Genomic DNA, 120,552 nt, shown 5'->3' on the forward strand with positions numbered 1-120,552 from the left:
AACAGGTTTAGGTCTTGCTCACATCAGCTAAGGATTGAGGGATCACAGTCGTCCGGAACAGCTGGCGCTCTCATGCATGCTTCAATGTTGATTGCCTCGAAGCAAGAATAAAAGGCATTTAGCCTGTCTGGTAGGCTCGCGTCATTGGGCAGCTCGCGGCTGAGTTTCCCTTTGTAGTCCGTAATGGTTTGCAAACCCTGCCACATCCAACGAGCATCAGAACCAGGGTGTAGTTGGATTCAATCTTAGTCCTGTACTGACGCTTTGCCTGTTTGATGCTTCGACATGGTGTGATACACCATCCAAAGTGTAATTTATAACTTCACCTTGCTCAAAGAGATATTCAATGTCTGTTTTGTTTTTTTGCCCATCTACCAATAGGTCCCCTTTTTGCGAGGCATTTGAAAACCTCCCTTGTCTCTGAGGTTGAATCTGTTTGAAATTCACAGCTCAACTGCAGGACCTGACAGTTGTATGTATCGGATACAGACATGAGGCAGTCATTCAAAAATCATGATAATTTAAACACTATTTCACAAAGTGAGTCTGTGTGACTTCGTAAGCACATTTTACTCCTGAACGTATTTAGGCTTGCCATAACAAATGGGTTGAATACTTATTAAGTTAGGACATTTCAGTTTTAAATATTTGGAAAAATGTCTACAAACATAATTTCACTAACATTATAGGGTATGTGTGTATGCTAGTGACACAATCTAATTTGAATCAAAAAAGTCAACTACTGTAATTTATTGGTTAGAGTTTGGACACACCTACTCATTCAAGGGTTTTTCTTTATTGTTTTTTACATTGTAGAATGATAGTGAAGACATCAAAACTATTAAATAACACACATGGAATCATGTAGTAACCAAAAGTGTTAAACAAATAGCTTTGCACACTCTTGCTATTCTCTGAACCAACTTCACCTGTAATGCTTTTCCAACAGTCTCAAAAGAGTTCCCACATTTCCTGAGCACTCGTTGGCTGCTTTTGCTTCACTCTGCAGTGCAACTCATCCCAAACCATCTCAAATAGATTGCGGTCGGGGGATTGTGGAGGCCAGGTCATCTGATGCAGCACTCATCACTCTCTTTCTTGGTCAGATATCCCTTACACAGCCTGGAAGTGTGTTGGGTCCTGTTGAAAAATGAATGATAGCCCCACTAAGCGCAAACCAGATGATGTGGCGTATTTCTGCAGAATGATGTGGTAGCCATGCTGGTGAAGTGTGCCTTGAATTCGAAATAAATCAGTGTCACCAGCAAAGCACCATCACACCTCCTCCTTCATGCTTCACGGTTGGAACCACACATGCGGAGATCATCCGTTCACCTACTCTGCATCTCACAAGGACATGGCGGTTGGAACCAATAATCTCCAATTTGGACTCATCAGACCAAAGGTCTAATGTCCATTGCATGTGTTTCTTGGCCCAAGCAAGTCTCTTCTTATTATTGGTGTCCTTCAGTAGTGGTTTCTTTGCAGCAATTCGACCATGAAGGCCTGATTCATGCAGTCTCCTCTGAACAGTTGATGTTTAGATGTGTTACTTGAACTCTGAAGCATTTATTTGGGCTGATATTCCTGAGTCTGTTAACTAACTTACCCTCTGCATTAGAGGTATATCTGGGTCTTCCTTTCCTGTGGAAAGGAAGGTCCTCATTCTGGTCCTCATGAGAGTCAGTTTCATCATAGCGCTTGATGGGTTTTGCGACTGCACTCAAAGAAACTTTCCAAGTTTTTGAAATGTTCCGCATTGACTGACCTTCATGTCTTAAAGTAATGGACTTTGGTTTCTCTTTGCTTATTTGAGATGTTCTTGCCATAATATGGACTTAGTCTTTTACCAAATAGGGCTATCTTCTGTATCCCTACCTTGTCACAACACAACTGATTGTCTCAAACACATTAAGGAAAGAAATTCCACAAATTAACAAGGCACACCTGTTAATTGATATGCATTCCAGGTGACTACCTCATGAAGTTGGTTGAGGGAACACCAAGTGTGTGCAAAGCTGTCAAGGCAAAGGGTGGCTACTTTCAAGAAACTCCCATTTAAGTTTAGTTCAACATTTTTTTGGTTACTACATGATTCGAAATGTGTTTTCATAATGAATTATTCAACAAATGTAGAAAATAGTACAAATAAAGTAATACCCTGGAATGAGTAGGTGTCCAAATTTTTGACTGGTACTGTATATAAAATACATTACTAATAATACAATGGGCTAATCTCAAATGAATACTCATTGCCACCTTTCAAAACCCATTGGTCTCACCCCTCTGACCTTCTCCTCCAATGGGGTTTGAGGAGGCGAGGACACAATGAGTTGCAAGTGAGTCTCCCAAAATTAGACATTGTCTATGCTATGGAGACAGTTTATTTTAAAATCAGAAGACTGTATGCTTGCAAGATGATGTACTAGTGACTAGCTGTTGAGACAAGGATGTGCACACACTTGAGTCACCTGTACTGTACCATTCATATTCAAAGAACTGCACCTGTGTGAAAGCAGAAGATTTTACTCAGCAAAAGAGTTGACATGCTCTTAACAAATACTAAATCAGTGACACAGCATCTCTTTGAAATTGGATGATAAACAAAGCCCATGTTTAATGTGATTCCCAAATCAGAAAATACATTACTCTCAAAAACCAATCATGTACGTGGTACAGTAGTCATTACAGACATCTTGCACAAACAATTAATTGAATGAACTATAAAATACTGAAATGTATGTTACATCAAACAAGATATAACAAAGGAGTACAAATAAATCAGTTTAATACAATGCAGATTGAGAAAAGGGAACATTTGACAGAATTTACAGATGTTTTAAATTAACAATCTCAGAACATTAGGTAAGACTATTTGATTTGGAAGCTATGTGTGAGGGAAAACAAACAAAATAAGTTGTAATTAAAACCAGTTCTGACTGCTAGATACAAATACTGCCATTACTAAGTGAAAAGAAAAACAATAACAAATTATGGCTGTAGAACAGTTTTAGCTTAAAAGTTGGACAGAGTTCCAACACTTCAGAGATTAAGGTTTCCTTCCATCTCTCCATGAAGATTACACTGATCTAGGCTGTGTGGGTCAAAGATATACAGAGGACTCATCTTTGTATCTGTGCAATTATAGCGTTTGTGACAGCATGGGCAGAACGATTGAGGCAATCTCCATTCTTAAGTAGTCAAATTTCTACTTTACAATTGGCTGATCCCTTCTGATGACCCAGTTGGACATTACTCCATCAGAGTCACCAGGAGGGATCAGACAATGAAGTTAAAAGTCCCACCCAGTTGATTACATTAAAATGGTGGAAGCCCTCAATGGTGCTGCCCATGCAAATACAGCCTTTTGGCCACTAGAGGCCTCTATCACTCTCTATGGGATGGGTAGGTGGAAACAATCTGGCTGAGCACTTGCTTTCATCAACCCATTTCTGTCAGATTAGTGATCAACTCTAGAACGTTAAGGAGAAATACAGATGGATGGAAAGGTTGCATCTCAATAGTCAAAAAATACCTATTTTCCTCATCTCCTTTATCTGCATTGATATGAAATAACTGGACAGGTAAGAGCATTTCTAAATGGCATCCTCCACATTCCCTCACCAGTGCTGTGTTTACATGTCAGTTCAGATAAAGGAAAGGAGATGAAGAGAAGAAGCAATGTTAAAGGATTGAGATGCACCAATAAAGTATTCAAACAGAGCCATAACTTAATGTTAACCTGATGGTCTTACAAGGCCATTCATGTCAAACTATGGCTCCCAAAATGCACTGCATACAGACGGGTCCTAGGTGTGGGTGGTGACACACCAGAAACGGTGGAGTTTTGCCGCTTTCAAAGCAACTCGGAAACTCTGACATTTACGACTTGGAAACTCATTGTAAAAAAAATGAGCTCAGCTTCCCCACTTGGAAAATATCAGAATCAACCAATAGGAAGCTCTACGCAAAAAAAAACGTATGTACATTTTAACTCAAGAGGTTCGGAGTTTCCGAGTTGTCTTAAAAACAATTTCTAAACACTTCATGTCTTGACATTTTAACCTCAACTGAAATGTTCATATTTTTCTCGAATGGATTGTATTCCCCTCAGGTCTTCAGTCATGATGAAGCGCTGTGTAAAATATTATCCACACCACCTGGAAAGAGAAGGGGTTAGCCAGGGATAAAGGACATTTTCACATACAGTATCAGAAACTGATACAGATTGAGAGACTTTTGGCTATTTTCAGTTCTTGTGAAAACAGTGTTTTTGTTCAATTCTCAGAACCATATCAGGGTACTGAATCCATGCTGTTGTGCAGGTTCTTTTTACATCACTGCAATATCCAATTGAACTCTTAATAGATCACGTATCAGGCTTTAACTTCAATGAGATGGGGGCGGAATGTAGCCTAGTGGTTAGAGCATTGGACAAGTAACCAAAAAGGTTGCAAGATCGAATCCCTGAGCTGACATGGTGAAAATATGTTGTTTTGCCCCTGAACAAGGCAGTTAACCCACTGTTCCTAGACCATCATTGAAAATAAGAATTTGTTCTTAACTGACTTGCCTAATTAAATAAAGGTTATTTAAAATAAAATAAAACATGTGTTAGTGCTACTGCTAACCAGGAACAAAATACAAAATCATAGGAGTCACAACTACCGTTAAATGCCGACAACCTAGCAAAGGTTTGATTCATCTTGAGGAAGAAGTCACTGAGGGGTGAAGCTAATGGCTACTCAAAGACCAGTGGGTTTGACAGATTAGTATTTGCATTAATCTTGACTGTAACAAAGGCCACAACAACTTCCGGGCTTTGTCTTCACAATGTCAATGTAGCTAGCTAAAATACAAAATCATAGGAGTCACAACTATCATTGGCACTTGAGACAGGGAAATCAGATCCCTCAGCCATGTCCCCAGACTAAACAATCTCTCTATGACCAGGGTTGGTGACCACTGACCACAAAATAAATACTACCTGGAACATTACTTCCACAGAGGTTAAACAAATGTGTGCGTACCAGGAATAATGCAAAGGATGTCATGAAGCCTTCTTTGGTGAGTTCCCACGTTCCTCCATATTCCTCCTCGTCCACCTGCTGAAAGCTGCTGAAGTACACATACAGGACCCCCGCGTTGATGACACAGAATCTGGAGGACGAGAGGGTAGTGTTAGACAGAGATGGAGCCGTCGTTGTTATTGAAGTTAAGGAACAGTTGTTATAGTTGTTTGGAAAAAAACAGGAAGGGAACAAGGGAGAGGGAATCTATACACAAAGATGTTACTGTTGAAAAATAAATGATTAACACTGCAAGAGGTAGTTGTTTTAAGGGGATGTATCGTAGAGAGATTCATCGAACCAGTGTACTCTCCTGGCCCTGCAGTCCACAATGAGTGCAAAAGGAGAGTAGGCGTTATGATACTTACATGGCTATTCCTAGGAAGCCTTTTAGTGGTGCAACACCCCATATCACGCCAAGGATGAGAGCGATAATCTGTCGAATCCAGTAGATCACATCTAAAAACTCATCCTAGAGAGTAGCAGAAGAAAAGGATAAAAGTAAGTGGGTTGTTTCAAAGAGGAGCAAGTAATGTCATAGTCACATTCATAAAGTATTCTATATTCATCCCTGCAAGTTTCCCCTGCAGACAGTATCCAGAAATGTCCACAAATTCATGTACGAGCGTAGTGTAAACAGTGGTACGTTTGAGAGCTGCTGTGCTAAATGCCGACAACCTAGCGAACGTTTGATTCATCTTGAAGAACTCACTGAGGGGTGAAGCTAATGGCTACTCAAAGACCAGTGGGTTTGACGGATTACTATTTGCATTAATCTTGACTGTAACAAAGGCCACGGCAACTCCCGGGCCCTATCTTCACAATGTCAATGTAGCTAGCTAAAATACAAAATCATAGGAGTCACAACTATCGTTGGCACTTGAGACAAGGGAAATCAGATCCCTCAACCATGTCCCCAACCTAAATAGCTAACGTTAGCCTACCCCGACGTTACCCGATCCTGATTCCTGGTGACAGCCAGCTAGCTCCGTTAGCATGCTGGTTAAAGTTAGCTGTCTGGCCAATCAAGTGAGGGCCCAATATGAAAACGCTAAATATCCAGCTTTGTTAAAAATATACATGAAAAACAACAATATCATTATAATCAGATGAGCTAAACCAACCTTCTCTTCCCATACAGCGGTACTATTTAAGACTTTGCTCCATGTGGACTGTTTTACACCCCCATTGGCGAGATGAACTTCTTCTTTTCTCTTTGAACCGTTCGTCATTCTCTGCTGTTACCCCCTTGCTCTGCAGACGTTAAATTAAGCTCCGCGTGCAACACACCTTACAATAATGTTATTATTATACGGTTTCCGTCGTCTATTTCAATCGATTATTATTGTCAAATGTTTACAAAGGGCTAAAGGAACCACCGCACTGCTGACCCAACAGACTTCATGCGCAGGAAGGACTTGACCCGAAATTAGCCTGTCGGTAAGAGCCAATAAGAAAATGCTACGTTCACCCAACGGACAAGTTTCACACAAAAATAAAAGACAGCGCCCTCTGGAGGTGGAGTCATGCTATTTGCCTCTTTCTTTTTGTCTTTCTGGTTTTGTTGTTCGGCTCCTCTAGCCTTTCAAATGATAGAGCTGTGTTCTAATCATAGATGCAGAGCAGTATTTTCAGTGTCTTTGAGTATGGCTGATGTAGATTATGGAATGGAGGGTGTCCTTTCTTCAATGTGGAAGTCTTTGGAATAGTCTTTGGAATAGATACTTAAATGCAACTCACAATGTATCACTATTGTAGCAATTGATGGGTAAAAATGCTTGAAGTAGTCTCTCTAGACATCCAGGTCCAGAACAATTTTCAAAAGTTCTGGCTTGCCTAGGGTCGGGTTTACAAGACTATGCCTGAAGTTAAGTTGACTCTGTGGCAGTGGTGTAAAGTACTGAAGAAAAAATACTTTAAAGTACTACTTAAGTAGTTTTTTGGAGTATATGTACTCTACTTTAGTATTTATATTTTTGACTACTTTTACTTTTACTTCACAACATTTCTTAAGAAAATATTGTACTTTTTACTCCATACATTTTCCTTGACACCCAAAAGTACTCGTTACATTTTGAATGCTTAGCAGGACATGAAAATGGTCAAATTCACACATTTATCAACCGAACATCCCTGGTCATCCCTACTGCCTCTGATCTGGCAGACTCACTAAACAGAGAACATCCCTGGTCATCCCTACTGCCTCTGATCTGGCAGACTCACTAAACAGAGAACATCCCTGGTCATCCCTACTGCCTCTGATCTGGCAGACTCACTAAACAGAGAACATCCCTGGTCATCCCTCAAATCAAATTTTATTTGTCAGACTCACATGGTAAGCAGATGAACATCCTTGTGCTTCTAGTTCCGACAATGCAGTAATCGGTAATCTAACAGACTCCAAAAAAAACTACTGTCAAACAGTGTAAGATAAAGAATATGTCCATGGTCATGAATGAGTGATGGTACAGAGCAGCATAGGCAAGATACAGTAGATGATATCGAGTACAGTATCACATAAGATAAGTATGTAAACCATCCATAGTTAAATGGCTAGTGATACATGTATTACATAAGGATGCAGACTGATATAGAGTACAGTATCAACGTATGCCCTGGATGAACATGTACTCATTATATAAGGTAGCATTGTTTAAAGTGGCTAGTGATATAGAACATCCCTGGTCATCCCATGATTAAAGTGGCTAGAGTCAGTGTCATTCTGGCAGTAGCCACTCAGTGGTGGCTGTTTAACAGTCTGATGGCCTTGAGATAGAACATCCCTGGTCATCCCTACTGCCTCTGGATCGGGGTGAACAGACTCGGGTGGTTGATGTCCTTGATGATCTTTATGGCCTTCCTGTAGCATCAGGTGTCCTGGAGGGCAGGTAGTTTGCCCCCGGTGATCTGGCAGACCTCACTAACCCTCTGGAGAACATCGGTTGAGGGCGGTCAGTTGCCATACCAGGCGGTGATCTGGCAGACTCACTAATCTGAGAACATCCCTGAGTCATCCCTACTTCAGCCTCCTGATCTGAAGCAGACTCACTAAACAGATGAACTGTCCTGAGTCATCCCTACTGCCTCTGATCTGGCAGACTCACTAAACAGAGAACATCCCTGGTCATCCCTACAGCCTCTGATCTAGTGGACTCACTAAACAGAGAACATCCCTGGTCATCCCTACAGCCTCTTATCTGGAGGACTCACTAAACAGAGAACATCCATGTCTGAATGTTGGAGTGTGCCCGTAGCTTTCCGGAAATAAAAAAATAAAAAAACAGAAAATGGTACCATCTGCTTTTAAATGATTTATAGTATTATTTTGATACTGAAGTATATTTTTAAACCAAATACTTTTATACATTTACTCAAGTAGAATTTTACTGGGTGACTTTTACTTTTATTTGAGTCAATTTTCCATTAAGGTATCTTTACTTTTACTCAAGTATGATAGTTGGGTACTTTTTCCACCACTGGTCTGTGGTTACAGGGCAAAGACATATTTGCCATAAAGGTCCAGACCTCACATACCTTAGACAGGTCTGCATCCAACCCCCAAAGAGAACTGCTACATAGACTGCAGATATCCCACTACAACCACCACTGATGTAGTGGGGCACAATACAACGTTAGAGGGAAACTAGTGTGACCAATTTGGTATCAAACTTGGGTTGTTTGAAGGACTTGAGCCTGTGTTAGCCCATTGAGATTAACCCTAGATATTAAGCTTGGTCAGAGGAGCTACCATTAGTAAACTCTTGTCCTCCATCTCTTTGCATGAACCCCAGCAGCCGATCTAGTATGTAACCTGTGCGGTATGTGTAAATACAGATTCAGACTGTGTTAGTCCACCATCAGGCTCTGGGAGCAGACTCAAGTCCTGCCGGTCTAAGGCAACGTGTTATTCCACTACACCACCTGCAGTACACTACACAGCACTGTACCACCCGTGAAACAGCTGCACAACACTACAGATGCACAACACTACACAGCACTGTACCACTTGTGAACCAACTGAACAAAACACTACACAGCACTGTACCACCTGTGCATAAAGGTCAAGACTAGGAAGGAGGCAGATTACAAATGTCATAGTCGCTAAGGTTGAGTGTAAGCCTTGAAGGCTTCGTTACAAGAACAACATGGATGAACGGTCTCAGTCAATTCACTAGGGAATCTGAGATTGTGTGCTTTTCCTTTGCAGAATCTTGATAAAGTAAAGTAGGGCTTAAATACATCCCTATAAAAATGATCAGCCATTTGATCACCTGGACCTTACTGTGCTACAGATTTTCTAGCCCATCCGCCACATTGAAAGTGATGTGTGCATGAGTTCACGTGCAACTGGAAATATTGTCTGATGTGTCCGATAACCGTGAGGCTGTGGTGGCATGATCAGAGCTGTTTCGCATTCACACCTCATGAGACATAATAACAGAAAAGTAACCTAGGCTAAAAACCTAGGGTATGAAAACACATTAGGCCTAACTCAGTACAGCAGTGGAGGCTGCTGAGGGGAGGACGGCTCATAATAATGGCTGGAACAGAGCAAATGGAATGGCATCAAACCACGTGTTTGATGTATTTGATACCATTCCACCATTACCATGAGCCAGTCCTCCCCATTTAAGGTGCCACCAACCTCCTGTGGCATAGAGGTATAGACTAGCCTATACCGACTGAAAGGAAAGCCTTTAACATGAGTCATTTAGACTACCATATTGAAGGGTGAAGTTCACTTTTCTTTATTATGAAACCTCCCTCTCTCTAAATTCAAGACGATCTGAGGTGTTAGAGGTCGGTAGTGACGTTTTGTACCACGTGCCTGTTTCTATGCTGACTACGTGCGTCGTATTTCCCTCTCCACACGCCTCCAGAAGCTGTGAGAGCCATTCGAAATAAACAAGAACGACGGGGGCCATTGTGTCACTAGCCCAAGTGGCCAGTATCACGTTTATCACCATTCGAGGAAGAGAGGGGTACCACCCTACCTAAGTTGGCATCAACAAAGCCCCAAATCTCACATTATTTATTTATTTTGTTACATATGCTTACGTTTATTTTTTTGACTTTTTCCACAATCTGAACTCCACCTCTACCAAATAAGGTAAGGTTTCTGTGAATTTACTCTTAAAAACGAGTTTTTACCTTTTCAAAGTTGTGCGAGCGTTACCTTTATGGTGCTAATGTTAGCCAGCTGCATGTCGCTCGCATAAAATGGCGACAGCAAGGGGCGAGTAGTTTTTGGAGGCTTGTCTCTTCCCCTGTTCTGAATTGGTTACAATATTACAAAGATGTATGTAGCCAGCCTATTAACTTATCGCTCACTCCGCAATTGAGCGGAAGAACAACACGCGCCAGTTTTGTTACAATGTATCAATTAATTTTCCTGACTGTCTCATTGACGAGATGTAATTTACAGGCTTTCCTCTTAAAATCACTCTCCCAATTTTAATTAATCACAGTTTTCTCAGTTCACTAATGTAGTTAGTTATCATAACAACTTGCTTTACGTTGACGCACTCTAGGCGTTATGGGTTATGTAGAATATGGTTTTATTGTAAACAGTCCATCATATTGCATCCTCGTGCACGATTTTGAGGAAGATGGGCTATGAAAGTTTAACTTCAAGATATCTAGATGTCATAAAATCGTTTGACCATCGCAGTTTAGTACGCTGTTATGCAAATTGTTATCTACAATTATTGGAGTAGAAGACTAAATATACTATATTTTTCCCATTCTAGATATTACAGAAATTGTCTGCATAGTTATCAAATATATTTGGATGATAAATGTTTTCAGAATATAATTTTCACGATTCTGTCTCTTCATATTTACATTCATATCTCGACTAATGTACTGTGTATGCCTGCTAGCCTAGGCTATATGAATGTATGCACGCAGCAGCAGTAGCTGTTTAGGTTACTCCCACCACATGTCAACATTGCCATGCTCTCTGTGCATGATACATATTAGTTCAAAGCGCTTCCCAAAAGGCTAATGTGTGTCTGATGTCCACATGATAAAACAGCCATAGAGCTCTAACTCTAATCCAGCTATCTATTCATCAGCCATGTCACAGTTTTCACCCCTGACATACCAATTGCCATACAATAGTTGGGGAGAAAAAGGTAGACTAGTCATTTATGATTTGAAGGGGTGGGTTCAGTGTTTCAGATGTGATTCATTCAATTATTTATTAATGGTTTGTTGGTGCATGTGCATTTAGTCAGCAACTGTGTTTTGTGTTGAATTGATTGCCTGAGGTCATGGTGGTGTGCCTATCTCCCTGATCACACACGCGCACGCACACACCCTCCCTTTCTCTCTTTGTGGCACAGTCTGCCAGGCCTGGTGTTGGCACAAAGGCTTGATTGTATATGGACAGTAATTCAATATAGCATAGGTTGCATTTTAATAACTGACTCTGTTACCATCAGATTTGAAAAGTGTCCCCAATTGCTCCATTGGCATTGTTATTGTGAGATGTAGGCCATACAGAATAATTTAGCTGATGCATGCACGTGGTAGTTTAAACAAACCCTTATTTGTTTATAAATAAAAACATAACTATTTGCCTGTATTTCATCAGCATGTCTGGCAAGGGTAGCAGTTAAACATTTTCTTGCCCATCCTCATTTTTTCAAATGAAACTTGGACTATTTTCTGTTTTGGCCTGTGTTCGTTTATCCACTGTTCAACTTTTATTCTCCACAAAACCCCACTAAGGCTGTCTGCTGTAAGACCCCTTTTTCTATAGGAGGAGAGGATTGGAAGTGAGAGGAGAAAGGAGAGGAAGAGAGCGTGTGTGCCTGTGTCCAGAGCCAGCAGGTTTAGGTCAACAGTAACCGGCAGAGCACTGCCTGGCTAACAGCCTGTGATGTCAGCCATTTTAGGTTGGCCAGCACAGAGCATGGTGGTGCTCCGCCATTTTTCTCTCCCTACCCTCTTAACAATCCAGCATTAAAGCCTGCACTGCCAGTGGCCACAGCAACGCAGGCTTTCGCAACCTTTTTGCAGCCTTTTGCGCTCCCTGACTTGAACACAGCCCAATTGGGATTCAGCAGCAGATGAACTGTGACAATGTGTAGAGACAGTGTCATTAGGGTTTTGTTTCTGTTGCCAAAAGTGAAGAACAAATGATACAGCCAGAATGAAGGGAAACCTCAGAGACAAACATACGCAAGCCTCTGCTGTGGTGCCAGAGGAGGAAAAGGAGGAGGAGGTGGTGATGGAAGGAGAGATTACTACCACATACTCCTGGTTTAGGGGTAGTATGGTGGGAGTATGGATATTTTAAAGAGGTAGAGGATCTCAGGGAAACAACAAAGAGAACTGGCTGCTGTGCTCCCAGCTTGTCTCTCAGTAACGGTGGGCAGTGACCCAGGCGTCTGTCTGTACAGAGTGTGAGCAGGAAAGGAAAGGACGCCATTCGCCCCAGCCAATAGCGTGCACTGGCGAGGGCGACCACACCTAGAAGACATGCACACCGCGTGAGTGAGGCACTGAAATAGGAGCAGGGCACGGACTCTCCAGTCACCACTCACAGGAGTGTGTGGAAAAAACAAGCCCACTAGAGCCAGGACCTGGAAGGCATTTGAGGTGTGTTTGTTTGTGTGTGAGCTTGTGGGTGGATGCACGAGTGAGTGAAATGAGGAGAGTGGGAGGGAACGGGGGGCAGTTGCCATGGGGACAGTAACATACCAGTGGCACTGCCGACCTGTCTCTTGGCCGAACTTATTCAGAAAGGGATTGGGTCAGAGAGGAAGGGGGAGGGGGTGAGGAGGCAAGCAAACATGGGACGGCTAGGGGATATGGGAGAGTCTCTCTGACACAGAGAGGACAGACAGATGGGTACTGTCACGTGGACAGACAGGCATACAGCAGGGATGAGGGACAGGAGCCATAGTCAGGGATGTCATGCTGGCTGGGATGGCGTACGCACCCGGCCTGCTACGCTCATAGAATATTTGGAGCGTTGGTCTCTAGTGTGTGGGGGCTAATATTGGCCTATACACTGAGAGTATAGAAGCAAGTCCAGGGTATGATCGAGCGGAAGGTGGGCATGTGAGTTTGAGCGCTCTACCTCTGATAGATTATTTGAGTGTCAGGACAATAACCACATTCTGTCTGTGGGTCACAGCGAGTAGTATCCACCTGTGTCGTGTGGGAAAATGGCTGCCCTACTGCCTCGGTAAACAAGCCTCACGCACAGGCATGCAGACAAGCACACTCCCCCGTGCTCACACATACCCCGCATGCTCACACATAGGCACACTGATGTGCGCACGCAAGCACCCACACTGACACACAATCAAGCTTCATGGTAAGTCTTGCTGTGCTCATGGAAAAACATTTCAGACCCATATTTTAGTTTTCAGCGGATCTCCCATATTAAGTCAACAGGGCTTGTCTGAGATCTGCTGAGATCGAGAGGAGAGGTTCACCAGTGTTGTATTGATACGTGTATCTATTCAATTCCTGTGAAGCAGGTTCTTTGTTCATGAAATCTCTGTGAAATGTTCCTCTCTGACATACTTGGTGTAAATACTGCTTAACAAAAGTCCACCTGGAGAATAAGCTCTCCTCCCAGGTGTGTGTGGTTGTGTGAGCCTACAGTAGTCAAGTTAACCTAACGGTGGTGCTCCAAGGTGTTAATGGGGGGTTCACACACAGTTTGTGATCTTGTGTCTTTTAACTGCTCGTTGTAGCCAGTCGGGGGCTGGTGTGTGGTACTCGGCACAAAGGCACACACACGCACATTTCATGCACATTCAGAAAAACACATGTGCAGACACACTGCAGCCCAACTCTCAGGTTGTGTCCACTGGCTGACGAGCTTGCAGCGGAACATTCCAGTCTTTGCAGCCGAGGAGGGGGAGGAGAAATGACTTGATGTGATTGTAGTGCGAAGAGGCAGAGGGAGCAAGAGAGCGGGGGTTGGGTGGATGGGGGGGTGGTATTGGGGCAGAAAATTCCTGGCTGAAACACCTAACTGCTTCCTCCGAGACCGTTAACACCCCCCCCTCGCTTCTCCACTCTCACCCAACCCTCCTGCCCATCCCCCACCAACCTCTTTCCCCCCCTCTCTCCCCATCAGGCCCACGTGATGGATGGCAGAGCCGGCCCACCCCCCCACAGGCCTTTGTGTTGGTCATGTGACTTGGCCGCCTTGGCAAAGCTGTGCCCCCTGATGCAGAACTGAATGGCAGGGGAGAGGGAGTGGCGGGTTGCAGAGAGAGAGAGAGGGAGGGGGGCAGAATAGCCAAAACGGAGGGCAGTTACTCCCTCTGGGGGGGATCGCGTTCCCCCCACAGTGGCAAAGGCCTGCTCTGCCTGTTAACCACTCGTACACCAGACACCAGTGTAGAGGAAAAGTACGATGCTTTGGAGAAGCCCGGAAAGTCTTTTCAATCAGGTTTACAGTGAACACAAAGTTTGAGGCATAACAGACATAAGATATTGCTGTTGGTGAATATGTTACGGAAGGGACTGGTCATTGGCTTGCTGCGTAATATAGAAGACTCACAGTAGCAACAAAAGATGAAACATTGTTTTCAGATTGGCATTTGCAATATCGTCTTCAGTGATTGTGTATTTTCAACACATGACCCACTCTCTTTATTGAACAAGACTCCCCCATTGATAGACTCGATACAGACGCGCTGATTAGTAAGTTACGCCAACCTTTTTCTCCATAACTCCATTTAAACACCATGTCCTATTCGCAAAACATCCGCCACCTCTGTCCTCTAAAAGCCACTGCACCTTTAAGAGATTTGAAACTCTACACCCCTACACCATTTAGTCCATAGCTCAGAGGCTCACTGGAACTTTGGTCGGCAGTTTGGGTCCAGTCAGTTGGGACTAGAAAATAACACGTTGCTCTTCGGCGCCATCAGGAGGGAAACACAACAGGTCTTAGACCAGTGTGTAGGGCCGACTTCATCTTACTATGGTTTCTGCTCCACCCTGTGTGTAGATGCAGGGAACTTGGATTAGGGGGTAAGATGACGCTGACCTAATTTGCACAGTGGACATGTCTGCCATGTGGCAGAGGTGAGAGACAGAGGTGTGTAAGCTCCTTATAAGGTAGGGGGATTCATTGTGTTCATGGAGGAGGCTTTGGGTTGAAGGACTGGTAGTATGTGTGTGTGGTGCCGTTGGGAGTAATTGCCCTAGAGCTGTCCTCCAGTATTTCACCAATGCATCTTGGGAGGGAGGAAGTGAGGGGAAGGAAGCGAGAAGTCGCACACCTAACAGGAAGCTACGCCATTTTGTTGTTGTTGGGGGGGGTAGTTATAACATAGGAAAAGTCTGGATAGTGTAGAGATTGAATCTGTGTGTGCCATTGGCCCGCATAATACGAATCCCACCTTTCCCCAAATGAAGGCTACCAAAATCCTGTGGAGTGAATGTCCCGCTACAGATTTGAAAATATTCACTAATGTTTTCTTTGGTGGTGTGAATTGTTTGGCCAGCCTATGAGTGTGGATCTGTCATGCGCTGTGCTGTGTCTGTCCAGAGTGGGTTGTGTATGAAGCTGGGGAAGTTAAAGGCGTGGAGGAGAGGGGGTGGCCTGGGATAGCTCTCTAAAAAAACTTTTTTTTACAGAAGAGTGAGACACTAGGAGGGGAGCCGAGAGAAACACCCAATATAGGCCAATAAAACACAGCCTTGAGTTACTTGGCTTGTGAGTTGAGTTTTTAAAGGAACAGACTGTATTTATTGACAAAGACACAACACTGAAAATGATAGAACATTGTACCTAAATTCAAGACGTCTTTAAACCACATATTTCATATCAGCATGTTGTCCTTTCCTTTGTATCAAATGCATTCCATTACGTAGTGTAATATGCTTCTGGGACTCAGTATAAAAATGCTTGACCTCTTACAGCATGTGTATAGTATACAGTATAGTTTCATAATGATGACTTGAAGCTTAATTATGTTTGTTTTTTCTCTCCATCTTGTTTTCAGCGCAAACACACTGAGACGTGAGCAAACCCAACTCATGGTCCTGTTTCCCCACACTCCCCTCCCAATGGCTGGTCCATAGTCAGGGCCCCAACTGAACTACAAACTGACTGCTGTACTCCTTGGCCGGCTACCACAACCCCCCTTACCCACACCATCCGCTTCAACCATGGCCAGCAAGAGGAAATCCACCATTCCCTGTATGATCCCCCATAAGACCATGCACCTCCGGGAGGAGCTGGAGCAGGACTCATGCCTGTCAGACCCTCTTTCCCTCCTCCGACAGGCCCGGGAACAGGGCTACCCCTCTATGGGTGCGAGCGGTAACGGGCAGAGCCCCCGGGAGAGATCCCCAGGCAAATCCTCCAGGCCTGAGGGGGGCAAAGATGGGTGTGGCACCTACACTTGCAGGCCGTGTAACTTTGAGACTCAGGACCTAAACCTGTTCCTGGACCACGTCTACAGTGGCCACCCGGACTTCAGGGCTGACCCCAGCTTCCAGTGCGTGGACTGTGGGGTGTCAGCGGCCAAGTTTGAGGGCTTGGCCCTGCACAATGCCCAGGTCCACCCCAGCACAGTGTGCACCACCCTGCAGCTGAGGAGGAGGGACAGGAGGGTGGTGGTGGAGCAGAGTCTGGTGACAGGGTCAGAGACCGGGAGGGACACAGAGATCACCATCACAAAGACCCCCATCATGAGGATGATGAAAGGGAAGTCAGAGTCCAAGAGGTTTGTGGTGTCCCATTCCTCTCCTGATGAACACTCCCCAGACCCCCCCCCCATCTCTAAGTCCAAGGAGATGGAGAGAAAAGAGACCCCCACAGTGACGGTTACCCACGTTCCAACCATAGTGCACAACGGGACAGCCACCAAGGTCACGCTCCCCTCTGCTATCCAGATAGTGAACGGCTCGGGGGCTCTGCCCATGCTCAAAACTGCCATCACACAGGTACTTTGTGCATTTAATCTTTTCTGTGTTTCAAGTCTTGGTCAGTCCATTACGGCAAATTACAATTGGTGCTCAATTAACTTCATTGAATTACATTGCCAGAATGTGTACAAGTTTCCTCGGGGAGTTGAATGCATTTAATATCAGTCTGTGGACAATAACATTTGTTTTTTTTCTATTCTCTGAACCAGGTGGTGTCAGTGGTCCAGAACAGGAACGTCTACCATCAGACAGCTCCCATTACAGTGTCCACTGCTCTCTCCTCCTCCACGTCCTCCTCATCCACCTCCAAGAACATGCCCAAGGTACAAACATTGATTAACTTCCTGTCATTTTACCAAGAGGCCAGCAGCTCTTAACATACCAATTTGTGTCTGGTGATTGACTAGTGTCAGTCCAGCTTTATGAAGATGTGCTAGGCAGTTCAAGTGTAATTAGTGTATGTACACATTATTACATGGTATTTACCATGGAAATACATGGGTTTCAGTGCCCTTTGAGCTGTCAGTGTAAATCTTCTCCTAGTTTATGTGAAGTAGTGTAAATCTTCTCCTAGTTTATGTAAAGTAGTGTAAATTCAATGTAATTCCGATGTTGGTACTACATGAAATATATATTCTACCTTCTGTGATGCAGGTGATGATCCCTCTGAGCAGCATCCCAACCTACAGCGCCTCTATGGACTCTTCCTCCTTCCTCAAGACGTCCTTCAGTAAGTTCCCCTATCCCACCAAGGCAGAGCTCTGCTACCTCACCGTGGTCACCAAGTTCCCAGAGGAGCAGATCAACATCTGGTTCACCGCCCAGAGACTCAAGCAGGGCATCAGCTGGTCTCCAGAGGAGATAGAGGAGGCCAGGAAGAAGATGTTCAACACCATCATACAGACAGCTCCCCCTAGCACCCAGTACCAGCCATTGAGCCAGACCCACCACAGTCCAGCCCAGCACACCATCAGGGTCCTGCCTGCCTCTCTGGGGCCTACAGGGATCCCTCACATCCTCCAGGGCTCTCTGGTGGGTCAGGGAGGGGTGATTGTCACCCAGCCCATGATGGCCAACAGCATCCAGGTCAACAGTGCCCCCATGGCCCTGGCGGTCACACCCAAGCACCAGGCTGCAGCCCGCCCTATGATGCAGGCCCGGCCTGCTGCCGCCCTAGTGGCCGATAAGGGGATCAGCATGGTGGTGGAGAGCAGTAGTATTGGAAACATCATCATCAGTAGCCGTAGTAGTAATAGTGGAGGGAGTACTAGTAGTATCAGTAGTACTAGTAATAGTAGAAATGGTGCAGGGAGTAGTATTAGTAGTACTAGTAATGGTGGAGGGAGTACTAGTAGTAGCCGTAGTAGTTACAATAGCAGTAGTTTCAGCAGCCATGCTAGTGTTATTAACCTTAGCTTTGGCAACAACAGGGGGAACAGCATTTATAGCAATGGAAAAGTCATCAACGCCAATGGTAAAATCAACCATGCTATTGCTAATCTCAGTGGGAAAAGCAACAGTAATGTTATCAGCATGGTTAAAAGCAGCAGCACTGACAGTAGATGCAACAGCAGCAGTACTATTGCTAATCTCAGTGGGAAAAGCAACAGTAATGTTATCAGCATGGTTAAAAGCAGCAGCACTGACAGTAGATGCAACAGCAGCAGCACTATTGCTAAAATGATAAGTGAAAGTCAAGTAACCGCTGATATTAAAAGCACCATGGACAACAAACCCAACAGCAGCAAAGATACTAACAGCAGCAGCTTGAGCAACAAGAAAACAATCACCACAACCAGTGGCCCCACAGCCACAACTACCCCTACTGCCACCACCACCAGTAACCCCACCAGTAACCCCACCACCACCAAAACAGAGGCGGCATCTTCCCCCTCCACCAAACCTTCCTCCTCATCTTCTCCGGCGCAGAGCGGGAGCACAGACGCCAGTGGAACCCCCAGCTCCAGAACGCTCCCCAACACCTTCCTGGACCCCGGCTTCTACAAGAGCAAGAAGACCGTGGAGCAACTGAGCGCGCTCAAAGAGAGCTTCACCAACAACCAGTTCCCCAACCAGGAAGAGGTGGACCGTCTCATCTCCTTCACCAGCCTGACCGTGCGCGAGGTCCGTAAGTGGTTCAGTGACCGCCGCTACCACTTCCGCAACCTCAAGGGGGGGCGTTCGAGCACGGGCGGTCAGGGGGGTGCTAGCGCAACGACCACACCCGGGTCAGCTAGCGCAACGACCACACCCGGGACGCCCCGTGGTAACAGTGCTACCCCCATGGACCTCTCGGACACTGCCACTCCCAGTGAGAATACTAAAACCTCCCAGCAGGGGTTGGCAGCCCTCAGCCCCCCTCCCTCACAGACACCCACCTCCCCCACCACCCCGTCCAGACGGCCACCCAGACCCCCCTCCCCAGACTTCACAGCCATCCGCTACAAAGAGAGGGACCCTCAGCAGGTGAGTGGTGGTGTGACTGTGATGATTGACTTTGCACACAGCCTCATTTTTTCCCCATTAAGATGATAAAAACATTATTTATTATAGGTGAAGTATCCCTTTAGTGTCTATTTACTGCCAATCAAATTGCTCACTGGGACATGAGAAACCTATGCTCGTCTACCCTACACTAATCTCTTCTCTACCCCACTAGGTGAGGGCGCTAGAGGCCAGCTTCAGCCAGGACCCTGACCCACCTGGAGAGGAGGTGGACCGCCTCCGGGCAGAGACCAAAATGACCCGTAGAGAGATCCACGGCTGGTTCGCTGAACGCAGGAAGAGAGTCGCTGCTGAGAAGAAGAAAGAGGAGTTGGAGAGGGCGGAGCAAGCGGATGAGATGGAAGCAGGGGGAGGGGAGGAGGGAGTTAAGAGTAAGGATGATGTCGGGGTGAAGAAAGAGGAGGATGGTTCAGGCTCCGAGCTGAAGGTGAACCCCATTAAGATCAACCTGAAGATGCTCAAAGTGACTGAGTCAGATGGCAAACTGGAGTCTGAGGGAGGGCAGGCAGATAGCCCCACCATGCCTAACCTGTCTCCCTCCACAGACCCAACATCAACCCCCACCCTTACCCCTGCTCCATCCACAATTCCAAGTCTAACCCCAAAGCCATCTCCATCGCCTAAACCCTCCCCCTCTACAGCACCATCTTCCACCCCTGCCCTCAAGCCCTCTGCGTCCCCCAAACCCTCCCCTATCCGGGGTAAGAAGACGTTAGAGCAGCTCCACCTCCTGAAGCAGGTGTTTGTCCGGACCCAGTGGCCCAGCGCAGCCCAGTATGACGAGCTGATATCTTCCACAGGGCTGCCCAGGCCTGAGGTAGTGCGTTGGTTCGGGGACTGTCGCTACGTGCAGAAGAACGGCCAGCTTAAGTGGCTGGAGGCCTACCAGACCATGGTCCTGAAGGAGGACTTCCAGAGGGGAGACACTCAGATGCTCAAGGCCCATCTGGAGGCCCACGGGAGTCTGGAGGAAGAACAGGTAGGATTTATCCCATAAATTATCTGGGATAAATAGTTTATTTTAATCTTCATATTCTGAAGTACCCTTGCACGAGCTGCTCATAGGAGTAGGATCCTCTTTCTGTAGCTTGAGGCAGCTTGATGTACAAGTACACCCCATGGACAGGACGCTAGTCTATCGCAGGGCCTTGCCCCCAATTTATCTTCTTAATGCTGCGTGCCAAGCAGACTGACTCCTCAGGTCCCATTTTTAGTCTTTGGGATGACTCCGCCGAGGATCGAACTTACAAACTCAGGGCGGATACTATAACCACAAGGCCACTGAGTTGGTTCAAGTTGCATGTAATAACACCAAGAAATGATCATGATTAAATGACATAGCATTTGTGCACCTGGATGTAGTGTGTCTATACTATCATGTTGCCTGTCAGTAGTGATTAGTAAGACTCTGTCCTCTCCAGGTGTTGGAGCTGGCCCAGGCTAGTGGGCTGACCGAAGAGCTGGTACGACGCTGGTTCTCTACCCAGGCTCCTATACTGCTGCAGGGGAAGGACAGTGCTGTTGCAGCCACAGAGGAGACACCCGTGGCAGGGGGAATAACACACAACCCAGCACCCATGGTGGAAGGATCGTCAGAGCCGGTTCAAGGTGAGGAGAAGATGGAACAGTCGGTGTGTGGAGGAGCGAAAGATGAGAGGAGCGTGGACCCCAAGGCTGTGAATCCTGAGAAAGGTAGTGTTGTTTTTCTTGAGAATGTTGGCACGTAACATTTTCATAAAGTAGCACTACAAACAAGGTTCATTTATTGTATTTCTTTTTTCCTTTCTGTCACAGGAACAGACTGAGGGGCCTTTGTCTAGATGGGGGTCTCCCAAACCCCTCCCCCGGTGCACGTTTTGGTTTTTGCCCTAGCACTACACAGCCGATTCAAATCATCAAAGCTTGACGAGTTGGTTGTTTCCATCAGCTATGTAGCGCTAGGGCAAAAACCAAAACGTGTGCTCCTCCGAGGACCGAGTTTGGGAGACCCTGGTCTCGGGGTAACCCAGAGAGACAATGCAGGTGGTCTTGTGAGTGCATGACAGCAGATGTGATTGTAACTGGATCACTAGAAATGGACCCTGAACTCCTCCCCCCCCCACCACACACACACACACAACCACCCCTTTTACTGGGGATGGACATTGAACCCCCAACCCTCCGCTATACTGAAGATGGCCTCCTGCCTGCTTTCCATTTTTCCTACACCCTCACATCCTCTAATCTGCCATTTTCTTCAAAACTAGTTCCAGTTGAGACTCAAGTGCAGAATTTGCTGAGGAAGGGGGGTGTTTCTCTCTCCCCATCCTCTCCTGCAAATGGAGGGAGAGGAGAAAAGGGGAGAGGTGTGGTTGGGATTTTGACTCCAGCAGATGTGGGGTGTTTAAAAATCAAAATCTGACTGGACAGATGTCGACCAATCCAATCCTCCAGTGGGAGGATCACTGGTTTGAGGGAGGGGAAGAGACTGACTGTATACAATAGGTTTTTGGTACTGGGGTAGGAGAAATTGCACAGGTTTTTTTTTTTTTTTTAAAGGAGACTTGAGGTGAATATTAGATGTGTCTTTGTTTTAACATCAAGTGCTTCTGTTCTGTATGTCATGGATCTTTCTTAAACTGTAACATCTTGACTGACTGTAAAAGTTCCAACATACTTAGGCCTGTTGTATACTTTTTACAGATATTTGCAGAATAAACAATGTAACAAATTGGTTTCCTGTCGCTTATTTTCAAAGTCAATGATCGAGGTTGACGTTTCAGTGTGGATCAGAAAAGTTAATAATTGAGCCATTACTTCAAACCTAAGTAAACTGTAGGCCTACAGTTACCTGATGTGAATGTGCACTACACGGAGTTCCTTTTATTCATAGGTCTGTTGATGCATTATAATCAAACAAGCACAAGATCAGGCCAATCATAGTTGATTAAGTACTTTAATTCTCAGGCTTGAATATGTTGCATATGAAAGGCAAAATGAAAAGGAATACTTTTTCTCCATAGCTTAGGCACAATACAGAAAGGCTTGGTTTGTAAATGAGACCTGTCACAATTGTGATGTGTCTAGATCAAAAGAAACATGACAACAGGATTTCTGAAAGAACAATGTAGATATAGTTGTGTACATCGAGGCCCATGGAAGAAAGCACACTGGTCAGCATTAGGAGCAACACAAAGTGTGTGCGCGCACACGTTCCCCCAACCTTACCGTGAAAGTTTGACACTGGCTGCAAAACAAAAGGTGGCAAGATTCAGACCTTAGATATTCAGTTCCAACCCCCATATGGCTTCAAAAGGAGTTTCCCTCCATGGCATAACATTCTAAATATTGGTTTTAGAGTGTATGGTCTGCTCAAGAGGGGCATTGCATATCAAGTGAAATCACTCCGGCGTCCCCTACTCCCAGCCTAAACTATTGTGGGGGTAAGCACAAAAGTGCATGACCTTAGATTGGTTGCTGAGAGCAACTTCCATTAAACCACCGACTGGGGGCGTTTGTCAGTCGGGAATGATCAATTGAGCTTTCAGGAACAACACCGATATACATAAATGTGCTGTTATGACCCCTGCAGGCTGAGTCATGTCACTATAGACCAGTGATTTAACCCCTGCACGTCTATCAATCAGCAGTACTGAAAGAATCTTCAGAAAATCTTTGGGGGCATCTGGAATCTCCGGAATGCCGCAATGGAAAAGACAAACATCCCCTCAGCTGAATAATATGCATACAAGAACCACCGACCTACACAAACATTTAATAGCCTTTCAATCGACACTGTCTATGGGATTTCAGTGAGGTCCTTCTCGGCCAGCAATACTGCACTTAATTAGGTTAGTCGACTTCCTAGCGCGCTCTACTCTAAGATTATCTACATGCAAGCCCCTCAAAACCAGTTAAGACAGTACATTTAAGAGGAATGACGGACTACAATTTAGACAACTTTAACACATAGGTAAACAAAGATAACTAATGCCTTTCATTTCAAGTGGAAATGTAATGAAGTACAGAGCAGAAACCGTAGACACTTGCTACAGTAAAACATGATTTAAAAACAAAAACATCGCTCTGCGCTGGCACCGGAATGTCTGCTAATACCAAGCCCGTCTTGTAAACGTGTGGGCAGAACTGAATACAACACACTGCCTCCAGTGGCACCCTGTCTCTCCTCCCTCCACCATATATCCACATTGAAACAGAGATAAAACATTAAGGATGTGACTTCATCACTAGCATTTGAACTCACAGCATTGCTTTCAGGGACAGACAGGCTAGCCCAGTTCCAGCACTCTACAATGCAGTATGGCATCCTAAAAAAGGAAAATAATGCCATGCTAATCTCCAAATAGGGTAGCACTTTTGATAAAGTTCTATATTGGGGGGGGGTAATTTTGGCTCTATTCAAGACACACCGCCGAAGTTGAGTTTTACAGCGTGATTGGGATTTAAAGGCTATGTTCTCGCGTTAGCAGAGGCTTTCACTGTAAATGCTGCATTTGTCGGCTCAATTACCTTTACATTTCTATCACGGAATCTGTTACACTTCAGCTTTCCAGATTGTATAGGGGGTAAGAGTGTGACTGTTTTTACATCACAAGGCAGGCAACGGAATGATCCGTAGTTTTCAGAATGCAAGTTTGGCAAAATAAGAAAAGCCTGTGTGTATATAAAGGCTTGAGTTACTCTACAGAGAGCCCTCATGTTTTACACATTAAAAAAAGAAATCACATGAATGTTTAAAAGTTTAAATAAAAATAATTAAAAAAACATGGAGACAGAAGCTCTTTAAGAGCAGGTCGGCTGCTGCCGTCGTCTGGCCAACAGCACAGCAGGAATAAATATATATACTCATATACGCCAGAGAGAAGAGAAAAATAATAACCTAATGTGGAAAACAGTTTCAAACTGACACCTTCACAGCTCCCTCCCTCATCTCATCCATCCCTCTTCCATTCTTCTTTCCCTCGCAAACCTTTGCGCTCGAGTCGAGCACGCCAAAATTCCCCATCTCCCGACATCTTAGCCGAGGGCTGAAACTTCACGTATAATTTTTTTTCTTGTCATCCTTGTCTTCTCTCTCCCTTCCCGCCCCCTCCACCTCACACTCACTCCAGGAGGGGGACACAGAGGAGAGAAAGAGAACAGAGCAAGGGAGAGCTGCCTGAAATGTAGGCCAAAGCGGTGGTGGGCGTTTCCATAGAAACAGTGTTCACAGCAGTCAGTGACATCATCAGTACGGGGAGGAGCTGAGGTGGTTGGAATGCGCCCTGATTGGTCCGGCCTAAACGCGGTTCTCTCCGCCCACTCTGGTCCTGCGCATCATCCTGAGGGGGGGAGGAAAAGAGAAAGAGAGAGAGAGAGAGAGAGCAAGCAAGGACACGCTAAAACCTCAAAACTGAAATGCACCAACACAGACAGATAGAAGTTACACATACCTCCTTACACATACCTCCTGTTCTGAGGGTCCAGGTCCAGCAGAGCCTCCTGTGATACTCGGAAGTCATCCAGAGGTGTCTGGTAGCGGGCCTCGAAGGAGCCCTCCCTGCCTCTGTAGGCCTGTGTCTGGGTCTGGGCTGCTGGGGACTGGGGCAGAGGGGACATGGAAGAGGCTGAGGACGTGGAGCCTGTCTCCCCCAGACGCTCACGCCCTGTCTGGGTAACCACCGCTGCAGAGACACCTCCTACCGGCAGGAACGGGCTCAGCACCTCCCCATTTTCAGCCTAGTAGAGGGAGAGAAAATAAGTTGGAGGAGTGAATATTAGGGATGATACCAGTAACGTAATGTGTTTTCCATGGCAAAAACGAAAACAAAGATAACGCTATGGTCCTTTAAAAACCTGCAGTATGTAAAATACTGTGCACTATAGCTTGGAAAATAAATGTGATTCTGGATGACAACATAATGAGATTTCTTTCCAACATTAGGGATGTTTTCCTCTAAAGAAGTTAAATCCTCTGTATTTTGTTTCCTTGCCAGGATACTAAGGAGTAATGTGATACTGGTACCATCCCGGCCCTAGTGAATAACTGTCAATGTGTGATGGGAACTGACAGTGGTGGTGGAGTCAGTCCAGTGAGTGTACCAGTACCCACCCTGCTCCGGGTGATGTCCATGTGCACCAGCAGAGAGGCCAGCTCCAGATCCTCATTACAGCTGTTCTTCAGAGGGACTGACCGGTAACCTGACACCACACAGAGACACACAGACATGAGTCTAGTAATGCCAAAAGAATGATAATCTGAAATGCCAAACTATCCTGCTAGTCAGAGAGCCAGCTCATCATACTTGTCTCAGCCAATCCGAGTGGATGTTGGTGCGATATGACACCTACCTGTCTTGAGGCTGTTGATGGGGAAGCTGGCCTGAGCCAGGAAGTTCTGGTCGCTGAACATGTCAATCTCATATACCACAAAGCGCAGGAAGGCAAAGGCAGAGTTACACACGGTGAACTGGAAAGGCTTCCGAGGCCACGTGGGGTTCAGACCATTATCCGCTGAGGAGAACATGGAGAGAGAGAGAGAGAGAAGACTAGATCAGCCAAGTCCCCATTGTCATATATTGTGTGTACACACTCAGGGATGTTTTGTCCATCAGGTTGCCACACAATCCTTAGTTATTTGTACAACTTTGTTTTCCCATAACTGGACAGGAAATGACAAGCTTAATTCCAAACCCATCACTACATCCTTGTCCTGGCCCTAAAACCTAGGACCCTTCTCTTCGAAATAACACTTGGTTCAACTAACCAACTAGATGTAAAGAACCTGATTGGTTGAATTAAGTATTAGTGTAAGATGTGTTACTCACCCTCTGAGTCAGTCTTCTGCTTGGCACTGTCATATTCTGCACCACACACCTCGATCTCGATCAGGGGGCACACGATGCCACGACCGTGTTTAGGCAGGTGACGAGCACCCAACACCTGGAGAGGACAGACCGTTTAAACACCTTCACACATTTTTAGATTCTCGTGGGGACCTAACATTTTCCCTAACCCCAACCCCTAAGCTCAAGATAGCCGATGTCCTCCTGGGGACCTAACATTTTCCCTAACCCCAACCCCTAAACTCAAGATAGCCAATGTCCTCGTGGGGACATGGGAAATGTCCCATTGAGGGAGATTTTTCCTTGTTTTACAATCGTTGTGGGGACCTCTGAGGATTTCCACGAGGATAGAAGACCACACACCTCTATCTGCAGGGTGACTGACTCAAGGCCCCTCAGTGTGTGTCGGTCAAAGGGGTCAAAGTTGTCGTCTCTCATGATTGGTGGCTGGAGGACGTAGCCACTCCTCCCGTTCAACATGAACAGAGCCTGGTTCATCTGCATGGGCTTGTCTGGAGAGGAGAGAAGTTCAGTCAGTCATCTTCAAAAAGTTAATGCAAGGAAAACCAGTCACCGTTAAAAAAATAAAATAAAAATAGTTTAGAAAAAGGAAAAATCCCCTCTCCTACCCCTTCTCACTCAGTAACAACTCATCCTTCCCTCTGTACCTGCAGTCTGGAAGTTCAGCGCAACCAGCTGGGATCCACAGAGCCACATGGGCAGAGGGTCGTAGTTGGAGGAGTCCAGCCTCTGTCCACGGGGGTAGATACGGGACAACTGCAGCCGGTTGTACTGCAGGAACCTCTTCCCCTTGATCCGGTTCACATATTTCTCTGCCTTGGTCTCCGGGAACGAAGACATGTCCCGGAAACACGCCCGCTCTGTCCCAATCTCTACAGGAGCAAGGGGAGATGGGGGGTGAGATATCCTTATGTGTGTGTGACAGTGTGTTTAACTGTATAGACGTGTCCTTACTGTCCTCGTCGAAGGGTACAGGTCTACAGTAGATGACCAGGTCAGACAGCTCCAGAGCGATCTTCTTCCTTCTCTCCATCATCTTCCCCTCCTCCAGCTGACACACACACACGACTCAGTTTGACACTACTCACACAGTCATTACTTCACAGATAACCACAAGACTCAGATTCTGAGGAAGTATTCCTGCACATGGTATACGCACATTTACTACAAATGACTCTTTCCATACCTTGGCCTCTGATGTCATGGTGACCTCTCTGATCTTGATGACCCACTCCTTGAGCTCCTCCTGGGTATTGGCAGCGATGTCCAAGACCTGCCCTGCCCTCGGAGAAGCAGCTGGGAGGAGGGAGAACACATGCAGCCTGCTTCCCTTACCATCAGGCCGCACCACTAGGGGGAGAGAGAGAGAGCGAGATGAGAAGGAGGGGGCGAGAGGGAGAGCGCAAGAGAGATGGAACAGTGATAACCCCACAGAGAGAGAGAGATGGAACAGTGATAACCCCACAGAGAGAGAGCGGGTGGTGAGAGACAAAGAAAAGGGAAATACAAGTATCTAGAGGTCTTCCCGAGGCAAGGTGACCGTGCCATCTGCAGGAGGATAGAAACAGGAAGAGGAGGAGTCACTCACCAATCTGACAGGAAGACACATCTACACTTCCTCTCAGCAGGTCTCCCAGAGGACTGTTCTCTGTCAGCTGCTGTAGGGGAGGAGGGGGGAGAGGGGAGGGGGGGGAGGGAGGGGGGGGGAGAGGGAGGGAGGGAGGGAGGGGAGAGAGAGAGGGGAGACGTGAATGCTAATCGAAAAACCCAACAGCAGCATTTTACATGTTGTTGTTATAAACGATGCTAGAAAATGACAGTCCCTCTCATAGCATAGACTAGTGGCTGTAAAATGTGGATTATTAGCAGGTGGGATTATCTAATGCGTATCCCAGTATGTGTCTACAGGGTAGAGGGCCTTACTGATCTGTCTGGCTCCACAGCTGAAGGACTGATCTCCTCTACATAGTTAGCAGGAAACCACAGCTGCTTCTTCCCACCACAGTCCCCCTTCCACCTGAGTGAGAGTTAAAACACACACACGGAATGGGGTTTACTCTAGAAGGATGTCCTATAACCAACCCCAGATAACTCATGTAGCTCTGTGATGATTTGGATGGTGAACTTGACTTCCTGTGAGTGATGTCACTCACCATCCTCCTTCCTGTTTGTCCACGTTTTGGATGATGGCGTTCTTACTGAAGGACAATTCATCATCCCTCTGGGCCTTGTACTCATACATGGCCTTCACTGTGCACTGCAGGCCAATGTGAAGGGGTTAGGACACACACACACACAATCCTTGCATTGTTACATTTGCAAAGAGAGGGAAGGAGACAGGATGTAAACACACAGGAGATCAGAGAAACGGTGCAGTCTTACCTTGAAGGTGGGCATCTGATTGGCTTCTACGTAGAACCCAGGGTTCCGCCCCTCATACAGAGACCCGTAATCTGGCTCCTGACAAATACATGACAGTTCAGAGGATATCCAACTCACTTACATTGACTACAGCAACAATCATGAGCACAAGTGTGTGTGTGGTCCACTCACAGCGGTGCCTATCTTCTCCAGCGTCTCCTCATTGATAGGGTAGCGGAGCTTCATTTTACGGTACAACGGGTGTTTCTCGTAGTAACTGATGAGATCCACCAGGCTGTCGAACTCCGACGTCCCCAACACCACTGTCTGGCCCTCCTGTTGCACCCTGCAGTGCTTGATCTTCCCCTCTGCCCTGAGGGGACGACAACACAGGGTTAAACACACGTACGTGTCCTGCTGCATGCATTAATCATCAGGTGCTTCACAGCAATCTGAACCCAAACCCCCGTAAAGAAAGAGGATGCCAAGACGAGTGGCAAGAACCCATTGTCATGGAAGATGCTTTTCATTGTAATTAGACCAATAACTGACCTGTACATTTTCAAAACAACCCAGTCAGTAATGCCAGAGCAGATGCTGTAACGCATGTCTCGAGAGGCCAGGTGGATGGCTGTGTGAGCTATACTAGTGATCTAATAGAGAACACGTGTCTCGAGAGGCCAGGTGGATGGCTGTGTGAGCTATACTAGTGATCTAATAGAGAACACGTGTCTCGAGAGGCCAGGTGGATGGCTGTGTGAGCTATACTAGTGATCTAGTGATCTAGAGAACACGTGTCTCGAGAGGCCAGGTGGATGGCTGTGTGAGCTATACTAGTGATCTAATAGAGAACACGTGTCTCGAGAGGCCAGGTGGATGGCTGTGTGAGCTATACTAGTGATCTAATAGAGAACACGTGTCTCGAGAGGCCAGGTGGATGGCTGTGTGAGCTATACTAGTGATCTAATAGAGAACACGTGTCTCGAGAGGCCAGGTGGATGGCTGTGTGAGCTATACTAGTGATCTAATAGAGAACACGTGTCTCGAGAGGCCAGGTGGATGGCTGTGTGAGCTATACTAGTGATCTAATAGAGAACACGTGTCTCGAGAGGCCAGGTGGATGGCTGTGTGAGCTATACTAGTGATCTAATAGAGAACACGTGCTCGAGAGGCCAGGTGGATGGCTGTGTGAGCTATACTAGTGATCTAATAGAGAACACGTGTCTCGAGAGGCCAGGTGGATGGCTGTGTGAGCTATACTAGTGATCTAATAGAGAACACGTGTCTCGAGAGGCCAGGTGGATGGCTGTGTGAGCTATACTAGTGATCTAATAGAGAACACGTGTCTCGAGAGGCCAGGTGGATGGCTGTGTGAGCTATACTAGTGATCTAATAGAGAACACGTGTCTCGAGAGGCCAGGTGGATGGCTGTGTGAGCTATACTAGTGATCTAATGAGAGAACACGTGTCTCGAGAGGCCAGGTGGATGGCTGTGTGAGCTATACTAGTGATCTAATAGAGAACACGTGTCTCGAGAGGCCAGGTGGATGGCTGTGTGAGCTATACTAGTGATCTAATACACGTGTCTCGAGAGGCCAGGTGGATGGCTGTGTGAGCTATACTAGTGATCTAATAGAGAACACGTGCCAGGCCAGGTGGATGGCTGTGTGAGCTATACTAGTGATCTAATAGAGAACACGTGTCTCGAGAGGCCAGGTGGATGGCTGTGTGAGCTATACTAGTGATCTAATAGAGAACACGTGTCTCGAGAGGCCAGGTGGATGGCTGTGTGAGCTATACTAGTGATCTAATAGAGAACACGTGTCTCGAGAGGCCAGGTGGATGGCTGTGTGAGCTATACTAGTGATCTAATCGAGAGGCCAGGTGGAGAACACTAGTGTCTCGAGAGGCCAGGTGGATGGCTGTGTGAGCTATACTAGTGATCTAATAGAGAACACGTGTCTCGAGAGGCCAGGTGGATGGCTGTGTGAGCTATACTAGTGATCTAATAGAGAACACGTGTCTCGAGAGGCCAGGTGGATGGCTGTGTGAGCTATACTAGTGATCTAATAGAGAACACGTGTCTCGAGAGGCCAGGTGGATGGCTGTGTGAGCTATACTAGTGATCTAATAGAGAACATGTGTCTCGAGAGGCCAGGTGGATGTGATCTGTGTGAGCTATACTGAGTGATCTAATAGAGAACACGTGTCTCGAGAGGCCAGGTGGATGGCTGTGTGAGCTATACTAGTGATCTAATAGAGAACATGTGTCTCGAGAGGCCAGGTGGATGGCTGTGTGAGCTATACTAGTGATCTAATAGAGAACACGTGTCTCGAGAGGCCAGGTGGATGGCTGTGTGAGCTATACTAGTGATCTAATACATGTCTCGAGTTGGTCACTGCTTTGATCTTTGACTACCTGGTGTAAAATACACACACTGTGGTGCTAATAAAATCACATTGTGTGCCTAAGTTGCACTGTGCAGAAATCGCTCAGACATTTCCTGGTTGCAAAAACTCTAATAGTTGGTCTAATTTCAGTTGTGACAAAATAAACTAGTGTAGTGTAGAGAATCATCATACCGTCTAAACCACTGTGAAATACATTATCCAGAACCAAACATGTTGTTACAGCTGTTTGAAGCAGGTGTACAAAACCAAAAGTGAAGATACACAAACTAAACTTAAAGGGAAGCATAGAAAGTGCATCTAGAACAGACCTACCGCATCTTAGACTTGCATTCAAGTTGAATAGAGCTATAACTCTCATTTCTGTGAATTTGGTAGGGTCGCCCATAAAGTTACATAATGTCATTAAGTTACCAATGACATGTTTTTATTTAGAGCCCTTGCCGTCCCATATTACGATTTTGTGGATTAGGTTGCCAACTGTAGGATAAAAATAATAATAATAAATGCGCCACCAGTAAAATATTTTCAAAACCAGTTACCACTTCCTTTCTCATGAAAATCTTTAATGGGTAGAAGGCATAGAAGCTTGCACTAGGTTACTGTTCTCTGAGCTAGCTCAGTACTCTGAACGTCTTGCTTTCATAACACGTTCTAGCAAGCTGGTGAGGCGGTAACGTGTGTCAACTTTCCTAATATCAAGTAACTAATACCGGAATGCTGCATTTCACACATCAGTAACAACCAGAACAAACAACTGTCTTTTTGTTTCGTCGTTCGTTTCTATATTTGGGACTCACCTGAAAGAAATGGCAAAAGAGCTTAGCTCTGCCCTTTTTCTGACAAGGAACGCCCCGTCACGTGGAACCCTCATCAGCATGTTCTCGGCGTGGCTCCGAGACAGGTTGGCATGGTACCACCTAGAACATACATTCATTCTTACACACATCCTTTCTACTTTCCTTCCTACCCTCCTTCTCCTTTCATAAAGTCATCACCGACACACATGAGATTGAAATGAATGACTATCTGAAGCCTTGAGAGCTGGACATACTCTTTGCTTTCGTGGGCGTTGGTCTGGGGCACAGGCTCAGTCAGCTTCATCTCAAACTCGTTACAGCGCAGCGCTACCTGCTGGTAGTGGGTGATGAGGGCGAATAGCGTGTCAAACACCAGGTTGTCTGTCAAGTAGAACTTGGGGCTGCCCGCCTCCTGGCGAGAGTGGATGCGACAGTGCTGCACCCGGCCTGAACGCCTGTGTGGACAGTAAAAGAGAGAGACCAGGTATTGATTTGAAATGAGATGATCCCAGTTACTCAGCCCTGTCCCATGCATTAGCAGAGAGACCAGCAGCCTAGCCTACACTGACTGGCTACTACAGAAAATCAATAGGACAACAATTTGGATTGATTGACTGTTCAGGTCCAAGGTTTAGGAGTGTAGCAAACCTATGGGCACCGTAGATTTGGGGGCTAGCCCTCAAGAGCATACAGCACAATTATTATCTGAACTATGTGATGCAAGCAATGAGGTGGGTGAGGAGACAGAGGGTCAGGAGAAGGGGGGTTAGGTAAGTGTGCTAGGAACAGGGATGAGGAGTGGGGTGAGGCAGGTTCAGAGTGAGCTAGGAACAAGGGTGAGGAGAAGGGAGTTAGTAGAGGGTGGGGGGTACAGTAGGGGAGATTTACCAGAAGGACAAGGTGTAGTCTCCTACGAATGTCTCACTCTCCCGGACCAGGAAGGACCCGTCGGGAGCGCCCGTCTCAAGACAGTACTCCGACAGCAGCCGCTCAGCTATCTGTCTCCCGTCGCGACCAGCACCCAGCTTCCCATGGAACCACTTCTCTGCTATATGTTGGTCCATACCGTTAGAGACCTAGAAAGACAGAGAGTGCTAGAGTTTAATGTTGGAACCCCTATGGCAGGGTTTCCCCAAACTTGGTCCTGGGGAGCCCGAGGGGGGCACATTTTTTTTTTTACCCCAACACTACACAGCTGATTCAAATGATCAAAGCTTGATGATTAGTCGAATCAGTTGTGTAGTACTAGGCCAAAAATCTAAAACGTGCACCCCTTGGAGTCCCGAGGACAGAGTTGGGGAAACCCTGTCCTATGGCATTAAGCACCATAAAGTGATGTTCTGTCCTGTATGTACTGCAGACTGTCTGCTGCCTTTATTTTGCTGTGGTGATGCGCCACTGCAAAATCATTGCCTCTACACAATAAAGAAATACGGAACATGAAACTCTGTTGAGGAGCATTTTGCCTAGAACATTCCACATGTAATTTATCTGCAAACAAAACAAGTCATTCATAGAAAAAAATAAAAACCCCAGAGTAGAATAGTTTCTTTACCTAGTCGGCTTGTTGTGTTCTATGCTAGATAAATATTCCTCTCTGTGGCTCATTCATGTTATAAGTGCCATAGGAAGGGAAACGTGCATTCTGACAAGCAGTCAATGCACAACAATTATTGCAATTGCAAAAACAGCAGTTTTAATGGCTTTTGTTAAAAAGAGGGGAATCCCAGCTTTCCATTCCTACTTTTCTTATTTCTCAACTCCTAAATATGCACAAACTGCACCATTTCAAACCCATGGGCATGGTTAAGCATGTTATGCTCAGCAATTCAGTGAGTGCATAGGGGAGAGTGGGGCTAAATGTAACACCGGCCAATTGTAGGGTGACTTGAGGTACAACGCCTCACTCCTAAAAATGATTTATTGGAATGACTTAAATTGTGATGAGATAATATTTTTGGTTGAGCAAGAGTAGTGGAAACCAGATAACATGTTGGGGGAAAAATTAACACGTAGGCCTAGATTTTATTCCGTGTTTATGCAAGTTTCTTGGGACATAAATGAATCAATATGATAACTAGTTAAGAGAACACATGAGATCTGGCTAATGATTAGCCCAATGGGGTAAATGCAGACATGCTTCAGCCTATTTATTTGCACCCCCGACCCCCCCCACTGTACCGCAATGCCTTACCTCTCTGTGCTCCTCCTCATCCTCGTTGCCTTGGTTGCTAGACGTCTCCTCCGAGTAGTAGATCTTACTGCTGGTCAGGACAAAGAAGTGAGGGTACCACTCCTGCAGAGAGAGGGGGAGATGGTGTTTGAGTTATAAAAAGGTGCTTAAAAAAAGGTAACAGTGACAAGAGCTATGGACCATACAACCAAGGCATGTACAGTGAGCTACACAAATTTTGGGACAATGACATTGGTTGTTGTTTTGGCTCTGTACTCAGCACTTCGGATTTGAAATTATACAGTGACTATAAGGTTAAAGTCAGCTTTAATTTGAGGGTTTTTTCATCCATATCTTGTGAAACTTTTTCAAATTATAACACTTTTTGTACATAGTCTTCTCCCCCCCAATGTTTTGGTTGTGTTTCAGATTATTTTGTGCACAATATAAATTGATGGTAAATAACAGTGTCATTTTGGATTCACTGTTATTGTAAATAAAAATATGTTTCTAAACACCGCTACATTAATGTGGAAGCTACCATGATTACAGATCATTCTGAATGAATCATGATGAGTGAGAAAGTTAGAGGCATAAATAACATGAAAAAAAAAAAATGCTAACCTCCCCTGTTATTAATCAGATTTGATTGTAAAGGTTAGTATATCTTGGGGGTACAATATTTGAGCGTCTAACTTTTTCACGATTCATTCAGAACTATCTGTAATCATGGTAGCATCCATCCACATGCACCATGCTCTACCAACTGAGCTACACGGAACTACATTAAACATAGAAGAGTTTAGAAATATATTCTATTCTTATTTACAATAAGGGGGGGGTTCTCCTAAACTATATGGAATTGTTTTAAGGTCATACCAAGGATCTATTGGAGCTATTGGAGTTTAAGATCCCCTGAAGTATCAAATAAAAATGTAACACACTGAAAACCAGATTCACTACATGGAACAGATAGTCCCCAAAAAATATCAAAAAGGAAGTTTGTGCTGAAGTGTCTCTCCTATATCTTTTATACATTTTTTTTACATGTATTTAACCACATATTTTTTGGTATTAAACAGTCTCCATTTATACACTACCGTTCAAAAGTTTGGGGTCACTTAGAAATTCCCTTGCCATTGAAAGAAAAGCAAATTCTTTGTCCATTAAATGAACATAAAATTGATCAGAAATACAGTATAGACATTGTTAATGTTGTAAATGACTATTGTAGCTGGAAACAGCAGATTGTTTATGGAATATCTATTTAAGGGTGGCAGGTAGCCTAGTGGTTAGAGCATTGGGCCAGTAAGCGCAAGGTTGCTGGATCAAATCCCCGAGCTGACAAGGTAGAAATCTGTCGTTCTGCCCCCGAACAAGGCAGTTCCCCGGTAGGCAATCATTGTAAATAATAATTTATTCTTAACTAGTTAAATAAAAAGGATAAAACATATGCTTGAACCTTTTTATTTAACTAAGTCAGTTAACTTTTGCAATTATGTTAGCACAGCTGAAAAATGTTGTCCTGATTAAAGATGCAATAACACTGGCCTTCTTTCGACTAGTTGAGTATCTGGAGCATCAGCATTTGTGGGTTCGATTACAGGCTCAAAATGGCCTGAAAGAAAGAACTTTCTTCTGAAACTCGTCAGTCTATTCTTGTTCTGCGAAATGAAGGCGAGTAATTGACAAGAAACTGAAGATCTTGTACAACGCTGTGTACTACTCCCTTCACAGAAAAGCACAAACTTGCTCTAACCAGAATAGAAAGAGTAGTGGGAGGCCCCAGTACACAACTGAGCAAGAGGACATTTTGAGCCTGTAATCAAACCCACAAATGCTGATGCTCCAGATACTCAACTAGTCTAAAGAAGGTCAGCTGTGCTAACAATAGCAAAATTTGCTTTTCTTAAAAACATTTTTTAAAACAAGGACATTTCTAAGTGACCCTAAACTTTTGAACGGTAGTGTACATCCATCAATTTTTTCAACTGGTACCCGGGGACCTTCAGGTGAGTCTTGAGGCCTGTGGGCATCCTAGAGCAAAATATCCAACATGTACATGTTCGTGAGAGTGTGTAACCCAAAAGGTTTGGATGCTACAGACACAAGTTGGCAGATCAGCTGTACCAACGTCAGACGAGTCTCGACACTTGAAGGCTGTAGAGCAAAACACTGTTCGTGAGAGTAATCTTTCCATAGAGGGGTCATAATAGTTCTGTAGGCCAAACCAGTCAGACGCTACAGATGCTTTTGTGAGAAGACCAATTTTTGGGATGTCTCATGATCTGACAAACACTGCTCTAGCTCTGTCACCTTTAACCACAGATGGGATGTCTCATGATCTGACAAACACTGCTTTAGCTCTGTCACCTTTTACCACAGATGGGATGTCTCATGGTCTGACAAACACTGCTCTAGTTCTGTCACCTTTTACCACAGATGGGATGTCTCATGGTCTGACAAACACTGCTCTAGCTCTGCCACCTTTTACCACAGATGGGATGTCTCCTGGTCTGACAAACACTGCTCTAGCTCTGTCACCTTTTACCACAGATGGGATGTCTCCTGGTCTGACAAACACTGCTCTAGTTCTGCCACCTTTTACCACAGATGGGATGTCTCATGGTCTGACAAACACTGCTCTAGCTCTGTCACCTTTAACCACAGATGGGATGTCTCATGATCTGACAAACACTGCTTTAGCTCTGTCACCTTTTACCACAGATGGGATGTCTCATGGTCTGACAAACACTGCTCTAGTTCTGCCACCTTTTACCACAGATGGGATGTCTCATGGTCTGACAAACACTGCTCTAGCTCTGTCACCTTTTACCACAGATGGGATGTCTCATGGTCTGACAAACACTGCTCTAGCTCTGCCACCTTTTACCACAGATGGGATGTCTCATGGTCTGACAAACACTGCTCTAGCTCTGTCACCTTTTACCACAGATGGGATGTCTCATGGTCTGACAAACACTGCTCTAGCTCTGTCACCTTTTACCACAGATGGGATGTCTCCTGGTCTGACAAACACTGCTCTAGCTCTGTCACCTTTTACCTCAGCTGTGGAAGTGCGACATATGCAGATGCGGCGGATTGACACGTAAACAAAAAACTGATCTCTAGCTTAATGTGACATTTATGGAGATTTTACTATGCTTATTTTACTATGTTATTAGATTTCCGCCAGGGCGCAGACATCGTCCTTATTAATATGGGGTTGGTCCCCCCTTTGCTGTTATAACAGCCTCCCCTCTTCTGGGAAGGCTTTCCACTAGATGTTCAAACACTGCTGTGGGAACTTGCTTCCATTTAGGCACAAGAGCATTAGTGAAAGTCTTAGCCAGAACCATGAAAAACATCCCCAGATCCCCATTATTCCTCCTCCACCAAACAGTTCTTGTGCTGACGTTGCTTCCAGAGGTAGTTTGGAGTCTGCACTTTAACCTCAGTCATTGTATCATTTAAAATCCCAAGTGCTGGAGTACAGAGTCAAAACAACATGTCACTGTACAACTACTTTTGGAGCTCACTGTAGATAGATAGAAAAAAAGTTCTCACATGGTTGATGGGGTCCTCCAGGAAGAGAATGCCATTCTTGATGGAGTTGCTGATGTCATTCTCAGAGTAGGGAGTAGAGGTGGACACCTCCTCATAGGCACTGCCCTCTGCTAGCTTCTTATGCTGCACAAGACAGGGAGAGGAAGAGTGACGAGACCGCAGTTGGTTTATGAAGTAATTTAGCAGATGCTCTGATCCACGAGTACATTAAAATGACAACACAAACATCTTTAATTCCAAATCCACATGACCTCTGACCTTGATGAGGATCTTCCTCTTAAGCTGATTGGGTGAGGGCAATCCGTCGGCGGAGATGTCCACAGCCTTGGTAAGCAGCATTTCTCCAAAGACCTTCTTAAAGTAGGTAGCCATGTTCCTCTGCTGCACAATGCTGCAATGATCCTCTATGGACAGGATGATGGGGTAGCTGGGGAAGGAGTAAGAGGGGGAGAGGGGTCAGAGGTCAACAGCACATCCAAGGTGAAAGGCGTGGTGGAAAGGCCCCCCCCCCCTTGTGAACTTCTCATTTAAATGTCATGTTCTCTTTAGAGGACAGTAGATTACTGAGTATCACTCAAGCATACAAAACACAAAGACTGTGAGCACATGGAGACTCACTCAGACGTCACAAAGGCATGTTCCTTGATGGTCGCCAGGACATCACAGAACTTGATCTTGGTGGTGAGGGTGTGTCCATGGTAGATGACAGGCATTCCATCTGGACCATCCCAGCAGTCCACTGCCAACACACACAAACTTTTTTTAATGGCATAGTAGAGATGTCTGGTCTGCATATTTGGTGAGTTGAGTGGGTGTCTGTTAAAAGGGTATGTAGGGAGTAGTAGGCTTTAACCACGTTAGTTAACCTGTTGAGTACACAAACTATAGTTTGTTTATTTTTCATTTACAAGGGCAGCTACACAATCCCAGGATAAGCAGACTATGGTTGGCCATGGTTTTATGTGTAGTATGCTTAGACTAGGCCTCCACAACCAGCCTCAAAATTAAAGATATAGGATCAAAAAATGTGATTGAAAATGATTCATTCAATGACAAAGAGAGGAAGGGACAGCATCCAGTGCCTTCAGAAAGTATTCATACCACGTGGTACAGCCACAATTCCAAATTGATGAAATAGCTTCTTAATTTCTCAACCAGCTACAAACAATACCCCATAAATAACAAAGTGAAAACATGATTTTAGCAAATTTATTGAAAATGAAATACAGAAATACCTCATTTACATTAGTATTCACAACCTGAGTCAATAAGGGTAAAAAATAAACATTTGAAAAGGGGAATTTTTCAATGACAGCTATGAGTCTTTCTGGGTATGTCTGAGTTTTGCACACCTGGATTGTACAATAATTGCCCATTATTATTAGAAAAATTATTCAAGCTCCGTCAAGTTGGTTGTTGATCATTGCTACACCGCTTTTCCAAGTCTTGACATAAATCTGCTTAAATCTAAGTAAAACTTGGCAGCTCAGGAACATTCACTGTCTTCTTGGTAGGCAACTCATATATCTATCCATTTACACACACAAAGGTTTGGACACCTACTCATTCAAGGGTTTTTCTTTATTTATACTATTGTATAATAATAGTGATGACATCAAAACTATGAACACATGTAATCATGTAACCAAAAAAAAAAAAAAAAAAAGTGTTAAATCAAAATATATTTTGGATTATTCAAAAAGTAACCAGTTTTTGCCTTAACAGCTTTGCATAGTCTTTGCATTCTCTCAACCAGCTTCACCTGGAATGCTTTTCCAACAGTCTCGAAAGAGATCCCACAAATGACGAGTACTTGTTGGCTGCTTTTCCTTCACTCTGCAGTCCAACTCATTCCAAACCATCTCAATTGGGTTGAGGTTGTGAAGGCCAGGTCACCTGATGCAGCACACCATCACTCTCCTTCTTGGACAAATAGCCCTGGAGGTGTGCTGGGTCGTTGTCCTGTTCAAAAATAAATGACAGTCACACTAAGCCCAAACCAGATGGGATGGCGTATTGCTGCAGAAACATGTGGTAGCCATGCCGGTTAAGTGTGCCTTGAATTCTAAATAAATCACAGACGGTGTCACCAGCAAAGCCCCCCCACACATTCTCCTCCATGCTTCATGGTGGGAACTTCACTTCACACGTTAACCTACAACACGTCTCACAAAGACACTGATCAGAACAAAGGACAGATTTCCACCAGTCTAATGTCCATTGTTCACGTTTCTTGGCCCAAGCAAGTCTCTTCCTTCTTCTTGGTATCCTTCAGTAGTGGTTTCTCTGCAGCAATTCCACCATGAGGCCTGATTCACGCAGTCTCCACTGAACAGTTGATGTTGAGATGTGTCTGTTACTTGAACACTTAAGCATTTATTTGGGCTGCAATTTCTGGGGCTGGTAACGAATGAACTTATCCTCTGCAGCAGAGGTAACCCTGGGTCTTCCTTTCCTGTGGCGGTCCTCATGAGAGATGGTTTTATCATAGCGCTTGATGGGTTTTGCAACTGCACTCAAAAGAAACTTTAAAAGTTCTTGAAATGTTCTGCAATGACTGACCTTCATGTCTTAAAGTAAATGGACCCTCTGCTTATTTGAGCTGTTCTTGCCATAATATGGACTTGGTATTTTACCAAATAGGGGTGGTATAGACAAGATGGCCTGCAGCAGAGGTAACTCTGGGTCTTCCATTCCTGTGGCAGTCCTCATGAGAGCCAGTTTCATCATAGCGCTTGATGGTTTTTGCGACTGCACTTGAAGAAACAAAGTTCTTGAGATTTTCCAGATTGACTGACCTTCATGTCTTAAAGTAATGATGGACTGTCATTTCTCTTTGCTTATTTGAGCTGTTCTTGCCATAATATGAACTTGGTCTTCTACCAAATAGGGCTATCTTCTGTATACCACCCCTACCTTGTCACAAAACAACTGATTGGCTCAAACGCATCAAGGAAGAAATTCCACAAACAAACAAACCACACTTGTTAATTGAAATGCATTCCAGGTGACTACCTCATGAAGCTGGTTGACAGAATACCAAGAGTGTGCAAAGCTGTCATCAAGGCAAAGGTTGGCTACTTTGAATTATCTCAAATATATTTGTTTAACACCTTTTTGGTTGCTACATGATTCCATGTGTTATTTCATAGTTTTGATGTCTTCACTATTATTATACAATGTAGAAAATAGTAAAAATAAAGAGAAACCCTTGAAAGAGTAAGTGTGAACAAACTTGACTGGTACTGTATGTGTACAGTGGGGCAAAAAATTATTTAGTCAGCCACCAATTGTGCAAGTTCTGCCACTTAAAAAGATGAGGCCTGTAATTTTCATTATATACTTCAACTATGACAGACAAAATGAGAAAATAAATCCAGAAAATCACATTGTAGGATTTTTAATGAATTTACTTGCAAATTATGGTGGAAAATAAGTATTTGGTCACCTACAAACAAGCAAGATATCTGGCTCTCACAGACCTGTAACTTCTTCTTTAAGAGGCTCCTCTGTCCTCCACTCGTTACCTGTATTAATGGCACCTGTTTGAACTTGTTATCAGTATAAAAGACAACTGTCCACGACCTCAAACAGTCACACTCCAAACTCCACTATGGCCAAGACCAAAGAGCTGTCAAAGGACACCTGAAACAAAATTGTAGACCTGCACCAGGCTGGGAAGACTGAATCTGCAATAGGTAAGCAGCTTGGTTTGAAGAAATCAACTGTGGGAGCAATTATTAGGAATTGGAAGACATACAAGACCACTGATAATCTCCCTCGATCTGGGGCTCCACGCAAGATCTCACCCCGTGGGGTCAAAATGATCACAAGAACGGTGAGCAAAAATCCCAGAACCACACGGGGGGACCTAGTGAATGACCTGCAGAGAGCTGGGACCAAAGTAACAAAGCCTACCATCAGTAACACACTACGCCGCCAGGGACTCAAATCCTGCAGTGCCAGACGTGTCCCCCTGCTTAAATTTGCTAGAGAGCATTTGGATGATCCAGAAGAAGATTGGGAGAATGTCATATGGTCAGATGAAACCAAAATATAACTTTTTTGGTAAAAACTCAACTCGTCATGTTTGGAGGACAAAGAATGCTGAGTTGCATCCAAAGAACACCATACCTACTGTGAAGCATGGGGGTGGAAACATCATGCTTTGGGGCTGTTTTTCTGCAAAGGGACCAGGACGACTGATCCGTGTAAAGGAAAGAATGAATGGGGCCATGGTATCGTGAGATTGAGTGAAAACCTCCTTCCATCAGCAAGGGCATTGAAGATGAAACGTGGCTGGGTCTTTCAGCATGACAATGATCCCAAACACACCGCCCGGGCAACAAAGGAGTGGCTTCGTAAGAAGCATTTCAAGGTCCTGGAGTGGCCTAGCCAGTCTCCAGATCTCAACCCCATAGAAAATCTTTGGAGGGAGTTGAAAGTCAGTGTTGCCCAGCAACAGCCCCAAAACATCACTGCTCTAGAGGAGATATGCATGGAGGAATGGGCCAAAATACCAGCAAGTGTGTGTGAAAACTTGTGAAGACTTACAGAAAACGTTTGACCTCTGTCATTGCCAACAAAGGGTATATAACAAAGTATTGAGATAAACTTTTGTTATTGACCAAATACTTATTTTCCACCATAATTTGCAAATAAATTCATTAAAAAAATCCTACAATGTGATTTTCTGGATTTTTTTCCTCGTTTTGTCCGTCATAGTTGAAGTGTACCTATGATGAACATTACAGGCCTCTCATCTTTTTAAGTGGGAGAACTTGCACAATTGGAGGCTGACTAAATACTTTTTTGCCCCACTGTATGTAGTCGGAAGTTTACATACACCTTAGCCAAATACATTAACTCAGTTTCACAATTCCTGACATTTAATCCAAGTAAAAATTCCCTGTCTTAGGTCAGTTAGGATTCCGCTTTATTTTAAGAATGTGAAATGTCAGAATATTAGTAGAGAGAATGATTTATTTAAGCTTTTATTTCTTTCATCACATTCCCAGTGGGTCAGAAGTTTACAGTCTCAATTAGTATTTGGTAGCATTGCCTTTAAATTGTTTAACTTGGGTCAAACGTTTCAAGTAGCCTTCCACAAGCTTCCCACAAAAAGTTGGGTGAATTTTGGCCCATTCCTCCTGACAGAGCTGGTGTAACTGAGTCAGGTTTGTAGGCATCCTTGCTCGCACACACTTTTTCAGTTCTGCCCGGAAATTCTCTATAGGTTTGAGGTCAGGGCTTTGTGATGGCCACTCCAATACCTTGACTTTGATGTCCTTCAACCATTATGCCACAAACTTTGGAAGTATGCTTGGTGTCATCCTCCATTTGGAACACCCATTTGCAACCAAGCTTTAACTTCCTGACTGATGTTTGAGATGGTGCTGCAATATATCCATATATTTTCCTTCCTCATGATGCCATCTATCTTGTGAAGTGCTCCAGTCCCTCCTGCAGCAAAGCACCCCCACAACCTGATGCTGCCACCCCCATGCTTCACGGTTGGGATGGTGTTCTTCGGCTTGCAAGCCTACCCCTTTTCCTCCAAACATAACAATGGTCATTATGGCCAAACAGTTCTTTTTTTGTTTTATCAGACCAGAGGACATTTCTCCAAAAAGCACAATCTTTGTCCCCATATGCAGTTGCAAACCGTAGTCTGGCTTTTTTATGGCAGTTTTGGAGCAGTAGTGGCTTCTTCCTTGCTGAGCGTCCTTTCAGGTTATGTCAATATCGGACTCGTTTTCCTGTGGACATAGATACGTTTGTACCCGCTTCCTCCAGCATCTTCACAAGGTCCCTTGCTGTTCTGGGATTGATTTGCACTTTTCGCACCAAAGTACGTTCATCTTTAGGAGACAGAACACGTCTCCTTCCTGAGCGGTATGATGGCTGCGTGGTCCCATGGTGTTTATACTTGCATACTATTGTTTGTACAGATGAACGTGGTACCTTCAGGCATTTGGAAATTGCTCCCAAGGATGAACCAGACTTATGGAGGTCTACAAATTATTTTCTGAGGTTTGGCTGATTTATTTTGATTTTCCCATGATGTCAAGCAAAGGGGGACTGAGTTTGAAGGTAGGCCTTGAAATATAGGCTAATTGACAATGAGTCAATTGGATATCAGAAGCTTCTAAAGCCATGACATTTTCTGGAATTTTCCAAGCTGTTTAAAAGGCACAGTCAACTTTGTGTATGTAAACTTGTGTTTAAGTTATTATCCTGGTGAAAGGTGAATTTTCTCCCACTGTCTGTTAGAAAACAGACAACCATGTTTCCTCTAGGATATTGCCAGTGCTTAACTATTCAGTTTCTTTTTATGCAAAAAAATAAAAAAATACATAGTCCTTGCCAATGACAAGCATACCCATAACATAATGCAGCCACTACCTTATGCTTGAAAATATGAAGAGTGGTACTCAGTGATGTGTTGTGTTGGATTTGCCCCAAACAAAGTTTTTTTTAAATTCTTCCTTTCTTCTGTTGTACTTTAGTGCCTTATTGCAAACAGGATGCATGTTTTGTAATATTTTTATTCTGTACAGGCATCCTTTACGTTAATATTGTGGAGTAACTACAATGTTGAGCCATCCTCAGGTTTCTCCCATCACAGCCATGTAACTGTTTTAAAGTCACCATTGGCCTCTTGGTGAAATCCCTGAGCAGTTTAATTCCTCCCCGACAACTGAGTTAAGGATGACCATCTTTGTAGTGACTGGGTGTATTGATACACCATCCAAAGTGTCATTAAATAACTTTGCCATGCTCAAAAGGGATATTCAACTTTTTACATTTTGACTCATCTACCAATAGGTGCCATTCTTTGCGAGGCATTAGGAAATTCAATGTTCGACAAAGGGTCCGTACCGATAACTGAATGTGTAAGTTAGAGATGAGGTAGCCATTCAAAAATCATGTTAAACACTATTATTGCACACAGAGTGAGTCCATGTAACTCATTTTGTGACTTGTTAAGCAGATGTTTTATTTAGGCTTGCCATAAAGTGGTTTAATACTTACTGATCCAAGACATTTCATGTTTTCATTTAATTAATTAGTTAAAAAATAATTCCACTTTGACATTATGGGGTATTATGTAGGCCAGTGACAACATCTCAACTTAATCCATTTTAAATTCAGGCTGTAACAAAATGTGGAAAAAGTCCAGATGTCTGAATACTTTCTAAAGGCCCTGTGTGTGAGTGTGTGTGTGTGTGTATATAACACACATTAAAAAAAGGGACTTCCTGGTTTAAATCAAGATGAAATATTAAAGTGTCATATGTGCCTTTCTGAATGGAGCAGCAGTGCAGTACGACGACTGTCTCTAAAAATAGTCAGATCCTTTAGAAACCGGTCTGAACAGTGTTCCCTCACTACCAGTGCAGTGATACAGTATACGAAGAGTGTTTGTCATGCAGATATTGTGGAGAAGAGTGGCTTTAGGTCTGAAAGAAAGAGGGTTATGGAGAGAGTAAAGTCAGGTGTGTGTGTGTGTGTATATATAATAAACTCACACTCGATGCAGCGGCAGCCCATCCTCAGACAGCGTGCGTACGCTTCCAGGGACGACTCACTAGAAAACTGGTCACCTGTCAGGTAGCTACAAACACACACACGACATCAGATAGTCTACAGAAGCCTCCTTTCCCTTCATCCTGTGTTCTTCACATCCCCTTCCATGTCAGTAGTGAAACATTGAATACAGAATCAAAAAGGTATTTCTGTGTTTGTTGGTTAGCGTAAACACCCCTTTCTCACTTAGCCAGGCAATTCAGACTTTATCAAAGCAACATGGACATTTTCATTCCTCACTTCCAGGAGTATTGTTTCACAGCCAACACAAAAGGTTATCACATTAACCTCTTCTCACCATGTTTTCAATGGGAGGAAAATGACATTTTCCTACACAATCAAAGTCCAGTTCTCATAGTTAAAAAGGAATTGTTAGATAATACCAATTGAATCTGATATCCATCAGAACTGTAGGACACAAATCCCCTTGGACTAGGGAAAAACGTCTGGGAAACTCTGCTTTCTCGCTTACCATTCATGTGAAGCCAGCATTAGCACAACACTCATTTCAAATACAGTAATCCATTCTCTCCCCCCCCACTCCCTCTGTTCTTACGTGTTATGAGATGAGGATATCCAGTAATGAGACAGGGGGTTGTTCATGTCTTCAGGACACACCTGGTCCAGGGCTGAGTCCCAAACGGTGTTCTCTTTGGAAAATAGGTATGTCAGGAACTAGACCGAGGGGGGAGGGAAGACACGCAATCAATATTAGGGTTCTGATGAATGCAAAGAGACAGTCCAATGAAGAGCACTACCATGCGAAAACCAGGCACCCTTTGTGATTGTGTTCAACTGAAAGTCAGAGTTTTTTACTAATCACAGGCCCAGACATATGAAGTGTACCATCCTGTAGGTAGACACTAGAGGCACTTCCTTTGTCAGACATTTCAGACAAATCACGTGGTTTGACAATAACTAATGTCTCCTTTCCACAGAATTCAGGTCACCAGCAAGATGTGGGTGTTCTATTCCAAATTAAGTTATATAATGTGAAATGAAATTTTATTGGTCACATACACATATTTAGCAGATGTTATTGTGGGTGAGGTAAAATGCTTGTGTTCCTAGCTCCAACAGTGCAGTAATATCTAACAATTCACAATAACACACTCTAATCTAAAAGTAAAATAATGGAATTAAGAAATATATAAATATTAGGATGAGCAATGTCTGTTGGATGTACTCTCACCACTGTGTAACATGAAAATAGTTAATCATGGTACTTTAATTTTATTGCCTCGGAGAGTGAGAGAGAGAGGAGGGGGTGCGATTAGTCTCCCTAGGTAGGGTTGTTAACAATGTTCTCTAGTTCTGGGATTTCAGAGGCTAGGGGACAAGCTTAAGAGTGAGAAGGTACCTCATCTTGGTGGAAGAAGGGTTGTTCCACCTCCCTCAGTGGGTCCTTCAGGTACCCAAACATAAACTCCTGCACCTTATTGTTGTCGGTGGCCCACAGCTCCTACGAACACACACAACACATTATGTTATTCAGGTCATTTGATTTCCTTGTGTATTAACACATAACACCTTTACAAAATAACTAGTCACTAAAGTGTATGACAAGTCAAGCGTTGTGTTGTACCGAATCCCTAGGAACTTAGATAGATGATAATGCTATATCATCCAGTATACCTTCTGGGCCTCCAGAAGGAAAGTCTTGAAGTCTTCTAGTAAGATCTTCTGCTCTGGTCTCTCAATGAACCTGACAGAGGGAGAGAGGTGTTACACAACTCACATCTACAGTATAACATGATGCTCAGGCTGGGTGTGTGTGAGTATCTACCTCTGTAGAAAAGGAATCTCCATCTGAAAGACAAAAGTAAAGAAAATGATTAAACACAATAAACCTTGTCGTTTCAGTATGACAACACAGCTCCCGTCTGTCTGCCTGCCTGCTGGGCCTAACGGTTCCTACCAGAGGCTCTGTGGGTTTTAACAGGCATCTTGATTCGGGAGCCATTTGAGAAGCAGACAGACAGAGAGAGGGGGTGAGAGAGAAGATTAGGAGAGAAGGCTGAAGAGGACATACAGCTTTCTGGGCGTCAAACATCAGGCTGCGATAGAGCTGGGAAAACTGGCTAAAGGACACGTCTCCATTCCTCAACTCCGAGTCCTGAGAGAAAGAGTGAGAGGAGAGGGGGCAATGTTGCCACAGGGTTAGGATGACACTGGAAAAACACACACTGGTGGGGAGGGGGTATTAGGGAAATGTGATGAGTGTGAGGATGTTACCGGAAGTTTCTCTCTTAGGAACTTCATGTTGGGGACCCTGTAGTTAACCTGGCACAGCATGCTCTTCAGATCCTTACAGGATATCCTAAAATACACACAACGCCAAACACACAAATGAAGATGTGCACACACACACACTTCTGGAAGAGTACCATGTCGTGACTTCACCTCAGGACTACTTAAAGGAAGCTGCTTCTGAATGGGGAGGGGGGGGTGCTCGCTCACACACACACAAACACCAGGAAGCTGTGCAGGTCTGTGGCTGAAAGGTTAGTTCCTTCACACCTCCACATCACGTACACACACCAACCGGAGCTGATAGGAAGCTTCTTCAAAAACTATTAAGCTGTGCTCATTCCCTAGTTGTGCAGACAGTGCATTTGGAAAGTATACAGACCCCTTCCCTTTTTCCACATTTTGTTACGTTACAATCCTTATTCTAAAACGGATTAAATAAAAACATTTCCTCATCAATCACACAATACCCCGACACACAATACCCCATAATGACAAAGCGAAAACAGGTTTTTAGAAAATGTTGCACATTTATTACAAGTGAAACAGAAACACCTTATTGACACAAGTATTCAGACCCTTTGCTATGAGACTCGAAATTGAGCTCAGGTGAATCCTGTCTCCAATGATCATCCTTGAGATGTTTCTACAGCTTGATTGGAGTCCACCTGTAGTAAATTCAATTGATTGGAAATTATTTGGAAAGGCACACACCTGTCTATATAAAGGTCCCACAGTTGACAGTACATGTTAGAGCAAAAACCAAGCCATGAGGTCGAAGGAATTGTCCATAGAGCTCTGAGACAGGATTGTGATGAGGCACAGATCTGGGGAAGGTTACCAAAACATTTCTGCAGCATTGAAGGTCCCCAAGAACACAATGGCCTCCATTATTCTTAAATGGAAGAAGTGTGGAACCACCAAGACTCTTCCTAGAGCTGGCCGGCTGGCCAAACTGAGCAATCGGTGGAGAAGGGCCTTGGTCAGGGAGGTGACCAAGACCCAGATGGTCACTCTGACAGAGCTCCTCTGTGGAAGTGGGAAAACTTCCAGAAGAACAACCATCTCTGCAGCACCACCAATCAGGCCTTTCTGGTAGAGTGGCCAGACAGAAGCCACTCCTCAGTAAAAAGGCACATGACAGCCCATTTGGAGTTTGCCAAAAGGCACCTGAAGACTCTCAGACCATGAGAAACAAGATTCTCTGTTCTGATGAAACCAAGATTGAACTCTTTGGCCTGAATGCCAAGCGTCACATCTGGAGGAAACCTGGCACCATCCCTACGGTGAAGCATGGTGGTGGCAGCATCATGCTGTGGGGATGTTTTTCAGCGGCAGGGACTTGGAGACTAGTCACGATTGAGGGAAAGATGATCGGAGCAAAGTACAGAGAGAGATCCTTGATGAAGTCCTGAGCGCGCTGAAGCAGGTTCTCAGACTGGGGCGAAGGTTCAGCTTCCAACAGGACAACGACTAAGCACACAGCCAAAACACAAGAGTGGCGTCGGGAACAAGTCTCTGAATGTCCCCGAGTGGCCCAGCCAGAGCCCGGACTTGAACCCGATTGAACAATTCTGGAGACTTGAAAATAGCTGTGCAGCGACGCTCCCCATCCAACCTGACAGAGCTTGAGAGGATCTGCAGAGAAGAACGGGAGAAACTCCCCAAATAAACGTGTGCCAAGCTTGTAGCGTCACAACCAATGAAGACTTGAGGCTGTAATCGCTGCCAAAGGTGCTTCAACAAAGTACTGAGTACAGGGTCTGAATACTTATGGAAATGTTATTACGTTGTTTATTTTTAAAATTGCAAACATTTCTAAAAACGTATTTTTGTTTTGTCATTATGGGTTATTGTGTAGATGGATGAGAAAAAAATAACAATTTTATAATAAAGCTGTAACGTAACAAAATGTGGAAAAATAGTACTTACCGCATGCATTGTATGGTTTTACTTTCATCCCTACCTAGTCTGTCCAAAATGCCTCTGGCTGGCCTATATTGCTATTTGCTACAGCATGTAGCTAGTCATACTGGTCTAAATTATTGATAATACACTAACCCAAATGTACCAAGTCTCTGAAAGAGCATTATTGCTCTCCATTATCTTCAAGCTGATGCAATGCTTTTTCAATCATTTACAGTGGCTTGAGAAAGTATTCAGAACCCTCGAATTAATTCACATTTTGTTAGGTTACAGACGTATTATAAAAGGTATTAAATTGTTGTTTTTCATCAATCTACACACAAGGAGCGGCGGACTATGTATTTTTGTAAACAACAGCTGGTGCACGAGATCTAAGGAAGTCTCGAGCTATTGCTCGCCTGAGGTAGAGTATCTCATGATAAACTCTCGGTAGGTAGTGTTGTCTATAGGTTATCTGTATTCTCCAAAGTAGTTTACATACCACCACAGTCAGAGGCTGGCACTAAGACAGCATTGAATGAGCTGTATTCCGCCATAAGCAAACAAGAAAATGCTCACCCAGAGGAGGCACTCCTAGTAGCCGGGGACTTTAAAACAGGGAAACTTAAATCCATTTTACCAAATTTCTATCAACATGTTAAATGTGCAACCAGAGGAAACGGAACTCTGGACCACTTATACTCCACACACAGAGACTCGTACAAAGCTCTCCCTCTCCCTCCAATTGGCAAATTAGACCATAATTATATTCTCCTGATTCCTGCTTACAAGCGAAAATTAGATTAATAAAAAAAGTGGTCAGGTGAAGCAGATGCTAAGCTACAGGACTGTTTTGCTAGCACTGACTGGAATTTGTTCCGGGATTCCTCCGATGGCATTAAGGAGTACACCACATCAGTCATTGGCTTCATCAATAAGTGCATCGATGACGTCGTCCCCACAGTGACCGTACGTACATATCCATGGCTTCTGGTTGGGGTTACAGGCAGCATCCGCACTGAGCTAAAGGCTAGAGCTGCCGCTTTCATAAAGCGGGACTCTAACCTGGAAGCTTATAAGAAATCCCGCTATGCCCTCCGACGAACCATCAAACAGGCAAAGCGTCAATACAGGACTGAGATCATACTACACCGGCTCTGACGCTCGTCGGATGTAGCAGGGCTTGCAAACCATTACAGGCTACAAAAGGAAAGCACAGCCGAGAGCTGCCCAGTGACACAAGCCAACCAGGCGAGCTAAACTACTTCTATGCTCGCTTTGAGGCAAATAAAACTGAAACATGCATGAGAGCACCAGCTGTTCCCGGAAGACTGTGTGATGACGCTTTACGCAGCAGATGTGAGTAAGACCTTTAAACAGGTCAACATTCACAGGGCCGCAGGGCCAGACGGATTACCAGGACGTGTACTGCGAGCATGCGCTGACCAAATGGCAAGTGTCTTCACTGACATTTTCAACCTCTCCGAGTCTGTAATACTAACATGTTTTAAACAGACCCCCATAGTGCCTGTGCCCAAGAACACTAAGGTAACCTGGCTAAATGACTACCAACCCGTAGCACTCACATCTGTAGCCATGAAGTGCTTTGAAAGGCTGGTTTCATCCCAGAAACCCTACCTACCCACTCCAATTTGCGAACCACCACAACAGATCCACAGATGATGCAATCTCTATTGCACTCCACACTGCACTTTCCCACATGGACAAAAGGAACACCTATGTGAGAATGTTATTCATTGAATACAGCTCAGTGTTCAACACCAGTGCCCTCAAAGCTCATCAATAAGCTAAGGGACTAAACACCTCCCTCTGCAACTGGATCCTGGACTTCCTGACGTGCCACCCCCAGGTGGTGAAGGTAGGTAACAACATCTGCCACTCTGATCCTCAATACAGGGGCCCCTCAAGGGTGCGTGCACAGTCCCCTCCTGTTCACTCATGACTGCACGGCCAGGCACGACTCCAACACCATCATTAAGTTTGCCAATGACACAGTGTGCTCATTACTGATCACCGAAAATGACGAAACAGTCTATAGGGAGGTCAGACCTGACCGTGTGGTGCCAAGAAAAAAACCTCTTCCTCAATGTGATCAAGACATAGGAGATGATTGTTGACTACAGAAAAAGAGGACCAAGCACACCCCCATTCTCATCAACAGGGCTACAGTGGCGCAGGTTGAGAGTTTCAAGTTCCTTGGTGTCCACATCGCCAACAAACTAACATGGTCCAAGCACACCAAGACAGTCGTGAATAGGCCACGACCTATTCCCCCTCAGGAGACTGAAAAGATTTGGCATGGGCCAAGTCTAGGTCCAAGAGGATTCTAAACAGCTTCTACCCCCCAGCCATAAGACTCCTGAACAGCTAATAAAATGGCTACCCAGACTATTTGCATTGCACCCTCTCCACACCACTGCTACTCTCTGTTGTCATTTATTAAACTATGCATAGCACTACCTACATGTACATACTACCTCAACCAACCGGTGCCCCCGCACATTGACTATGTATCAGTACCCCCCTGTATATAATCTCACTATTGTCATTTTACTGCTGCTCTTTAATTAAATGTTACTTTTATCTCTTATCTGTATTTTTTAAAACTGCATTGTTAGTTAGGGGCTCGTAAGTAAGCATTTCACTGTAAGGTCAACACTTGTTGTATTCGCCGCATGTGACTAATACAACTTCATTTGAATACCCCAGAATGACAAAGCAAAAACAGGTTGACATTTTTGCTCAGTTATAAAAAATTGAAATATGTAAATATAAGTATTCAGACCCTTTACTCAGTACTTTGTTGAAACACCTTTGGCAGCAATTGCTGCCTAGTCGTCTTGGGTATGATGCTACGAGCTTGACCCACATGTATTTGGGGAGATTCTCCCATTCTTCTCTGCTGATCCTCTCAAGCTCTGTCAGGTTGGATGGGGAGCGATGCTACACAGCTATTTTCAGGTCTCTCCAGAGATGTTAGATCGGGTTTAAGTCCGGGCTCTGGCTGGGCATTCGGAGACTTGTCCCGAACCCAGGTTTTTAATCAAGGATCTCTGTACTTTGCCTAAATCCTGACTAGTCTCCCAGTCCCTGCTGCTGAAAAACATCCCCACAGCATGTTGCTGCCACCACCAAGCTTCACCGTAGGGATGGTGCCAGGTTTCCTCCAGATGTGACGCTTGGCATTCAGCCAAAGAGTTCATTTTTGGTTTCATCAGACCAGAGCATCTTGTTTCTCATGGTCTGAGAGTCTTTAGGTGCCTTTTGGCCTCCCTGACCAAGACCCTTCTCCCGATTGCTCAATTTGGCCAGTTAGCCAGCTCTAGGAAGAGTCTTGGTGGTCCAAACTTCTTTCATTTATAAATAATGGAGGCCAATGTGTTCTTGGGGACCTTCAATGCTGCAGAAATGTTTTGTTACCCTTCCCCAGATCTGTGCCTCGACACAATCCTGTCTCGGAGCTCTACAGACAATTCCTTTGATCTCATGGGTTGGTTTTTGCTCTGACCTGCACTGTCAACTGTGGGACCTTATATAGATAGGTGTGTACCTGTCCAAATCATGTCCAGTCAATTGAATTTAACACAGGTGGACTCCAATCAAGGATCTCAAGGATGATCAATGGAAACAACATACACCCAAGCTCAATTTCAAGTCTCATAGCAAATGGTCTGAATACTTGTGTAAAGCTATTTCTGTTTTACATGTTTTTATACATTTGAAAAAAAATCTAAAAACCTGTTTCACTTTGTCATTATGGGGTATTGTGTGTAGATTGCTGAGTAAAAAAATATATATTAATCCATCTTAGAATAAGGTTGTAACATAACAAAATGTGGAAAAAGTCAAGGGGTCTGAATACTTTCCGATGGTACTGTATTTAGTTTATATCCCCCAAAAAGCACTGATTTATTTAACTTACTTGTCTTCTCTGTTGCGATCTACGGCATAAAACTGCTTCCGTAACCACCTGGGTGAAAAAAAGAGTTACATTGAAGAATGAGTCTTTGACACTGAAAGTGCTGTGATAGCCATTTGCCATGTACCATCAAGTGATGCCCACTCAGCCTACCCAACCGAATAAAGGTGTACCTCTCTATCTGTAAAGGGGTGGGGGATTTGAGTGTGTCTGCCACCAGCCAGGTCAGCCCCTTCACCCACATGGTCATCTCCTCATCAGACGTCGCTGGGGAGAGGGGTCAAAGGTTAGGCGTCAAAGTCCTGACATTCAAGTTCCATATTATGGTATGGGTGTGTCTCTACCTGACAAAACGGAAGGCTTTGGAGGTAATACTGTGGTGTGTATTTTAGTATTTACCTGCTAGGCTGAGTGCTTTGAGGCGGAACTCGGTGCCGTGTAGGATGACGAAGCAGTGAGCCTGGTCTAGTCGTGCTGTAGAGTCCTCCACATAGCGCTCAAAGTCCCGAGACTTCTGGCCCGCTCGGATCTCCTTTATCTCTCGGATATCAACTGGAGGGGGGACAGATACAGGGGTCAGCCAAGTCACTCCAACATGAAACAGTCTGTTAAGGTTAGCTAAACTGTATCCACCAATCACATTTAGTTTGCACATTGTCAAGCAGAGCAGAGTGTAACAAATGCATGACATATTAAGACACTGCTCTTAAGTCCAGCCACACTGTTGCAACAGACTGGCCAAGGGACAGACCTTCAGAGGACCACAACCTCAAGCCACACACACACCTGCTCACTATAAGGGCCGACAGGGCCTCAGAGGAGACAGAACAGGAGCTTTCCTTTTTTGCCTTGCAGATGGTGATCAAAAGCTAAGGAACAGAAACCTGAATAGCCCAATTCAGTGCATGTTTCAGGGCATACACTGCATACCTTGAACTTTGTCATAAATCATGTCAATGGGAGATTTGCGCAAGACATCTAGTTACTGTAGAAATGTGCATCTCAAGTTCTGATTTGGCCAGAGGAATGAGCTGTAAAGCATATGGAGAGTTGAAGTTACGGACAGTGGCAAAGTGGGATTGTGTTTAGTGACAGTGTTGAGGTACACCGATTGTCCTGGTGCAGTTAGTTAGGCATTAAGATATTCACACACACACACACACAGCATAGCTCTCGCATAGCTCTGCTCCTGCTCCTCTTCCTGCCCTAAACCACACATCCTGTGCTGCTCTGCCGCCTACACGGTCTGTGCGCCTGTGTGTGCGTATGTACCCACCTTCTTTCATCTCGAAGAATCTCTCACACACAAAACACACATCTACTTTGCATCACATGCATCTGACTTCCGTTGAGACTAAGTCAATCTGACAGGTTGATATTCGAGAGAACATGTAAGTCAGTCTAAATATTTGCAGAGTTATTGTGAAGCTCCAGGAAATAAGAGCTAGCCAGAGGTGTGACCTTACACAGGGAGAGGAGAGGAGGCATCCTGACTAACATACCAACACGTCTCTCCCTGTTTGCTCTTCATTTTACTTCCCTCTACCCCATTAACCTTTCTCTCATTGGCTCACAACTATCTTTGTTGACTTTAGGGATAATATGCACGTTTGAGGATGAAAGCATGGGAGGATAACAACAAACTACACTGAAGTGTAGTTTGTTTTGAAGTGTTAGAGCAGAGCTGTTGAACTTTGAACAAACTAATTGGCCAATGCACAGTCAACCATGATGTAGGCTATATTTGACTGTTGTATTGCAGAGGTTGTCCTTTTTCATTAGATTTGTGTTTCTGAAAGGATGGAAAATCCTAGTTCAAGGCATGCCATTGGCCTACATATACTGACTGACAGTTTCCACAGAGGCGTGCAGGTGCCTTTGCTGGAACAGACACACCTCTCTCTCAAATCTGAGACGGTTTCAGTATATCTAAATATCACCACAACATTTACACTTATCAGAAGATCTTATCCAATGTGACAGCTACAATAACTTTCAAAAGGAAGCTCATGATCCACACAGAATGGAACCAGTCCAGCCTGCATGTCTGCAGTTACTGGGTCTCGGATTCTGTTGTGTGCAGTCACTGATGTAGCCACCTCATCAACGCCTTTATCCATGTCTCGTAAACCCTCTTTCCTATAGAGGGATTCTAATAAGCATGATCCTTACGGACTCTAAAATAGCTTCACTCAGAAAAAAACAGATTTGGTTTCAGATTTGTTTGTGTTGTTTACACAGTGGCTTGGGACTGATTTGTGCTTACTAAAGAAGGGCATGGAGATATCTGGGGGAATAATTGGGTCCTGCGTGTCTCGATTCTCTCTCTCTGCCTTCAGGCTTGTCGGCACAAATGAGAACCTATGTTGTCCACATTCTCAGGTCACACTGAGTGCAAGTGCCAGTGCTCGGACTACATTCTGCCAACACGGGGACTTCAGTCTTAGTGACACTTGCTAAACCAGTGCCATGTTAAGAAATCCCAGTAACACCTGTTCAAACAAGAGTTTAGATTTGTGAAACAGGCTTACCTTACTGCATGTTCCTGGCTGGCTGGCTGAGAGTATAAAGACATACTGTCTACCACTACACCAAAACCCAGATGTTTGTGTGTTGATGCAAGCTATGACTGTGGTTAGATAAAGGCGCACACACACACCAGCCCTGGTGTGTTTGAGATGAGGTGGTCACCTGCTTGATGTGTGTTTGGGACAGGACCGTCTCGGCCACACTGACATTTTGGGTCTCTGTCGGTTCCGTCTAGAATTTTCGCGGTGCACTTAGACCTAAGCTGTGGTCTTCGCCTGAGATTCAGTCAAGGGTAGGCGGGGAGGGTGGGGAAAGCAACAGTGAGGCGGCTGGGTTAGGGTTTGATAGGTTACTGAACCAACCAAAAACGTTATGTCCGTTAGTGCAGTCCTTCACTCCTGTGAGGTCAGTATACATCAAATAAGTGAACTGCTGTTCACCAGTTACAATTTGAATACTACTACATCACTTATGATATGCCAAATGTTTATCAGGGGACCAAAAGCACACCAATCACTAAGGAGGTATTGACACGTCGACTAGGTACAGGTAGTCCTTGTAAATGTAATTTATTTTCTTACTTTTTAACTCTGCATTGTTGGGAAAGGGCTGTGAAGTAAGCATTTCACGGTAAAGTCTATACCTGTTGTATTCAGGACAATTGACAACTACAATTAGATTTGTATTCAATTCAAACGACATATGATAATTTACTAGGGAGAATTATCTACATACAGCAGGTAACTGGACATCATCTTTATTTCCTCTCAAAGGCAACCAGCAAGCATCAAAACTGCTGAGTCAGTGGTGATGTGAGAGACCCACTGATCTCCCCGTCATCGATAGGACGGAAGACTAAAATGGCGCCGATTCTTTCCCAAATGATCCCACACTTCCAGTAAAAACGATCCATTCTATTTTTAAGGAGACGCATTCGCCATTATCGTCTCACTCGCAAAGAGTAGGATATCATATGACGACGTTGTCAAGTCCAGAAACTCCTCCATGGAGTTGAGCAAAGACTAAACTTTCCTAAATGAACCTCCGACTCCTTAAAGTTGTTATGAATCCATACTTCAAAAATGTAAAAGTGTTTACCTGTGTTTGTTGTTGCGTGCCTTAATTTGCTTCCTGAAATCCATGTTGTAATAAAATGTCATGCGCTGTGCACATTGAATCTCATGTAAACCAGTCAGTCGTTGGATGTAGCAATAAGATTAAGGTTTTATTTTTTTAAGTATGGATTTAAGCAAACAAAGGACAACCATCGGTACATGGGGGGGGGGTCGTTTAAACCTTTTTTCCTTTCTCCCTGGCTGCATCCGGAGCAGAGTACAGCTGTGTGAGAGGCATCCTGCTACCCAGGAGACCGTTCTGAGTGAGGGGCGCACGCACAAGGCTCCCTTCACGAAAACACACAGGGCCTGTGATGAATGACACTTCTATCCAGCATGCGTTTCTACACTTTATTTAACACTGGGACAAGATTATATGTAGGTCATGTTCAAATGGGGCCAAATAAGGATGTTTCAATAGGCCCCACTTTTTGGCTTTGCTCTGGCCTCATGTGACATGGTTTTTCCATTATCTGAACATTGAACACGCTTCAAATCCCATAATTGCTTCATAATAGTACTAACAAATACGCAATTGTACACGTCTAATCACAAGCTACTGGACAAAATGACATAGCAAGTGTTTTGTTATTGTGTGACACTCGTGCGTCTCACAGCTTTGTCGTTTTGTAAAAACATTCCTGTTTATGACAGCAGGTAAACAGACCGGTTTGGCATCATATTCTCCTGTCAGAACATATTCTGTGCGACAGTGAGATCAAATATTTTTGGGACAAAGATAGGCCTAAATTGTATTCATTGGATGAAACAGAATATCATGCAGCCTATGCATTGCACACGTTTTCAAATGCGAGAGCCATACTCACTTTCTCCCTCTATTTTATCCGTGCCTCGGGTCCAGATAATTGTCCTCGTCTCAAGTTTGACCTGAAATGTCCTTCTCTCAGGTCGCTGGGACTTTTTGGAGTAAAACAAAGTCAACACGGTCCCCAATTCCAGATCCCGGTAAAGATTGTTCATCTCGGTGTCACTCTCAATCCACGGAATGGGTCCGTTGGAAAAGAAGCCCGAGGTCCCAGCCATGTTCACTTCCCCTGTTTGTTGTCCTTTTCCTTTCAGAACAATCTCCACAGCCCTGGGCGAGACAGAGACAGGGATACCTACAGAACAGGGGGAAAACCCATGAAAACATATTCTCTGGAGTTGATCATCTTGCATATTGCCTTACTGTTAGAAATATGGCTAGGTGAGTTTAGGTGTAGGCCTAAACCTATGTTATTAGGGTCATATGTTGTGCAATAGTCTTCGCTATGATGCTACATATTTTGTGCAGTAGGCCTACAGGTGCTGGACTGAGAAAATGACAGACGTGCACCAATCAACTCCAGCTGATCACACACTGGTATGGGAATAAACAAACCGATTTACATCATTTACAACACTTTTCTCACGAAGATAATACATGGAAATCCACAGGTTAACTGTAATCCGCGGCACATTTAAATAGATTAGATAGGATTTGATCCCTCAAACTGGCCTATTAGCTAAATGGAATGTTTCCTTCCCAAGCTACCCATAAAGTTTATTTCCATGGGCCCAGATTCTCCTCGTTTTGTAACAAGCAATACAAAATAACATTCGTTGCGAAAGGGAGAGCGGATACACTGCGAGGCAAGGAATTCCGTGCTACATTTTCCTAAAGGCGAGGGTGGTGGGCAGTTGTTCGGCCAAGGAAGAATGGCTGATTTCAACGCAGACAAACCCAGTTAGCTATCGCCATAGCCTTTATTTTAGGTCACCCTTCTAGTACCCTTCGTCTTACCGTCTCAAAATCCAACTGGAACACGCGAGCAGCGCAACAATAGCAGAACAACACCTCGGTATATCGCCGCAATCACGGCCCCGCTCATCTCCGCCGGTCCAACTTCGGCTGTCCTCCCGTCTTCCCCTTTTTCGTGATTATATCATTGTGGTCCCAACAGTGTGCGTACGCTTCAGTCGTGAGGAGAAAGATCCCTTTTCCTTTTGCGTCCTGTCACAGTTCCCCATCGACGGAGAGAGCCATAAGCAAGTTTTGTCTGTATCATGCACGGCTCGGGCCCTTCCCCCATCCGACCCCTCTGTACAACAAAGCATCGGATAGATCGGTCTCTTAAAGATACAGCACTTACTTTTCCACCCCTCAGTCTACTTCGTTTTCATAATTATCTGTTTACTATAAGTAGGCTAACTAAGCATAGCTAATTATTGCGCCCCTTTGGTCAGTGTCAGTGAGAACTAAAAGATCCGTCAGAAAGTATTCAAACCCCTCGACTTTTTCCACATTTTGTTATTACAGCCTGAATTTAAAATGGATTAAATTGAGATTTTGTGTCACTGGCCTGCCTACACACAATGCCACATAATGTCAAAGTGGAATTATCTATTTAGACAATTTTACAAACTCATAAAAATGTATTGAGTCAGTAAGTATTCAACCCCTTTGTTATGCCAAGCCTAAATACGTTCAGGAGTAAACCGTCGCATAAGTTGCATGGACTCACTCAGTGTGCAATAATAGTGTTTTTTGTTGTTGACGACCTCATCTCTGTACCCCACACATACAATTATATGTATGGTTCCTTAGTTGAGCAGTGAATTTCAAACAGATTCAAACACAAAGACCAGGGAGGTTTTTCAATGCCTCGCAAAGAAGAGCACCTATTCCTAGATGGGTGAAAAGCAGACTTTGAATATCTATTTTAGCATGGTGAAGTTATTATTACACTTTGGATGGTGTATCAATACACCTACTCACTATAAAGATAAAGGTGTCCTTCCTAACTCAGTTCACGGAGAGGAGGAAACCCAGTTCACCACGAGGCCAATGGTGACTTTAAAACAGTTACAGAGTGATGGCTGTGATAGGAGAAAACTGAGGATGGATCAACAATATTGTAGTTACTCCACAATACTAACGTAAATGACAGAATAAACAGAATACAAATATTCCAAAACATGCATCCTGTTTGCAATAAGGCACTAAAGTAAAACTGCAAACATATGTGGCAAAGAAATGAACTTTATGTCCTGAATACAAAGCATTGTTTGCAAATCCAACGCAACACATCGCTGAGAACTACACTTTACATTTTGAATAAAGTGGTGGCTGCATCATGTTATGGGTATGGCTGGCATTGGCAAGGACTAGAGAGTTTTTTTTTTAAAGAATACAAATTAACAGAATAGAGCTAAGCACAATCCTAGAGGAAAACCTGGTTCAGTCTGCTTTCCATTAGACACTGGGAGAAAAGTTCACCTTTCAGCAGGACAATAACCTAAGTAACACAAGGACAAATATACACTGGAGTTGATTACCAAGATTTTCCTAAGTGGCTTAAATTGGCATGAAAATCTGTGACAAGACTTGAAAATGGCTATCTGGCAATGATCAACAACCATCTTGACAGAGCTTGAAGAATAATTTGAAAATATTGTACAATCCATGTGTGCAAAGCTCTTGTATTGACTCAGGGGTGTGAATACTTATGTAAATTAGATATTTCTGCATTTAATTTTCAATACATTTGCTAAAATATCTAAAAACATGTTTTCACTTTGTCATTATGGGGTATTGTGTGTAGATGGGTGAGGAATATTTTTTTTTGAATCCATTTTGAATTCAGGCTGTAACACAACAACATGTGGAAAGGGGCAAGGGGTGTGAATACTTTCTCAAGGCACTGTACTTGTGCAATACATTGCCAACCAGTGGCATTAGGAGGCATTTGCATACAAACTCACAAACCTGCTGAAACAAAGTAGCCTACAAGCCTGAATATGCCATATTCTGAGTGTTTTTACGCAATGTAGTCATGTGTAATTTATTACACTTTAGTCCAGGGCTCTCCAACCCTGTTCCTGGAGAGATACCCACCTGTAGGTTTACACTCCAACCCTGTTCCTGGAGAGATACCCTCCTGTAGGTTTACACTCCAACCTGTTCCTGGAGAGATACCCTCCAACCCTGTTCCTGGAGAACTACCCTCCTGTAGGTTTTCAATCCAACCTTGTTCCTGGAGAGCTACCCTCCTGTAGGTTTACACTCCAACCCTGTTCCTGGAGAGATACCATCTTGTAGGTTTTCAATCCAATCCCAGTTGTGACTAACCTGATTCAGTTTATCAACAAGTTTATCAAATCAAAATCAAATTTTATTTGTCACATACACATGGTTAGCAGATGTTAATGCGAGTGTAGCGAAATGCTTGTGCTTCTAGTTCCGACAATGCAGTAATAACCAACAAGTAATCTAACTAACAATTCCAAAACTACTGTCTTATACACAGTGTAAGGGGATAAAGAATATGTACATAAGGATATATGAATGAGTGACGGTACAGAGCAGCATAGGCAAGATACAGTAGCTGATATCGAGTACAGTATATACATATGAGATGAGTATGTAAACAAAGTGGCATGGTTAAAGTGGCTAGTGATACATGTATTACATAAGGATGCAGTCGATGATATAGAGTACAGTATATACGTATGCATATGAGATGAGATGATGTTTATGATTAGAATCAGGTGTGCTAGATTAGGGTGGGCACAAAAACCTAAAGGGGGGTAGCTCTCCAGGAAAAGGATTGGAGTGAAAACCTACAGGAGGGTAGCTCTCCAGGAACAGGGTTGGAGTGAAAACCTACAGGAGGGTATCTCTCCAGGAACAGGGTTGCAGAGCCCTTCTCTAGGCTATAGGCCTTGTGCTCTTTGACTAAATGTAATCCAACATTGTCCTTGGTGCACCACATCCCATTTATAGTAATTTCAAGTACAGAAATAATTAGTGTTCTTGCTGAAAGCCAAAGTCACACTCCTATGACACCCATAGTGGCCTGAAACTCACCACAAAACATGGAACTACAAACATGTTCACACATCCACTCTTTGTCTAATCTTTATCAAGTCATACACTGACAATTGTTACAAGTATTTGTTTAAGCCACGATCTTGATTGTAATAGACTACTTTTGTCATTGTGTGGGGAGTTTTGACCTGCTTTTATAACAGAGCCCTCCTGTGGTCTCAGGAGGTACCGCAAATAAGTTTCAGTTTCATAAAGATGACAATGTCATGTGTTGAGTTGTGGTTTCATTTCACTTTTCTTTCTATACTGAGTGTACACATAGACCCATTAACAGGACAGGTCACCACAGCAGAAATACACAGCACAGACAGAAACTGTAGAGCCAACACAACACACAACAGCACAGCACGCAAACCTGTTACCTCCCCCCTCTCTCCCAAAGGACATAAGATCATTGAGAATTGCATTGCGACCACCACCCTGATTGGCCACTGTTAATTATCTGACAGGACTACATTTCCCTCTTTCTCTAAATGTAGTGTGTTCTGATACACTATCCCATTGTGCTGTATTTTTGGATTCAAGTCATTCAGAAACTTGAATATAAGCTTGATGAACAATATGAATTTGTCTATGTATAATTCCAGAGACTGACAACTGCTGGATATTTTGTAGAGTACATCACAGCCATAATGGGTCCTGTAGTTAATGATTGATCTTATTCATGTCAAATATCTTTCAGCAGTTGATGTTTTGGGCATTACATAAGAAAATGTAACTTTAGTCTCTCAGGGAAGGAAAGCAGTGGAATGATGAGTTGTATGTTTTATTCTCAAATAATCTACAAAAGCAAAAATAATTAGCAAACAACAAACAAAACTAAATGGCTAAAGGGTTATTAAGAAAGGCTATTGACTAGTTACATTAATGATAAATAAGTGCTTCGTGGCAATAATGCTAATTGAATAATGTTACGTAAATGCTTATTCACATGAAACAATCATTTCATAGAGGACATATTTCTTCCACATTGTTTACAGCAGTACAACAAAAAAAGAAACACCCTCAAATCTTTAATTAATGATAGATCTTTATGTAACAGTTGTTTTTGTTTTTGGCAAAATCCATATCCCTCACACATTTCTATTTTTCTCCTTTTAAAAGAGCAAGCAGTCATTTGTATCTACACAAAACAGGCACCAAAACAATACATTTTTATATAGCCATTTCTTCAAGTAACATACAGTGGAATAGTTTTCATCCAGCAAAACGTGTGAAAAGACATCTATCTACAGGTAGGGAGGCCTGGTGACAACACGAAGGATACATATCCTACAAAATACAGAATAACATACCAGTACGTACTGAAAACAGACAAGAAATATATACATCCCTGAAATAAACAGCAAAATGAAACCAATGAAAAACATTGACATTCTATGTGCCAGAATTACACGAGCATAGTGATTGGTTGCTTCTTATTCATCATCACCCATTATAAACATCATCCTCATGTTCTTCTCCTCTCTTCATACAGATTTCAAAGTTCATAAATCATCAAATATGGTGCACTCATTCACCATTAAACACACACACACGCGCACCCCATACCACTGCTCTGTTTCTTTCCACAAGGTATGAAGGTGCCGCTCATTAGGGAATTCTTTGATTAATTCATGAATATTTCAAAATATAGAATTTATCAATATATTTGATGACTAAGATATTGTAGCATAAATCAATAGAAAAAGCAGGCATTTACAGTTCTTCTATTAGCTAGCTGAAAATCACAGAAGCTGATAAGGTTGAAAGGTCCGGTTAACATGTTTTGGTCAAACACACTACTATACTTTTCACTGCAGTAAGATTCAGGGCGTGATCCCTGTTTGAATACTTGGCCAATGCACTATTTTATTCCTCATCACTGATTTGCATGTGATTGGATACGTGTAAGCAAGGTTTCTACCATACTGCTTTAACCTATCAGATCTGCGTTCAATTCAAGGGAGGAAGGAAGGATACAGTACATGCTTCAAACAGGACCCTGGTCAATTGCTAAGAATGATCTCCATTTTACATGGTGGACTCAATCACATGAACTACACATACTTCTAAAATGAAACAATAATAAAATGGAGGGATAAAATGACAGAACAGGATCTAAAACTCGTAGTCCTCTTCAGCCATGTCGATGGCCCAGGCAAACTTCTCCCTCTGGGTTTTGTTGTAAATCTTCTCCATGGGAACGTCCCATTTCTTAACCCTGCAGAGGAGAGGAAGAGAGAAGGAGAGCAGGGCATTAGGAGAGAGAACTAAAGACAGAGAAGGGAAAGCAAACAAAAGTATTGGGACAGTGACACATTTTTTGTTGTTTTGGCTACAGACACATAAATATCCTATCCCCAAGTCTTGTTAATAACAGGGGAGGTTATGATATTTGTGTGTCTGTAACGTTCTAACTCATCATTATTCCCAATTCATTCAGGATTATCCGTAATCATGGTAGTATCCACATTAATGTAGAAGTGTTTAGAAACATACTCTAATCTTATTTACAATAAAAGTGACTTCTAAATAACAGAATACTTTATTTACCATTAATTTGTATTGGGCACAAAATAATCTGAAACACAACCAAAACAAACAGCAAATGCATCCAACAAATGTATAAAGTCACAAGCTTGATGTAGTCATTGCGTGCTATGAATATGGGACCAAATGCTAAACATTTGACTATGTTAATATACATATAAGTGAATTTGTCCCAATACTTTTGGTCCCCTAGAATGGGGGTTCTATGCACAAAAAGTGCTGTAAATTCAAAGGGTTCACCCGAAATGAACGAAAATACCCACAAATGAAAGCTGTCAGTCTGCACTTTAACCACATAGCCATTGTGTAATTTCAAATCCAGAGCCAAAAAAAACTAAAAAACTGTCACTGTGTATTTAAATCCCTCACACTCTCAATCTCTGACAATGACTGTCCAAAGACAGTTGTCTTTTTTATACATATTTTTTCCTTTTATCATTGAAGATGATATAAAAACATCTATTGATCATGTAAGGGTGTGTGGGTGAGGGCCCTCTGTCTTGGCCCTCCACTCATCCAGCAGCAGTAGGCTATTTGGAGTGGTTTTTACTTATGTAAAAAATACTTTAAAGTACTACTTAAGTCGTTTTTTGGGAGAATCTGTACTTTACTTTACTATTCATATATTCATATATTAGTCAACTTTTACTCATTCCTAAAGAAAATATGTACTTTTTACTCCCATACATTTCCCCTAACACCAAAAAGTAGTTAGAGTTCCAATGCTCACAGGCAGGACAGAATGATGGTCCAATTCACACACCTATCAACCATCCCTACTATCTCTGATCTGGCAGACCCACGGAAAAATATATACTGTGGTTGTGTTGGAGTGTTCCACTGTCTGTCCGTAAAAAATACAAAATAAAATAGCTTAATATAAGGAACTTGATGTATAGCATTTTACTTTTCACAGTTGTTTCATGTTTCAAGTTGAATACTTGTTCCACCACTGTACTTTGGTACATTTAAAACCTGATACTTTTAGAATTGTACTCAAGTAGTATTTTACTGGGTGACATTCACTTTTAGCTGAGTCATTTTCTATTAAGATATTTTACTTTTAAAGTATGAGAATTGAGTACTTTTCCCACAACTGGCTATTTGTCCCGGGCGGCCACGTCACATTGCCTCTACATGTGGAGGAAGAGCTCTGTGAGGGGACGCTCTCTGGCCCTACAAACAAACCCTATTGTTCCTCACTCACACACACTTTCCTTCTCACCCTTTCGTTCTCTTCTTCACTCTGCTTTCCCACAATGCACAAGCATTTCCTGCCTTCTGTCACCATTGGCGACCACTAGCGACCCCACCACTACCCCCCACCCACCCAAAACACACACCCACCCCGGCCTATGGAAACATTACATGTATGACAGGCTTACGTATGTAACTACTTTAGTAACAAATATATTCCTCAGTTTGTACCTGGTAACGTCAGACATCACTTACTTACTCATCGTGTAATTACAAGATAAATTAACTACATGGTATCTGTGATAATTGTGAAGTAAAATGTAATCCACTCTATGTAATGTGATCATTCCCGTCTGTCTGTCTGTCTGTCACCTGTCTGTCTGTCACCTGTCTGTCTGTCTGTCTGTCTGTCTGTCTGTCTGTCTGTCTGTCTGTCTGTCTGTCTGTCTGTCTGTCTGTCTGTCTGTCTGTCTGTCTGTCTGTCTGTCTGTCTGTCACCTGTCTGTCTGTCACCTGTCTGTCTGTCTGTCTGTCTGTCTGTCTGTCTGTCTGTCTGTCTGTCTGTCTGTCTGTCTGTCTGTCTGTCTGTCTGTCTGTCTGTCTGTCTGTCTGTCTGTCTGTCTGTCATTTACCATGCCACAGAGATGCGTGGGTCCAGGTAGTTGAGTTTGGAGGTTCCCAGTGCGATCTGCTTGTTCTCCTCTCTGTCTGTGGCCTGCATCTGTAGCTTCATCAGCTGTTCCTCTATCCTCTGGACCGCTTTCCTCTTCACCTCCACCATCCTGAGGACACCACACAAGTCATTGATTAGCTGATTGATCCATCCCTAGTTCTACCAAATCGGATTGGGGTAAGAAATGAGTAGAAACTTCCACCTATCTGCCGGCAAGGTGAGTCCATTGTCATTTGTATGCAGCACAAAGTACGTAGGGGAAGGGGCTAGCTAGGGGTTGACTTGGCATGGGGCCCTAGTCTGGTGGAGTTTCAGTAGAGCTGTACTCACTTTTTACTCCGGTCATCATGTGAGGCCTTGTGCTCTGTCTTTGCCCCCTTCAGCTGTTTCCTGGTGGCCGACAGCTGCTTCTGCTTCTCATCTATCTGAGAGCATTAAAACACACACACACACACACACACACACACACACACACACACACACACACACACACACACACACACACACACACACACACACGGTCATTACTGTGTATACTATGTGGGTACTGTGACAGCAAAAATATACATTTCAGTGCAAGTGGACAATAGAGACTTATTCTATTCTACTGTTACCTTGGTTTGCAGGTTCTGCATGGACTTCTCAAAGGTCTTAGGTGCAGCCCTCTGGTGGTTGCACAGTATAGCCACAGCCCGGTTGGCTCTGTTGTAGGACAGGATCTTAGCAGGAATGCTCTCATCCGCTGGAGACAGACACAGATACAGTATTTACCATGCACTTTTCAAAGAAATATCTGGTAAATTTTGTAGGCTACCTCAACATAAAGTTGAACCAACTATTTGCTCACTGTTTGCTGCTGCCAGTGTGATCTTTATTAAAGCTAGTAACACAGCAACAATAACATTTGCCCCGACATCAGGTTAGTAGAAGCAAACAGTGGGCAGACAACTTCATCCACTATTGGCTAGTGGACTTGTCACTCATCGGAGCAGTGTGTGTGATTGGCTGTCTGCGTGCTGTCACTCACGGCTTGTGAGCTCTTTGAGCTGCTGCTGCAGGGTGATGGAGGCATTGTACGTACGGAACACTTTGGCTGTCAACCCGTCCATCAACTCCTGGAGGTGCTTATTCAGAATAGAGGTCTAGAGAAGAGGAGGAAGAGAAGGAACAGAGAAAGATAAAGGCAGGGGAAGAGAGGTGAGTTTATGGGAGATGATGGAGAGAGAGAGAGGTGAGTTTAGGGGAGATGATGGAGAGAGAGAGAGGTGAGTTTAGGGGAGATGATGGAGAGAGAGAGAGGTGAGTTTAGGGGGAGATGATGGAGAGAGAGAGGTGAGTTTAGGGAGATGATGGAGAGAGAGAGAGAGTTTAGGGAGATGATTGAGTTTAGGGGAGATGATGGAGAGGGAGATGAGAGAGAGGTGAGTTTAGGGGAGATGATGGAGGAGATGAGTTTAGGGGAGGAGAGAGAGAGGTGAGTTTAGGGAGATGATGGGAGAGAGAGAGGTGAGTTTAGGGGAGATGATGGAGAGAGGTGAGTTTAGGGAGATGAGAGTGAGTTTAGGGAGATGATGGAGAGAGAGAGGTGAGTTTAGGGGAGATGAGAGGTGAGTTTAGGGAGATGATGGAGAGAGAGAGGTGAGTTTAGGGGAGATGATGGAGAGAGAGAGGTGAGTTTAGGGAGATGATGGAGAGAGAGAGAGGTGAGTTTAGGGAGATGATGGAGAGAGAGAGAGGTGAGTTTAGGGAGATGATGGAGAGAGAGAGGGGTGAGTTTAGGGGAGATGATGGAGAGAGAGAGGTGAGTTTAGGGGAGATGATGAGTTTAGGGAGATGATGGAGAGAGAGAGAGGTGAGTTTAGGGGAGATGATGGAGAGAGAGAGGGGTGAGTTTAGGGAGATGATGGAGAGAGAGGTGAGTTTAGGGAGATGATGGAGAGAGAGAGGTGAGTTTAGGGAGATGAGTTTAGGGAGATGATGGAGAGAGAGAGGTGAGTTTAGGGAGATGATGGAGAGAGAGAGAGGTGAGTTTAGGGGAGATGATAGGGAGATGGAGAGAGAGAGGTGAGTTTAGGGAGATGATGGAGAGAGAGAGAGGTGAGTTTAGGGGAGATGATGGAGAGAGAGAGAGGTGAGTTTAGGGGAGATGATGGAGAGAGAGGTGAGTTTAGGGAGATGATGATGAGAGAGAGAGAGGTGAGTTTAGGGAGATGATGGAGGAGATGAGTTTGGAGATGATGGAGAGAGAGAGAGTTTGAGTTTAGTTTAGGGAGATGATGGAGAGAGAGAGGTGAGTTTATGGGGAGATGATGGAGAGAGAGAGAGGTGAGTTTAGGGGAGATGATGGAGAGAGGTGAGTTTAGGGGAGATGAGAGAGAGAGGTGAGTTTATGGGGAGATGATGGAGAGAGAGGGGTGAGTTTAGGGAGATGAGGGAGAGAGGGAGAGAGGTGAGTTTAGGGAGATGATGGAGAGAGAGAGGTGAGTTTAGGGAGATGATGGAGAGAGAGAGGTGAGTTTAGGGGAGATGAGGGAGAGAGAGAGAGGTGAGTTTAGGGGAGATGAGAGGGTGAGAGGTGAATTTAGGGGAGATTAGTGAGAGAGAGGGTGAGAGACGTGAGTTTAAAGGATATGAGAGAGAGAGAGGTAGGTGAGTTTAGCGGAGATGAGAGAGGGAGGTGAGTTTAGGGGAGATGAGGAGAGAGGGAGGTGAGTTTAGCGGAGATGAGGAGAGAGGGAGGTGAGTTTAGGGAAGATTGGGGAGAGATATGGGAGATGAGGAGAGAGGGAGGTGAGTTTAGGGAAGATGAGAGGGAGGGAGGCGAGTGTAGATGAGATGGGGAGAGAGGGAGAAGGAGGTGAGTGTAGATGAGATGGGGAGAGAGGGAGGTGAGTTTAGGGAAGATGAGGGTGAGATATGGGAGATGGGGAGAGAGGGAGATGTAGGTGAGTTTAGATGAGATGAGAGGGAGAGGGAGGGAGGTGAGTTTAGAGGAGATGGGGAGAGAGGGAGAAGGAGGCGAGTTTAGATGAGGGAGGTGAGTTTAGGGGAGATGAGAGGGAGAGATAGGTGAGTTTAGATGAGATGGGGGAGAGAGGGAGAGAAGTGAGTTTAGAGGAGATGGGAGAGAGAGAGGTAGGTGAGCTGAGATAAGATGGGAGAGAGAGGGAGGTGAGTTTAGGGAGATGTTGGGGAGATGGGGGAGAGAGGGAGGGGAGTTTAGGGAGATGAGGGAGAGGGAGAGGGGGTGAGTTTAGGGGAGATGGGGAGAGAGGGAGAGAGGGAGGGAGGTGAGTTTAGAGGAGATGAGGGAGAGAGGGAGAGGGGGTGAGTTTAGGGAGATGGGGAGAGGGGGAGGGAGGGAGGTGAGTTTAGAGGAGATGGGGAGAGAGGGAGAGGGCGGTGAGTTTAGGGGAGATGGGGAGAGAGGGAGAGAGGGAGGGAGGTGAGTTTAGAGGAGATGGGGAGAGAGGGAGAGAGGGAGGGAGGTGAGTTTAGGGGAGATGGGGAGAGAGGGAGAGGGCGGTGAGTTTAGGGGAGATGGGGAGAGAGGGAGGGAGGTGAGTTTAGAGGAGATGGGGAGAGAGGGAGGGAGGTGAGTTTAGAGGAGATGGGGAGAGAGGGAGAGCACATTCGAGACACTGATGTAAGATCTGTTTTATATTTGACTATTAGCCCTCAGTGCCTTCATTCACCCAGTATTAAGACCATAGGTTGTCTCTCTTACATTGAGTCTGTCGAAGAGGTCATCCTCGGGCTGCTTATTCTCCAAGAACAGCTGCAGGTTCTTAAACACCTGAGATAGAATACACAGGTTCATTTAAGAGGGAGTCTTGACATGTCTTATTCCTTATAAAATACACCAGTATTCTAGTACATTTCACTTTTAGGTTTAGATAAATAACCCTGACCAGGCTGGTGATCTAGTTATTCTCTTAGTTGTAATGTCTGATTCCTGCCAGATGAGGGTGCCGTCATCGAGCAGGTTGTGTGTGTGTGTGTGTGTGTGTGTGTGTGTGTATATGCCAGTAATAGCAGGAAACAGACCTCCCCCAGAGGCAGAGCTGACGGAAAGCACTTTAGGCCTGGCTCACCTGTCTGTACAAACATCCTCCGAGCAATGTGTGTCCAAACACACACACACACACAGGCAGGTGTGCGCACACAGGCAGATCATTAGAGCATGACTAACACACGCTCCAGACATCTGTTAAACGCTCGTCCAACACAGACTAGACCACCCAATCAAATGGAAGGGATGACATCTTAAACATCTGTTTAATTCTTAATCAATATCCTATTCTCTTCTCCACTCCTCCCTCCTCCTCTGTTCTCCGTCTGTCCCCTCTCTCCTCCACTCCTCCCTCCTCCTCTGTTCTCCGTCTGTCCCCTCTCTCCTCCACTCCTCCCTCCTCTCCTCACCCTCTTCTCCACAGGCATCTTGTTGTAGTATCTGATGGAGTCTTTTCCTAGGAAGTCAAACTCCACCACGTACTCCTGGTCGTCCATCTTGGGGTACAGCTTGATGTGTTCCACCCTCAGGGAGCAGCAGCCAACCGTATCAGCCGTCTCCCCCTCCTCCTTCTCATTCCCCGCCCTCAAGGCCAGCTATAGGACACACAGGATGGAAGGCAGAGGTTGTGTTTGAGCATCCTCGAGTATTTAGGTATCCAACCTCAATTGAAAAGGCTTGGAGTGGTGAAAGCAGAACCTTGCTCAACAATCCAGTCACAGCTAATAGATGTACTGTAATGTGTTTTTCCCCTCACCTTGTCTATGAAGTAGAGAGCCACAGCTCTCTGTCTGACCCTCATCTCTTTAGACTTCCAGTCCTCTCTGTACTGGGCCCTCAGGCGCTCCACACACTTCTTCAGCCTCCGGGCTGTCTCATACTTCTGCCAGTCCTTCTCGCCCTACACACAGGTAGACACGGGACAGAGACAGACACAGGACAGAGACAGACACGGGACAGAGACAGACACGGGACAGACACGGGACAGAGGCAGACACGGAACAGAGACAGACACGGGACAGAGACAGACACGGGACAGAGACAGACACGGGACAGAGACAGACACGGGACAGAGACAGACACGGGACAGAGACAGACACGGAACAGAGGCAGACACGGGACAGAGACAGACACGGGACAGAGACAGACACGGGACAGAGACAGACACGGGACAGAAACAGACACGGAACAGAGGCAGACACGGAACAGATACAGACACGGACAGAGACAGACACGGGACAGAGACAGACACGGACAGAGACAGACACGGCCAGAGACAGACACGGACAGAGACAGACACGGGACAGAGACAGACACGGGACAGACACGGGACAGAGACGGGACAGAGACAGACACGGGACAGAGACAGACACGGGACAGAGACAGACACGGGACAGAGACGGGACAGAGACAGACACGGGACAGAGACGGGACAGAGACAGACACGGGACAGAGACACACACGGGACAGAGACAGACACGGACAGAGACAGACACGGGACAGACACAGGACAGAGACAGACACGGAACAGAGACAGACACGGGACAGAGACAGACACGGGACAGAGACAGACACGGGACAGAGACAGACACGGGACAGAGACAGACGGGACAGAGACAGACACGGAACAGAGGCAGACACGGGACAGAGACAGACACGGGACAGAGACAGACACGGGACAGAGACAGACACGGGACAGACACGGGACAGAGACGGGACAGAGACAGACACGGGACAGAGACAGACACGGGACAGAGACAGACACGGGACAGAGACGGGACAGAGACAGACACGGGACAGAGACAGGGACAGAGACAGACACGGGACAGAGACACACACGGGACAGAGACAGACACGGACAGAGACAGACAGGGACAGACACGGGACAGAGACGGGACAGAGACAGACACGGGACAGAGACAGACACGGGACAGAGACAGACACGGGACAGAGACAGACACGGACAGAGACAGACACGGGACAGAGACAGACACGGACAGAGACAGACACGGACAGAGACAGACACGGACAGACACGGACAGAGACAGACACGGGACAGAGACAGACACGGGACAGAGACAGACACGGGACAGAGACAGACACGGACAGAGACAGACACGGACAGAGACAGACACGGACAGAGACAGACACGGGACAGAGACAGACACGGGGGACAGACACGGGACAGAGACGGGACAGAGACAGACACGGGACAGAGACAGACACGGGACAGAGACAGACACGGGACAGAGACAGACACGGGACAGAGAGACGGGACAGAGACAGACACGGGACAGAGACGGGACAGAGACAGACACGGGACAGAGACACACACGGGACAGAGACAGACACGGACAGAGACAGACACGGGACAGGGACAGACACGGGACAGAGACAGACACGGGACAGAGACAGACACGGGACAGACAGACAGACAGACAGACACCGACAGAGACAGACACGGACAGAGACAGACACGGGACAGAGACAGACACGGACAGAGACAGACACGGACAGAGACAGACACGGACAGACACGGACAGAGACAGACACGGGACAGAGACAGACACGGGACAGAGACAGACACGGACAGAGACAGACACGGACAGAGACAGACACGGACAGAGACAGACACGGACAGAGACAGACACGGGACAGAGACAGACACGGGACAGACACGGGACAGAGACAGACAGGACAGAGACAGACACGGGACAGAGACAGACACGGGACAGAGACAGACACGGGACAGAGACAGACACGTGACAGAGACAGACACGGGACAGAGACAGACACGGGACAGAGACAGACACGGGACAGAGACGGGACAGAGACAGACACGGGACAGAGACGGGACAGAGACAGACACGGGACAGAGACAGACACGGGACAGAGACAGACACGGACAGAGACAGACACGGGACAGAGACAGACACGGACAGAGACAGACACAGACAGAGACAGACACGGACAGAGACAGACACGGACAGAGACAGACACGGGACAGAGACAGACACGTGACAGAGACAGACACGGGACAGAGACAGACACGGACAGAGACAGACACGGACAGAGACAGACACGGACAGAGACAGACACGGGACAGAGACAGACACGGGACAGAGACAGACACGGGACAGAGACAGACACGGGACAGAGACAGACACGGAACAGAGACAGACACGGACAGAGACAGACACGGACAGAGACAGACACGGACAGAGACAGACACGGAACAGAGACAGACACGGGACAGAGACAGACACGGGACAGAGACAGACACGGGAACAGACACGGGACAGAGACAGACACGGGACAGAGACAGACACGGGACAGAGACAGACACGTGACAGAGACAGACACGGGACAGAGACAGACACGGGACAGAGACGGAACAGAGACAGACACGGGACAGAGACAGACACGGGACAGAGACAGACACGGGACAGAGACAGACATGGGACAGAGACAGACACATGACAGAGACAGACACGTGACAGAGACAGACACGGGACAGAGACGGGACAGAGACAGACACGGCACAGAGACAGACAGACAGGTTACATCAGATTTAGGGTGAGTGATAAGGTCAGGATAAGGGAGTGAGGGACTCCTTTAGTAACCTCCTTTATTTGAGGTTAGGGTGAGAGGGTCATAGTTAGGAGTTAGATCTTAGAGTTACCTTGATTCTGGAGCTGAAGTAAATGTACTTGTTAGGGTTAGGAGGTTTAAGGTTGTCATTACCTTGATTCTGGAACTGGGGTTGAGCATGATGTACTTAATAGAACCCTGGATATTCTCAGTCCACGACACCAGCCATGTGACCTTGTTGTCATGACGAACCTCCTTCCAGCGCGTGCCCTGGGGCGGCTTGGGGTGCTTGGAGTCTCTGAGGAGAAGAGGAGAGGGGCAGAGAGAAGGTTTGAAGAAGAATAAAGCAATACCTTGGATCAAAGAGACTGAGTGAGACAACTTGGGGAAGAGGGGCTGAGAGATGTAGTGTTTTAGCTGGTCTAAGAGGTAAGCCTAGTCCACGTGGGTTCACCCCAAATCCTTTAGGGCTTGAGGCCCTACTCAAAGGAGTAAGGCTTCAATTGTGTTCTAAAGTCAAAGCTGATCCTGTTTTGACATTTCCAGGACAGGACAGGACAGAGCCAGTACAGAACAGAGACAGGACAGAGACAGAGACAGGACAGAGCCAGGACAGAGCCAGGACAGGACAGAGCCAGGACAGAGCCAGGACAGGACAGAGCCAGGACAGAGCCAGGACAGAGACAGAGCCAGGACAGAGCCAGGACAGGGACAGGACAGGACAGAGCCAGGACAGAGCCAGGACAGGACAGAGCCAGGACAGGACAGAGACAGGACAGAGACAGGACAGAGCCAGGACAGGACAGAGCCAGGACAGGAGAGGACAGAGCCAGGACAGGACAGGACAGGATAGAGCCAGGACAGGACAGAGCCAGGACAGGACAGAGACAGGACAGAGCCAGGACAGGACAGAGCCAGGACAGGACAGCAAGCAAAGATACTTTTTACCCTGGATAAAAATAGCTGGAGCAACCACAACAAGGCAGATATGGAGGGGGAGATAAGAGGGGGGAGGGAGGGAGGCATACAGAGGAAGGAGGGAGAAGTGGGGGACAGACATACAGCAGGGAGAGGAGGGATAAGGGAGAGAACAGAGGAACATAACAATGGGACAGAGGGGTGGAGGACTCTTTTACATAAAAACACACACGTACAATAAGAAATCCCGTCACCGTAGAAACAAAAGGTAGTGATGTCAGGAACATAAAAATCCCACAAAACACAATGTCCCAATAACATGTTCTCTTCTCACGAGACATAGGTTCACACCCTTACACATGAAGCCCATAGAATCCATACAGGAGCAGGCACAACTTGGTAAGCAATTCAATGTGATTGTTGCAGGCCTCAATAGCTTACCACTCAAATATATGGTGGTATACAGGGACCTCTTGTGGTAGGAACACAACACTTCACATTTATCATGAACTTCGTGATCCATTAAATTTTTTTATTTCTTTATTTAACTAGGCAAGTCAGTTTAAGAACAAATTCTTATTTACAATAGGAACAGTGGGTTAACTGCCTTGTTCAGGGGCAGAACGACAGATTTTTGCCTTGTCAGCTCTGGGATTTGATGTAGCAACCTTTCGGTTACAAGTCCAACGCTCTAACCACTTGGCTACCTTTCTACCAACAATCCCTCGCAATGCTCATTCATCACCCTCTTTCCAACTGATGATGATGAAGATGGGGAGACTCACTTGCTGCAGTTGATAATGATGTCTTCGGGGCGGATGCGGCGTTTCAGCATGCCCATCTTTGGGTGGTCCCCACGCCCCCTGAACAGTCCGGGAGGCTCGATGCGAAAGTTTCCAATTCGCTCCTTATGGTTGTCCATCACACAGAAACCATACTCCTGGAGGATACGCTCATTCTCCTCTTTGATTTTCTGGAAAACGTTGGAATAACATTGGAGAACGTTGGAGGGTGTGTGAGTTGTAGACGTCTGTACTGTATGTGTACTGTATGTGTGTGTCTGTGTGTGCGAGCGCGTGTGCACATGTTGGTTCAGGGCCTCACCAGTTTCTCATCTTTGGACATCTGTTTCCGGGCCTCTGATTGGGCCTTGAAGTACTCGCTCATCTCCGTGAAGTTACACTTGTTTATATCTGTGATCTTTGACTTCTCCTCTGATGTCATTTCCTGGGGTTAAAGGACAGAATAGAGTTGTATTTATACAGGGGATCAAATGAGACTGAGCCCTGTTTTCAATACAAAGAAAAAACATTAAGAAAAACAATCACAATTAACATTTAAATGATCAGAAATCTATTTTTTGAAGGACCCAAGAGGCCCTAGAACATCCATTCCAACAGTTTGTTTTTCACATCTAAGGTACAGCATATCTGAAGTGTAATGTAATTCATTGACATCGTTTTAGAACGAGTCATTCTATAAGAGATCAAAGATGTCAGATAAATTGGAAATGTTTGCATTAGTGCTTTATAGATAATTAACATACAATGCTGCTCTCTTCTGGTGGTCAAAGAGGCCCAACCTACTTTTAGATATCAGGAACAGTGGTGAGTTTTAGAACCAGAGCCAGTAATGAACCTCAGGGCACAATGATATACAGCATCCAAGTGTGGACGCTGCAGCATGCATGTAAACAACACCCCATAATCCATTAATCCAATATACACATAACGGTAAAGGTTACCTGCCTTTTCCAACTTGGACAAAAGGAACACCTATGTGAGAATGCTGTTCATTGACTACAGCTCAGCGTTCAATACCACAGTGCCCACAAAGCTCATCACTAAGCTAAGAACCCTGGGACTAAACACCTCCCCCTGTAACTGGATCCTGGACTTCCTGACGGGTCGCCCCCAGGTGGTGAGGGTAGGTAGCAACACATCTACCATGCTGATCCTCAACACTGGAGCTCCCCAGGGGTGCGTGCTCAGTCCCCTCCTGTACTCCCTGTTCACCCACGACTGCATGGCCAGGCACGACTCCAACACCATCATTAAGTTTGCAGACGACACAACAGTGGTAGGCCTGATCACCGACAACGATGAGACAGCCTATCGGGAGGAAGTCAGACACCTGGCCGGGTGATGCCAGAATAACAACCTACCCCTCAACGTAACCAAGAGTAAGGAGATGATTGTGGACTACAGGAAAAGGAGGACCGAGCACACCCCCATTCTCATCAACGGGGTTGCAGGTTGAGAGCTTCAAGTTCCTTGGTGTCCACATCAACAACAGTCTAGAATGGTCCAAACACACCAAGACAGTCGTGAAGAGGGCACAACAAAGCCTATTCCCCCTCAGGAAACATTAAAGACTTGGCATGGGTCCTCAGATCCTCAAAAGGTTCTACAGCTGCAACATCAAGAGCATCCTCACTGGTTGCATCACTGCCTGGTACGGCAATTGCTTGGCCTCCGACCGCAAGGCACTACAGAGGGTAGTGATTATGGCCTAGTACATCACTGGGACTAAGCAGCCTGCCATCCAGGACCTCTACACCAGGCGGTCTCAGAGAAAGGCCCTAAAAATTGTCAAAGACCCCAGCCACACCAGTCATAGACTGTTCTCTCTACTACCGCATGGCAAGCGGTACCAGAGTGCCAAGTCTAGGACAAAAAGGCTTCTCAACAGTTTTTACCCCCAAGCCATAAGACCCCTGAACAGGTAATCAAATGGCTACCCGGACTATTTGCATTGTGTGCCCCCAACCCCTCTTTTACGCTGCTGCTACTCTCTGTTTATCATATAAGCTAGTCACTTTAACTATACATTCATGTACATACTACCTCAATTGGGCCGACCAACCAGTGCTCCCGCACATTGGCTAACCGGGCTATCTGCACTGTGTCCTGCCATCCACCACCCGAGAGCATATCTTTTGTTTTGTTAGCATTCAGCACCAACTTAAGATCAGAAAGTGTCTTCTGCAGTACCATCATTTTAAAATGCTTGGCCAACAGTAGGTGCAATGGAGTATAACACAGTATTCCATGGGGCATAACTCAACTGATATCTGTCTGAACGCTCCCCTAGAGTAAACAGAGCAGCCATGAACCTACCTTTCTCCAGTCCTTGTAGAAGTTCTTCCTAAACATTTCCTTGGTTGTGTACTCATGGTCCAGCATCTTGGCAAAGAACGTAGCCACCTCCTCTGCTGGGGCACTTAGTCTCAGGAGCTTACCTGGGGGGCATAGACAGATTGAGCACATAAAATATGACTTGTCTTTCAGAGAGACTTGGTGATATCATCATATCAAAAATATAATCTAACCACCTAAACATAAAGTGTGAATCTATATGGACTCACTCACCATCGTAGAAAAACCTGACATGGCCAGGTAGGGGTTCATATGGAGGAGCAAGAACAGGTCCCTTGTGTTCCAGAAACTTCCATTTGGAGCCATCAGTAGATCTCTCCTCCTCCCACCTAAAATGGATGGATGATAAAATGTGTATGAGAAAAATAACAAGTAAAGAGTAGAAGGACTGTAGATTTGAGTTTTTTTTAGAGTACCCACAACCATTTAGTGATTGTATCTGTAGGAATCAACCAATCCTCCCAAACATCTCACCATTTAGTGATTGTATCTGTAGGAATCAACCAATCCTCCCAAACATCTCACCATTTAGTGATTGTATCTGTAGGAATCAACCAATCCTCCCAAACATCTCACCATTTAGTGATTGTATCTGTAGGAATCAACCAATCCTCCCAAACATCTCACCATTTCCACTTCTCCTCTGTTTCCTTCTTGGCTTTCTTGCCATCTGCTCCTGCTTTCTTGTCTTTTGTCTTCTTCTTGGGTTTTATGTCCTGAACGAGACAAAAACGAGTGTGAACAAGGGTGAGGGAAGAGTGACCAATTTCAGCTGAGAACCTCAACTCACCTCTTCCTCATCTTCATATTCCTGTTTTCTCTTCTTTGCCTTCTTGCCATTCTCTGTCTTGATCTTTTTGGGCTTGTATTCAAATCTGAACAAAATACAACCATCAGATGAAACATGAAAAAAAATGTACCTAGGATCACTTTCATTAAAAAAATGCATGAATTAACTATTTATATGAGGCGTACGTACTACTTATGTGTGAGTAAGCACACATAAATGTTAGTGTTTTTGTATTCGTTTCTAATCTGTTTGTCTTCCTGATTGGCTCAACAGGCATGGCTAACAAACCTTGGCATACTGCACCAAGATCTAACAAGAAGCCTTAGAACGTTGTGGATACTCACTCCTCCTCATCTCTCTCTCTCTTCAGAGTCTTGTTGTGTTTGGGAGAGGGGTACAAGCCGTTGTCCTCCTCTGGTTCACTCTTAATGGCAGGAGGGCTGGGGCTGTTCCACATCTCCCTGTAGGACACATTACAGTGTTAAAGGTGCAATCCCATAGATATTCTTAAAATGTACAGTATCTGCCTTCTACACCCATAGTTGTTTACACTACTGCTTGTAGTTACAATGAAAAATAAAATAGAACAGTCAATTCTATATTCCCATTTACCTCGCATGACCGTTTTCTTTCTCCTTCTTGGGCTTGCCTTCAACATGGGAGGATTTGACCTACGAGAAACAGACAAACTGGCTGGGAATTGTAGTCTACTAGTAGAGTCACTGTAACATCTGAGATGTACCTTTTCTGATAGACCCTCTATACCCCTCAAACGCAACTACGGACCTCTTAGCCAGTTCCACTGCATGTTATCATTGTTCCCCTCTAATCACAAACATATTTAGACTTGGGACACCAGGTAGGCGTAATTAATTATCAGGTAGAACAGAAAAGCAGGAGGCTCCGGACCTCATAGGGTAAGAGTTGAATATCCCTGGTCTACACGGAGAAAACAAACCTTTTCCTCTCTTCTCTTCTCTTTGTCTTTCTCCTTCTGTTTCTCCCTGTGCCTGTCGACACTCCCGTCGCTGTGCTTCACCCTCTCCTTCTCCTTGTCTCTGTGCTTCTTCTCAGAGTGCTCCCTGTGTTCACTGAGAGATGGACAACACATGCGAGGTCAGGGGTTAGGGGTCAATGGACAGGGGTCAGACACAGGAGAGCTACACAAACACAAATTATTCAGGCCACAGAGAGCTCCAATATTGAATACAGACTACAACACACAACCTGGATGAACACAGATGAACACAGAACACAGAAGGCAGAAAAAGGAGAAGTCAACTTAATAAAGACTTAGATTGTTTTAGATTGTTTTGTCTACAGCTTTCTGTTTCACTGAATAGACTATGCAATTGACGCGGCAAGTAGTCTTGTAGGTTTTGAACTTATGTAGGCTTTTTGAATGGTCTTCAATGACAAAAAAACATAGTGCAACAGACTTCTGCGCAAAAACGTCATGAAAGGCATTTGATATAATTGATTGATATAAGGTGGATTTGGAAAGTGTTCAGGCCCCTTGACTTTTTCCACATTTTGTTACATTACAGCCTTACATGCTGACCAGACCAGACATGTCGCAATTATTTTTTAGAAATCCATGTTATTCAATTATCGCACCCACACTGCTCGTGCGCGCCAACAAGCGTCTGCGATGCCAAGGGCTAAAATAGAACTCCTTTCTATTTCTGACGCAGATCGCACTGGAAGTCCTGCCTCTCCCATCTCCTCATTGGTTTATAGAAGCAGGTACCCACATCCCATCTCCTCATTGGTTTATAGAAGCAGGTACCCACGTGCCATCTCCTCATTGGTTTATAGAAGCAGGTACCCACATCCCATCTCCTCATTGGTTTATAGAAGCAGGTACCCACATCCCATCTCCTCATTGGTTTATAGAAGCAGGTACCCACATCCCATCTCCTCATTGGTTTATAGAAGCAGGTACCCACGTGCCATCTCCTCATTGGTTTATAGAAGCAGGTACCCACATCCCATCTCCTCATTGGTTTATAGAAGCAGGTACCCACATCCCATCTCCTCATTGGTTTATAGAAGCCATCTCCTCATTGGTTTATAGAAGCAGGTACCCACGTGCCATCTCCTCGTTGGTTTATAGAAGCAGGTACCCACGTGCCATCTCCTCATTGGTTTATAGAAGCAGGTACCCACATCCCATCTCCTCATTGGTTTATAGAAGCAGGTACCCACGTGCCATCTCCTCATTGGTTTATAGACGCAGGTACCCACGTGCCATCTCCTCATTGGTTTATAGAAGCAGGTACCGACGTGCCATCTCCTCATTGGTTTATAGAAGCAGGTACCCACATCCCATCTCCTCATTGGTTTATAGAAGCAGGTACCCACGTGCCATCTCCTCATTGGTTATAGAAGCAGGTACCCACGTGCCATCTCCTCATTGGTTATACCCACGTGGGTGATTGAAAGACGAACTGTGTTGCCGGTCGGTGTAGTAATACTATGAAAGTTTAGATGCCAATCACCATATAAGTTCAAAGATGAAAAATCTTGGAAGGAGGAGAGATGACTTGAAACGATTCGGTTGGCCGTTTTATGTGTGGATTAATTGTCGGAGTAGAGGACCTTGTGCAGTTCAGGTAAAATAACAACTCAATGTTTATATCCCAGGACAAATTCGCTAACAACAGCAAGTTAGCTAAATGGGATAAATTAGCTAGCAAGTGCACATTAACTAGCTAAATTGCCATAAATGTTTAATGCTTTTCGACCTGTCCCTAAATGAATGTCATTGGTTCAGAGTTTGTTTTGATATTTTAACCTGCGTGTCGTGATCACGGGGGGACAAAATACATTTATGCACGATGGAGTACGATGGCACACGATGGCGCACGATGGTGCATGATGGTGCACGATGGCACACGATGGTGCATGATGGTGCATGATGGTGCACGATGGCGTACCATGGCACACGATGGCGCACGATGGTGCATGATGGTGCACGATGGCGCACGCGCGCAGGCGGTTTGGCTTACGTGTTATTCTAAAATGAATTAAATTGTTTTTTCCCCCCTCATCAATCTACACACAATACCCCATAATGACAAAGCAAAAACAGTTTTTTAAATTTGCAAATGTATTAAAAGTAAAAAATGTGAATATCACATTTACATAAGTATTCAGACTCTTTACTCAGTACTTTGTTGAAGCACCTTTGGCAGCGATTACAACCTCGAGTCTTCTTGGGTATGATGCTACAAGCTTGGCACACCTGTATTTGGGGAGTTTCTCCCATTCTTCTCTGCAGATCCTCTCAAGCTCTGTCAAGTTGGATGGGGAGCATCACTGCACATCTATTTTCAGGTCTCTCCAGAGATGTTCGATCAGGTTTTCATCAAGGATCTCTTTGTCCTATGCTCCGATCATCTTTCCCTCGAACCAGACTACCACCATGCTTCACCGTAGGGATGGTGCCAGGTTTCTGAGAGTCTGAGAGTCTGAGAGTTCTTTAGGTGCCTTTTGGCAAACTCCAAGTGGGCTGTCATTTGGCTTTTACTGAGTAGTGGCTTCCGTTTTGGCCACTCTACCGTAAAGGCCTGATTGGTGGAGTGCTGTAGAGATTGTTGTCCTTCTGGAAGGTTTTCCTATCTCCACAGAGGAACTCTGTCAGTGTGACCATCAGGTTCTTGGTCACCTCCATGAACAAGGCCCTTCTCCCCCGATTGCTCAGTTTGGCCAGGCATCCAGCTCTAGGAAAAGTCTTGGTGGTAACAAACTTCTTCCATTTAAGCATGATGGAGGCCACTGTGTTCTTGGGGACCTTCAATGCTGCAGAATTGTTTTGGTACCCTTCCCCAGATCTGTGCCTCAACACAATCCTATCTTAGACCTCTAAGGACAATTCCTTGGACCTTGTGGCTTGGTTTTTGCTCTGACCTGCACTATCAACTGTGAGACCTTATATTATGTACGAAGGGCTATATAAATACGTTTGATTTGATTTATATTGACAGGTGTGTGTCCAATCAATTGAATTTACCACAGGTGGACTCCAATCAAGTTGTAGAAACATCTCAAGGACTATCTATGGAAACAGGATGCACCTGAGCTTAATTTCGAGTCTCATAGCAAAGGGTTCGAAATTATGTAAATATGTATTATTTTTTGTATAAATTCGCTTTGACATTATGGGGTATTGTGTGTAGATTGATGAGGGGGAAAAACAACTTCATCAACTTAAGAATAAGGCTGTAATGTAACAAAATATAGAAAAAGTCAAGGGGTCTGAATACATTCTGAATGCACCATATCTTATTTGACCATGTTTTCATGAATTGTATTATATAATCCTCAAGCCCATTCAAAAGACCAGAGACATGAACAAGGAAGGACGACGTATGAAACGCGTCACTTGCACACAGTGTTCCTGACTGAAACCACAGCCATTCTTAGCCATAGACAACATTCAAACTCTCTCTCTGACAAATTTCCCAAGGTATTTGCTATAAATTATAATGTGTTCTCAGTGAACTTACAAAGACACAAATAAATACACAAATCCCAGTTATCCTCAAAAACTCTTAAAAGCATGATTTTCTTTATCTAGCATTACTGCCCAGAAATGACCTCAAAAGCATAAGACCCACATTATGCCAAATACCAATTGAAAAATGTTTTCATAACAAGTACAAGTGGGAACACTTTGTTTCAGAGAGGGTACTCATGCCTTTGGATGTTAGCAGAGAGCAAGAGAGAGGGGTAGTGAGAGAGGGGGGGGGTAGAGAGAGAGAGAGAGAGAGAGAGAAAGAAAGAAAGAGAGAGGGGTAGTGAGAGAGGGGGTAGAGAGAGGGAGCGAGAGAGAGAGAGAGAGAGAGAGAGAGAGAGAGAGAGAGAGAGAGAGGCGGTAGAGAGAGGGCGGGGGGTAGAGAGAGGGAGAGAGAGAGGGGGGGTAGAGAGAGGGAGAAAGACAAAGAGAGAGGGTAGAGAGAAAGGGAGAAAGATAAAGAATGGGTAGGGAAAGAGGGAGAGTGAGATAAAGTCATTTCTGTGCATGAAAATCATGCATTGATGTCCTAGAGAACTAGGTAGAAGACATACAGTACCTTCAGGAAGTATTAAATATCACCCATCTGAATTAAATATCACCCATCTATCTACACACAATACCCCATAATGACAAAGTGAAAACATGTTTTTAGAAATGTTAGCAAATTTATTGAGAATTAAATACAGAAATGTATAATTTATATTAGGATTCACACCCCTGAGTCAACACTTTGCAGACGCACCTTTGGTGGTAATTACAGCTGTGATTATTTTTGGGTAAGTCTCTAAGAGCTTTGTCAACATGGATTGTACAATATTTGCCCATTATTCTTTGTAAAATTCTTCAAGCTCTGTCAAGTTGATTGTTGATCATTGTTAGACTGCCATTTTCAAGTCTTCCCATAGATTTTCATGACGATTTAAGTAAAAACTGTAACTACATCAGTAACATTCAATGTCATATTGGTAAGCAACTCCAGTGTAGATTTGGCCTGGTGTTTTAGGTTATTGTCCTGCTGAAAGATGAATTAGTCTCCCAGTCTGTTGGAAAGCAGACTGAACCAGGTTTTCCTCTAGGATTTTGACTGTGCTTATATCCCCAAAAAAACTCCATAGTCCTTTCCGATGACAAGCATACCCATAACATGATGCAGCCACCACCATGCTTGAAAATATGAAGACTGGCACTCAGTGATGTATTGTTTTGGATTTGCCCCAAACATAACGCTTAGTATTCAGGGCAAAAAGTTAATTGCTTTGCTATATATTTTGCAGTATTACTTATTAAGTGCCTTCTTGCAAACAGGATGCATGTTTTGGAATATTTTTATTCTGTAGAAGCTTCCTTCTTTTCATTCTTTCATTTAGGTTAGTATTGTGGAGTAACTACAATGTTGTTGATCCATCTTCAGTTTTCTCATATCACAACCATTAAACTCTGTGTTTAAAAATCACCATTGGCTCATGGTGAAATCCCTGAGCAGTGTCCTTCCTCTCTGAGTTAGGAAAGACGCCTCTATCTATGTAGTGACTGGGTGTATTGATACACCACCCAAAGCTTAATGAATAACTTCACCATGCTCAAAGGGATATTCAGCATCTGCTTTTTAAATTTTTTTACACATCTACTAATCGGCGCCCTTCTTTGCGAGGCATTGAAAAACCTCCCTGATCTTTGTGATTGAACCTGTGCTTGAAATTCACTATTCGATTGAGGGACCTTACAGTTAAATGTATGTGTGGGGTAGAGATGGGGCAGTCACTGCCATAACAAGTGTAGATCAGTGACTCAGAAGAAACCCATTAAGAGGGTTTGTGCTCAGGCTATAATGAAAGAAGGCAGGTGCGTGGGAGAGAATATATCTGTAGAGTTAAAAAAGTACTCACACTCAAAACCACGAAAAGGAATAACCCAAGGAGGCAGAGATGCAAAAAGAATATAATAAATTTAATCCATGCTTGAAAAAATACAATACCACACTGCCAGGTCTCTGACCTCCTCCCTATAGGCTGTCTCATCGTTGTCGGTGATCAGGCCTACTAGCGTTGTGTTGTCGGCAAACTTAATGATGGTGTTGGAGTCGTGCTTGGCCACTCAGTCATGGGTGAACAAGGAGTACAGGAAGGGACTAAGCACCCACCCCTGAGGAGCCCCCGTGTTGAGAATCAGCATGGCAGTTGTTGCCTACTCTTACAGGAAGTCCAGGATCCAGTTGCAGAGGGAGGTGTTTAGTCCCAGGGTGCTTAGCTTAATTATGAGCTTCGTGGGCACTATGGTGTTGAGCGCTAAGCTGTAGTTAATGAACAGCATTCTCACATAGGTATTCCTTTTGTCGTTTTGCTCATCAGCACTGATGAAGACATAAGGCTGAAACGTATGCTCTGCTCCTTTTTACTTTATTTAGCACCTTGCACTTTCACTTTTAGTATTCTTTCGAGCATGGATTAAATTAATTATATTATTTAGTACTTTGAGTACTGTTTGTTCAGTGACACACAATCTCAATATAATCAATTTAAATTCAGGCTGTCACTCAACATAATGTGGAAAAAGTTAAGGGGTGTGAATAGTTTCTGAACCAGTGGAGGCTCCTCAGAGGAGAAAGGTGAGAAACACCCCCCCCCCCCTCAGTGAATTTAAGAAAAATAGAAAGTTATCCTTTATAAAACTATATGAAATACATTCACGTCACCAAATAATTGAATAAAACACACTGTTTTGCAATGAAGGTGTCATCTTTGGGTACAGCAAGCCCCATCCCCCTCTCCCTGTCTCCTACACCCAGGCTGCTGTGGTCAGAGAGAGGTCGTACATTCCTGGAGGAGATTATCTCCTCATGGCCACAGTATAGAGAGAGAGTACAGTTTCATAGAGAGAACAAAGGCATTTCTTCCACCTCACAGAACTGGAGAACCGAATAACATCTATGTTCTGGAGAAGGTAATAAAAGATCGGTGAAGAATCCAGCTACGAACTGGTCCGTTTGGTACAATTTTGTGAAACTCATGGGAGACAATACGGCCACATTACCATAACGCTGTTTATATAATAGCCTCAGATATGAGGTTTACATCTAATTGTTGTATAAAATTAATGAGTGTGGATGATACTGTTTCTGAAATTGTGTAATGTGATTTTGGACTGTTTAATGAAGGAAACTCCAATTCCCTTTGGAGTTGAACTAAATCACAGGACCGCCCATGAGCACAATTCTGGTCGGCCATCCTGGGACAGGCCCTTTTCTGCAATTCCGAATAAAACCCCCACCTTGAGAATTTCTCAACAGACCATGTTGCTCTCAATTACGAAAGGACAAATGTTGCAGACCAGCTTACCTCGATAACGAGAGGGCCAAGGTTTGAGACCAGACTGCTGAATCTTTTAACCATCCCACGTGGTTAAACTCTTAGACTATCGATACCGACAGAATAAGAACAAGTCTTTGATATTAATTACTAGTCTGCAGCTAGGAATTCGGTATCATTGAAAATGAAGACTGACAACCGCCTGAAACATCTATCCATAACGACATGAATGAATGTCACTCTGAACTGTCCATTCTAACCAAGACAGAGAGAGAGAGAGAGAGAGAGAGAAGACAGACACTCTCCAACAGAAACTAACTGTTCAACAGAGATCCCGACGACACACTGAGCGTAAATATATATATTGATTGCAATTGTTCCCGAATGAGTGAGTGTTCATGTGCAAAGGATTAGCATTTCAATTGTTATAATTATCAACTCTGTAGTGAGTTCTCAGCTGACCCCCACTCCCCTTTTGTCTAACAAGCCGCCATGCCGGTTTAGCCCACTAGGGCACATTCCCCTATCATTTCTTGTAACCATATTTACTTTGTTTGTTTGTGTGTGCACTTCTGTGATTGTTTAGTTAGTTAATAAATAAATGATTTAAGACAATTGATGTATGGATGACTCATAGTGAGGACTGGGTTCGTGCAGATAACCAACAATTTACGACATTTGAAATGAGACTAACATGAGGTAAAGAAGAATTCATTAATCAGAAGACTATTGATCAGATATGAATATATCTGAAAAGTTATATTAGGAAAATTATAACTTTGTAATCTGAATATTTTCCTTGGTGCCCCGACTTCCTAGTTAATTACAGTTACATGATTAATCAGTTTAATCGCGTAATAATAATTACAGAGTCATTTGATAAAGATGAATCTTCAGTTTAATGATGCCAAAGACACGACAAAGGTCTAAAGTAGCTTCAACAGCACTCTCTAGGGTAGCACCATGGTGTAGCCAGAGTTTCAACAGCACTCTCTAGGGTAGCACCATGGTGTAGCCAGAGTTTCAACAGCACTCTCTAGGGTAGCACCATGGTGTAGCCAGAGTTTCAACAGCACTCTCAAGGGTAGCACCATGGTGTAGCCAGAGTTTCAACAGCACTCTCAAGGGTAGCACCATGGTGTAGCCAGAGTTTCAACAGCACTCTCTAGGGTAGCACCATGGTGTAGCCAGAGTTTCAACAGCACTCTCTAGGGTAGCACCATGGTGTAGCCAGAGGACAGCTAGTTTCCGTTTTGCTCTGGGTACATTGACTTCAATACAAAACCTAGAAGGCTTGTGGTTCTGACCCTCTTCCATAGACTTACACAGTAATTATTATTATCTGACCATGCTGGTCATTTATGAACATTTGAACATCTTGGCCATGTTCTGTTATAATCTCCATCCGGCACAGCCAGAAGAGGACTGGCCACCCCTCATAGCCTGGTTCCTCTCTAGGTTTCTTCCTAGGTTTTGGCCTTTCTAGGGAGTTTTTCTTAGCCACCGTGCTTCTACACCTTCATTGCTTGCTTTTTGGGGTTTTAGGCTGGGTTTCTGTACAGCACTTTGTGATGTCAGCTGATGTAAGAAGGGCTATATAAATACATTTGATTTGATTATGACAACTTCCGGAGGACATCCTCCAACCTATCAGAGCACTTGCAGCATAAAATGACATCTTTTCCACCGAATCAAAGGATCAGAGAATGAATCTAGTACTGAATGCATAAGCTACAGCTAGCTAGCACTGCAGTGCATACAATGTGGTGAGTAGTGGACTCAAAGAGAGAGAAAGACGATCGCTGAACAGTTTTCAACTAATTCAATTCTTACAAAATGAAGGAGAAGCAGCTACCTAAAGTAGCCATATTTCATTGTATTTTATCCCCCACTTTCACTTACTTAGCTAACCAATACATCTCAAAATAGCCTGCGGGTAGGGGTGTTGGGCCAGTAACTGAAAGGTTGCTGGATCGAATCCCCGAGCTAACAAGATAAAAATCTGTCGTTCTGCTCCTGAGCAAGGCAGTTAACCCACTGTTCCCCGGGTGCCGATAACGTGGATGTTGATTAAGGCAGCCACCGCACCCACCTCTCTGAAGACACATTTCAGTTGAATGCATTCAGTTGTATAACTGACTAGGTATCCCCCTTTCCCTTCTAGCTAGTTTAATCTACTCAAACACCTGGCTCAAACAGAGAGGGATGCTATGTTAGCTAGCTGGCTATGACTATCCAACACTGGAACTCTTCCAATTCAAGGTAAGCTTTTGATTTTCTAAATGTATTACCATTGGGTCCCGACGGTGTAACTGCTAAACTGCTTGCTGTACACTGTACTGCGTGATTGTAGTGGGTTAGTTCTAGTAGCTATGTTGATTATGTCATTAGCTAATATGGTGATTATGACCTATTATGAAGGTTGTGTGTAGTGGTTAGCATTCATGAAGGTTTGGCTTGTGATTTTTTTTTGCCTTGTCACAGACTGGTGATGTGAAGGGCACTGAAGTCCACAACCGAAGGGAAAAGGTGAGAGGAAGAGAGAGCATAGATGCGATAAGAAATTATACAACAATCAAAGGGATCATGCTGTTTGTATGTGGCTGCTATGAAAGTAAACCGTGTTTGCGTGTGATCAGGGGCGTATTCATTCTGCCGATTCTGTTGAAAAATGTTTCTCAAATGGAACAAAACAGGGATAAACATACCTGAATTTGTACAATATAAACTTTTGTTTGGAACTGTTGGACTAATGATTACACCCTAGATCAGCTAGATGCTGGCAAGAGTGTGCAAGGCAGTATTGAATGTGTCAATGTCTGTCACCTTGATTACTCAAAAATAAATGGACCTGTGCACCTATGTTGTACATTTTCATCCATAGGCTAGGTTGTAGCAACCTCATGATGAATATAGGGAAAATTGGAGTATCATGTAGTAGCCTAAACTTATTGATGTTACACTGAGCTGGGTGAATGGAATATGAATGATAGTCATCCAATATGCTGTAATAAGGCCATGCTCATAAAACAAAAATGTCCTCCCCCATCTTAAATGGCCCGACCGCCACTGTTCTGAAGGCACAGTACAACAGCACCGAGACAGCATAGGTGCAGCATAGTAAATGAAGATATCCTGTTGAATGATGTAATGTGGTGTTGTCTTATGGTCTTGTACAACACAAAGTTATGGTCAGCAATGGCAGTACACTCAGAACTCTCCCTCAGACCAAATGAAAAGGGAAATGAGAAGGAATGAGAGATGGAGAACAAGACAGAAAGACTTCTGAGAAACCCTCAGCGGGATGAGAGATGACTGGCAAAAGGAAAGAAAGAGAGAGACAAAGAGAGGAGGGGAGAGGGAACATACCTGTTGCTGTGCTTGGCTTTATCTCTCTCCTTGTCTTTCTTGTGTTCTTTGCGCCTGTGTTCTTTGTGCTTGTCCTTGTGTTTGTGAGTGTCTGGGACAAAGTTAGAGATTGACTTGTTTAGTAGAGATCCCCCAGACAATAGGAACTGTAACAGCACAGTGTAATCTGAGCATTTTGTGGCCCTCGGTGGCACAGTGTATGGATAAGCTAATGTCTTCAGCGTCACATAGTAATGAATACAAACTGCAGGTTCAACAAATAGAATCACTTCTCATACCGCAAGGGTGTTCAATATTAAACATCAAACAGACCCTAACCCAGCCTCTTTAGTGCCACATTTTCTTTCAAATTAGTTGGCTGGATTATTAAGTTACTGTGTAGTTACTTTGTAATTACACCACAATTAAAAGCTTAAACGGTATCGTACCATTTAATGTGAAGAATGACCTGTAAAATCAAGTACGGAAACAGGACTGGGTAATTGAAAGTCAAAACCACCATTGCATATCTATCCCTACCTGTCTAAACTCAAAATTAGATCACAGGGGGAGTGTCAAAGAGAAAATAAAGTGGGTCCAGGAGAGTGGGGATAGGAGAGTGGGGATAGGAGGGAGGTTCAGACATCTAGGTGGGTCAACTTTCCTACAATGGAGGCTACATATCTCTGTTATTAGACCAAAACATGAGAGATCCATACTGCTGCTGCCCTGTCTCAACACGCACCCCAAACATCTAGACCTGAACCACCCGCACACACATGCCTGCATGTTCTCTGTTGATAGTAACATCACAAATGGCTGGGTCTTGTGAGACACACGTTGAACTCACATGTAACCCTAGACCTAAGGTCAGTGGTGTAGGGGAGGGTAAACGCATACAACGTTGTTTACGCACCACGTTTACACACCTCTTGCAGAAAAATGTATTGAAAGTATAGGGAGCAGTACTTCTGTTAATCCAGTCTTGCAATCAGCATTTTACCCACCATTTTTTCCCCACTACATCACTGTCAAAGGTAAAATCTTAAATCAGAGGTCTTCAACCTTTTCTTGATCCCCGGGCCCAGGCAAACAGGCGACCCAGGGACCCCAATCATATGTCTTATCATGAAGTAAATTATAATGGCAAGAAGAAATCAAAAATGTACAATTAATAGTTTTTAATTGTTTTGACCTTCCCACATTATAATTGGAAGAGGAAGTGTACAAGTCAAGAAAGTTTACCAGCAGCCAGTGGCACTTTTCAAGGCGGGTGCTTTTTCAAAGCCTATGTCAGATACTCCAGTGAGTGTAATTAGCTCAATATTAGGAGTAGAGAAACAAAAGTTGACATAAGAAATAATATATTCTCTTTTCTACTGTAGGTTTGTAATTCAAAATGTATTTATTCTGTTGTTGCAAGCGATATTCATGAAAACATTTTTTTTTTTTAACAATTATTTTCGCAGACCCTCTGCAGTACCATGGCGAACTCCTAGGGGTCCGCAGACCCCAGGTTGAATACCCCTGTCTTAAATGATAGGATACCCTTTTCCTCTAGTGGTGCACAATAGTCTATGTGTCGCTGGTGAGAAGTAGTGAACTAGATTAAGAATAACAGGTTATAATTTGAGACAGTCTATGATTCCTCAATAAATTAAATTTGGGCCATCTCCTTTGGGTGATTGTCTTTAAAAAAAATGTGTATCCCCCCTGAACAAAAGTGGGAAAAACTTCCAATTAGTGGTGGTTTTGTCACAGGGTGGGCCCATATAACTGTCAGTCTTGAGCTTGAACGTCACCTTGTGGCATCCCTCTGTCATGGCAGTTAAATAACGGGTAGGGGGTTATTGTCAGGAAACAATAATATGCTCCCACTATTATATCTCTGTCCCATTTCCATGACTGTTTAATTATAAAACTAATGAAATGTTGAGTTGTCAAAGGTGTGTGCACTTGATTCCCCCTTCCCCCCTTTTTAAATATGTTATTACAGTATTATTGTGCTGGCAGAATTCCAGTATAATTTCTAAAAACCATGCCCAAAGTTGACTAACAAATGCAACAAGCTATAACAACATTTAAAACATATTTGTAATAAAGCAACTATCTTTGACAGATGAAATGTGGCAGTAATGTCTGCAGCGATTGTACCAGGAGCCATGGGGTGGGAGAGGCCGATGAACTCCCAGCTCTAGCCTCCATATCACGGCCAACTGTTCTATCAATGCTCGGCGCACTGGCTGCTAGACAGAGAAAAAGAAAATGGCGCAGAGACTAAGTCCTAAACCCCCATTTCACTACTTTCGGCTCAAAAATTATACATTGTTGCACCACAACATAAACAAATAATGGTCTATTTGAGAAACACGGTGTAAAGCGCTGCCAGAATTTCCCCTCAGATCGCAATATTATATACCGAAAGGGTAATTTTGAGGCCCTCTTTTTGAACAATAGACACAAGAGAGTGGAGGAGAAGGGACTTAGTCTCTGGGACGCCATTTCTGTCCTTTAAAAACTAACAGGAGTAGACGAATGAAGATTGGGACTTGGATCACAAGCAAAACCATGATCAATATTTTTTTGACGTTAAAATCAACTTACCATTGGCTCGAGACCCAGAATTGACCTGCAAATTTTTAAAAATATATTAAATTAATGTTTATATTTTCTGAATGCCGGTAGAAAGGAGAATGTCAAGTTTCATACAGGAAAATATGATAAATTCTACACAAAGCCCAGCGATTACTTGTATTATTTATAACAAAGTTGCTACTTGAAATACAACTAATGCAACTTGTTAACATTGCATGGATACAATCGATAGGCTATCACATTAAATGTAATTTTATCATTATCTAGTCAACCAAACCAACTGTCACATAAGGCAAATAACCAGCCACCTACATCTCGTTCAGCATAATAACACTACCTGCGAGTCTCTTTCACCGTGATCCCCGCTCATTGTCTTGTAAAGCCAAATACACAAGTCAGAGATGCCCAAGGTAAGAAGATGAGGTTGACAGAGTAGTCTGGATACTGTGGAATGGAGTCGTTGCGCACTGGGCTAAGTCCGAATTCTCTGCAACTGCGCATGCTCGAATTTAAATAATGAAAAATAAATGTCTACTGTCCTGCATGGTTCCTCCCTACAATAGTTAAAGTTCCCTTATTTGTCGTAAAATCTCTCTATGATAGATTAACAGTAGGATATAGAATATGGAAAATACTCCATTGTCAAACTGCACTTTTAAAAAAGGGGAGAGCACTCAGTCCTAACAAAATATTGTAAAATGGAACAATTCATGCAGCCATGTCAGCCACTTATGTGTGAACTTTTTTCACAGAATGTCAGTTCAACACATTAAAACAGGACAATTAAGTAGCAGAACATTTTATTAAGTTTCACAACATAATTATACAATTGAGACACCTTCAGTTATCAGTCTTCACATGATTAATCCAGCATAATTGTTTAAAAACAAAACACATTCACGCACAAACACACACTAGCTACAACCTCACATGATAGCGGGGACAAACATCAACATAATTATTTTAAAAACAATTATCTGTACATGGTTATTTTCTCCATTGTGAATTCATAATCTGGGAGAAAATAAAGTCATTGAATGATTGACAGAAAAACACATTTACAGTTCACAGGGTTTCACTACTGTGGTCACTTAGACTTCCTTCTCTTAGCCTGGGTAGGACTGGCACCGGTTTCTGAAAGGCCACAGGAAAGAGAGCGGGACAAGTTTGATGAGACAAAGAACTTTAAAATAACAATTTAAGCTATGCAAGAGTAAGTTGTGTGAGAGAGTGTGTGCCCTCAGTGGGAAGTGTGTGTACTGTATACATGTGTCTGTGTGTACCTTTAGCAGCAACCACAGTGCTGGCTCCAGGCCTGGCTGGTCTCTTCCTCTGCGCGCTATCTGCCACCGTTTCCTCCTCCACCTCCTTTTCAGCCCGCGAGCTCCGTCTGCTGGGACCTTTCGGCTTCTCCACGGCAGCCCTGATAGATTCCCAACAGAAAACAGAACAGGGGAGAAAGAGAAAAACAGGAGGTCATTTACAGAGATAATAATAAAAATAGTAGCTCTACAGTAGCTACTCAGTGAAAGTTGGGAAAACCGCTTCGGGAATGGGCTGTTTTTCCTCGTCTACCACAGATACTGTCGTCCGTCTTCACCCCAAACAGTATCCGATAGATAACAAAATGGTGAACACGACAGGGCTGCTGCGTGTATTTTTATTTTACTAGGCAAGTCAGTTAAGAACAAATTCTTATTTTCAATGACGGCCTAGGAACAGTGGGTTAACTGCCTGTTCAGGGGCAGAACGACAGATTTGTACCTTGTCAGCTCCGGGATTTGACAGTACTCACGCATGTAAATACATACCTTGGGACTAAGTTGACAGGAGTCTTTCTTTTCTTTGCCCATCTGTGATAGAAGTGGAAAAATAGAGGTAAACTGAAACTGACGATGCTGAACAAACATGGTTTTAGTCCGCCAAAATACACTTAATGATTAGAAATAATCGCCAGAAAATATAAATCAGATATGGCCATATTCATATTGTAGACAAGATCTTATGGAGTGGTAGTGCTTGAGTTGTCTTTTGACATGCATTAAGTTTGGATATAGTTTGCATGCTAAGCATACATACCAAGTGCTGAGGCCACGTGGCTCATTGGGTTTCGCCATGTACCCCCCCTGCCCTGGCCAACCAAATAAACTCCCTGAGTTTCAGTAGAGTTACAAATGTCTAAGCATTTCTGTTTACAAACATGGCACTTACAGCAGACTAGGCCAAGTACTAAATACTGATGTTAACCTTAAAGGCGATGGAATATCCCAATCACCCCTGGCATGAAAAGTATTTGTTTATTAAAAAGAACAGGGTTTCATTTTGTTCATTTGAAATCTGTTTTGACAACCTCACCCTTGCTCAGTTACTGTGGCAACTTCTGCTGTAGAGGGGAAAAAAAGAAAAAAAAAGGTTACTAAATATCACAGCAAAGGGCATATTATGTTCACAGCATACAGGGTATCATATAAAGCAGTGTTTCCCTTATGTGCATTTAGCAGTGGGGCACCAACGCTGTCTAATCGTGGCAGCCCCAAAAAATGTTTACTAATGTTTTATAGGGGGGTATGTGGAAAAGATAATGGAGCAATATTTTTAAACAAGATCATCTTTGAGAACTAATAATCACACCCCCCCAAAACATTGACAGTCAGGGAGAAGCTTAAGTTCCCAAAATGTCATGGCATTGACTTTGTTATAATGCTTGAGTCACTCAGATAACATAAGAACAAGGCCTCAGTCATGGTAAAATGTGTATAATTGTAGGAAATTAGCTTTAAAAACAGTGAAATGTCTCTGCGGCCAAGAGAAGGGCCTATAAAAACCACACCATTGGCCACGCCCAAACATATGGCACATGACATAGTTCAGGGAGTGGAATGTTAGCTAAACAGACTGGCAACCAGGCTAACACTGCTCTAGAATCTGTCCAAATAACCTTGTTCATTATGATCTTAAAGGTAAAACTGATCCTAGATCAGCACAGCCTGCATGAATAACTTGCTCTATTACTTCCTCTAATGCATTTACATTTTATGGTTCCCTCATAATATATCACAATCTTAGCTTACGTTATGGATGTTCCCATCCGTCCTCTTAACAATAGGCCATATCATGTCATTACCATGGCTGGAGCATTAACCACTTTGTTACAGATAAGTTAGTGTGACAGTACTTACCCGTCTTCTCCATAGCAGCAGGCTCCTCTTGCTGTAGAGGTTCAGGTTGGACTGACACTGGGAGAAAGGACATGGTGGAGATTATTATTATCAGTCAAAGTTTGACATGTGGGGGATAAGTCACTCAATCATTGATTCATTTATCGATCAATATGTACCTGGGGTGTTGCCTGCAGGTGCTGGGGGCTCTAGTGGGGTTGGCTGGCTGGGAGGCTCCATGGCTGTGGGGGCAGGCTGAGCCCCAGTAGGGGTAGGGGCCACTAGGGAGGATATGGCTGGGGAGTCACCGGGTCCAGGGACACCAGCAACAGGAGAGGTGGATGGGGATGGACTTGGGACTGAGGCTGAAGAAGGAGCAGGGAGAGACGTGGCAGGGGTAGGAACAGGGGCGGTAGTAGGGGTTCGGGTGGGGACAGGGACTGACACTGGGGGAGCGGTGGTAGTAGTAGAGGCAGGAAGACAGGTCTGGGCTGGTGCAGTAGGTTGCGCAAGGACAGGAGTTGGCGCTGATACTGGAGGAGGAGTGGTGACTTTCAGAGGAACAGCAGCAGCTGTGGTCCGAGTCTGTGCTCCAGACACTGTGGTCCGAGTCTGTGCTCCAGACACTGTGGTCCGAGTCTGTGCTCCAGACACTGTGGTCCGAGTCTGTGCTCCAGACACTGTGGTCCGAGTCTGTGCTCCAGACACTGTGGTACGAGTCTGGATGACAGATGCAGGGGGTGGAGGGAAGGCGTGAGGGGGCACAGCCCAGTTCGGCCCCCTCTGGGGCTGGGAAGTCCCCTCTAAAGGTTGGGCAGCCCGTGCTTCAGCAACCTGCTGGTAGTCTGGTCGATTACCTACTGGTGGTGCAGAGCCAGGAGCCTGGGCAGGCTTTCCCTGGGCAGGCAAGGGGGGGGACATAGGGCTCTTCCGGGTGCTGGCTGGGGCACCAGGACTGGAGCATGGAGGAGGGGACGCAAGGGGCTGTTGGACGGAAGACGAGGCAAACGCCAAGGCTGTGGGAGAGAGGCTGGGATGGGGGGATGGCTGCCCAACAGGTGGGCTCAATTTCTGGCCAGGGGGCGCCTCACCCGGGGTTTCCGACTTAGTAGTGCCAGGGCTTTGCTGTGGAGGACGAGGCAGAGTACTAACAGGGACAGGGGAAGCACGTCTAGTGGCCATCTGGACCTGCCCAACTAGCGTTCGGGCAGGCTGGTAGCTAGCCACACTGACCACAGTAGCCTGAGTCGAGGCCGGGGCTTGGGCCTGGGTTGGAGCAGCAGTGAGCTGGATGTTAGTGGTGGACACCTGTATGGGCTTTACCATGGTGACTGGCTGGGACACTACCGTGGCGTTGGGGGCCACAGACACTGGAGGGACCTGGAAGATGGGGGTACTGGTGTTAAACACAGGAGTGGTGATAAACTGGGGGTGGGGACCACGGGTCTGCTGGCTGGACTGCTGGGGTCTGATGTTCTTTTTGGGCATTGCCACCATAGCTGAGATGATGGCTGGGGGGGCCTGGGGGGTGGGAGCAGGGGTGTAACTGATCTGGTTGGGGGAGATGGTGGCGGATGATGCAGGGATCTGCAGGACAGTGGGGACATTGGTCGAGGGTTTAAGGCTGGGGGTTGGTTTGGGGCCAACGGCAGGGTTTGGGTTAGGTTTGGGGCTTGGTTTGGGGCTAATGGCAGGGTTTGGGTTAAGTTTGGGGCTGGAGGTAATGCTGGGGATGGAACTACTGTGACTGACGCTGGCACCCACACTGACGCTAAGACTAGGAGTAGGGTTTAGAGTAGGGCCGTGGGTAATGGTAGGGTTTAAGTTAGGGCTAGGGGTGCTAGGCTTGACGCTGGGGCTAGAGTTAGAGTTTAGGTTGGGGCTGTCAGTTGGGTTAAGATTGGGGCTAGGGCCAGGATTAGCATTCAGATTGGTATTTGCATTGCGCTGCAGGTTAGGACTACCGACTGGATTTGGGAGTTTTGGGCTGGGGGTTGAGCTAGGCTTGGGTTTCGCTTCTGGCTCGTTCACAGCAGCAGTAGTAGCAACAGTGGTAGCCCCCACATTCGAGCTCTGAAAAACACTGGATGGGTTCTCTGAAACTATGGAGGCTTTAGAGCTCTCCTTGCAGGCAGCATCCCCAGCTGGAGCACTCAGAGTGGGCCTGGGAGGCACGCTGGGGGTGGCTGCGTTATCCAGCAGCTGGTTGAGGGAGGAAGGCGCATCCCTGAGAGAAGGAGAGGCCTCAGATCCAGACACCTGCTGAGGAGTGCTCTGTACAGGCTGCCGCTCCACTATCACCACTGTCTGCTCCAGCCCAGCTTTAGCCTCCTGAGGAGTGGCTACACGGGGGCTAGCCATCCGCGGGGCGGAGAGCTCCCTCAGAGGCTGGGGCATCTGCCGGTGCTCTACACCTGCCATTCCCTGCCCTTCCCTGGGCATCTCAGCTGGGTTACCCTGCATCACCTGGAAGGGGGTCTGGATCTGCTGGGGCTCTAGGCCTACCCCCACCGCTGGTGGGAGAGTGACTGGGCTAGGAGGCACTGGGGTGGGGCTCAGCATCATGGCATGTCCTGTCTGGGGGTTGACCATCTGTTGCTGGTGAGAAGCGGATGCGAGGGTGATTTTGGTCCACTTCTGCCTCCCTGAGCTGGGGTTAGTGACTTTGCGGCTGGAGGCAGGGCTGGATCTGCGGCCGTTACTGGGATTGGCCCTTTTAGCCGGACCTCCTCCAGGCTGCTTGTCCGGTTTGCCCTGGCCCGAGTTGGCAGCTCCACTGCCTGTAGGGAAAGACTGCTGACCATTGTTAGAGTTACCTACACCACTTCCGTTGTTGCTGGGCAGAGTTAGGCTGGGAGGGGCCTGCCCTATGGCTTTGAGAGTGGTGGGGTTGAGCCCACCCTGCTGGTCAAAGCCCCGGCTAAGGTTGGGCTGCCTGGGGGGCAGAGGGATGTTGATCTTGGGGGGGAACAGGCCTGCGATGGAGGCATTCAGCCTCTCAGGGGAGAGGTTGATCTCAGAGGGCTCAGTGCTGGGAGGACGATTGGTTGGGGTGAGAGGATGGTGGTAGGGCCTGGGACTGGCTCGGTTGGGTGTTTTGGGCCTGGAGCTCTGGGAAGTTGTGGGGACATTAGGGAAGTGGAGGCCTGGCATGGGGCCACCCTGCTGGGGCTGAGGGGGCATCTGCTGCTGGGGGCTGGCTCCAGGGTGCTGGGACGAGGGGCCTGGGCCTTGCTTCATCATATGGGCATTGGGGCCCTGGTTCACCACCATCTGTTGGGCCCCGTTACCAGGCGGCATCCCCATCTCCTGGCCCCCGGGTCTGTCTTGCAGGGAGTTGGCCGCTCCAGGGGCCTCCTCAGCCCCAGTACCCTGCCCTGCCTCGGGGTGAGACATCCTTCTGGCTGCCCCAGCCATCTACATAGGTAGAGCAAGAGAATACTTTATTTATACACACAGAGGAATTCATTATCCCACACAGACAAACTCAACAAGCATTGAACATTCACAATACAATAACAATAAATATGATATATAGAAATGTCAAACATCCAGATAGTGTGTCCAACCTGTGGATTGACCATGAGGGGCATCCCCCTGGGTTTGTCTGGAGAGGGAGGCACTCCTCCGTGCCCCTGGAGGTTGATCATGACAGGCATGTTCCCCTGTTGGGAACCGGGTGTTCTCTGGGCCTCCCCGGGATTCAACATGCCCCTGGGGGGGTGCTGCCCGCCTGGAGGGAGGGGCATCCGGCTCTTAGCCTGCTCCTGCTGCATCTTCATGATCATCAGCATCTGCTGCTTTAACACAAGAAATCAGTTCTAGATGAAACATAGTCCAAATGAAATGTGTCTTTTCACCATATACACAAATGCAAGGTTGAAAGCAACAAGTACACATTGGCAGTAGATTATACCTGTTGTTGCTGCTGCTGTTGTAGCTGATGAGGGTGCATCTGTGGCTGGACTTGAGTCGGACCCTGAGCTCCAGCCACCCCCTGCTGCTGTCCAGGAGGAACCTGCATTCCCTGCATCTGCTGCTGTTGTAGTTGTTGCATTTGCTGTTGTTGCAGCTGTTGCATTTGCTGTTGTTGCATATGCTGCATTTGATGCTGTTGCTGCTGCTGTTGTTGTTGTTGTTGCTGCTGCTGTTGCTGCTGTTGTTGTTGTTGTTGCTGCTGCTGCTGTTGTTGTTGTTGCTGTTGTTGCTGTTGTTGTTGCTGTTGTTGCTGCTGCTGCTGTTGTTGCTGCTGCATGAACTGCATGGGCACCTGCTGTAGGACTCTCTGGTCTCCAGGCTGACCTGGGAAACCTGACATGAGAGAAAAGGAGTGATCGAAAGCCAATCAACTATATAGAACAGTGTGAGTAAGCAAACCAAGAAGCATTCAAATTGCATACCTGCAGGCCTGTTGGTGAAGTCTGAGAGTTTGGGTCCGGAAGGGTCCATGCCCACTCCCTGTTCCCCACTCAGCCCTGGCAGCTCTGGGTCCTCCAGGCCAGCCCCCACATCCAGACCCCTGAGGAGAGAAGAATACCTCAATGACAAACCATGTCCAATAACAAATACCTTGTGCAAATATATACTTAACAAAAATATAAAACGTAACAATTTCAAAGATTTTGGTGAATTACAGTTCATATAAGGAAATAGGCCCTAATCTATGGATTTCACATATGCCCACCCACTGAGAGCCATGCACACCCACTGGGGAGCAAGGCCCTGCAAACAAGAGTTTTTCCCCACAAAAGGGATTTATTACAAAGAAAAATACATCTAAAACCACATTGGTGGTGGCTTATGGTAGAGAAATGTACATTAAATTCTCTGGCAACAGCTCTAGTGGACATTCTTGCAGTCAGCATGCCAATTGCACGCTTCCTCAAAACTTGAGACAACTATGGCATTGTGTTGTGTGGCAAAACTGCACATTTTAGAGTTGCCTTATATTGTCCCCAGCAAAAGGTTGTACCTGTGTAATGATCATGCTGTTTAATCAGCTTCTTGACATGCCATACCTGTCAGGTGGATGGATTATCTTGGTAAAGGAGAAATGCTCACTAACATGTATGTAAACAAATTTGTACACAACATTTGAGAGAAATAAGCTTTTTGTGCATATGGAACATTTGAGAACTTTTATTTCAGCTTATGAAACATGAGACCAACAACTTACATGTTGCGTTTATATTTTTGTTCAATATAGTTTTTAATTTCAATTAAATCCAGCTGCTTACCCTAGCCCCTCGACCGGCTGCTGTCCCTCCCCTACTTTGGGCTTCTTCTTGCGTGGTGGTTTCTTCTTCTTGGGTTTGGCCTGGCCAGGTCCTCCAGCCGCCTGCTTCCCCCCAGGCCCAAATTGACTGGCAGAGATGTCACTCTGAAGCAGGTTGACCAGGAGAGGACTGGTTAGCGTCACATCCTTGTTCACTGGAAACCCCCCTGCCTGAGCACACGGCCCTCCCATGGGCATCTGACCCCCAAACTGGGGGTTGAAGTTCATCCCATGACCAGGGAAGTGGCCATTGCCCACCTGCATGTGCTGAGGGACTCCAATTCCCATCATGCCTTGTTGCTGAACCTGCATGTCTGGGAGCATCTGTTGGACACCGCCCATGTCGCCTGTAGCACCGCTGGGGTCCCCGAGACCGTGTGGGTGTTGCTGTGCCGCCTGTTGCTGCTGCTGTTGCAGCATGGCTTGTTTTTGTTGGAGCTGCTGCTGCTGTAGCTGCTGTTGGACCAGAGGATGACCACTGGGGAGTCTCATCTGTTGACCCTGCATACCCATGGCCTGGTTGGGGTTGCCGCCAATGGGGACCTGAACAAATTAAGGAATGAGCAGGTGAAATAATACTCTTTAATGCTACCCAGAAGTAAAATTTGTGGATGTTTTCCACCATGCAAATAAAAATTTTAAAAAAGTAATGAAATACCTGTTGGGGCTGCTGGGTCATCTGTTGTTGCTGTTGCTGTTGTAGCTGTTGTAGCTGCAGTTGTTGTAACTGTTGGAGCTGAGCCATTTGCTGCTGCTGTTGATGCTGCTGCTGTGGAGTCATTTGTTGCTGCTGTTGGCTCACCTGAGGCTGCTGGAACTGAGCCATGTTACCGGGCACATTAGGAGATGGACCCCGCATCATCTGACCTGGCATGACCCCGGCTTGACCTTTCAACCCAAATGACTGCTTGTTCCCTTGCATTTGTTGCATCTGTTCCATCATGGAGTTTTGCTGTTGTTGTTGTAGGAGAATCGCCTGGTGCCCCGGCCCTCCAATCATCTGGCCCTGGCCCTGCTGTGGCATCAGCTGTTTGGGTGGGGTCATGCCTCCTCTCTGCCCTGGGTTAAGGGGTCTAGAGAGGACTGTCTGCCCCTGACCCCCACCTTGGACCATCTGGCTGGGGGACGAGGACACGGGCTGGCCCTGGAGGTCCATCATCTGGGACTGGAGGCCTGGCTGGGGCTGGCTCATACTGGGCCCAGAGTTTGTGCCTTGGGGCTGGCCAGCCATGCCACTGTGGAGACCCATGACGTTGGGCTGGGAGTGGGATGGACCCTGCATGGTGTTGGGGGTGGAGGCTGACGACTGGGCTCCTGAAATCAGATTGTGATAGAAGAATGACACTGACGAATGCAGTCTAAATCATATCACTGCGTTATCTGCTCTTAAGCATTTTTCTATGGTATACAGTATATCTGAAAGGCATGTGCTGATCTATTCTTGGTCTTGTACCTGTGTGGGCCATAGTCTGGCTGCTCTGGGGCTGGGGATTGGCTCCTCCCCCTGGGGTTCCTGGGGCACTAGTCACCTGACCCTGGGCAAAGTTCTGGTTCCCTGAGACGCTAGGGAACCCCATGGGCAGACGTTTGGGCATGCCTGTGATCAAACATCACCATGGGGAACTTCATCAGCCCAGCTAACACGGTCATTATAGTGAGTCTGTATTACACTAACTGTCTGAGTACTATTTTGAGTTAAGAGTGAATTGTGATACCAGTAGGGCCAGGACGATACCAGTATCATGATACACGCTAGTATGTGGCAAGGAAAGAAAACACAAATCAGATATCATTTCTTGAGGAAAACATCCCCAATGTTGGAAACAAACGTTGTCATCCAGAATCACAAATGTATTTTTCACGCTATAGCACACAACATTTTACATACAGCAGGTTTTTAAAAGGACCAAAGTGTTATCTGTTTCATGTTTTCATTTTTGCCATGGAAAGAAATATTGAAATACAGTCACATTCCTAGTTAACAGCAATTCTAACTACAAAAGGTAATAACACAGGAGATCATCTGTGGCCATGAAACAAACATACTCTATGAAAGTGAATGAATCATTTGTATTCATCCACAATGGTTTAGCTTCTTACCTCCCATTCCTCCTTGATGAACCTGAGGTCCAGGTTGCCCATGTTGGGGCATTCCTATGAACCCTTGCTGCATGTTACCCTGCTGTCCCATCCCCACCCTGCCCGGTGAGCCCACCCCTTGAGGGAAACCCTGTGGGGTCATAGATCGCGGGCCTAGCTGGGCCTGACCCATCATGGGAGGAGTCCCTGGAGAACCCTGCTGGAAGGGGGAAGATGAAGACCCAGGGGACTTGGCTGTGAGGTTACCCTGAGGCCCTGCTGATGGAGGCAGATGAGGTCTAGGGAGTCCTGCCACCCCTCCAAGCACACCTTGGGGACCTTTAGGTTGGGGCGCTGCAAATTGACCAGCCCCTGACTGCTGCTGTTGCTGTAGCTGCCCCATAGCATTAAACACCTGGCCAGCCTGCTGGCTACCAAACGGGTACGGAGGTGGAGGGTGGCTGGGGGTCTGCACCGTAGCCAGGGAGGGGGGACGTTGGCCCATCTGGACTTGGGGAGGGGCCTTCCTCCAGGCTGCTGGGCCCATGGGTCCTCCCGGGGCTGGAGGGGGCTGGAGGACCCCTGAGGGGAGCTGGTTCCAGCCGGAGGGTACGGGCATCTGGCCGGAGGGATTGAAAGGGGGACGGGGGCCACCAAGCTGGGAGAGCTGGGCCTGTTGCTGAGCCTGCTGCAGCTGCTGGAGGGCGGCTGGGTTGAGCTGCCGTCCTGCTTGCATGACCTGTGGTCAAAATACAGCCTTTATAAATGCAATCAACTCCTGATACCGTTGATCCTTTCATTACTTGGTAGTATTGATAGTGATTATAAACACATAGTTATTGTTGAGCTCCATTAGTGATTATATACCTGAATGTGGTGAGCAGCCTGGGGGGGCATGGGGCCTTGGCTGTGGGGGCCAGCCTGGGGGGGCATGGGGCCTTGGCTGTGGGGGCCAGCCTGGGGATGCTGAAGCTGCTGCTGTTGTAAGGACATCATGGGGTCCATTGCATCTGAAGGAGGGGAAAAACATATACATGTTCACTACCACTGAAGAAGTTGCATATATTCTGGATGCGTGAATGAGTTAACTGGTTGGTTATTAAGCAAGTATGTCCTCACCAGTCTGCGAAGGGGGTCTGGGGTGCATCTGTCCACTGCTGCTGGGGACCATGGCCTGGCCAGACATACCGGGGCCAGAGGGGACCATGGCCTGGCCAGACATACCGGGGCCAGAGGGGATCATGGCCTGGCCAGACATACCGGGGCCAGAGGGGACCATCGACAGGTTGCTCATTCTCATGCCTCCTACGAGAGATTATAGGGCTTGACATTAACTTTTTTAGCCACCGGTCCTACTCGTCTGAAGGACCTCTTTTTTTGGTTATCCAAAAGCTCATGTCACTTGGCTCACATAAACACCCTTATCCCAGAAACCCTAGACCCACTCCAATTTGCATACCGCCCCAACAGATCCAGATGCAATCTATATTGCACTCCACACTGCCTTTTCCCACTTGGACAAAAGGAACACCTATGTGAGAATGCTGTTCATTGACTACAGCTCAGCATTCAATACCACAGTGCCCACAAAGCTCATCACTACGCTAAGGACCCTGGGACTAAACATCTCCCTCTGCAACTGGATCCGGGACTTCCTGACGGGCCGCCCCAGGTGGTAAAGATAGATAACAACACATCTGCCACGCTGATCCTCAACACTGGAGCTCCCCAGGGGTGCGTGCTCAGTCCCCTCCTGTACTCCCTGTTCACCCACGACTGCATGGCCAGGCACGACTCCAACACCATCATTAAGTTTGCAGACGACACAATAGTGGTAGGCCTGATCACCGACAACGACGAGACAGCCTATAGGGAGGTGGTCAGAGACCTGGCAGTGTGGTGCCAGGACAACAACCTCTCCCTCAATGTGATCACGACAAAGGAGAGGATTGTGGACTACAGGAAAAGGAGGACCGAGCACACCCCCATTCTCATCGACGGGGCTGTAGTGGAACAGGTTGAGAGCTTCAAGTTCCTTGGTGTCCACATCACCAACAAACTAACATGGTTCAAGCACACCAAGACAGTATTAAGAGGGCGCGACAAAATCTACTCCCCCTTGAGACTGAAAAGATTTGGCATGGGTCCTCAGATCCTCAAAAGTTCTACAGCTGCACCATCGAGAGCATCCTGACTGGTTGCATCACTGCCTGGTACGGCAACGGCTCAGCCTTTTAGGATTATCATCAACTAGCATGGTTGACTAATATGACCAGGACTATCATCAACTAGCATGGTTTACTAATATGACTAGGACTATCATCAACTAGCATGGTTTACTAATATGACTAGGACTATCATCAACTAGCATGGTTTACTAATATGACTAGGACTATCATCAACTAGCATGGTTTACTAATATGACTAGGACTATCATCAACTAGCATGGTTTACTAATATGACTAGGACTATCATCAACTAGCATGGTTTACTAATATGACTAGGATTATGCCTTTGGCTGCTGGACAATAAAATAACACTGACTTGAAAACCAATAGAACATGCGCTGGTTTCAATGTCATAAGTGTTTATAAAATAATCCCAATATTTATCTGGTCATATTTTAGCCTAAGATACTTTGAAACAAGGTAAGACATCCTTTTTATAAAATGACAAAACATCCAGGTTTTAAACAATTAAGTTCATGGTTAAATAGTTTCAACATGATGACCGCCTCCGCTCAGATTTAAGGTGGGTGATGTGCAGTGCGCAACAGGCACTGTCCTTGACTCTCCTGTCTTGTGACAGTCACACTAAAGGCTGAAGCCTTGATTCTCTCCACATACTTGAGGCACAGTTCATTCATACTACTATAGCTGACCCTGTAAAACACCTATCCGGTGTACTGTATGTGACAATAAAACATACATATTTTTCAAACATAACAGGTGTTTAGCCTATATTTAAGTAATTAAAAGTCTCATTAAAGTTTGGCTACATTTTCTGGCACCTCCCTAATGTCAGCATGGGTTTGGACATGAGGCTGTAGCAGATATGCACATCACCTACAATTTGACCTGTAGGCCTTTTTTATGTATGTACATGAAACATTTATTTCAATATTATTCCAATGTTGGCCTACAGGGTAAAAGTTAGATATTGTGATTTGTGAGTGATATATATATATATTTTTACTATTCGGACAACAAATCTATATTCTACTTGTCCGACTATTTGTCTTACTTTAATTATTTTACCTTTATTTAACTAGGCAAGTCAGTTAAGAACAAATTCTTATTTTCAATGACGGCCTAGGAACAGTGGGTTAACTGCCTGTTCAGGGGCAGAACGACAGATTTGTACCTTGTCAGCTCGGGGGTTTGAACTTGCAACCTTCCAGTTACTAGTCCAACGCTCTAACCACTAGGCGGTAGCCACCCTGGACAAGAGGACAATAGTTAATGTCAAGCCCTGGATTGGTATGGAGGTTTGTTTATATTTTAACAACTAAAAGATGAACAATGAATGTATATAGTTCAACTTGTTACGTCCCCATCCTGGGCCAGTATGACATAATATGAGTGTTAGGTACCTGGGCCTGGTTGTCCTGGGAATCCCACATCCATCCTTAGCTGTCCGGGCGCGCCGATTGGTCCGTTCACCCTGACCTCCTGACCTCTGTTCTGCCCCATGGCCACATTGATGGCTCCTTCACCTGGACGAAACAAAAACAAACATTAACAACAATCAGGGTCTAAGTACTTTTCTGGATGCTTATTATAAAATAAACTATCACTTTTGGGCCTGATCATAGCAGCAGCAATGACTATCTGCGTACTGTACAAACCTTCTATCTGTACAGAGAGGATGCCCAGGTCTCGGAGCTGCTGCTGGTTGTTCTGGGCCAGCAGCCTGAGTCGCTCCGCTGCTTCCCGGGGAATGTTAAAGGTGACGCGCACACTGTTCCATGGCTCCACATGCTGGGGCTGGAGTCTATCAGAATCTGGTGAGGGATAAGACAGAGGACGAGAGGTACAATATCACAGTTCATTTTCAGCTTAGAAATAATACAGAGGTCTGAAATTATGGCTTTCAAACATTGAATATATCCTGAAAGTAGTTTGACAAAGTAGGAAACTGTTTAACCATTTAGAAAGGTGCACCACGTCACCACCCATTACTAACCTAGTTCAAGCATACTAGGCATCCCGTTAAGGATGTTGTCAAGTTTCTCTTGTAAGTCCTCGTCATCCATATTTCCTCGAAAGGCAACAAAGATCGTGAAATCCCCCTCTCCGCCTCGCTCTCCAACTCCATCCTGCCGGTGCGAGATATCATTGCCACGGTGACTGCCGGCATCTTCTCCGACTCCTGAGTCCCGGTCAGAATCTGATTCAGTGTCCCCATCTGGGACTGCTGTCCACTGGGGAAGCTCCAATGGGAGATGTTGATGTGCCATCTTCCCCTCTCAGTAGGACTGGCGTGGGGAAGACTGGAATCGTCTATGCTATGGAACCAAAAGAGGACTTTATCTTCCATGATATACCCAATTGAGACAAATATTGTAAGTTATATGAAAATGTATGCCATGTAATTAAATCTACTTTCAATAGAAAGGCCATAAGAAAGTGTCAATGAACAGTTCCAGTCAAGTTTGGACTCACTTACTCATTCAAGGGTTGCTCTTTATTTTTTCTAATTAGTAGATTAATAGTGAAGACATCAATATGGAATCATGTGGGAACCAAAAAAAAGTGTTAAACAAAACAAAGATTTTTCAAAATAGCCACCCTTTGCCTTGACAGCTTTGCACTTGACAGTCTTGAAGGAGTTCCCACATATGCTGAGAACTTGTTGGCTGCTTTTCCTTCACTCTGCGGTCCGACTCATCCCAAAACATCTCAATTTGGGTTGAGGTTGGGGGATTGTGGAGGCCAAGTCATCTGATGTAGCACTCCATCAATCTCCTTCTTGGTAAAAATAGCCCTTACACAGCCTGGAGGTGTTAGGTCATTGTCCTGTTGAAAAATACATGATAGTGGGACTAAGCCCAAACCCGATGAGATGGTGTATCGTAGCAGAATCCTGTGGTAGCGATGCTGGCTAAATCTGCCTTGAATTCTAAATTTAAAAAAATAAAATAAATCACTGACAGTGTCACCAGCAAAGCACCCCCACACCATCACACTTCCTCCATGCTTCTCGGCGGGAACCGCACATGCATAGATCATCCGTTCACTTACTCTGAGTCTCACAAAGACAGCGGTTGGGACCAAAAATCTCCAATTTGGACTGATCAAATCAAAGGACAGATTTCCACCGGTCTAATGCCCATTGCTCGTGTTTCTAGGCCCAAGCAAGTCTCTTCATCTCATTGGTATCCGTTGGTAGTGGTTTCTTTAGAGCAATTTGACCACGAAGGCCTGGTTCAAGCAGTCTCCTTTGAACAGTTGATGTTGAGATGTGTCTGTTTCTTGAACTCTGTGAAGCAATTTTTTGGGCTGCAATTTCTGAGGCTGGTAACTAATGAATTTCAATTGAAGTTCTTGACATTTTCTGTATTGACTGACCTTAATGTCTTAAAGTAATGATGGACTGTCGTTTCTCTTTGCTTATTTCAGCTGTTCTTGCCATAATATGAACTTGGTCTATCTTCCGTATACCACCCCTACCTTGTCACAACACAACCAATTGGCTCAAATGCATCAAGGAGGAAAGAAATTCCACAAATGAACTTTTAACAAGGCACACCTGTTAATTGAAATGCATTCCATGTGACTACCTCGTGAAGCTGGTTGAGAGAATGCCAAGTGTGTGCAAAGCTGTCATTAAGGCAAATGATGGCTACTTTGAAGAATCTCAGATAGAAAATATATTTTGATTTGTTTAACACTTTTTTGGTTACTACATGAGTCCATGTGTTATTTCATAGTTTTGATGTCTTCACTATTATTCTACAATGTAAAAAAATTGTAAAAGTAAATAACTTTGAATGAGTAGGTGTGTCTAAACTTTTGACTGGTACTGTACATCAAAGATAAAGTCGTGACTTGTTACAGATTTGATGAGAGCAAGGACAGAGACTATACAACAAGTGGCCTAACACATACATTTAAACAGCATGACCTTGCAAACACAAGCAAGAAAGTGTCAAGATATTTCTTGACCACAATTATGGATAACAAATTACTGACCTTGATTCGATTTGCTATGAAGGCAACAACTATATGTACAGTATAGTATAGTTGGAACTGTATATAAATCCTAAACAAGTTACCCATGTTGCTGGGTTGTGACTACATCGTACCCTAACCCAAGATGTAGTCTTAAGGAGCATACCGTTACTCCTTAAAAAGGTCCAAGGTCCAAACTCCACCTAAACGTGAATTGATTCTCACATTGCAATATTGTTCTAGAAACATAAAGCCCTTTACTTCATATCACATCAAAATAATTCCACAAATGTAAAGTATACACTTACTGTATTCAGTGGAGGCTGCTGAGGGGAAGACAGATCATAATAATGGCTGGAACAGAGTAAATGGAATGGCAACATGGAAACCATGTGTTTGATGTATTTGATACCATTCCACCAATTCTGTTCCAGCCATTATCATGAGCCAGTCCTCCCCATTTAAGGCGCTACCAACCTCCTGTGTTGTGTGTACACTGTTTTCAACAGATTTATCACAGTTGCAGCCGACAGTATTTTTCTATGACAACACGTTTCTCGAGGCCTTCTTCAGTTACACACAGGTGTTTGGATCATGCTAAATAGCAGTTCGCGAACAATCCCCCACAACGAATTTGATGAGCAGAGTAAACACAGGCTGTAACATGGAGATATGGCCGTGTGGAAACACGAATAGCCCTATAAAATTGTGTATCAATTTAAACTGTTTATTTTTTTCCCATCTCGCTGATATGAAAGACAAGATTTTTGTGCTTCCAAAAACATACTGCAAGCGATGCGTGGTAATGTTCAATCCAAGCGTAGGGACTCTGGAAGTCGATTAAGGCAGCCCCCTGCACCTCTCTGATTCAGAGGGGTTGGGTTAAATGCGGAAGACACATTTCAGTTGAAAACGTTCAGTTGGACAACTGACTAAGTCTCCCCCTTTCCCTTAATGTAAAGAAACTGAGAGTCATGAACAAGGGCTAGTAGTACCCATGAGAATACCCCTGGTAATTGTTGTTCAATGTAGCTAAGATAGCTGCCGATGTTGTTAAAAGTTTCCGGAGTTGTTAATTTACTGTATATCAAACAGTCTTTTTGGTTATAATTGGCTAGTTACAAAATATGTTTATCACAATCATTAACATGACAGGTAGCGTTAGCTTTAAGCTATCCTACCTAACTTGAGTTAACGAACACAAATGCAATGGCTAAAGTAAAACACCAATAATAACTATCTAGCGACATAATTCAAAACAACAAGGCATGTTTTAGCAATAACTAATAAGACCCCTACTACAAAATATGTAAAGCCACAGCACTATCTGGCAAAAGCGATTAAATAATTTCCTCGATTGGCTAAGGCGGTAATCAGAACGATTGATTGCAAGGCCTTCGCTAGCAGGTCATTGACGAAGAAGACCTGGCTTGACAAGCCTGCATAGTGCCGCGCTAGCAAGCAAAAAAAAAAACTTGTAGTTGTCGAAAATGAACGTTAGAGATCACCGAAAAGCCAATTGATTACAAAGTTTAGACCACGACACACAGCTGAGCAAAAAAACAAAAAAAACAACGAAGGCCTTAACAGCTAGCTCTGGCTAGCAAGATCCAGTAGTTAGCGGTTAGCATTAGCTAGCTACACGTCTAACAGCTCAACACTATGCAACGGTTAGATGGCTAGCTTGATCATGCGTATTAAGTTATTTCATCATATTCGTCCCGGTTACTGCTACTTATCTAGCTAGTTACAACTGCTAGCCAAATGTTAACAGGAAATATAACAATGCAATACTTACTAGATAAATCCATTAGGGAGAAAGTTCAATGATGTAATATCTGATAGCTAACAAAACATGAACCGGGGAACAGTGGTAACCAACACCGAAACAGGAGAGGCTTTCCAAATCCGACGAGATTTTTTCTTTCGGTTTTCTCTGTATTCTCAAAAAGAGATACTCGCATATTTACGTCGTAATTCTTTGTGAATATATTATGAGTTTAAAACGTAGCGTACGACCCACGGACTGTCGATGCTGTTTTTGATTGGACCATTATCTTACTAAAATACGCTATTTGCGGTGGTGTTTGCGTAGCTGGAGTTGGTACCATCAAGAGAGGAAAAGGCGAAACTAGAGATTTTACTCCGCCCAAAATCTGTCCATGAAAATAATAACCACAAAGTGAGATATTTTTGTATGGAGGTCAATCAGTGTCGAACCAAAAAAAAAAAAGTTTTTTATTTATTTCATACGTGAGGCCATAAAGAGCCCCTCTAGTAATTTAATAGGATAAACCCCTCAAAGTTCAGCATGGATTTAAAATGGCAGCAATATTGGTCAGGGAGAAATCCAAATCCGTCTAATTGTAGTTAATGGCAGTAGAGGCATAATCCTGATTTGAATTATGCAGGAAAATAAAAGTAAGGCATGTGATATTACAGAAATTGTGTATCAGAATTGAATGAATGTTGGTATATTTGAATGTTGCCAGTTAATTAGAAAAACTATATGGAATAATTCCTCTAAAACTGTCTGGCTAGCTAGCTAATAAACATACAGTGCAGATACATTCTTCAAATTCTATGTTTTACCCTATCTTATCACAGCACTGCAAACCATGGTTGACCGACTCCCTGACCAAAATGGATGACCTTTATCCCATCATAAGAAGGTTCATGTCTATTCTAGTATTCTAATTCATATTTTTATGAGTAAAGCTTATTTGATCAAATACAAGTTCCCTAATGGTTAGGTTCTTACCAACCCAATGACATAAGTACATTTCAGCAACTTTGAAAAAATGTTGTTGGAGTTGTCCTAGTAGTTCCTGCCCTCTCATTGGCTAGAATAGTCCCACCTGATCTTGCCTCCTCCCGCTTGCCTTCCATCAATCAATCAAATGTATTTATAAAGCCCTTTTTACGTCAGCTGATGTCACAAAGTGCTATACAGAAACCCAGCCTAAAACCCCAAACAACAAACAACAAGCAACGCAGATGTAGATGCATATGTAGAGTACATGTCCATTATTGAGGACATGCATTTCCATTGTTAGAAGCGGTCACTTGACTTTCTTGTCAATATAATAGATCATCTTCAGTACAATTTATTCTAATGACAGTGAACTCGACTGGCTGAAAGGGGTTTAAATAAGTAAAAATCACAACCAATAAGTGAAATGCTAAGCTGAGGTCGATGGAGGAGAAACTTTTACCAAAGACAATTTAAGTACTCTGTGATTTTACTATTTATTATGGATTTATTATAGGGACACTACTTGGCCTTATTTTTCTTACACACTAATAATCTTGTCAAGCAACAAATACAGTAGATGTAAGCGAGTGTTTACATCGACGGAGCAGCAGGCAGTGAAGAGGGCCATGAGCTTCAAGTTCCTCGGTGTCCACATCACTGAGGACCTATCATGGTCCTCTCACACCAGCAGTCATAAACAGCTTCTATCCCCTTGCCATAAGACTGTTAAATGGCTAACAGCTCCCCCTCACACCTACACTGCTGCTAAAATGATTATTGATTAGCTAGATTTATCACTACCACTACGCTAGTGTTCATTGACTGATTGCCATTACAATTAGTATACATCTACAGTATTTCTCCTGCTACTGGTCACTATTACTCCTGTTTATATGTACATATTACCATTAGTACATTACCATAAGTATTTATATATTCCTGCTACCAGTAACTTTTAAGCCATGTTGACATGTATATCCATCTATCACGCCTACACTGACACTTGCACCTACACTGACACTTGCACCTACACTGACACTTGCACACTCACACTATAAGACCCACACACTTACATAATCACCCACCACTTATGTTGCTGCCAAACTGTTTATTATTATCATTATTAATCCTGCTACCAGTCACTTTCTTGTAATTCCTCCATATATGTTGAAGATGTCGTTCCCATAGCAACGATTAAAACATTCCCAAACCAGAAACCGTGGATTGATGGCAGCATTCGTGTGAAACTGAAAGCCCGAACCACTGCTTTTAATCAGGGCAAGGTGACCGGAAACATGACCGAATACAAACAGTGTAACTATTCCCTCCGCAAGGCAATCAAACAAGCTAAGCGTCAGTATAGAGACAAAGTAGAATCTCAATTCAACGGCTCAGACACAAGAGGTATGTGGCAGGGTCTACAGTCAATCACGGATTACAAAAAGAAAACCAGCCCCATCACGGACCAGGATGTCTTGCTCCCAGGCAGACTAAATAACTGTTTTGCCCGCTTTGAGGACAATACAGTGCCACTGACACGGCCCGCAACTAAAACATGCGGACTCTCCTTCACTGCAGCCGACGTGAGGAAAACATTTAAACGTGTCAACCCTCGCAAGGCTGCAGGCCCAGACGGCATCCTCAGCCGCGCCCTCAGAGCATGCGCAGACCAGCTGGCTGTTGTGTTTACGGACATATTCAATCAATCCCTATCCCAGTCTGTTGTTCCCACATGCTTCAAGAGGGCCACCATTGTTCCTGTTCCCAAGAAAGCTAAGGTAACTGAGCTAAACGACTACCGCCCCGTAGCACTCACTTCCGTCATCATGAAGTGCTTTGAGAGACTAGTCAAGGACCATATCACCTCCACCCTACCTGACACCCTAGACCCACTCCAATTTGCTTACCGCCCAAATAGGTCCACAGACGATGCAATCTCAACCACACTGCACACTGCCCTAACCCATCTGGACAAGAGGAATACCTATGTGAGAATGCTGTTCATCGACTACAGCTCGGCATTTAACACCATAGTGCCCTCCAAGCTCGTCATCAAGCTCGAGACCCTGGGTCTCGACCCCGCCCTGTGCAACTGGGTACTGGACTTCCTGACGGGCCGCCCCCAGGTGGTGAGGGTAGGCAACAACATTTCCACCCCGCTGATCAACACTGGGGCCCCACAAGGGTGCGTTCTGAGCCCTCTCCTGTACTCCCTGTTCACCCACGACTGCGTGGCCACGCACGCCTCCAACTCAATCATCAAGTTTGCGGACGTCACAACAGTGGTAGGCTTGATTACCAACAACGACAGGGAGGAGGTGAGGGCCCTCGGAGTATGGTTTCAGGAAAATAACCTCACACTCAACGTCAACAAAACTAAGGAGATGATTGTGGACTTCAGGAAACAGCAGAGGGAACACCCCCCTATCCACATTGATGGAACAGTAGTGGAGAGGGTAGTAAGTTTTAAGTTCCTTGGCGTACACATCACAGACAAACTGAATTGGTCCACCCACACAGACAGCACCGTGAAGAAGGCGCAGCAGCGCCTCTTCAACCTCAGGAGGCTGAAGAAATTCGGCTTGTCACCAAAAGCACTCACAAACTTCTACAGATGCACAATCGAGAGCATCCTGTCGGGCTGTATCACCGCCTGGTACGGCAACTGCTCTGCCCACAACCGTAAGACTCTCCAGAGGGTAGTGAGGTCTGCACAACGCATCACCGGGGGCAAACTACCTGCCCTTCAGGACACCTACACCACCCGATGTCACAGGAAGGCCATAAAGATCATCAAGGACAACAACCACCCGAGCCACTGCCTGTTCACCCCGCTATCGTCCAGAAGGCGAGGTCAGTACAGGTGCATCAAAGCTGGGACCGAGAGACTGAAAAACAGCTTCTATCTCAAGGCCATCAGACTGTTAAACAGCCACCACTAACATTTTTTATCTTTTTTTCCCCTTCTTTTTTTTTTTTTCTTCCGGCGCCGACAGAGATGGCCGCCTCGCTTCGCGTTCCTAGGAAACTATGCAGTTTTTTTTTTTACGTGTTATTTCTTACACTAGTACCCCAGGTCATCTTAGGTTTCATTACATACAGCCGAGAAGAACTACTGAATATAAGATCAGCGTCAACTCACCATCAGTACGACCAAGAATATGTTTTTCGCGACGTGGATCCTGTGTTCTGCCTTACAACCAGGACAACGGAGTGGATTACATGCAGCGACCCAAAAAACGACTCAGAAAAAGAGGGAAACGAAGCGGTCTTCTGGTCAGACTCCGGAGACGGGCACACCGTGCACCACTCCCTAGCATTCTTCTTGCCAATGTCCAGTCTCTTGACAACAAGGTTGATGAAATCCGAGCAAGGGTAGCATTCCAGAGGGACATCAGAGACTGTAACGTTCTATGCTTCACGGAAACATGGCTAACTGGAGAGACGCTATCCGAAGCGGTGCAGCCAGCGGGTTTCTCCACGCATCGCGCCGACAGAAACAAACATCTTTCTGGTAAGAAGAGGGGCGGGGCATATGCCTCATGGCCAACGTGACATGGTGTGATGAAAGAAACATACAGGAACTCAAATCCTTCTGTTCACCTGATTTAGAATTCCTCACAATCAAATGTAGACCGCATTATCTACCAAGAGAATTCTCTTCGATTATAATCACAGCCGTATATATCCCCCCCAAGCAGACACATCGATGGCTCTGAACGAACTTTATTTAACTCTCTGCAAACTGGAAACGATTTATCCGGAGGCTGCATTCATTGTAGCTGGGGATTTTAACAAGGCTAATCTGAAAACAAGACTCCCTAAATTTTATCAGCCTATCGATTGCGCAACCAGGGGTGGAAAGACCCTGGATCATTGTTACTCTAACTTCCGCGACGCATATAAGGCCCTGCCCCGCCCCCCTTTCGGAAAAGCTGACCACGACTCCATTTTGTTGATCCCTGCCTACAGACAGAAACTAAAACAAGAGGCTCCCACGCTGAGGTCTGTCCAACGCTGGTCCGACCAAGCTGACTCCACACTCCAAGACTGCTTCCATCACGTGGACTGGGAGATGTTTCGTAGGCAACAACATCTCCTCCCCACTGATCCTCAACACTGGGGCCCCACAAGGGTGCGTTCTGAGCCCTCTCCTGTACTCCCTGTTCACCCACGACTGCGTGGCCACGCTCGCCTCCAACTCAATCATCAAGTTTGCGGACGACACAACAGTGGTAGGCTTGATTACCAACAACGACGAGACGGCCTACAGGGAGGAGGTGAGGGCCCTCGGAGTGTGGTGTCAGGAAAATAACCTCACACTCAACGTCAACAAAACTAAGGAGATCATTGTGGACTTCAGGAAACAGCAGAGGGAACACCCCCCCATCCACATCGATGGAACAGTAGTGGAGAGGGTAGCAAGTTTTAAGTTCCTCGGCATACACATCACAGACAAACTGAATTGGTCCACTCACACAGACAGCATCGTGAGGAAGGCGCAGCAGTGCCTCTTCAACCTCAGGAGGCTGAAGAAATTCGGCTTGTCACCAAAAGCACTCACAAACTTCTACAGATGCACAATCGAGAGCATCCTGGCGGGCTGTATCACCGCCTGGTATGGCAACTGCACCGCCCTCAACCGTAAGGCTCTCCAGAGGGTAGTGAGGTCTGCACAACGCATCACCGGGGGCAAACTACCTGCCCTCCAGGACACCTACACCACCCGATGCTACAGGAAGGCCATAAAGATCATCAAGGACATCAACCACCCGAGCCACTGCCTGTTCACCCCGCTGTCATCCAGAAGGCGAGGTCAGTACAGGTGCATCAAAGCTGGGACCGAGAGACTGAAAAACAGCTTCTATCTCAAGGCCATCAGACTGTTAAGCAGCCACCACTAACATTGAGTGGCTACTGCCAACACACTGTCAATGACACTGACTCTACTCCAGCCACTTTAATAATGGGAATTGATGGGAAATGATGTAAATATATCACTAGCCACTTTAAACAATGCTACCTTATATAATGTTACTTACCCTACATTATTCATCTCATATGCATACGTAGATACTGTACTCTATATCATCGACTGCATCCTTATGTAATACATGTATCACTAGCCACTTTAACTATGCCACTTGGTTTACATACTCATCTCATATGTATATACTGTACTCGATATCATCTACTGTATCTTGCCTATGCTGCTCTGTACCATCACTCATTCATATATCCTTATGTACATATTCTTTATCCCCTTACACTGTGTATAAGACAGTAGTTTTTTGGAATTGTTAGTTAGATTACTTGTTCGTTATTACTGCATTGTCGGAACTAGAAGCACAAGCATTTCGCTACACTCGCATTAACATCTGCTAACCATGTGTATGTGACAAATAAAATTTGATTTGATTTTGATTTGATTTGAGTGGCTGCTGCCAACACACTGACTCAACTCCAGCCACTTTAATAATGGGAATTGATGGGAAATGATGTATCACTAGCCACTTTAAACAATGCTACCTAATATAATGTTTACATACCCTACATTATTCATCTCACATGTATATGTATATACTGTACTCTATATTATCTACTGCATCTTTATGTAATACATGTATCACTAGCCACTATAACTATGCCACTTTGTTTACATACTCATCTCATATGTATATACTGCACTCAATACCATCTACTGTATCTTGCCTATGCCGCTCTGTACCATCACTCATTCATATATCTTTATGTACATATTCTTTATCCCCTTACACTTGTGTCTATAAGGTAGTAGTTTTGGAATTGTTAGCTAGATTACTTGTTGGTTATTACTGCATTGTCGGAACTAGAAGCACAAGCATTTCGCTACACTCGCATTAACATCTGCTAACCATGCGTATGTGACAAATACAATTTGATTTGATTTGATTGATTTATGTACAGTACCAGTCAAAGGTTTGGACACACCTACTCATTCCAAGGTTTTTCTTTATTTTTACTATTTTCTACATTGTAGAATAATAGTGAAGACATCAAAACTATGAAATAACACATGGAATCATGTAGTAACCAAAAAAGTGTAAACAAATCCAAATATATTTTCTATCTGAGATTCTTCAAAGTAGCCACCATTTGCCTTGATGACAGCCTTGCACACTCTTGGCATTCTCTCAACCAGTTTCATGAGTTAGTCACCTGGAATGCATTTCAATTAACAGGTGTGCCTTGTTAAAAGTACATTTGTGGAATTTCTTTCCTTCTTAATGCATTTGAGCCAATCAGTTGAGTTGTGACAAGGTAGGGGTGGTATACAGAAGATAGCCCTATTTGGTAGAAGACCAAGTTCATATTATGGCAAGAACAGCTCAAATAAGCAAAGAGAAATGACAGTCCATCATTACTTTAAGACACGAAGGTCAGTCAATCTGGAAAATGTCAAGAACTTTGTTTCTTCAAGTGCAGTCGCAAAAACCATCAAGCGCTATGATGAAACTGGCTCTCATGAGGACTGCCACAGGAATGGAAGACCCCGAGTTACCTCTGCTGCAGAGGATACGTTTATTAGAGTTACCAGCTTCAGAAATTGCAGCCCAAATAAATGCTTCACAGAGTTCAAGAAACAGACACATCTCAAATCAACTGTTCAGAGGAGACTGTGTGAATCAGGCCTTCATGGTCAAATTGCTGCAAAGAAACTACTAAAGGACACAAATAATAAGAAGAGACTTGCTTGGGCCAAGAAACACAAGCAATGGACATTAGACTGGGGCAAATCTGTCCTTTGGTCTGGTGTCCAAATGGGAGATTTTTGGTTCCAATCCCGTGTCTTTGTGAGACGCGGTGTGGGTGAACGGATGATCTCTGCATGTGTGGTTCCCACCGTAAAGTATGGAGGAGGATGTGTGATGGTGCTTTGCTGGTGACACTGTCTGTGATTTATTTAGAATTCAAGGTACACTTAACCAGCATGGCTACCACAGGATTCTGCAGCAAAACGCCATCCAATCTGGTTTGGGTTTAGTGGGACTATCATTTGTTTTTAACAGGATAATGACCCAACACACCTCCAGGCTGTGTAAGGGCTATTTGACCAAGAAGGAGAGTGATGGAGTACTGCATCAGATGACCTGGTGTCCACAATCCCCCGACCTCAACCAAATTGAGATGGTTTGGGATGAGTCGGAACGCAGAGTGAAGGAAAAGCAGCCAACAAGTTCTCAGCATATGTGGGATCTCCTTCAAGACTGTTGGAAAAGCATTCCAGGTGAAGCTGGTTGAAAGAATGCCAAGAGTGTGCAAAGCTGTCATCAAGGCAAAGGGTGGCTATTTTGAAGAATCTCAAATATATATTTATTTGTTTAACACTTTGTCACGACTTCTTCCGAAGTCGGCTCCTCTCCTTGTTCGGGCGGCGATCGGCGTCACCGGCTTTCTAGCCATCGTCGCTCCATTTTTCATATATCCATTTGTCTTGTCTTGTTTTCATACACACCTGGTTTTCATTTCCCCAATCAATCTACTTGTATTTATCCCTCTGTTTCCCATCATGTTTTGAGTGTAATTGTTTTCATGTCTAGTGATGTTCGTTTAGCGCTTTTCTTTATTGTTCCGTTTTTTTGAGTGCGTTTGTTTTGTTGTGCTCCCGGTTTGAAACTATAATAAAGTGTGCTTTATTTAATCATACTCTTCTCTCCTGCACCTGACTTCGCCTTCATACACATCTTGACACACTTTTTTGGTTAGTACATTCCATGTGTTATTTCATAGTTGATGTCTTCACTATTATTCTACAAAGTAGAAAATAGTAAAAAATAAAATGAAAACCTTTGAATGAGTAGGTGTTCTATAACTTTTGACCGGTCATGTATACTGAACGAAAATATAAATGCAGCATGTAAAGTGTTGGTCCCATGGTTCATGAGCTGAAATAAAAGATCACAGAAATTTTCCATATGCACAAAAATCTGTGTTGACATCCCTGTTAGTGAGCGTTTCTCCTTTGCCAAAATAATCCTTCCACCTGACAGGTGTGGCATATCAAGAAGCGGATTAAACAGCATGATCGTTACACAGGTACACCTTGTGCTGGAGACAATAAAATGCCACTTAAAATTGTCACACAACAATGCTACAGATGTCTCAAGATTTGAAGGAGCATGACATTGGCATGCTGACTGCAAGAACGTCCACCAGAGCTGTTGCCAGAGATTTTAATGTTAATTTCTCTACCATAAGCCGCCTCCGTCGTTTCAGAGAATTTGGCAGCACGTTCAACCGGCCTCACAACGGCAGATCACGTGTAACCACGCCAGCTCAGGACCTCCACATCAGGCTTCTTTATCTGCAGGATTGTCTGAGACCTGCCACCCGGACAGCTAAGGGAACGGAGGAATATTTATGTCTGTAATCAAGCCTTTTAGTGTGGAAAGACTCATTCTGATTGGCTGGGCTGGGCTCAAAAGTTGGTGGCCCTATTCCCTCCCAGGCCCCCCCATGGCTGTGCCCCTGCCCAGTCATGTTAAATCCATAGATTCGGGCTTAAAACATTTATTTCAATTGAATGATTTCCTTATATGAACAGTAATTCAGTAAAATCATTGAAATTGTTGCGTTTATATTTTTGT

General features: G+C 44.8%; 5 protein-coding genes across 16 annotated transcripts; 1 reads left to right on the top strand and 4 right to left on the bottom strand.

The window, feature by feature from the left end:
- Positions 1-2,592: 2,592 nt before the first annotated feature.
- On the bottom strand, positions 2,593-6,505 carry rab5if (RAB5 interacting factor). The gene is made up of 4 exons (XM_024385084.2): positions 6,194-6,505; positions 5,438-5,541; positions 5,031-5,160; positions 2,593-4,160 (listed from the first exon to the last, which is right to left on the bottom strand). Exons 1-4 carry the CDS (start codon positions 6,299-6,301, stop codon positions 4,119-4,121), a joined length of 384 nt encoding a protein of 127 aa, XP_024240852.1. The 5' UTR covers positions 6,302-6,505; the 3' UTR covers positions 2,593-4,118.
- A 3,400-nt stretch (positions 6,506-9,905) lies between these two features.
- zhx3 (zinc fingers and homeoboxes 3) lies at positions 9,906-22,204 on the top strand. 3 transcript variants are annotated; one of them, XM_024385087.2, is made up of 8 exons: positions 9,906-10,179; positions 16,058-17,003; positions 17,195-17,308; positions 17,640-18,521; positions 18,612-19,451; positions 19,645-20,469; positions 20,912-21,182; positions 21,285-22,204. In XM_024385087.2, exons 2-8 carry the CDS (start codon positions 16,224-16,226, stop codon positions 21,293-21,295), a joined length of 3,723 nt encoding a protein of 1,240 aa, XP_024240855.1. In that variant the 5' UTR covers positions 9,906-10,179; positions 16,058-16,223; the 3' UTR covers positions 21,296-22,204. The 3 variants fall into 3 exon arrangements, with proteins under 3 accessions (XP_024240855.1, XP_024240853.1, XP_024240854.1); XM_024385085.2 differs by having other exon boundaries at positions 17,640-19,451; XM_024385086.2 differs by lacking the exon at positions 9,906-10,179 and adding an exon at positions 15,148-15,167 and having other exon boundaries at positions 17,640-19,451.
- Positions 22,205-22,406: 202 nt separating this feature from the next.
- plcg1 (phospholipase C, gamma 1) lies at positions 22,407-59,067 on the bottom strand. 3 transcript variants are annotated; one of them, XM_024385089.2, is made up of 33 exons: positions 58,758-59,067; positions 57,802-58,095; positions 53,730-53,882; positions 53,504-53,597; positions 53,334-53,381; positions 47,471-47,555; positions 47,268-47,351; positions 47,022-47,044; positions 46,871-46,940; positions 46,596-46,697; positions 45,792-45,910; positions 45,178-45,263; positions 38,264-38,384; positions 37,904-38,072; positions 37,646-37,768; positions 34,100-34,201; positions 32,794-32,981; positions 32,160-32,360; positions 31,906-32,025; positions 28,889-29,069; positions 28,718-28,795; positions 28,489-28,592; positions 28,259-28,352; positions 27,924-27,990; positions 27,522-27,685; positions 27,290-27,386; positions 26,983-27,207; positions 26,678-26,826; positions 26,297-26,411; positions 25,821-25,982; positions 25,582-25,670; positions 24,937-25,208; positions 22,407-24,811 (listed from the first exon to the last, which is right to left on the bottom strand). In XM_024385089.2, exons 2-33 carry the CDS (start codon positions 58,016-58,018, stop codon positions 24,769-24,771), a joined length of 3,945 nt encoding a protein of 1,314 aa, XP_024240857.1. In that variant the 5' UTR covers positions 58,019-58,095; positions 58,758-59,067; the 3' UTR covers positions 22,407-24,768. The 3 variants fall into 3 exon arrangements, with proteins under 3 accessions (XP_024240857.1, XP_024240856.1, XP_024240858.1); XM_024385088.2 differs by having other exon boundaries at positions 27,924-27,993; XM_024385090.2 differs by having other exon boundaries at positions 24,923-25,208; positions 27,924-27,993.
- Positions 59,068-62,592: 3,525 nt separating this feature from the next.
- Positions 62,593-92,966, bottom strand: LOC112221333 (DNA topoisomerase 1-like). Its single transcript, XM_042304085.1, has 21 exons — positions 92,823-92,966; positions 92,495-92,519; positions 89,912-90,002; positions 79,674-79,806; positions 79,328-79,386; positions 79,060-79,176; positions 78,716-78,800; positions 78,553-78,641; positions 78,139-78,254; positions 77,887-78,008; positions 75,872-75,994; positions 75,553-75,740; positions 74,003-74,147; positions 71,016-71,159; positions 70,669-70,854; positions 69,974-70,042; positions 67,274-67,388; positions 66,861-66,988; positions 66,577-66,671; positions 66,206-66,355; positions 62,593-64,047 (listed from the first exon to the last, which is right to left on the bottom strand). Exons 1-21 carry the CDS (start codon positions 92,853-92,855, stop codon positions 63,945-63,947), a joined length of 2,316 nt encoding a protein of 771 aa, XP_042160019.1. The 5' UTR covers positions 92,856-92,966; the 3' UTR covers positions 62,593-63,944.
- Positions 92,967-93,268: 302 nt separating this feature from the next.
- ncoa6 (nuclear receptor coactivator 6) lies at positions 93,269-111,327 on the bottom strand. 8 transcript variants are annotated; one of them, XM_024385095.2, is made up of 20 exons: positions 110,969-111,326; positions 107,183-107,504; positions 106,845-107,000; positions 106,590-106,712; positions 104,244-104,302; positions 104,117-104,207; positions 103,865-104,007; positions 103,019-103,736; positions 102,372-102,515; positions 101,577-102,232; positions 100,881-101,461; positions 100,044-100,162; positions 99,560-99,954; positions 99,213-99,443; positions 95,823-99,060; positions 95,665-95,721; positions 94,841-94,868; positions 94,297-94,338; positions 93,769-93,908; positions 93,269-93,619 (listed from the first exon to the last, which is right to left on the bottom strand). In XM_024385095.2, the coding sequence occupies exons 2-20, from the start codon at positions 107,454-107,456 to the stop codon at positions 93,573-93,575; spliced, it is 7,242 nt and encodes a 2,413-aa protein (XP_024240863.1). In that variant the 5' UTR covers positions 107,457-107,504; positions 110,969-111,326; the 3' UTR covers positions 93,269-93,572. The 8 variants fall into 8 exon arrangements, 6 of the variants coding, with proteins under 6 accessions (XP_024240863.1, XP_024240865.1, XP_024240861.1 ...); XM_024385097.2 differs by having other exon boundaries at positions 100,881-101,023; positions 101,177-101,461; positions 104,117-104,302; XM_024385093.2 differs by having other exon boundaries at positions 99,213-99,440; positions 104,117-104,302.
- Positions 111,328-120,552: the final 9,225 nt, after the last annotated feature.

The sequence above is a fragment of the Oncorhynchus tshawytscha genome, linkage group LG22 (assembly GCF_018296145.1).
Source record: "Oncorhynchus tshawytscha isolate Ot180627B linkage group LG22, Otsh_v2.0, whole genome shotgun sequence".
NCBI lineage: Eukaryota > Metazoa > Chordata > Actinopteri > Salmoniformes > Salmonidae > Oncorhynchus > Oncorhynchus tshawytscha.

Bases quoted from the DNA above. Each gene is read 5' to 3' on its own strand.
- ncoa6 (XM_024385091.2), bottom strand. From the start codon at position 107,456: ATGGCACATCAACATCTCCCATTGGAGCTTCCCCAGTGGACAGCAGTC. The intron at 102,516-103,018 runs GTAAGAAGCTAA...GTTTGATCACAG, and splicing joins TCATCAAGGAGGAATGGGAG to GCATGCCCAAACGTCTGCCC. The intron at 99,061-99,212 runs GTTGGACACACT...CTACCTATGTAG, and splicing joins CCCTCATGGTCAATCCACAG to ATGGCTGGGGCAGCCAGAAG.
- plcg1 (XM_024385088.2), bottom strand. From the start codon at position 58,018: ATGGCTGGGACCTCGGGCTTCTTTTCCAACGGACCCATTCCGTGGATT. The intron at 47,556-53,333 runs GTAAGTTAAATA...TGTGTATTTTAG, and splicing joins GATCGCAACAGAGAAGACAA to GATATCCTGTAAGGATCTGA. The intron at 27,387-27,521 runs GTATGGAAAGAG...TGTGTGTGTCAG, and splicing joins CCATGACATCAGAGGCCAAG to CTGGAGGAGGGGAAGATGAT.
- LOC112221333 (XM_042304085.1), bottom strand. From the start codon at position 92,855: ATGAGCGGGGATCACGGTGAAAGAGACTCGCAG. The intron at 79,177-79,327 runs GTAAATGGGAAT...TGTGTCCTACAG, and splicing joins AAAGAAAACGGTCATGCGAG to GGAGATGTGGAACAGCCCCA. The intron at 66,989-67,273 runs GTGAGTGACAGC...GTCTGTCTCCAG, and splicing joins GCTCAAAGAGCTCACAAGCC to CGGATGAGAGCATTCCTGCT.
- zhx3 (XM_024385085.2), top strand. From the start codon at position 16,224: ATGGCCAGCAAGAGGAAATCCACCATTCCCTGTATGATCCCCCATAAG. The intron at 17,309-17,639 runs GTACAAACATTG...TCTGTGATGCAG, and splicing joins CCTCCAAGAACATGCCCAAG to GTGATGATCCCTCTGAGCAG. The intron at 20,470-20,911 runs GTAGGATTTATC...TGTCCTCTCCAG, and splicing joins GGAGTCTGGAGGAAGAACAG to GTGTTGGAGCTGGCCCAGGC.
- rab5if (XM_024385084.2), bottom strand. From the start codon at position 6,301: ATGACGAACGGTTCAAAGAGAAAAGAAGAAGTTCATCTCGCCAATGGG. The intron at 5,542-6,193 runs GTTGGTTTAGCT...GCTACTCTCTAG, and splicing joins CCGCTGTATGGGAAGAGAAG to GATGAGTTTTTAGATGTGAT. The intron at 4,161-5,030 runs GTACGCACACAT...TTCTCTTTCCAG, and splicing joins CATCCTTTGCATTATTCCTG to GTGGTGTGGATAATATTTTA.